General features: G+C 34.4%; 15 protein-coding genes across 25 annotated transcripts in view; 7 read left to right on the top strand and 8 right to left on the bottom strand.

Annotated features, from left to right (window-relative positions):
* The window catches only part of LOC106120195 (serine/threonine-protein phosphatase regulatory subunit widerborst), a 36799-nt gene extending 32669 nt beyond the window's left edge, over positions 1 to 4130 (bottom strand). Inside the window, exons 1-2 of one of the 4 annotated variants that reach the window (XM_013315454.1) lie at positions 4041 to 4130; positions 3732 to 3785 (exon numbers count right to left, since the gene is read on the bottom strand). In XM_013315454.1, the coding sequence (XP_013170908.1) occupies positions 3732 to 3785; positions 4041 to 4058 (72 nt within the window). In that variant the 5' untranslated portion in view covers positions 4059 to 4130. The other 3 variants (XM_013315453.1, XM_013315456.1, XM_013315452.1) reach the window with 3 other exon arrangements.
* A 236-nt stretch (positions 4131 to 4366) lies between these two features.
* On the top strand, positions 4367 to 6591 carry LOC106120037 (IQ domain-containing protein G). Of its 2 annotated transcripts, XM_013315215.1 has the most exons (9): positions 4367 to 4552; positions 4626 to 4666; positions 4751 to 4821; positions 4919 to 5087; positions 5177 to 5323; positions 5412 to 5517; positions 5605 to 5799; positions 6035 to 6166; positions 6316 to 6591. In XM_013315215.1, the coding sequence occupies exons 1-9, from the start codon at positions 4436 to 4438 to the stop codon at positions 6505 to 6507; spliced, it is 1170 nt and encodes a 389-aa protein (XP_013170669.1). In that variant the 5' UTR covers positions 4367 to 4435; the 3' UTR covers positions 6508 to 6591. The 2 variants fall into 2 exon arrangements, with proteins under 2 accessions (XP_013170669.1, XP_013170670.1); XM_013315216.1 differs by lacking the exons at positions 4367 to 4552; positions 4626 to 4666; positions 4751 to 4821 and adding an exon at positions 4675 to 4725 and having other exon boundaries at positions 4924 to 5087.
* A 2033-nt stretch (positions 6592 to 8624) lies between these two features.
* Hph (HIF prolyl hydroxylase) lies at positions 8625 to 22820 on the bottom strand. Of its 2 annotated transcripts, none has more exons than XM_013315638.1 (7): positions 21896 to 22820; positions 19350 to 19469; positions 17409 to 17489; positions 11406 to 11545; positions 10996 to 11112; positions 10356 to 10417; positions 8625 to 9499 (listed from the first exon to the last, which is right to left on the bottom strand). In XM_013315638.1, the coding sequence occupies exons 1-7, from the start codon at positions 22772 to 22774 to the stop codon at positions 9468 to 9470; spliced, it is 1431 nt and encodes a 476-aa protein (XP_013171092.1). In that variant the 5' UTR covers positions 22775 to 22820; the 3' UTR covers positions 8625 to 9467. The 2 variants fall into 2 exon arrangements, with proteins under 2 accessions (XP_013171092.1, XP_013171093.1); XM_013315639.1 differs by having other exon boundaries at positions 8625 to 9496.
* A 1871-nt stretch (positions 22821 to 24691) lies between these two features.
* On the bottom strand, positions 24692 to 61220 carry LOC106120298 (uncharacterized). Of its 2 annotated transcripts, XM_013315609.1 has the most exons (25): positions 61096 to 61220; positions 34500 to 34582; positions 33737 to 33883; positions 33323 to 33513; positions 32938 to 33169; positions 32632 to 32772; positions 31954 to 32278; positions 31540 to 31829; positions 31253 to 31449; positions 30877 to 31057; positions 30513 to 30717; positions 30100 to 30293; positions 29774 to 29942; positions 29443 to 29590; positions 29128 to 29334; positions 28781 to 28967; positions 28291 to 28464; positions 27968 to 28030; positions 27268 to 27396; positions 26815 to 26955; positions 26378 to 26623; positions 26018 to 26149; positions 25603 to 25817; positions 25250 to 25384; positions 24692 to 25124 (listed from the first exon to the last, which is right to left on the bottom strand). In XM_013315609.1, the coding sequence occupies exons 2-25, from the start codon at positions 34558 to 34560 to the stop codon at positions 24873 to 24875; spliced, it is 4362 nt and encodes a 1453-aa protein (XP_013171063.1). In that variant the 5' UTR covers positions 34561 to 34582; positions 61096 to 61220; the 3' UTR covers positions 24692 to 24872. The 2 variants fall into 2 exon arrangements, with proteins under 2 accessions (XP_013171063.1, XP_013171064.1); XM_013315610.1 differs by lacking the exon at positions 27968 to 28030.
* A 6860-nt stretch (positions 61221 to 68080) lies between these two features.
* On the top strand, positions 68081 to 75078 carry LOC106120358 (uncharacterized). The gene is made up of 8 exons (XM_013315682.1): positions 68081 to 68188; positions 70336 to 70359; positions 71289 to 71494; positions 72573 to 72705; positions 72976 to 73140; positions 73212 to 73381; positions 73780 to 73886; positions 74848 to 75078. The coding sequence occupies exons 1-8, from the start codon at positions 68143 to 68145 to the stop codon at positions 74951 to 74953; spliced, it is 957 nt and encodes a 318-aa protein (XP_013171136.1). The 5' UTR covers positions 68081 to 68142; the 3' UTR covers positions 74954 to 75078.
* A 999-nt stretch (positions 75079 to 76077) lies between these two features.
* Positions 76078 to 79433, top strand: LOC106120359 (uncharacterized). Its single transcript, XM_013315683.1, has 7 exons — positions 76078 to 76182; positions 76359 to 76382; positions 76781 to 76983; positions 77240 to 77369; positions 77478 to 77651; positions 78333 to 78517; positions 79248 to 79433. Exons 1-7 carry the CDS (start codon positions 76137 to 76139, stop codon positions 79365 to 79367), a joined length of 882 nt encoding a protein of 293 aa, XP_013171137.1. The 5' UTR covers positions 76078 to 76136; the 3' UTR covers positions 79368 to 79433.
* An 854-nt stretch (positions 79434 to 80287) lies between these two features.
* On the top strand, positions 80288 to 83827 carry LOC106120014 (uncharacterized). Its single transcript, XM_013315168.1, has 7 exons — positions 80288 to 80372; positions 80522 to 80545; positions 81665 to 81867; positions 82091 to 82220; positions 82397 to 82570; positions 82940 to 83124; positions 83665 to 83827. The coding sequence occupies exons 1-7, from the start codon at positions 80327 to 80329 to the stop codon at positions 83779 to 83781; spliced, it is 879 nt and encodes a 292-aa protein (XP_013170622.1). The 5' UTR covers positions 80288 to 80326; the 3' UTR covers positions 83782 to 83827.
* Positions 83828 to 84011: 184 nt separating this feature from the next.
* On the bottom strand, positions 84012 to 85387 carry LOC106120099 (ribosomal RNA processing protein 36 homolog). The gene is made up of 4 exons (XM_013315301.1): positions 85184 to 85387; positions 84855 to 85099; positions 84492 to 84772; positions 84012 to 84225 (listed from the first exon to the last, which is right to left on the bottom strand). The coding sequence occupies exons 1-4, from the start codon at positions 85232 to 85234 to the stop codon at positions 84086 to 84088; spliced, it is 717 nt and encodes a 238-aa protein (XP_013170755.1). The 5' UTR covers positions 85235 to 85387; the 3' UTR covers positions 84012 to 84085.
* Positions 85388 to 87474: 2087 nt separating this feature from the next.
* On the bottom strand, positions 87475 to 109006 carry GluProRS (Glutamyl-prolyl-tRNA synthetase). Its single transcript, XM_013315295.1, has 29 exons — positions 108822 to 109006; positions 108400 to 108732; positions 107859 to 108006; positions 107370 to 107486; positions 107110 to 107236; positions 106696 to 106888; positions 105927 to 106098; positions 105498 to 105656; positions 105000 to 105074; positions 104502 to 104646; positions 104083 to 104330; positions 103686 to 103893; positions 103106 to 103294; positions 95950 to 96156; positions 95331 to 95525; positions 94771 to 94965; positions 93754 to 93912; positions 93374 to 93484; positions 93044 to 93154; positions 92590 to 92796; positions 92178 to 92295; positions 91551 to 91699; positions 90985 to 91185; positions 90402 to 90519; positions 89998 to 90137; positions 89485 to 89611; positions 88894 to 89135; positions 88259 to 88419; positions 87475 to 87843 (listed from the first exon to the last, which is right to left on the bottom strand). The coding sequence occupies exons 1-29, from the start codon at positions 108856 to 108858 to the stop codon at positions 87534 to 87536; spliced, it is 4902 nt and encodes a 1633-aa protein (XP_013170749.1). The 5' UTR covers positions 108859 to 109006; the 3' UTR covers positions 87475 to 87533.
* On the top strand, positions 97495 to 101982 carry LOC106120098 (serine/threonine-protein kinase prp4). 5 transcript variants are annotated; one of them, XM_013315296.1, is made up of 8 exons: positions 97495 to 97857; positions 98012 to 98129; positions 98639 to 98812; positions 99122 to 99999; positions 100078 to 100521; positions 100597 to 100865; positions 101182 to 101546; positions 101747 to 101982. In XM_013315296.1, the coding sequence occupies exons 2-8, from the start codon at positions 98055 to 98057 to the stop codon at positions 101975 to 101977; spliced, it is 2436 nt and encodes an 811-aa protein (XP_013170750.1). In that variant the 5' UTR covers positions 97495 to 97857; positions 98012 to 98054; the 3' UTR covers positions 101978 to 101982. The 5 variants fall into 5 exon arrangements, with proteins under 5 accessions (XP_013170750.1, XP_013170751.1, XP_013170753.1 ...); XM_013315297.1 differs by having other exon boundaries at positions 97963 to 98129; XM_013315298.1 differs by lacking the exons at positions 97495 to 97857; positions 98012 to 98129 and adding an exon at positions 98376 to 98507.
* Positions 109007 to 109226: 220 nt separating the features above from the next.
* LOC106119998 (TWIK-related acid-sensitive K[+] channel 7) lies at positions 109227 to 112385 on the top strand. The gene is made up of 7 exons (XM_013315147.1): positions 109227 to 109500; positions 109590 to 109807; positions 110074 to 110248; positions 110965 to 111071; positions 111342 to 111460; positions 111589 to 111700; positions 112251 to 112385. The coding sequence occupies exons 1-7, from the start codon at positions 109374 to 109376 to the stop codon at positions 112383 to 112385; spliced, it is 993 nt and encodes a 330-aa protein (XP_013170601.1). The 5' UTR covers positions 109227 to 109373.
* A 1183-nt stretch (positions 112386 to 113568) lies between these two features.
* On the top strand, positions 113569 to 114385 carry LOC106120079 (uncharacterized). Its single transcript, XM_013315248.1, has 3 exons — positions 113569 to 113687; positions 113891 to 114004; positions 114150 to 114385. The coding sequence occupies exons 1-3, from the start codon at positions 113570 to 113572 to the stop codon at positions 114245 to 114247; spliced, it is 330 nt and encodes a 109-aa protein (XP_013170702.1). The 5' UTR covers position 113569; the 3' UTR covers positions 114248 to 114385.
* Positions 114386 to 114571: 186 nt separating this feature from the next.
* On the bottom strand, positions 114572 to 119760 carry Rab1 (RAS oncogene family member Rab1). The gene is made up of 5 exons (XM_013315358.1): positions 119579 to 119760; positions 118784 to 119048; positions 116972 to 117103; positions 116566 to 116774; positions 114572 to 116208 (listed from the first exon to the last, which is right to left on the bottom strand). The coding sequence occupies exons 1-4, from the start codon at positions 119590 to 119592 to the stop codon at positions 116577 to 116579; spliced, it is 609 nt and encodes a 202-aa protein (XP_013170812.1). The 5' UTR covers positions 119593 to 119760; the 3' UTR covers positions 114572 to 116208; positions 116566 to 116576.
* Positions 119761 to 120304: 544 nt separating this feature from the next.
* Positions 120305 to 126680, bottom strand: LOC106120137 (uncharacterized). The gene is made up of 7 exons (XM_013315357.1): positions 126415 to 126680; positions 122531 to 126188; positions 121906 to 122097; positions 121532 to 121651; positions 121175 to 121432; positions 120750 to 120938; positions 120305 to 120487 (listed from the first exon to the last, which is right to left on the bottom strand). The coding sequence occupies exons 1-7, from the start codon at positions 126534 to 126536 to the stop codon at positions 120410 to 120412; spliced, it is 4617 nt and encodes a 1538-aa protein (XP_013170811.1). The 5' UTR covers positions 126537 to 126680; the 3' UTR covers positions 120305 to 120409.
* Positions 126681 to 127346: 666 nt separating this feature from the next.
* On the bottom strand, positions 127347 to 131151 carry LOC106120020 (dihydrolipoyllysine-residue succinyltransferase component of 2-oxoglutarate dehydrogenase complex, mitochondrial). The gene is made up of 10 exons (XM_013315177.1): positions 131062 to 131151; positions 130607 to 130671; positions 130221 to 130355; positions 129821 to 129983; positions 129393 to 129578; positions 129089 to 129249; positions 128649 to 128807; positions 128327 to 128460; positions 127869 to 128026; positions 127347 to 127619 (listed from the first exon to the last, which is right to left on the bottom strand). The coding sequence occupies exons 1-10, from the start codon at positions 131086 to 131088 to the stop codon at positions 127485 to 127487; spliced, it is 1323 nt and encodes a 440-aa protein (XP_013170631.1). The 5' UTR covers positions 131089 to 131151; the 3' UTR covers positions 127347 to 127484.
* Positions 131152 to 141876: the final 10725 nt, after the last annotated feature.

The raw sequence follows: 141876 nt of genomic DNA, 5'->3' as shown, positions 1-141876 counted from the left end.
TAAAAAAGAAAGATTTTATTGTTTGTTCCTTTGTTTCCATTGAAACTACTGAACCGATTTGGAAAATTCTTTCACTGTTGGAAAGCTGCACTATCCCTGGATGACATAGGCTGATTTTTTTTCTTTCCGGCCAAAGTCACGGACAACTGATACTATTTAATAACAGTAATATATATACTACTTTTTAACACAATTTCATAAACTAAATGAGAAACATACTATAATATGTATTTTCAGATTTCTTCCAAGCCAAAGGCCACCACAACAATCTCTAAAATCAGACATCTTTTAAATATGATTTTAGTCTCAGAAACCAATAATAAATAGATTATATGATAGAGGTCATTGATCGAGAAGATACCATTACGTAGTCAGATTGTTGGACACATTTGTTGAACTTGGACTAAAGAGGAATATGGCTCTGAAACTTTTATTACCTCGTTTTATATTTCAAAGATTGTTTAATACGACACAAAACGCATTATTTATTACAATAAATTAATTGTCTTGAAAATATGTTTCTTATTTATTGAACGATTATCCTCCAATATAAATTTTAATGATCCAATGGTAAATTAAAAATATAAGTAATGACACTGGGCTTGGCGTTTATTAATTTATTTTTAAACACAAACGCAGAAAGTTACGTAACGTTCCTCACATAGTAATGATTTTCACATTCCAATATCTATAGAACGGAAAAATTACCGTTTTCATAAGAAAAAAGATTTTGAAAGGCAAAATATTAGTAGAGAACCTGTTAAAAGTAATTTACGCTGTCTTTAAGTCGGGTTAAGATATGCCCTACTATTCAAAAATACCTTCACGTGTTCCAATGAGTCAATTGCAAATTGTGTGCTTTGCAAAAAGTGAATGCAACGCGGTCCCTCCTTTAAAGTACGTTTACACACGTTACACGTTTTTTTCTTACTTCATTTGGAACGCGTAAATCTAAAGACCGGCTAAAAAAACACGATCCCATATTTAGAATTAAAATAATAAACTTTGAAGTAAAGAACTGATTAATAAGAATGTTGTACCCATAGGTTTCGGAAACCAAAATCTTTACAAAACATGTCATCCCTCTCTGTCATTATCTTTCAAAAAACTTTGACAAAACAGAGATATCAATATGTTTTAATCTGGGATTTATGTCTAAGAAACCCACTATAAATGATATTTTATAACTCAAGATAACAGTATTCACTTACGACAAAATACTTGATAACTTTAAAGTAAACATTTAACTAAATATTTTTACAAAATATTTACAAAGTTATTACATATTAAAATGTATTTTACAAAGTAATCATAATAATTCTATAATTATAGAGGAATGTAATACAAAACTCCCACTTCCCAGAATCGTATCGCTAAAATATTTATTCTTACTTTATGCGAACATTAAGGAAATACCTATACACAACACTAATATGAATATTCCAGTAATAACGAAACGAATATTGATATTTACGAATACTTAGTAAATATTCTAATATTAAACCGTACGTTGCGTTCGTACGCACGCGTCGCTTCGCAAACACTGTTTTGTATGATACGTTATACGAGTGCCAAAACAATGTTTACAGTAAACTTACACTATTGACACATCGGTGATAGCTTATACTCTTTATAACAAGGGAATAAGGTTCAATATTCCTGTTTACATCAATGCTATCGATTGTGCAATATAATTCGCGTTAACTACGCATCGTCTGCAATTACGCGGTGCGGATTTGTGTCAACGCTTGCAGCAAAACAATCAAATCAAATATGCGCACCGTTACCAATTAATTCGCTGCTGTATGCACTTTAATGAAAATAATATAAATTTCAAATAAATTTTTTTTTAATTAATAACAACTTGCACAATCTATAGTTTACCATTAAAAAAAAGTATAATAAACTATTAATGTAACTAACTTACCGTAGGTTTCTGAGTCCAAATATTTTCATCCCTGATTTTTATCTTTGACAAAACAAAGAGATAATATATTTTAAACTGGAATTTTGAACAGAAACCTATGCTAAAACTCAGAGTTACTTTAAAAACTAAAGCGTAATCCTTAACCAGTCCCATTATCAATATCTATAATTAGCATTGGAAGGTCAATATAAAGGTGTGTCATAAAAATATTTGGTATGAGGCAACTAACCAAATCATGTTCAATAAAAATTAGTATTAACTTTGAATTAATTTCCTTTATTAGTAAAAGTAATTAAACAGGCTTAGATGGGCCGGCCACATGGAGTGGATGGACGAAGCCAGAGTCCCTAAGAGTGTTATGGCGAGTAATCCCGAAGGTCATCGAAGTCGAGGGAGACCAAAGCTCCGATGGATAGACGGCGTAAATAAGGACGCAAAAAAAGTGGGCATAGATTGGAAGTCCATGGCCATAGATAGACCGGGGTGGAAAAAGTTGCTGAACCAAGCCAAGGCCCACAAAGGGCTGTAGAGCTAGAAGAAAAAGTAAAAGTAAAAATACTCTTTTAGTAATCATTTCACTTAACTATTGATAAAATGAAACCCAAGACTTAGGCACTTCACTGATACATTATAACAAAATGCTTACTATTGATAATTATAACTTGAACATAATTTTTTGAACTTTCTAGAACAATTTCATAAGTCTACCATAATATTAATTAGTTACATCACTTACTTGACTTTGTATTATATTATTTTTCACTTGATTAGACATGCTGATAACATTTAGAGAAAGAATTATATTGTTGTAAACAATCTATAAACTTTTAACAATTGAATTCAATAACTCCATTCCCATTGGATAAAATTCAACCATAATTTGTAATGAAAGAAATCTTTTACTAAAAATATTCATTACATAAAGTTTATGCACTTCTTCTCGTAATTAAATAGGTTCAAGGGAACTTAAAACTGGATTTTTTGAAGCTGTACTATTAGCATTACATAAGCACTCTCTCTCTCTTTGCCTAGCTTGTATATCATGGTGGTTTAGGGTTTCCTAATTAATCTATTCCATTTGGCTATATCCTCAACACCTTCATGTGAAACTTGGCAGTCACCTATGTCTTTGGGCACTACTTTTGTACATCACTTAAGCACTCAATTCAACAATGTAACCTGTTTTAAAAATTCAATTGTAATGAATCCCAATATTGAAATGAAATAAGAGAGTACATACGATACCCTGAATGGACAGTATGATTATGTAATTATTGTTGTGATATATTTCATTGTTTGTTGCAGTTTGATTTTTCATTTTTTTATGTTTTCAATAATACATAAACACATAGTAAATAGTGACGAATAAATAAAACAACAGATAATAAAAACCATTCAAGATATATGATTAAAAATTTAAAATTACAATATAGATAAGTAATATTCTGAATACTAATTAGTAACACTAGTAAGCAAGAACTACTGAAAAATATAATTAGGAAAAATTTGCAATTTATGTAATAAAATGTAATTTAAATGATGATTGCATAGTGACATATAATTGTTACTTGTAGAAGTCGTACACTTACATAAAAACTATCTAAAATAAAAAAAAGAACCTTAACCATCAAAAGTAGCATAATTTATAGATACTTAATTTTTTTACAGTTACATAAAAGACTATGTTTATGTAAATGACAGCAATTTTTGTACGGAACTATTTGTATTTTAAAAAATAGCATAGTTCCTAAATGATATGTTGGAAAGACTAAAACTGAATAAATTACGATTATAAACAACTCACCTCAGTTTCAGTGTCTCCGTTTTTGTTTTTATCAATTTTAGTCTTCATCGCCTCCTGTGAAAAATAGTTCTCACTAAAACTTTCACACCACTAATATTTGGCGCGATTCACAAATAAACGACGATATTACACGCGTAAATTATGCAGAAACACATACCATAACCGAACTGACATGGCATGCCATAATACTAGTTTACGAGTAGCGTATCTCAAATGCCGAACACTTGTGTTTCCACCGATTTTGCACTATCATTAACTGTAATATACTTCCTGTTTGATTTTTATGGTGCACTAAATTTCCAAACTCACCTTTTCTTTTTCAGGCATAATAAAACTGGTAAACAAAGCCTAAAATGTAACTCGATGTTACCTTCATGAAGTTAGTTTTTTAAACCAAATCAAAACTGATCTTTGATTGGGCAAAAAAGTCACGTGACGTAATTGACGTTTACGAATAGTGAGGGTGGAGGTAGTGATGTGGAGAACCGATTGCAATAAATCGATACATGAAGAACTGTTATCGTTACACAATTGTACTCGATTTTCGTGTGACTACTTTTTTTTAAAAAATAAAGCTTTTAAGTTGACGTGTTTCAACTTTGAAACCTATACAAGTGACAAGATTTTTGATTATTTGTCAATTTTATTATTTTAATTAAGAATTTTAGTACTAATTCAGTTAAATCATATGATTTTATTTTAATATGAACCCTTATAATAGAAGGGGTTCAAGTAACGACATGGAGGATTGGGATGTAATTAATGTTGTAAAAATCAAATCAAATGTACTTAGTCAATCAAGAACAAATAAAATAGAAGAGGTCAATCTTGGATAATTGAAATCTCACAACACTTTTACATAAACAATATTACTGATATTTTCTTAACTTTTAGGATAGTGAAGGCGAAGGGAATTTTAATAAAAATGCGGACGAGTAAGTCTAAACAAAATTCTCACATGAGCACAACTGGGATTTTTAATTTTCCTACTCAAGTATGTACATTTTAAACTTTTTTAGGCTGCCGTTTACAACTGCTTGTTTGTTTGCAACTATTTTAGAAGATTCAATTACAACAATGCGTATCCTTGGTGAGAAACATTAATAATCGGATTTATTGCTTAAAAATTTCTCGTCACTTATTCTTTTGCTTTCTTGGAGGACGTTAATAATTTCTTACTCACTTAGCACAGTGCAATAACGCCTTGCGTGTGGCAAAAGCGATGGCGGATATGGGCGATCTGTTAGCAATAAAGTTTTCTGTTCCTCCGGCGCAGAACATCGATCCTTTAGGGAAGATCAATCCCAATGATCTGGGCCGTGAAGAGTACAAACTGGACAAGCTTGAAGCGGACAGGTTAAATTAATTTATATTTGTACTTTACTATGTATAATAGCTTTCTTACATCTTTAAACCTGGCTTTAACCTAAAAATCCATTTTACAGAAACTTTCTTTTAGACGTCTTAACGTCAACATATGCAGACCTGTCGCTGGAGCGCGACTTCAAGTCCCTGGTTGAGCACTCTGCCCGCATGGTGGAGCGTGAGGAATATTACCTGACGCTGCTAGAAGATGAAGCTAGGAATAGAGCGTTAGTTATAAACTTACTGACCCAAGTCTTCAATATTTCAGCAATCACGTTCAGTTACAAAATACATCTATATTTGGTCCTCTTCTAGAACTCGTCGAGACTTGAATAGACAGATTCGTCAACAGCGCGTGCATGTAAAGACCGTAACCTACGACACAGACGTGGTGATTGACAAACTCAAAACTCAAGTAGAAGTAAGTATTAAAGGGCAGGGGATTATGAATCAAAAAGTTTGATCCTTCGACTCGATGTTCCTTTGCCTTTTGTGTACATTTTTTTAGGATGCAGCACTGAATGCGGAGATCCAGACCCGGTATATCGTGAACTGGCAGCGGGCGCGGACGGAGCAGCATGAGCAGAGCATCGCGGATCGCGAGCGCCCGCCTGCCTCCGAGATAGAGACGCACAAGCAACGACTGGACCATGAACAGCGTGTGCACACGGAGTTCGAGCTTCTTAACAATATTATCATCAATGTAAGCAATGACAGCTATTATATGAATATTGCACTTGCTACTGGCTTGGTGTTCTACATTGTATGAAGTTAGCATAAAAAGCATTTCGCATAAGCGAAAATCTTGAAATTTGTTGTACTCCCGAAACATTGGTACACTATGTTGTGATTATATTCTTTGAGAGTCGATCCTGTAATTGTGCTGTAGAAATCAGAAATATCTTTTACCTTTACAAAAGAGTGTGTTTCCAATATAGGAAACTTTAGAGAAGGTGGAGAGTTGGATGAACAAGTACGATACGGACATGGAGGGCATAGACCTGAAGATCCAGATCAAGAGGTCCGATTATGAAACCACGCTAGAGAACAGACAGAAACTCGAAGACACGGTATGTTTTTTTTTATTAAATGTCAACCAATATCAATTGTTTTTTTATCAATAATAATGTGCATTTTGATAAAATCTTACGCATCGGTTATTCCTTCTCTTTGTCTAAATGGCCCATCGAGCAGTCTTTACATAGCCATCTCCTTCCAGTTGGAGAAACACGACAAGCTGATGAAGGACTGGGTGAACTTCAAAGAGGAGCGGGAAAAGGCGCGCCAGTACCGCGAGAAAATGTTCAACGCAGCAGTGGTGGTGCAAGCCTGGTGGAGGGGACTCCTTGTCAGACAGAAGCTCGGACCTTTCAAGGAGGTCAAGAAGAAACCACCACCGAAGAAGAAATAGAGGATAAAAAGAAAATTAGCTGTCATGTAATTAAATTAAAGAAGGCAAAAGTATTTCAAAGGAATAAAGCTTTTGTTGTAGTCTTTGAGTTTTTTATTTTGGTTTAATAACACTTAATAGGAATATCAGCTGCGTGTCACTGTTTGATATTCTAATCGATAAAAACAGTATTTACGAATTCGTTTCAAATCGATTGTCTCGATTAAAATTAATCGATTTCATTTATTACTAATCATGCTATTGTTTACGGTTGTGCATTTAATTTCTTTGACATAGAATCAAAATAAATTGAAAGATCATGAAGGTTTTTAGTAAAAAAATGTTTATTACAGTCGTTTGCGAAAATTACATTCACGAAATGCGTTCGTCACAACAAAAAGGATTTAGCAATTACAAATAGTGTCGGATGTAGGACCAAAAACCTTTTGCAGATATCAGAAAACAAAATTGAATTTCAATAATACATTTACATTTTAAATCGAATAAAATTACCTGTTAGCTTTGTTTACAATTTAGAACGCATTCCGTCAATGGTCTATTGAATTTTAAATACAAAATGCATGTGCTTAAATAACGAGTAACATCACAAGTTTAAATAACACGCCGCTTTCGCGACGCACACTTATACTAACCAAGCGTTTCCATTTCCGGAACATCCCTAAAAACATGTTATCTTAGGTTTTTATCTAGATAAATTGTTTTATACGAGTATTACGACAATGGAAATCGATGGTAAGAATTAACAAAATCTATCTACTTTGTATAAAATTCAATACTTATTTTTTACAAATTGCTCTCAGTAAATAATTTCTATATTATCCTTGTGTTACATAGTGATATTTACAGCAAATTAATTTCAATAACTAGACATTAAAATGATGCATATGTTTCGAGAAAGTTCATTTGTTAATTAAAAAGTTACAATTAATACTGAATTAAATATAAAAAAATGTATAGAACAGATTACACATACATAAAACAAGATGTATGTATATTTATGTTCATTTATACATCATAAGTTGAATAAGAAATGTAGTAACTTATATACTAAAATCAGTGAAATTGGTCTACGAGAAAAAAATAGTTTGGCAAATTAACTTTGTTAAAACATTTGCACCTTATATATAATTCGTGGCTGTGAATGACTAAATATATAAATAAATAGAGCTATACATAGACAAGACGTCTGAACAGATGCATATGGATTTGTAATGACTTCAATCTTGTCCGACAATGGTCGCTAATGTTAGAAAAATAGATAAAAATAACAAAAACTGACAACAAATAGTAATTTGGAAATATAAAAAGAAAAAAAGAATTATCTATTGCACTTAAAGAAGAAAGTAAAATAAATATTAATTTGTATTTTTTATTAAATAAACATTTTAGATTGTCAAAGTTTGATGTCAAAAAGAGCAAAAATTTAAATACATTTTACAAAATAAAATATAATCACTAATAATACCATTAGCGAACCATAGTGAATAAAGAATTGTGTGAAAATATTAAAATGGCGTACAATGAGCACTTGGCACCTCGGACAGATGAGTACTCTAGTTACCCACGGGCCAACTTAAATGCCGAGTACTAATTGGGTTTCAGAGACCAAAATCACCATTTAAAAGGTAATGTTATCTCTATATTGTTGAAGATAATGAGAGATAAGGATATGGTTTTTACGGAGATTTTTGTTTCAGAAACCAACGATAAATAATACTTTTTTGTGGCGTTCAAAACGCAATTACAAACATTAGGGGAATTACTTATAGAGTGATCGCCTTTTGTTGCCTGTTTTTTACTTGGAATTCCCCAAGCTGTTCATTTTAAAATATGTTTATAATCATGACTGAAAGCTTTATTACAAATCATAGTAATATTATTGCATATAAAACATATATGAAAGACAATAAAAAAAGACGTAAAGACGTCAGTAAGTCAAAAGAATATTTCATAAAAAGATAGGATTGGTTGTAGGAAAAATAGGATGGGAAGTGGAAGTGGACTTTCCGGATAAGAGGATGCATGAAAAGGGAAAATCTTTTCTTTCTGTGCATCATCTCCGTCGATTGAAGGTAGGCAACGTTTATGCAATTGTCTATGTCTATGGGCAACGGTCACTTCGCTATTTCAGCGATATCAGGTGGCCTCGCTCGTTTGCCACCTTATGAAATAAAAATAAAAATATAAGTAATTCCTCTAAGTTACAAACTTAATACACGTGTTGCCATTTGTATCAAATAATTAACGTAATATTAAATCATATAGTACGCAATTACGTAACATCAAAATATAAAAATTAGACTAGTGGTCGCTTTGACATTCGCCTTACTTCGGCCGTAAATCATAAACCGACAAGGATATCTATATGTCCACAATAATAAGAAAAACTAAATAATGACAGCTCACTAACGCCCCCCTGTCAATGTCAAAAAGTGTTACAAGATCCTTTTTGTACCATAGCTGTGATCTTTTTCTTTTTTACCCAAGTATAGTAGCGTCTTCCTCACCAGGCCAGATATCCTTGTACTATAGTAATAGTAAAAAAAGAATTCGACCACATTAAATTTAACCGTCTAGTTTCAGTTTCGTCGATTTCAAGCATTTTTAACTACAACTAAGTCGTTTACTGCTAACACAAAGGGACTCTTTGATTGACCTTTAAACAACCCTAGCAGTGAAATTAAATAGCAACAAATTTAAATTGCGACAAATATATAAATGGTCACCGCATCTTAACGTCAAAACATTGACTAGGTCCATAAAAGAATAAAAATCCTGTAAATTCTCGAAACATAAAAATAACTTCATAAAGATAGTTATTAAGAGTTATTTTGAATTCATATACAGATGTTATATGATATTTGTCGAGAATTAACAGGAGTATATGTGTTGTATGTATGTTATCATACATAATACTATGACATAAACTTAGCGATCGCACCGACTGTTATCAACCGCCGTCACTTGCTAGAGGATGGCTGACCGCGTTCTTCTGAAAAAAAAAAAAAAATTACTTAACAAAATCTTATCTTACTTATATTATAAACTAGCTGTCGCCCGCGACTCCGTGAGCGTGGATATATAAAAAGACTTAATTAGTGTAGCCCACCCACTCATTTATATCAGTTAATTAAATAAAAAGCAGCTCTTCAAGGCATAAATTAAAAAAAAATGAATAAATAGTATTTTATGTCCGTCTCCTGGCTCTAAGCTACCTCCTCACCAATTTTCAGGCATATCGGTAAAGCCGTTCTTGAGTTATGAATAGTGTAACACGACTTTCTTTTATATATATAATAGATAAGATGTAAATATTTGGATGGATAAATAAATGGATGTTTTTTTAAAGATATCTCCGAAGCTGAACGGATTTTCTTTAAAATTTGGCACAGATGTAGAACATAGTAAGAACACATAGGCTACTTATGTAAGTTTTTTTTTTAATTTCGCGCAGATGGAGTAGCGTCCGACAGCTTATATAAGAATAAAAACACAGATGAATTATGTCCAAGAATAAAAAAAAATGTAAAATGAGGTAAGGTATTTTACTACTTCAGAGTGACATAAAGGCTGTTTCGCGTTGGATCGATCGGCCCAATGGGAAAAACCCAATTGGAAATATATAAAGGTTTTTTATATATCGGCTAGAGTATTAGCGAATTCGTACCGTAATTATTTCTTATGTGAAAAAACATTTAGCGTAATATGCCAAACTATTTGAAAGTTAGATTACGAATCTAAGACTGTTGAAAATTTTTAGCAATGATACGTAATATAAACTGTATTGTAATAGAGCACTTGATAAACTTATCATATAAAAGGTGTTTTAATTAAGTGTCAACACTCACTATAGTGTCTGAGTGCCTCCGCTCTCTCCTGCGCGTCGAAGTACCATAATGTTATTGCATATCTGAAACATTAATGTATTATATTATAAACATATTATCAGGTCATAAAATATTTAACATCTTACGACATTTCTAATTACAATCCTTTGGCGCGAATGGCGCGTTTTCATTACAAAGACAAGTGTCAGAGTGATTAGTGAGGGGACATAAACATCTTTATTTTAGTAAGGCTAGTCCTGTGCCACTACACCGGCAGTGTCGAATTTTCTTCCTAACAAACAAAAGTAATTTAAGTTTTTACACGAGTACAAGTTAACAATGATTAATAATAAAACAATCATGGACTAAATTAAATTTCTTGAGATTGTTTTAAGATGCTAAATGGCGACTTTTGGACTCATAAGTCAGGTTAAGCTTTTATTATATTATTTCTTGTACTACGCCACTTGTTAATTCCTTTGCTTTAATTTTTGTCAATCGAACAAAAACGTAACAGACTCAATGGTATATTAACTGACAGTTAACTTATTAATATTTAATATGGACATTTGACTTTTATTTAGAAATTGCTTTGTTTAACGGTTTCAAATAGCTAGCTGCTAGGCTACTGCTTAAATAAGCTTGGCTGTGTAACAATTACCTGGTGCTGTATGCGGGCTGCACCTCGTGTGGGTTACGGCGGTCGGACCAGAAGAACAACATGCGGTCGAAAATAGGCGCAATATCCGCCACCTGATTCGTACCCTCGGGGAAAACCCTGTAAGTTACATGTTATACACACATTAATATGAACAAAAGACTAAAAGGGGATGTACTGCAACTTTTCGGAATATATTTTTGCTTCACGAAGTGTCTCTGGTTCAGTTCCCTTCTTTTTTCCTATCTTCTTTGTTTTTTTTTATGCCCACAATGTTTAGATAGTAGTAAAGTCCATTGGTATCAAGATTTATGTCAAGTAGATACAGGATGATAAATATAAATCATATAACATCAAAAGAATACTTCGCGTGTTCATCTCTCAGTCTACTTCATCTTTCCTTGTATTCTTACCTCAAGAGTCCTCCGCAGCGTTTGATATCCCAGTCAAGGTTGAGGTAGTATATGGCGGTGATGCAGCGCCCGTCCTTGTTGGGGTTGTCGACGTGTTTCACGTAGTGGCTGCCCGAGCCGGGGTAACACGCCACCATCGCCTGCAAAAAGATTAAAACCGTGTTAAATTAGTATAAATACCATGGAGTTATTGACTTAGAATGTCATGTATAACCCATAGATATATAACTTATACTGTTTAATACAAGTTTGACGTTTCGAGAGAGTCGATTGCCAAATGTCATAAGTGTGCGTGATGCAAATTTTCCCGCCTCATTTTAAGCTCCGAATTTGATACCTACACGCGAAACGCACAATGCGTTTTAATTTAAAAATAAAATATTCCATTACAATTTTCTTGAAGGATGACCATGATTCGCGATATAATTTCTTAACAATCGATACGTTTGTGCGTAGTATAAGGATTATGAAACATTTTTACCGTCACGGATGTCGTTGCCGCATTGTGAAAACCGCTGTTATTACAAACGGTAAGACATAATACAAAACAGTGCTCTTACGGAAACGACAACATACGTAAGAAAAAATTCAACAACAGTAACGTTGGAATGAAATGTTTCTAGTGAGTTTCCACTGAAGAAATACATACAAAAACATTAGCATACTTCTAACTTTCTTTGAGAAAAACGACTGAATAGATTTTAATGAGTCTAGTGTCATTCCATTCGTATTCAGGGGCGTTATACAAAGTACATTCGCTTCGAAGCGATTCTATAACGAACTTCAAAAATGTATTGACAAGCGACAATCACGTGACTTATCGAAAGTTATTGACAGTTCCATAACCTAATCCCGCAGATTCTTATAGTCAGTCGGTTTATTTTTTATAAAGTACAGCAATTTAGGACATTTAAATTTATAAAGTTTTGTGTTCTATCTGTTCTATGATTATTTGTACCTCATTTAGTAGACCGACTCTTTTAAATATATTTTTACCCAAATAACGCTCGGTAACGGTGCTGGCACCTTTTAGGGTGAGGTGAGGACAGGATAATGTGCCTGTCAGTACGTACTGGATAGTTTAGGAGGTAGTTTCAAAGCCGGTCACGTGCGTAATACTTGCGCATGTTAACTCACTTCGCCGTGGGTGGTCTGTGAGCAACGCGTTGTTAATATGCATGTCAAAGATCAAGCATAGATATAAACTAATCTGCAGTAATATTTTAATAGTCTTCACATAATCTTAGAGTCGCATGTTGAAATCATTTGGATCCTTGAAACGCTTACTAGCGAAATGATAATTTCAACCGCGGTTGATGGTCTGCTTTAAATTTGAATCAGTGTATGTCGGTCCTTATAGAAGCATCTTCACCATAATATATAGCGTTAGCTCATATATATCCTCGCCAAAGGGTTCAAAGCCTTCCCAAAGTTAGAGATGATTAGGTCGTAGTCAATTACGCTGGCCCTTTGCGGGTGACTTAACACATATGTTTTAAGTTCTTCGCCTATATGTGCAATAACTATAATAATCTTGGTTGGCTAACCAGTATTTCCCCGACATTCACAATGACTATTCATTGTCAGATAAACAAATCCACTCGATGACACAACGTATGTGAATGCGCGGTTTGTTTTCACTATGTACCTTTATGTGTTATTGAGGAAAACGTTCGGAAATAGGTAACTACGGCTTGGAAAACTTTGAACATGTCATAATTTTTACGTTACATTTCGGTGACGGTTTCTGAACGCAAACAAAATTATTTTGGCAAAATTACATATCGTTATGGAACCAAAATAATTGTTTACCAAGACAATGGTATAATATTTATTTTATTCGTTGCTCACATACGCGTTTGGCGCAGTAATTCTAAACCAAGGAATTAAAATTTACTGGTATGAAATCTTGTTATGAATTCAGCTTTAATTTATGTGAGTCAACATTTAAATTGTGAATATTCAAGATTGTGTGGGAAGTTGCTCGGCTAATAATATAAATAAGAATGCCTTAAGGTCAGCCTAGCAGTGGTATAGACTTAAAAATATTATGGGTAGATAATTTAAAACCAGTAATATTTTGCAACAATGATTGCAATTGAAACGTTATTACTACATATATTTATAATCACGAGTAAGAAATTCCCCTGGCGAGACTTGCTGACTTGTTTCAGACGGGTTGCGAGTGACTTTTGAAACCGGCTTATTGTCTGTCAGATGTTTTCTTTATCTATTTTTCTAATAATTGCTTTGTACAGATGTTTCCGCGTAAGTGGGGTAGTGGTTAAACATCGGACTTGTAATCTCCTGCAGATTAAATTCCTACCTTGTAAATGAAAATATAGTGAAGCTAATTCCAAAAAAATTAAAGCTGTGTGAAGTTAACTAATTCGCACAGAGCGAGCGTGGTTAAAGAAGGCCTAATCTCAATATTTTAGAGACTTGTATGAGCTAAAACACGTAACGAGTTTATTAAATTAACCATGTTATAATATAATTTGATAATATCGATCTTGTCACACTAAAAATAATAATAAGGTAAAATAATTCTGCCAAGAATTTCAAGGTTAACGCCGTAAAAGAAAAAGTAAGATCTTGAAAGATCGTTATGGCGCAAACACGTGTACATTACGTTCCGTTTTACGATTTTATTTAAACGAAAGGGCGTGCGCACGTGCCGTAAGGGCCGGAAATGTCTTTGAAACGACCCTGCACTGTTGCGTTCTAGTTACGAATGTGGTCAATTACTACATCAATAACCATAAAGTGCGGTTAACTTTGTTGGCTACGTTCAACATGATAAATATTTTGTTTACATTATGCCAACGTCACAGGAAATGCACGTGTAATGCAATTCCACATATACACAGTCCTTCACTATCTTACTAATATTATAAATGCGAATGTTTGGATGGATGGATGGATGTTTGTTTGAAATTAACGGCCCAACGGATCTTCATGAAATTTGGCACAAATGTAGAATATAGTCTGCGCGGACGGACTCGCAGGCGATAGCTATTATTTGAATAAAATGCTGTATATACACGTTGGAAGAGTTGCAGATAAATTTATCTCCCTTTATAGATGGTTGAGTTTGGAGTTACTTTGTCATTTAAACAATATGGAAGAAAAGCACGTCTTAATAATCGATTTACCAATTTCACGGCTGGCAGCTGGTATGTAGGAAGGTTAACTTCACGGTTATTTTATACCATTGTTATTTGAACGCTATAATTTTATTTCTTTTTTTTTACGATTCATTTGTCGTAATGAGATTTTTTTTATCGTATATTTTAATTGTAATGGCTCACTGGCTAAGCAATTATGATATTGGGAGTCAAAGAATCGAGTTAAATGAATGAATGATAAACGAATAGATTCTATCAAAATACACTATGGCCATTTTCTTTACTGCCTTCTCTAAAAAAGAAAGTAAGATAGTCTCCTTTCTAACGTATGCGTATTAAAAAGAGATATTACTGATCATATTTCAATTATAACCATATATACAAAGTGGGACATAAATAATTTCGCTGCAAAAAGGTTTCCTATTTACGTCGTATAATTATGATAATATGAAAGTATATTATCGCAATCAATTTACAATTAAAATATTTTCTTTATCTATACAATCATATCTAAAAATTCAACAAATATTAACTGCAACTGTTTTAAATGTGTATATAACAACGTGGTTAGAAAGCGAAACGGAATCTGCTTTCATCTCAACTAAGGGCAAGGCACCGACAAAGTGCGCACGTGACGGATCGTGCGTAGGGTCATTTGACTCACAACTAGGTCGAAGGGCTTCCATTCATAAAATGTGGGGTAACGGCACACTTTTTTTACTCTCGAGTTCCGACGCAAAAAAACGTTTCGTAATCAAACGTACGTAACGCATGCACGGACGTAATATAAATATTTCAAGTTACGTAATTAAATTGTTTATAATTATTTAAATAAAAGAGGAAACTGAATGACCTTTGACCAGATCAACGCATATTGTGGTAGATCAGTATAAAGTGGCTTAATTGCTATAGTTTTTTTGCTCTGGACAGTTTTTTTTTACTTTTAAATCACAAAAACTTTCGTATAATTTAGAACTCAGAATCATGTTTTAAATTGGATACACAATATCATCAGCCTTTGCCTACTTACTGCTAGACATAGTCTAAGAAACAACAAATTGTCGAAAATTAGGCTAGGCAGTAACTTTTTTTTGTCAATAGGTACACATTACGTGTTATCCTTGCGAAATAGAACTATTGCAGTAGTAATTGCATAAATTATAATGAAAAATATTGATACATATGTGCCACGTCATTTTGCGTATAACGTATGCATTGCGTCCATTTGTGAATGTAAACATTGCATAACTAACCGGTTGTGGAAAAGCGATTCTTAGCCGTTAACTGCTATTGAATGTTTCTGTGCACACAGTCTAATCAAACAAATCAATGAATGTCAAACATTTGACTAACGATTTAGAAATGTTAATTATTAAAAGAAAAATTGTTCGTCATTTTATCTATTGAAAAATGCTCAAGGACAGAATGCCAAAAAATAATATTTGTTGATTATTATTTAGTTACAGCAACATTCCTCCCGCTTTTCAGCCGACTTCAAAAGAAGGAGGTTATAAATTCGTATGTTTTTTTTAGTATTTCTCGTGTCGTTAGTCTTCAGAGATTAGGAGTCGTGCATAGTTCCGTTTGCTTCTAAAGTGTCTTCAAATAACTATTGTAAACACAAACATCCGACTCAAGTCTTCAGTTTTGTAAATGTTTAAATTATCTTTTTATAAGATTGCCAGAGTTTTGTCAACTTACTACGAATTGATTACACAGGATGTTATTAAATCCACAAAGAGGGTACGAAATATAACAACTACGATGCAAACAGCAAACATGGGACGCAGTAACGTGGGACTACGTTCTTAGTTCTTACTAATGTTTACAGTGCCCCTCCGCCCGCACCCCGCGGCCCCCTAGCCGCGCCATGCCGCGAGTCACGTACGCAGCGCCGCGACCGCGCATGCGCGTTCCCGCCTTATTTTGACATTTTATCAACGATGCGCGAATCTTGACGCCATGCGATAGTGATGGGCCATAGATAACGCTATTGTATTGGTTGCGTTCGGTAACGAAACCCGCTTATTTCGCAACATTGTTATCTGTATAATTTATTGTTATTTTTATTATCTAATCTGTTACCGTTTTTATTAATTAATTTAACGACATATTTACTTTGCAAATACTTTTTGTTCTATACTTTAGATTGTGACAATTATTTTTTTTGCATCTAGTCTAATATGATAGTTTCTCAAAGGAAAATCGGATGTTATTTTTAGCCAAAAACGGTTTATTTTACAACATTCGCTTTTAACAAAACTTATTAGTATGAATATTTAGTAGAAATTGTTAAATTAATGATAGACCACATAGAACATGCTATTAAATTGAGAATTCCCCATCTAAAGGATAAACGTGCATAAAACTTGTGTGACTACGTACGAGTTAATTAATAAATTACGCACCACGGCGCAAAATGTCCATTATATCTAGGACAATTTTTTTTTGGCTGTTATTATCCAGCTATTGTTAGAGTATTTAAGTCGAATGAATAGGTACAAGAGTTTCATAAACATTAAACGATTTTTAATAAAAAAAGGCGAGCACGACTATATAAGTACGGAAAATTTAATCCAGTAAATGTCACATATCTATAAACTGCATCAAGATGAAAGAAGTATTATTTTATACTGTCGGAAATAGTTCGACTTCATCAACAAGCACAGATAAAATTAATAAAAAAAAATTATAAATAACTTTATCGTTACAGAACGTCATCTGGGATTCCATTGCCGTATAATTAAAAAAAAAGGTTTTCTGTTTTCCGGGTTTAAAAAAACAATACTGCATAGAGTTTTATACGACGAAAGATTCTTACTCGATTCTACAATAATCGATATTTTATGTATCAGTATGAAACTTATAACCTCACCTTTGTCCTGCCGTCGATGACGTAGTCGCCCATCTTGCCATTGTTGGGCATTTTGTTCGCCTGTAGTATTATTTTGTCTACCTGAAAAAAATAGTAACCGTGAGAGGAACATAGCAAAACTATTTGCATAGAGAGGTATTTTTTTACGAATATTTAGTTTAGAGCACAGATAATATTATACTCAAACTATCAACTTGGCTTATTGGTCTGATACTGAGATTATTACAAACTAACTGTCGCCCGCAACTCCGTCCGGGAGGAATAATAAAAACTTAATAAGTAAGTCTGTGTTCTTCCAAACTATGTTCTACATCCATGCAAAATTTAATCGTGATCCGTTAAGCCGTTCTGCAGATACCTTCAAACATACATCCATCCACCGATCCATCTGTTTAATTTATAATATTAGTAAGAAGTAGATAGTGAAATTATCCATTCACCTCTCAAAACATCGCAAGAAATATAAAAGGTCACAAAAAATAAATGCAGTGCATTTAATGAGAATTGGACGCACACATATATAGAGTAACTAACAATCTTAAGACTTTTATGTATCATACTGTAGACAAATGCAAGTATTAAGAATACGAAATGCACCTAGCTTGCCGAGTACATACCGGTCAAGACGTACTCGGTCACTGGCGCCTCGATATCGCCCAAATACTATCATTATCCGCACTCAAACGATACTATATCAAAGTATTTTATTAACCTACATGTTATTGCAAAATCGCGTTAACATTTACCGTTTAAAAAACGTTAGTCTTACTATGTATCGGATACAAGTTGTTATTCAAGAATTTTTATGTATAATATTTGCTAAACAGCGTTTAGAGAAGTGAGGTTAATAATGACATTATGTTTTTATATCTTACTAATATTATAAATGCGAATGTTTAGATGGATTGATGTTTGTTTTGGTATCCCCGGAACAGCTGCATGGATCTTGATGAAATTAGGCATAAATGTAGAAGGTAATCTGGAAGAACTCATAGGCTAATTGTTTTTAATTCCGCGCGGACGGAGTCGCGTGCGAAAGCTAGTATATCATAAAGTGGCAATCGAGCTATCGGCCGCCTGAAATCGGCGAGGGGATGCACAGAATGAGAATTTTCCCCTTCCTTTGCATCCCTCCTCCGACAAATCCACTTCCCCTTCCTATCCTTTTCCTATTATAAACCTATTCGTGCAATAAATGTTATTGCTAGCGTCCACCATTGTTAAAACTGACTTGCCTCTATGATCTAATTGGGTCAGTTTTTTCAGAGAAAAATAGAGAAATTATTCTAATACTAAATATGATGGAATATTCATTTATAATCATTATGGAATATGGAAACTATGGATTGCAATATTGATATGAAATAGCCTTCGGGGAAATCCCGACAACACAAATAATGCTCATGGAAATTATAAAGTGAACAAACATTGAGTAACATTTTCTCATATATTAAATCAATTATATTTGTTTGTTATTCGATAAACGATAAGAAACGTAACACAATGCAATTACAACCAAACACAATACACAGTTGTTGCTAAAATAAATTATATATCTAAGTAAAATATTAGCAAGTCGCGTCATTGCGGCAGGTGTTAATTGTGAGAGCTTGCGTGGAGATAACGATTGCCCTTGGCGAGCATGGAAATGTAAAAAACTAATCCATTTTTTTAAAGGTAGATACATTCTTGCTAAATAGGCATACTTGTTTACTATAGCTAAGCCGTTTTTTACATGTGTCAAAAATCCAAACTCTATCAGGAGTAAATTTTTTGGGTTCAAAACCTCCCGTTTTTGTCTTCTTAATCGACGAATAACGGTCGGTTCACATGGAGTTTAAAGGTCAATTTTATTTGCCCTCTTTCGCCTCGGTCTTTGTGAACGGACCTTAATTCTTTAGAACTTAAACTGTATGTATTATATTAATAGTAGTAACTAACTTGTGAGATGAGCTGTTTGATGTAGAAGCAGTGCGGCTCCTTGCCGTCTATCCAGGTGATGCGGTCGCTACGGATGGTCTGCGCCTCCGTGCTTCCCGGGCTCGACACGAGCTGCCCTGCCTGAAAGAACAGCATTAACAAATTGTACATTCAAACTTCTAACGAAAATAGTTGCATCCCGTAAGAGATCATAAGAGATGTAACTCTTGAACGGATGCGTCGACTTTGGATGGATTGGATGGGTTTGGAACGGATGGTGGGTCGTGGTTTATCAGCTCAGCTGCGCCCAGTGGTAGTGGAAAAAGGTGCGCGCTAGTGTTCCTCGTACTATCCTCCCTTTACGTCTCCTCAATACCCATAAAAACATTTTAAGCAGTCTCTCGTTATAAAATACGAGTAACTCTGTAAAATTGGGTTGTCTTGTGTCGACGTCTTGTGACTCAATTTGGTTTGATTTGAGTCAAATTGATTGGTGGTGAGATTTCAGTTAAATTAATCCACACGACGAATGAGCAAGCGGCAAACTAAATTCGTCTACATAGAGAACGGCTGCCATAGACCCCAATTGCAGAAGCGTTACCTCTACTTTTAATCGACATTGGATCAATATTATATAAAAGTCGTGACAATCATAATAAATAACTTCATTTCATTGAAACAGAAAATGAATATAAGAGAACATTGTAACGCGTTGTTAAGAAACGATAGACATTGACCGTGGCGGCGCTAGAAATAGTAAAACATAAACAAACCGCAAGACAGCGTAGTCAATGTTTGGTTCATATTTTATACGCACGAGAAACATTGTACAGTTTGTAAACAAAGACGTTTATTAAACTTATATAAAAACGGCTAAAACCACATATGTTCATCCGGTGGCGGCACCGACTAGATTCGAGCCCATCAAGCCCTTCAGTGAGCGACAGGCCGCATTCGCGATATAATACAAGTCCCACTCATCCTGATAAAGATTCCCCCCGATTGGTTCGAAAATAGTCGGTGCCGCCACCGGACGAACATACATTAGTGTTTTAATCGTTTTTATATAAGTTTATGATGATGTCTCACGAAAGTTTGAATAATTTGAAAGAGTTTTATTAAAAAAAAAACAAAACTGGCCGTTTTGAAAAAGACTGTAAAAAGTACTTCTGAAACTGTTTTTGCGAACGCAAATAATCAACAAACTCGATGAGATAGGGGTTTCTTACATACATGACGTAATTTTTACAATGTTTGAACAGCTGGCTCTTGGCAACTGGCCATGTGACAATTGTTTATTTGGCAACAGACAACATATACTACATGTATGCATAAACATTTAAATATTTATAATAATAACAAAGTTGAATTTAATAATAGTTTTAAATTAAATTATTATACTACAGTATTGAAAAAGTATCAAGGTCGCTTAAATAAAGATCAAAATGTAGTAAAAACATACATCAAAAGGAACACTTTTAATATATTTTTTTTTGAAATTTTTAAGAGATAGTAATTTATAATATTGGCAGCTAATATTAAAAGGTACTGTGAAAAGGATGACTCTCCAAAGATTTTTTAATATTTTAGAATAACACTAATTACATTATCAAAGACAAGGTGACCCTTTAAAATATTTAAAAGCAAAATTTAAATGCCTCATTTATAACATAAGGCCAGTATTAAATATTTTGAAATATATCTATGATAGTTAAGACATAATAGGCTTTTAAGTATATAACAGTTAAATATCTTGTCATACACAGTCAAACCTGAATAAGCAAGAGACGAAGGGACTGCAATATTTTTCACTTTTACGAGGTTATTTTACCCGAGTATCTTATTCTCGCTAATTCATGTTTCTCGCTTATTCCGATGGACTGTACTCCATAGTAAAAAGGCAAGGTCAATAGTTATCAATGAGTTATTATCATCATCATCATCAACCTGCCCTTATCTCTATCGAGGTTCGGCACAGTATGTACTACTCCTCCATACATCTCTATCAGCGTCATAAGTTAAGTGAGTTATTATACAATTAGTAATTGATGTTATGTTTATAAGTTATTGACTTAAGTATAAGTTATTGACTTCACATCTCACAATTATCATTCATCATAATTGTTTATTGTTATGGAACATATGCTGTTAACAGTTGAACACTAGTTATAAATGTTTAAAATCTATACCTAGCCAGTATTCATTACAATAATATCTATTTTTTATATTTAAAATAAATTAAAAACTTATTGTTATTATTTATATTATAAATCTAATTATGATATTTAAATGTTATTTTTTTGTAATATATTAATAAATATATAAATCAATTTATGAAAAATTATTTCCAATCACATTTTTGTATCTGTTTTTGTATTAAATGATTAATTTTTAATCTTTATAAAAATTATAGATAAAATACCTTTATTACAGATAAGATGTCTGTCTCCAAAGTATAATGAAGAATTTAATTTTTATTACCATTTAATGTCTTAATAAAAAAAATAATCTATAAGCTTTTGTTTAAACTTGTGTTTTAACTTGTAATAAAAATAATGTTTACTTACGGTAAAAATGCCTGATCTGTACATTTCCAGGACTTCGTTTAGCACCAACAGTCCTCGATCTTTACCTAGAAAATTGTCCAAAACACACACACCATACTGTGTCATGTCTCTGATGACCCTCTGACAGATCTCATAACTAGGATCACTTGTGTCACCATAGTAATTATTCATCATAAACGCCCCACTACCCTTTAGCGACGCTTCAGGGTATTCCTTCATTTTAGAATGTGTTTCAGGAACATACACAGGAATTGGTGGCATTTTTGCATTAGTTCTATTCACAGTCTTCAAAACATTAGTTGTGGCAGTCACAAAGTCTACTGTGCTCAGCTGTTGAGCGGATTCGTTCAGGATTTCCTGCTCTGAAGAACCCTCGTGAATAATGGCACTCTGTTTTGTCAAGTCTCTATTTGTATACACTACACTAGATATGACACTGTCTTTTATATCTGAAGGTCCAGCTTTTAATCCACTTTCAACACTTTGATCTTCTCTTTTAGAAGTTTGTAATTGTTTACTTTCATTCGTTTCCGCACTACCTTCTTTTTTCACGTTTTTTCTTTTCGATTTCTTCAACTGTCTAACTTCACTACCCTGTTGATTTGTAGGTCCTACAATCTCACTTTCTTCTTTACTGACTATAATCTCTTTCTTAACTACTTTCTCAAATTTTTCCTTCGTGGGAGACGACTGTTGGACAGCGTTAACGTTATCCAATGCCTGTTTTGGTAACTTCGAAACACACTCGGATTTATGTCTGCGCCAATCTTGTCGTTGGTGTTCCGTATTACAATAGTAAATATTAAGACAGCGAGCGCATCGGCGATGGGTCTTCTCACTGCAAACGGCGCAACAAGCGAGTACGCTTTCTTGATTCATTCTAAAATAATTTCTTATCCCTGGCCGGTCCCCAACAACTGCCAAAGTCAAAAGGAAACGTCAAACCAAAATATTTAAAGTTTTAAGCATTAGATACTAGGTTTCAAGCAACTGTATCAAATCTTTTGGTTTTAAACTTATTTTGAAGCGTTTTAACTTTCAAATTTAATTAAATTCTTATCTCCGCTACAGAAAATATGGTAATTTTAAAGATAAAATCATAGGAATTTTTGTTGTGGCAATTATTTTATTTAAAAATTATACACTTGTCTGTTGTCGTCATTGACACATGGCATGTCAATGTCATTCTGACATCCCTGATAGGTATCTATCAAATAAGGTAATTTTAATTATTTCTGTTATCATTGGTTGAGGTCTTTTAACTTAACTACATGAGTTGTGGCTGTAGCACTGAAACTAGTTGACTTGAAAGACATTTACATAAATATTTGTCGAAAATATTGCTTAAATAGCATTAGCATCAGCATTAACTTAGTTGCCAATATAGTTATTTTACATCTATGCCCAATTTAGCCATTCTGGAGATACATAATAACAAACATCCATACACGTGAACTTCTGCATTTGTGAGATTATGATAAAAGCTCATACCTCGTCCTAAAAGTATATTATATAATAGTTACCAGTTAGGATAAGTTGTTTCCCAATTTAGTATGATAAATATTACATCTTTAGACAAAATAAAAATTCTTTTTCTTTTCTATAAAATTATTTATTTAAAGGAAGTAAACATACATATAGTAAATTCATTCTTTAATATAATATAATACATTATTTGTAGAATTATTTATTGGTCAGAAGAATAATGCACAAAAATATAAACAAATTTAGAAAGTAAATAAAAAAAATGTTGCAAGAAGCAGTTTATTAAAATATAAAAATGTATTTACATAGCAAATCAAAAGGGTCAATGACAGTATTGAATAAGAACAGACTAGATTAGTTTTACGGCCAGCCTTATCTTCCATTGCAATTTATAAAGAACCAAACAAAACCCTAGCAAATTAAAAAGTCTTGGCTGGACGTAAGGAACTAAAGGAAGCGTAAAGGCGTTCGTCGCATTTTACCGACGCACGTCTCTTCGCCGTCTTAAAAATAGATCTACTAGAACCTAAGTTTTATGCTAGAAACTTTACATTAAATGTCCAATATGATGTTTTTGACAGTGTTTTACCTCTACACATGAAAGTAGATTCTGCAACAGAGAACAGTAGTTTCTTATCTTATCAAAATAAATTAAAACATGACAATTTATAAATTTATAGGACCATCTTTAATATAAGAAAACTATTTAATTTTAGTACTGGGCTTTAGTAATAAGATTTTATCAAATATTTTGCAGTCAATATCTCCAAAGTTCTACTTCCGTGTCTTGAGTTCATAAATGTAAGTTAAACTACCAATGATTAACTATAAGTATGAAAGATGTTTTGCATCACACTGTATGTACAAGGTGATTTATATAAGTATATTATATACTGATTGCATATAGCAATTACGGAGAGTGATTGCAACATTCATACTATTTTAATTATATTTCAAAGTTTATATTTTATTCTATTATTGCTAAGAATCTGTGCAAAATGTGTAGAAAGATGGAAGACAAAAATGACTTCATATTTAAGACTTATTAATAGGTGTCTAATAAAACTTAACAATTATTAATTTATTATATCAAGTAGCAAATCGAATTGAAATCGAATGACAACTCGAATAGCCGTATTTGAAATGTACAATTGTAAGTTTCATCTACGTTACTCAGAACTCTAGCAGTTACTTGGACCCTATTTATTTTTATAACCTGTACTAAGATTTAAAGTTGCGCGCCATAGCACGCTACGTCAAGGCGAGTCATAAACAAGTAGAGTTGCACTGACAGATGCACGATTTTTATTGTTTTTTTTAATTTAAATCGTTTCTTGTACTTTTCAATCGGTAATAATAAAATAAAGTACTCGATACACGTCACGTAGAACAGAAACGTGTTTTGAATGTTCTATTTCGTGGTTAACAACAAAATTCAGTGCTATAAATGTCTATGGAGTAGAGTAACGTAAATGTCTTTGATAGCTACAGGTTATACTCTCGGAGTATCACTTTCCTCATTAGAATTATTGGGTGCGTGTAAAGCTCTGGCCAGTTCTGCTTTCTCGTTAGCAGAGAGGACGTAGACCGGCGGGGCCTGGGGCAGGAATCGCTCAGCCTTTTGAGGTTCACGCTGCAGTCGTGCTCGGTACAACATCACCAAAACGCACAGTACGCTGATAATGAACGCTGAAGTGGCTGCTAACACAATCAGCGCGGTGTGGTATGATGTTGCTGATGATACCTACAGCAGAAATATATTATAATAAGATTTATTCGAAAACACACACAGGAATCCATTTCATTTATTAGTCACTAATTTATTGGATTATAGCCAAAAACTTCTTTGAAAGTAGAGGCAATATTTACCGTAGACTCCGTGACGATCTCTCGCTGTTGCAGCGCGGGCGTGGGCACGGCCAGCCTGTACTCGCTGCGGATCACGTCGGCGCCCAGTACGCCTGAATCTGACTTACGAACACCCGCTAGTTTCTCTTTTTTAACCTGTACAATCAATTTGGATACACTGTTTTAAGACGATCATCAAAGTTATACAATAAAGAAGACGGTATTATCTCTACTCGACGAGTATATGCGAATTTAACAGAAGCGAATATAAAGTTCTGTTGTTTAAATCTAAGCTAACACGGAATATATCTCCAATAAGATCAAACGACTCTCGTACACTTTAAGAGTTTCTAGTTTTGGATTGTAACGCTGACCATATTCTCTAAATGGAATGCCATATCGGCAGCCCTGGTGCCGGAAAGCTGCACTCTCAGTCGGACCACGTGCTGGTCGCGTTGCACGGAGACGGGTACGCGCGCGCCCAGCGTGGCCAGACGCGCAGACAGCGCCGCGCGCGCTCTCTCGCCCTCGTCGTTGCTCGCTCCCACCAGCTCTAATTCCAAAATCGCTGAATCGATTTGAGTCATTTCTGTAACGTTAAAAAATAATTACATTTAGGCTACTAGTCTATTGCGAAAAGAGCGAGTTGATACAAGTTGACTGAGAAGAATCTACTGTTACATAAAAGTTAGGATTACCCCAACTATGAATATGTCACGTTGTTTGTAGATCATTAAGCTGTGGGTATGTATCTCTGTGTTATTGTATGAGATGTGAGTGAGTAGTTACCACAAGTGGCGGTGGCGGGTTGCGGGTGCCGGCGCTGGCCCGCCGCGTCCACGCACCAGCAGCGGCCGCGTGCACACTGCTGCGGCGCGAACGAGCCGTCTGATAGGCACCGTGGCTCTATCCCTTCGTTTCCTGAAGGATAAAACAGAATGTGAGAATTTATTGCTATGGTAGCAAAACGTTGTTAAACTACTAAAGCTCTCGGTCCTCACAGAGATTTGTGAAGTGGTTAATGTTATACGAGCCAAGGTCAAGACTCATAAAAATGAATTAATCTGCACTATAACTACATATTGTTTTACAATCGTGAAATATAAGCAACACTGTATTTACTTATTTATATCATGTAAAGAAGTTTACCTTTCTCTGCTTCTTCCAACAAAACTTGACATTTTGTTTTGAAGACGATTTTCTCTGATATAACTACGGGGGCGTCATGACGCGTGGTCTGCGATGCGCGAGGCTCCACCACCTCCGACACCAGCACGGCAGCAGAGTCCGTCGTGCTCTCCTTCGACTGCTCGTTCTCTATCTCATCCTCTAGATCTTCCTCTTCCAATTCTTCTACTCTGTATGATGTCATCTGACGGATCAACTCTTCTAGTACTGAAATAAAAACACTAAAATTACAACAAGTGCTTGTTTTGATTCAACAACAAAAAGTCTTTATATCTTGGAGATAGACATCAACTTGAGGGTTAAAACTTGCGAATAATTTTTTTATCTAAAAGAAAAATAAATAAAAAGCGACCAATTATTGTGTTGGACAAACTATTATTATAATGTTGGTATAATACCTTCGTCTGCCCTGGCTCGTTCGTCGTCGGGGTCGCGTCGCATCCACTTGCGCGCTTGCCGGAAGTTGCAAGTGGGACGCGCGCCGCGCACCAAAGACCCCTTCTGAGGCTCCCCGCGCGCGCTCACACACCAGCATACATCTGATATAAATATATAAATATAAAATACTCATATACATCCAACCATGTATTTCTCTTGCTGAAAAATTAAAAGGGATCACAAAATCTTTTGTTCATTTATTTCGGTTTATCAATATATTCCATTTGTAAGATTTGTTTTTATTTTAGCGAAAATATTGGCTATAATTCCGAGTAAACATTGTATAAAGATGTGAGGAAGCGTACTTTCAATAAACCAAATATTGAAAAAGTTAAAACGTATTTATGTATTTTTAAATTGTTATCAAAACCAGTAAACTTACAAGGATTTGTATAAATTAAATGAATATTTACCAATATGTGCCATGCACTGGACGGGCTGCCAGCCGCCGGCCGCGTCGCACTCGGGGATGAAACTACCTTTGCCGTACTTTTGCGTTGCTGCCTCGTTCTTTTCGCGAAGTCTTTCGCAAGGACTCAATACTAAAAATATATAATATAAAAAAATTAGACAAACAGGACATATTAAAATCATAATTCGTTTCCGTCAGTAGGAAGCTTTTACTTATGCAAACATATACGTGTCGTAATGCGATTTGCTGGAAAATGTTACCGTAATTTTCCGCTGTCAAAACATATAATAGAAAAACAAAAGAGTCCAGAATAATAGCGATTATTTTTTGTCAATAAAAAGCAACCAGTTTATGTATACAGTGGATCTTAATACTTAAGTGAAGTTACATTTTAGTAATATTACATCGGTCTGTACGATTATAAAATGTTCTATAATTTGGTGCTACCAACACAAAATTCTTTACTAATTATTAGTTAATTTAATAACATTTGTTAATATTACACAAGATCTTAATTAAAAGTACAAATAATATTCATTCAAAGTTCTAAAAGCAATACGAAATGTTAACAACTCTATCATAAATGTCTTTATTAAGTTCATACACACGAATAATTTTAAAGACACGTGCTTCTTTGTGATTAGTTTCAACAATCATACGTGAGCACGTGCTCGGGTGATATAAAAATTCAATAGACATGCCTCCGCTTTGGCCAACATTTTCTCGACTCTTCTCTTTTGTTAGTTTCGATGTAACCTCCTCCACTGTTAAAAGCAACATTATTAAAATAAAACAGGGATGATTAACTGCAGAGTAGGCAAATTATGAAATACGAAAACCAATTAAAATATTCACAAAGTTATCTGATATGTTTTGACACTAAATGCGCATAGCGTGTTATAAGTAGATTTACTTCAAGAAATCTACATTGGGAATCTTCCTTAGTGACCAATTAACTCTGAGGCAATTAGCTCCTAAAAGTTGTGGCAAAGCTATAATTAAGTATGATGGTACCGAGACGTACCAGGACAGACTGCGTTACACTCTTCTTTGGTGCGGAAATTGTTGTGGTTGCCGGAGCAGCCGTGGTATGTGAAGCGCTCGCAGCGGTTGCGCGCCGCGCTGAAGTGCCACCGCGTCACGTTCAGACCGCCAGACTCGCACAATCCCTCGTCTTTGCTCTCGAAACACACCGTCCCTGTTATAAAATTACATTATACAATGGTTTGAGAGTACCGCCGCACTAAGTCTTGTTATTGGTTCGTAGCTAGCATATTGAACCAAGCTATTTCTAGTCTGTACGTTAATTAAGAACAAATCAACAGGTCTGTCTGAATATAGTATACAAAGTACTCAAGGGCTAAAAACTTTGACTTATGGTAAAGAACTAATTATTTCTCACTAGATGAAGGATCTAAGGGGTCGATGATACCTTTTGTTATAACCATCTTTGGGAGAAATCAACATCCTAAAGTATGGGGATGATGATCTTAATAGACAAAGGTATAACTCACTTGGTTTGGGGCAGCAGACGGCGGGCTGGGGGTCATGAGGGGCGAAGCGGCAGGCATGCGTGGAGGGGCATGAGGCGGCTTGAGGGCCGCACGCGAGTAGCGCGCCTCCGCCCGGCGCCTGCAGCGGCGATCCCTCGGGGCACTGCGGCTCTGGTACACACCGGGCCAGCGGGGCGCATGACTCGCCCTACAAAATGAACCCCATGATTAAATGTGTGAAAACCACAGATTTACATATCAGCTATTTATGAAATGTTCCATATAAATTCGGTATACATTGGTGAAGCCTACTTTTAACACGTCATTGAGTTTGAAATTTGAGGAACAGGATATAACGTGGTACAAACCTCGCAGTCCAAAGGCACCAGCTCGCAGGTCTCGTCGTGCCTGCAGTTGGCGTCGGCGCAGGGGTCGCGGCAGACGCAGGTAGGACAGCCCTGGCCGTCCAGCTGCCGCCCGTGCACGCACACCTCCTCCTGGATGCAACCAGGGTCAGGGCACGGCGCGGGCGCGTCGCAAGTTGGCGTCGAGTTCGTCGATCTGGTCCCAGGAATCTAGGGATTGTCGTGTAATTATTTAATTGCAAACATTCGAAGGATTATTAATTTATCATATGTTATCGTAAATAATAAAACTTATCACGATCATCCTACTTAACTTACCTCATTACCAGCCGAGTCGACGCACCAACAAATCTTCTCCGATTCTTTGCATTGTATTCTCTTGTAGGTTCCGTCTTCTTCACATTCCGGTATCCACGTCCATGAAGGTGGGCTGCCTTTCTCAGCTGCAGTGTGTAGAGCTAACGCCCTAACATTGTAAACAGGTACTAATCAGTGAAAAAAGGAATTATCATGCTTTACTCGAATAAATCTATGATTGATGGTTTACTTAAATCATGCAATTTGGCTCATCATCATGGCTCGTGTCCATGATCTGTCGCAAGACTCATGTACGCGGTCTGTGTGTGATTTGTTGTGGTATTGTATGTACCTGGTGTGCTGGCAAGCGGTGAGATGGACGGCGGTAGTGCAGGAGGTGCCGCAGCCGGTGGCGCAGCAGCGCTGCCCGGGCCCGCACTCCGCGTCAGCACGGCACGCCCACTCGCACGAGCCAGTCGCTGGCACTAAGTAAGGGCACTGCCCCGGCTTGCGTGGCAAACCTAAGTAAGATTACAAGAATTCTAAAACCATGTTACGAATCACTCAAAAAAGAACAAAATGGGAGACAACTGCAGCTACACACAGTATCATATTTTTATTTGAGATCTCTTAACGTGAAATTGAAATTGTAATAAAGTTTATATTTGTTACACTCACAAGCTGGCACAGGAGGGCAGTAGTCAGCGTCACATGCGACATCTACGAGTGCGCAGGAGCGGCCCTGAGGGCAGGTGACGCCGGCGCAGGGGTCTCGACAGCGGCAGGTCGGGCAACGTTCTGCTCCCAGCTCAAATCCATAGTCGCAGCCCATGCGGCATGTCAGCTCCAAGCAGGACAGCTCGGCTCGTACTCTACATGGTAAAAGATTTAATTATAAAATGTCATCTTGACTTATAAGTACTTAACCAACTTAATGTGTACATATGTACATACAGAGATAGCAAGATGAGAATAACAATGGTTGTCACAACAAACAGTCAAGTAAATTTTGCCAGCGTAAACAATGAAGCGCTTAGATAAAGAAAAGAAGTGGATATAGGAGGAGGAGGAGGTCATAAGAGATAACTCACTTCTCGCAATCTATCGAGGAAGCATTATTTGTGCTGGTGTCGGGTATCTCTGTGCCGAAGGAGTCGACGCACCAGCAGCGGCCGGCGGCGCATTGTTGCGGCCGGTACGAGCCGTCCGCCGCGCAGCTCGGCGCCGGCAGAGCCAGCTTCATTCCGTCCACAGTGCCCTCCATCTTCTCGTCGAAGTCGCGCAAATATTCGCACACTGGTAACGATTAGTTACATTTTAGCTCTTACCATTCTACTTACATAATACCATATTACTAGACAATATATTTGTAAACAAATGTACAAATACTTAAGTGTGAAGATGGCATCCGCAATAAGCAAATAAGCAATAAAGCACACGGTTCATCTCACTCACTTGTAGGGGCATCGTCTACTCTATCAGATTGTAGCCGCAGCTTGTCAGGGTCTACGCAAAGTGGGCCGCAAGATGTGGAGCAGCAGACCAGGTCGCCTGCACACGCGCCCTCTGGACAGCTATGACTTGAATTTAAACCGCATAGCGCCTCAACCTCCGGACCGCATACTTCGAAGTTTATCTAAATAATATGGATATACTTTATCCAATTTTTCTGAATAAAATTTAGAAACTGATTCACATTTTCAATTCACTTGATGTGCTTTATGCGGTGTAGATAATTTAGGTAATATCTTTTTCGAACATGACACTATTAACCCAATCCGTTAGTGTACTTAAAAAGTTTATGTTTTTAAATCTAAATGTCTAATGTTACCTCGACAATATCTGTGTCAGTGGAGTTGTCTGCGGCTGGCTCAGGGCAGCATACGGCGTGACCGCTGCGCCGCGTGTGCTGGCAGATGTGACCGTTGACACAGTCTGCGTCCGCCTCGCAGTTTATTACGCTACCTGCTTGGTCAGTCGCCGGTGTTCCGATTGCACACGGGTTCTCGTACGATACTCGCGGTCGACCTGATTCAATAACAAATACATGAAAGATCTGGTCATTCCTGAAGCCATTCCTGACGTCATTCTTCAAGGAGTTATCAGTCAACAACTTACAAACAGGATAGCCAGTGCAAAGTTCGCCAACACAATCCGAATCCTTGACCCTGATGCACTCCTCGTTTTCAGAGCAGGGATAGCCGGAGCAGGGGTCGTCGCACTCGCAGCTAGGGCAACCGTCGGCGCCGCTTTTGTAGCCGTACTCGCAGACGCCGGCACAGAGGGCCCGAGCGCAGGCGGTAAGACTCCTAGCCCCAGTGCGCGCTGGGCGAGGCACGGGCGAACAGTGTACTGACGCCGAGGGGCCCATTGAGCCACGTAACTTATTGCCGTCGGAGTCCACACACCTAGAGTTGAAATTATAGTTTACTATTACCATAAATTTGTTTTCATATAGACAGAGGGACATTCCGTAAAATTCATTGAGAAGATAAAGAATCAAATAAATGTTAAAAATAAACCAAGACTCACCAACATACAAGTCCATTTCTGGAACACTGTCTCGATATAAACGCTCCATCTTCCCCACACTGCGGTACGTATCCCCTCCCTTCTTTCTCACTGACCACCAGTAGTTCTGCCAACATCTTCTGCTGAGTACACATGGTTACATTGTGTGGGAGGCTGCAGTGTCGGCCGCACTCCCCTCCATCACAACACTTCTGCATTGAGGGACATTCCAGATCATGTGCGCAAGGAGTGCCGCATTCTAATTCCGCGGTGGGATCCACAGTAGGGCAGGTACCAGCTTTTTGGAGTTCCAGAGATGCAGGACAGCATACTCCGTAGTCATTACCTGGAAGAAATATATTTTTAACGCTAACGTGCAATATTTTATTTTGCAAACTACTGGTTAAAATGGACACAATGGTTTTCTATACATAAAAACAAAGACAAGCCGTCTAGTCTAGTCAACTAGACTAGGTGGTCGGTAGTTGTACGTTTATGTGTCATTGTTTCGATTACGTATATTAAATTAGGTAAGACTTACAACAATGGGTGATTAGAGAAATGATCAGATCGGTTCTACATAGATGACGCGAGTAACTGTAGTACAGTAGCTCATCTTTAGTAGAGTTTAAATATTTGTAAACAATTTATTTCATTACATTTAAGTAGTTGTATTGCTGTATAAATATTGTGTATTACCTGGCTCTACCAGACATCTGTAGAGTGGCGGACAGTTGGGCTTGCCGGGGTCGGTGCCGCATAGGAAGGGCCGGCTGGTCTCTGAGATCAGTAATGGCTCGCCCGCGGGGCAGATATTCTGTAGACTTCTTCCACGTTTACCTGACCAATTGAAATAACTAAATATCTTTGGCTAGGGATTTAGCAAACTGCCTCACGCAGACATGTGACTCATGTGAATATTTAGTATGAGAAAACAAAACTACGGGTCTCTTTTAGTGAAAAATAAAAGACTGAGTGCCGCAGTATGGCAAGTAAATAACATACAAGTAGGAACCGGCGGGCAAGGCGGTTTGAGGCAGTCCATCTCCTCGAGCTGGCAGGCGAGCTGTGAGGGGCAGGTGACGCCAGCGCAGGGGTCACGGCAGCGGCACAGCGGGCACCCGCGCTGGTCCAGCTCGAAGCCAAGTGGGCATAGCATGCGGCACGTGTGCGCCGCGCACGACGCCTGCTGCGTGCAGTTCACCAGCGATGCTGCCGGTGCTCGCGTGCCTGGAATCTGGAATAACAATCCATCAACCATTGTTTTCTTATTATTTATATGACCGAATTTAAAACTAAATTTGACCAACTAGTAGATATTTATTGTGTCAGGCACATCTATCATGCATTGTTTCTAATGATGACGATGAGAGATGCATCTACACTTTACCTCAAAGCCGGCAGTGTCGACGCACCAACAGGCGCTGACGATCTCATTGTCGCACTGCACTGGCTCGAACTCCCCGTCGGAAGCCCGGCACCTCGGTGTTCTGACCCCGGGCGCGCTTCGCCCGCTGCGGCTGTTCTCAGCTTGTAATGCGCGGGAGATTCGTTCTGATGACATCTTGATGTTCTCGCAGCCTGAGAGAAATGTAATAAAATAATTCTTACATTATTTATTTTTAACCATCATCATCGCACCCTCTCTAAAAAGAAGTACGAAAGGAGGAACCGGAAAGTAACCCCTCAACAAAAACATCCGGCGAAGATTCCTCTTTAGTTCAACGTTTTCTAATTTAACGTCTAAGCTATGATCGGAGTACACTCTGTATATTTTAACTGTGTTTAGAATGTGATAACTGACCGGTGTAGAGTGGGTCAACGCAGGCGCGGCCGCAGGCTGTGTTGCAGCATATCTTCTCCCCGCAGTCATCGTCTACGCTGCAAGGCGCAGCGCGCGCCGGACATGCTCCTCCTTCAGCCGGACATCTGCCTCGCAGCTCGGCGCTAGCTGTAGTAGAAAGTAATATTTAGACTTGAGATTCGCAGGGGTCCTCCTAGGGTCGAGGAAGACCTGTCGTTGTCAGTATTTCAAATGTTTATATTTTATTACCGTTAACCCTAATAATTTCGTAACAGGCCGCACATACACTTTAATTAAAATAACTGAACAAATTAACTTATATTGTACATCTAATCAGCAAACTTTTATTGATAAATATAAATTCTTGGCGTGAATTATTGTATACCAAAGAACATAAATTTGTCGCGGCAAGATTTACGCTAATGGTTGACACCGTGCTTCGAGTTTCGTTCCGAGAACTTGGCAATTTCAGATTTAATTATCCTTTGTCTTAAGTTCGGGATAAGGAAAGTACTAACGACGGAATTCGAATTAATGAGTCATTCGATTCAATTTCAAGATCTTACTTGCGATACGACAAATTGAAACAAATAATTACAGTTAAAAACCGCTTTTGTCTTTTGAAATTACTTCGAACTGCATAAAATTAAACGAAGAATTATAAGAATGTAAAGGAGAAATTAAATAGAAGCCATGAAGATCTCTACAACTATGGATCTCTTTAAAACCACTAAATCAAGTCAATTAAGGTATTTGAACGTACCATATTGCAGAAGCAATGCGCACGCGCAGAGCAGCGCCGCTCTCACCGCGCGCGTTGACATGCCGGCATCACCTCTATGCGCACTGCAACAAACATAAACATATAGAGATCTTATTATACTATAATACTTAAATGTCTGTTTTAACTGAAATATCCCATGACTTTCAAAAGACATTAAAATTACGGAAATAACGTTGGATGTTTTAGATGTAAAAAAGTTTAAACTTTAAAATCACGACATGACTTTAAAGTCATGTCGTGATTTTACAAACATAAAGTTATAAAAAGATTTGTTTTATAAACAATTGTATAAAAATAACAAGTAAAGCATGACATTGCTAATGAAATAGAAAGGAAAGTACAAAGAAAGAATACAGTCGTTACCAACTAGCGTAATGAATCTTATGTAACTTTTCAACGAAACCGGCCTTTTAAGTAGAAACATTTTTTTAATCATAAAAAAATCGTCTTTTCAGCCAGTATTATTATTTCATACGTTAAACATACTATCAGTGATTTTTTTAAATTAGTCAAAACCGGGCAAACTATTTCGAAGATTACCCGCAACAAACACGATCTTGCAAACAGATACACAGACAGACGGACAAAAGTTTTTCGTTATCAGGTACGCAGATACAACATTTTCGCGAAATGTATGTGTTCAATGTTACATACAGACACTTCAATTTTTATTAATGAAACAGTATTATTGAAAATACCTTTGAGATTGATCAAAAGAGAAACAAAGGAATTTACCATAGACAATCTGTGGCTTTGTTCTTTAACTGTAACTCGATTGCTGAAACATACGACCAAAAACAATGTGTCATCCTTTTCACTCCATTTGAAAAAAATGAGACAGCAATATTTTATATACATGTTAACGTATTTAATATTCAGTTAATGTTCCAAAGCTATATTTGTATGAAGTTTTGCGACGTGATTCATTGTTAGTTACAGATTGTAAGGCTCACTTGTTTGGAAATCGGCCTTGTAATAAATTATGTTATTTCATTAATTATATTCGAGGTTAAATAATAAAACTAATTTGAACATGGAACAATATATAACAGGCCTTTGAAAGCTACAATTATAGATTGTTCGGTATAGATGCATTGCGATACGTCATGTAAATGACATTTTGAGCTTGGCGGTTTAAAGGTTAGGGAAGGTAGGTCGGAGTCATATTTATTCTCCCGTACAAGCGGGTAGTCCTGAATTCCCACACAGATACGGTAGGGCACGGGACTTGCGGAGTGTGTGGGGAAGGACGGGAGTCGACGCCAGTCGAAAAGAGTTGAAATTCAGCAATGGAAGTCGTCGGAAGTAGTGTCAATTTTCTAGCGTACAGGGTCGCTAATTTCATTTATCAGTTCGGTCCGATAACAACGCCTCTATAACGCTTAACTTACGGGAAGTGGTGCATCGGATGTAGCAGGAGTTCAGCATTGCTGGCGTGTTTAGTCTGTATGACAGTGACTTATTTGACTCGACTGACACCGAAAGAGTGACCAGACAGTCGGCTTTGAACGGGGCATCGAGGTGGTAAGTGACACTTTCAAATATTAATGAACCTTGGGAAGGATGTTCTAAAAAAGCAAACAAACTTTTCTGGCCGAAAAGAAATCTAATGCATTGTAAAATACAAAAAAGAATTCTTTGATGTGTTTTTAACTTCTAGATTCCACTTTTAAATGTTTTTTTTTAAAAAGTAGATTTTTTCTCTTATACAGTAGATTGTGATCAGGTCATTTGTTCTAATATATTATTACTTCAAAATAAATCATGTAATGAATATTACGCTCGTTTCAGCTATGAACGAATTTAGGTTAAGTGGCCACTTGTAAGTACGTGCCCTATCGACGATGCTGCGTTTAAATTTATTAGGTAATTGGAAATTTATTAGTCTAATACCTCTGCCAGTGCTTTAGTCATAAATTTATTGGAAGACTTATTTAGGCTGAAAGTTTTGAATCGCTTTATAACAAGTCTTGTTCATAGATATTTTATAACGAATTTCTTTAACCGTAACATAAGAAAAAATATGATTTCACAAAGGCTCGGTTTACTCGATACGTCGTAATGTTTTGTGACGAATGTACGGTAAGACTAGGTAATCTTTGTATTATTATTAAACGTTACGTATTTTAATAATAAGTACATAACCCACTTTATTATCTATGGACTGTTAATGGGCGAGGCGAGGCTTTTACCTCGATGTTTTTGATTAATCGTCTGCTATCAACATCTTTATCGTTTTTAGAAGTAAGCACATTTATTAATTTATCAAAGAGCGTATAAAAAGGTTAAAATGGCGTAATAAAAATACCTTTTGCCTGTCGAGTTTATTTCAAAGTTTAATTATAAAATCATAAGCACAAAAGAAAAGGTTTTTAATTTTAATAACATCTTTGCCGCTGAAAACTATTATCTTACTATACTAAGTTTAAATATATTTTGCTCTAATTAAAATAAAATATGTAGTTATAAAGTATGTTTATATCAAACAGCCGAATAATATTTGCCTCTCGAGACAATAGAATGTACAAAATTAAAATAAGGCCCCAATTAATCTCTGCGCCGCGGTATTGCGAGCGAAAGGCAAAGGACACAAATCTTTTGAGCCGCAAGCAACTGGCAAATGCGTAAATATTTTGAAATAATTTTCTCTCGGGTCTTATTTACGGGCGATGTTGAAGTTTACTCGGGATTTTGCAAATATTTTAGAAGGCTTTGTGCGGATTTAAATCACTCCTTGAAATCTAAAATTAGTCCTGAGGGAAATCGAATCGAACAAAGCAAAATAACGAAATATTTGTAACTGATATGTGAAAGTACTTTAGCTCTATGCAATTAATAACATTGAAGTGTTTTAAAATAATCCATATTATGCGAACTTTGTGTTACTTATAAGGAAAATACAATTTTGAAAAATTTTATCTGTCTGTCCACAAATCCGTGTTTGTGCGGCGAAGACTGATGCACGCGGGCATATTATTATAGGCTCTTGTTTAATTGTAATGTGTAACTCTTAAATTAAAAAATAGCGATGAGTTTGCAACGTGATTTGGAATGCGCGGGAAAGCCCGGCGCGAAGTGGCGCGAGGACGCATGCGCAGCGCACAGCTCCGGAATATCGATGCTGTATCGACGTGTCAGAGGGGCACGTGACGAATCGTTAATATGTTACATTAGGATGCAATCAATGCAGGGTATTATTACCTTTTTAATTTTAGCGGTTTTAATACATCACAGAACAGAAAATAAAACAATCGATGTCAATAAAGCACACAGATGTATGTAATCAAGGAAATCGATTCTAGTTTAACAACTTTTTGTTTCTTGAATCGGTTAATTAACTGTGAAATTTTATGATTGATTTGTCAGAGATTTAGCACAATCATTGTGTTTAGTTTTGGCGGTTAAAAATATATTTCCAGTTTGTTGATCCATCAAACAACGACACTGGATAGACTTAAAGTATTGACGGCGGAATAATTGTGATTATTATTAACAATACACCTTTTAGAACAATTATAATAGTCTATAGCACATTTCGTAGCGTCATTACATTTACAATAAGGAACGAAACACAAACCAACTGGTACGAAGTTGTGGAGAAAGTAAATGATTATCATGTATACAATGGAATGATTATAGCTTACGTAATATCCTCACTTCAATCCCACGCAAGACACATCGTAATTTAAAAAATATTTACATATCTATTTATTTATAAATAATAGAAAAATAATATAATAATTATGATTAAAATTATGATGGCGTTTAATTAATGTCTTTAATAAAATAAATAACAAAGCGATTAAATGACTATTCTTACACTAACTCTCGGCCATGACTCTGTCCGCAAGAAATTAAAAAAACTTAATTGGTAGCCTATGTATTCTTCTAGGTTATATTCTAAATTTATGCCAAAGTAGCTATCGCCCGCGACTTCGTCCGCGTGGATATATAAAAAAACTAAATTAGTGTAGCCCATCCAACCATCCATCCACATCACATCCATCTAAATATTCACATTTATAATATTAGTAAGTTAAATAAAAAGCAGTTCATCGAGGCATAAATTGGAAAAAAAATAGTATCCTATGTTCGTCTCCTGGCTCTAAGTTACCTCCTCACCAATTTCCAGCCATATAAATTACTTAAAAATAGTGTAACTAACACGACTTTCTATTATATATATAAAAAAGAGTAAAAGTAGACAAACATAAGTAAATGGTACATAAAATAAACGATATATTTTGAAGAAGAAACTTGTAGTAAATAATTTTGGCACTGAAATGCCTACACATAAACTAGCTTACGTCGTACAAAAAAACAAATGACATCAGTATATTTGAAGAACTTTTAAAGCTTTAATAGTTTTGGTTTGTATTGCGAAAGAACAAAATACTCCTTTGTGTTACTTCAAATGTGATGTCGCAACAAGCAGAGTGAGTGAACTCTTGACGTCTCAAACGGAGTGACGCAAGAGCTGACTAGCTAGTGAAAGGTGTGGATGTTCTATGCCACTTGGGCTTTACCGGCTCGTACATTTATTTTAAGCTAAATGATACTTTAAATATACAAGCAATACAGTCTAAATTCTTATATTATTAATAAGGTTTAGTAAATAATAAAAAGTGTATTTAGCTAAATAAGTATTGATCATACTGTTTAGAACAGGATAACAGGAAACAGTATATGCGTAAGAAGGGAGTGAGAATAGATATGACGGCTGTTATAGATGCATGAAAGAGTACGTACTATGCCGATCCTCTGTAGGTGAAGGTAAAAGGTGTTACAAACTTCTAATGGTATCAGTGTTCATCTATATGGTACTGTCTTATGTGTAGTGGTTTTGGTGGAAATCATGCCTAACCCTTAATTCGACGAAATTTTTTGTAGCAAAAAAAACTGTTTTTGTTTTAGTAAAGTCATACTTACGTAATTTTCTCTAAACTAGTTCAGTAGATTTTTTTTAATTAGTTGTTCTTCACACTGGACACCATCGAATTAAGGGTTAAAATATACTGGGACGTTGTTGTTTATCTCAGATCTCTGCGACATTCGAAAGTGTGACAGTGTAAATGCCAAGATTGTTACATCGTTCTATTAAAACGATTTAAATTAACATAATAAGATTTTGTGACACTTATTAAATGTAACAAATCTTCAACTTAAGCTTATTAGAGCTTAGATGAAGTGAAAGTAGTAGTCCCAATATTATAAATGCGATTTTTTTTATGGAAGTTTGTTTGTAGGTTACACGAATCGTATGAAAGAACACATAGGCTACTTACTAAGTTTTTTTTCATTATCGCGCGTACAGCCACGCGGGCAACAGCTAGTTTGTAAATAAAGTTGTTAATTCAATCTAAATAAAGAATTGTAACTGATAACAAAATTCGATTAGTGTAATTAATTCAACGACCATAGATTGACGCTTTATTATGTAAAATTTGAATGAAATAATATCTCACTTAAGAAGTTCAAACAACTTGTAACAATTACATTGCGTAAAATGTCCCACAGTCAGACTATTATAAACAGTTATTGGTAAAGGAAGAAAATATCAAAGCACGTAATGGATGAGCTACAAATAAATGTAATAGAGAGGTCATTGATACTACATCGGAAGCACTTTCACTGCTCGACAGCGGTGACCTCTGACGACGCCGAATCGTTCGATACAGCTATTAGCTCGCAACACCTTTATTAAACATTTAAATATTTACATTTATACACAAACATTATGTCAACCGAGTTTAAAATCAGTTTATACTTATAGATTTATTATTTAGAATTATTTGGCGAGAATGGCGCGCTTTCGTTACCAAGTCAAATGTCAGAGTTATAATTATTATTTTTTTTATATCATAAAGTGGCAAACGAGCGAGCGACCACATGCAATCTCCGAAATAGCGAAGTGACCGTTGCCCATAGACATACGCAATTGCATATGCGTTACCTACCTTTAATCGACAGAGGAGATGATGCACAGAAAGAAAACATTTCCATGCATCCTCTCATACGGAAAGTCCACTTCCACTTCCCATCCTTATAAGAAAAAGTGTAGGAAGGGAAAGAGGACTAAATTAGGCCTCCGGGACGCGCCATCAGACGAAACGCGGAATTGCTTCCACTTCACGCCTGTCTTCTGTGTAGTCGTGGTATTTCACCGGGCGAGCCGGGCCAATTCGTGCGAAGATGTTAAAGCAGGCTCTACCACTGTTCTGTGCTGCTACTGCACTGCACTGTTAGTGAGGGGGATACAAACGTCGACAATTTATTGTTGTGTGCTAGTGTTTCGCTAATACACCGGCACAGTACAGTGTCGGATTTTCTTCCTAAAACTAGGCATGTTATAAACTGTTCAAATAATTGTTTTTTGACAAGCTGGTCCAATAATAAAGTGACGAACACGTCAGTTTTATTCACCTTAACATTTTGTTGGGATTATAAAACTAATAAAAATTCCTTTACATAAGCGAAACATAACATTATAAGTATACTTTACTACAATTAAAGTTTTCTACATTGTATAACTGAAGCACTTATATTTGTAACATCTACGTAACTAGAATGTAACATGTTACAATATCACTAAAAGCAATTTCTTGTAGGTTTAATATTATACGTGGGCTAGGATCGAGTGTCGGCCAAATGCAACGCCAATAGCATATCACTTAGCTTTTAAAGCTAAAAGCTGTTAGACACAAAATAAGTAAAAATAACTTATGTTTACAAACAAAAGCCATGTACAAATTATATTTCAAATGTACATAGATATGTACTTATATGTCATCGTCCGAACAATTACGAGAATAAAGAGTGTTATTCAACTCATTATTTATTATCATACTTCATACTAATATTATAAATGCGAATGTTTAGATGGATGGATGGATGTTTGTTAAAAGGTATCTCTGGATCGGCTAAACGAATCTTGATGAAATTTGGAACAGATGTAGAACATAGTCTGGAAGAACACATAGGAATTAAGTTTATTTTTAGCTCCGCACGGACGGAGTCGCGGGCGACAGCTAGTAATGTATAATTTTTATAACATTGATTACAGCTGATTCAATTTTTATATTATATTATAATAAACAATATTGTTATTAAATTTAAACGTGACCTGAGTTGATAAAAGAGTGTTAATGTCATAAAAAATATAACGAGACTGTTATTTTACACTAGTTATCGACCGCGACTCCGTTCGCGCGGGGAAAGAAATTGTTAATAACCAATAAAGTTTCGCGTTTATAATATTAGTAAGATTGTATTTGGACTTTTTAACTTTATAGTCAAACAAGTAAGTAATAGTAAATAAGAAAACATAAACAATTTCTAAGGTCGTGTTCGTTAATCCCGAGTTATGATAAAAAGCAATACTTAATGTGTGGGAAGTGCGTCATGCATTGTGGGCAAATTACAATCCTAATAGGCTCGCAAGAAACCGTTCGGAAACGCAACGCAAATCGACTTTCGAAACATAAAACGGATATGACGTCATTTATATTATACGTAAACTGAAAGTTTCCACTGACGAAACATGTGTATAAAATAATATTGTCATTTATTTTATTCTCTTTGAAGAAACAGAAATACCAAATACAACTGTTATGATATTGTTAATTGTTGACTTTAGGAGATCCCTTAGTATAAATTTCTCACGTTTAAACTACACTAGGATCGTCGGTGGCACAGGGGTCACGCACTTGACTTGCAATCTGCAGATCCTGGGTTCGAATCCCGCCATGTACCAATGTGTTTTTCGATTTTCGATTTACATATGTACATTTATCCGACGTTCTTACGGCGACAGAAAACATCGTGATGCAACCTGCACATATCTGAGAAGAAATTCAAAGATATGTGTGAAGTCATCCAACCCGCACTTGGCCAGGGTGGTGGACTATGGCCTAATCATCCTTAACTTAGGGTAGGCTCCGAGCCCCTCGGTGGGGACGTTTAGTGAGCTGATGATGAAACTACACTATGGGCGACTTCAACTCTGAGTGCAATAAGACTCCAGTATACGGAGTATGTAAGATAAAACTTTTTAATGAACATTTTAAACATATCAATCGTCGCTTATGTTCTGACCGAGTGGTCACTTTCGCCTGACTCATGTCATGCGACATACCAACGGAGTGAAACTGCGACTCGCCACATCGGGAGAGAGTTCGCAATTATGATACTAACAAGTAAGAATATTGCTTAGCCTATGTATAACTATTTATATAATATAAAAAAACACTTCATATATCTATATATATATAAATCAATTGCTCTTCCTTAGTCTCGCTAAAACTCGAGAAGGGCTCAACGGATTTATGATATCTTGGTCTTGAAATGTTCGTGGAGGTCTAGGGAAGGTTTAAAAGTTGAGAAAAATTCGCAATAGCCGGAAACTATTATAATTAAGTCTTTTTTCATTCCGCGCGGATGGAGTCGCGGGCGACAGCTAGCATGTATATAAGTAAAAGATTACGGATTTCCATTTGATAGTCCTAACACAATATTCTTTGGACATGCAATCGGTTACATGTCTCCTTAACAGTAAGTTTCTAGTATCGAAGCCTTAAATATTGTTATCACTTTCATTCTACTATAGTAAAACAGAGATATCAAATATGTGTTTATACTGAAATTTTCATAGCGGCACCAATCGGTTCAGTATTTCGGTTTTGTAGTTGATAACATCATTTCAAAACGAAATGACGTCGCTAATGACATCATTCACAAACTTACAAAAATGTAACCTTACATATTTTTACAGAAATGTTGATCTTGATAATCTGTGATCCTTTTAACGTCAATGTTTCAACCAAGCTAAGTAATCGGCTTAAGAAAATCTAAAGCCTTATCCTTAGTGACTTTGTTGTTGCAAAAAATATACAGCGTGTCCCAAAATTACAACGATGAAACGGTAATGTATAGCCAGATCGATGTTTTGTATTAGTTACGTAAGTAACAAAGCTAATAATTGCAGTAAAAAATCCATCCATCAGATTTTTTTTAGTATTTTTCCATATGTACTTATTGACCTGGCTATACACCAGTTATACGTCGAGCCACGCTATGCATCTTTTAATTTTGGGACAAGCTGTATATCTACTATTTAAAGCAGATCGTGATTTAAACGATAAAACGAAAAAATAAATGAGTATTTTGGAAAACAAATGACCTAGTTAAGAGTCTACAAATCTTTTATATGAGTCTACGGTCGCCTACGGGAACCTTTTGCTACGACGAAAATTTATCCTTCCAAAAGACATCAACGTAAAATTACAATAATTATAATACTTAACACAAATGGAATTCAGTTTACATAAAAATAAATTAACGGACAATCAAAATAATATGTGTATTCTTAGAAACGTCTATTGATAAACGTGAAACAATTAAAACGCATCATCGTGAAAGTCTAAGAAATGTGGTCATTTATTACTAGCCAGTGATTCCTGACAATTACGTCATAATACTATAGATTATAGAAAAACCTTTAGAACATCAATAAAGAATACGCTTGATTACTAGAAAGTAGTTTTCGTAAATAAAAATCAGATGTAATTTTATATGCAAATGAAAATAAATTGTTTAGGGAAATATGCATGGTTTGTTCGAGAAGTCTATCAAAAGTTATCACAATACGAAGTAATTTTCTTTTAATTTGTTCCCAACATCCGATACAATAATCACGGCCACCGTTACATTTAATATCCGTGAGACGTGTTCATTCGTTCATTCGATGCAATGACTGAGTGTTGTTTATATAAACATCATATCGTTGATCTCGACGCGACGTGACTCGCTTCCCAAATGGTTATACACAAAAGTCCCGGCCACTGCCCCCTCGGGAACGTCTCACAACTTTATCTTACACACTTTGTTGCTTATATCTTCTGATAAATTTTAGGTTATACACACTGACATTTCAATGTTTTTATTCTATTCTATGTTAGACGTAGATTTTTGTCTTCCAGATGGATCTTTCAATGGTCATTGCAGCCATCACTCCTCCACATCACCCTTTTATAATAAATCTTGTCAACGTTCACGTAGTCCACTCATATATTCCCAGGCCTTTGCATATCTTCTTACTAATATTATAAATGCGAATATGAACATACGAATGTTTAGATGGATGAAGAAATGGATATTTGTTTGAAGGTATCTACAGAACGGCTACATCTATCTTACTGAAATTTGCCATGCATATAGAAGATAGTCTGGAAGAACATATAGGCTACTAATAATGTTTATTTTTAATTCTGCGCGGACGGAGTCGCGGGCGACAGGTAGCATATATTTTGGCAAGAACATTTAAAAATTTAATGCTGTTTTATTTTATTATCATTCATATGTTAAGTTCTTGCATTTTTCTCAATGTTTACGAGTTTGTACTACTTTCTCTTTACACGTATTTTTAAAACTTTCTAGTCACAGGCCCAAAATCATTCTGTCAATAAAGGGTACAGGAATACTAAGCTAATAGTATCATTTATAACATTATTAAATATTATTTTTATTACGAAACTCAATGTTTTCTAAAAAAATTACAGTCGTAATTTTTTTCACCATCTACAAAAATGTTAAGACGGAAAATATATACAAAATGTTTTTATATAAAATATTTTTGTGTAAAAGTAGAGAATCTTTTAATTCTTGCCAACGCCGTATGTTTTAAGCCACGGCCTACTTTAGACAATCCATTAGAGACTTGAGTTCCGATCTAACGTTAAATCTAAAACACTTCGCGAACTTATTATTAAAAACGGCAAATTCATATTCATTACTTAAAATCATTTTTATTTTCAAATGAAGAAATCATACGAAAAATTGGCTTGATTTTTAAACTTCAATCGACTCGGGTAAACACAAACAATAGGAAACGGAATTTAGGTTTAGCATTTTCTAAAACGGAGAATCGCCAAAATCTAACAATCTGAAATTCGACCCTCATCGGTACATCGACCCACGAATATGCGTTTTGAAAGCAGTCAATTAGTGCGAAACATGAACGAGTTATTTGAAACTCGAGTGTTCTATACGTTGGCGTATCGTGAATTTTCAACACAAACATATTGTCATCTCATTCACTAACTCTGTTAAAACTGTGATAGCGATATATTTTGTACGTACGTTCTAACAGTGGAAACCCACAAGTTACACTCAATACGCAATTTTCCTCAATTTCGATGCTAATATCATTTCATCTGACCTTTGTTGTTTTAAATACGCAGCGATTATATTCACCCTTTTTGTTTTTCATAAATATTTTAACATAATATGTTTGTTAATTTTAACATATTCTTAATGGTATTATGATAAAATTATTTTTACTGTAAATATAAATTGAGGTTAATAAATATGGTCAATTTTTTTTGTGTCATAACGATAGATTTAAAAAAAATCTTTTATGCGATTTTTTAAAAAACGTAACATTAAAATGATTAACGAATCTATATTGATATATTTTTAATGGTATTTATTTTAATTTTTCAGTTGTAATAATAAAAATAACCAACGATAAGCTTAAAGTTAAGTTGGCATAAATCCTTCATGTTTCTTCCATTTTCGCTGGCTATAAAATTTAACAAATATTATTAAAAGTATTATCTTTTATTATGGATATTTAAATATTACCTGTGAAAGTTAGTGATTCAAAGGTTTACGGACTCAGCGCGCCACTTTTGTTACGTGAGTGAAATTCATAATCGTACGAAAATCGGTCGGCTGACAGACTCATTGTAATCTTCTTTCATACTTTAATTTTAAAGGAATTTTATTATTATGTTACTAGCTGTTGCCCGCGAATACGTCTATGCGGCATTAAAAAAACGTAATTGTCTATGTGTTCTTCCAGACTATGTTCAACAAATGACAAATTTCAGCGAGATCCATGTAGCCGTTCAGGAGATACCTTCAAAGAAACATCCATCCATCTATCTATTTTATTTACTTAATTCAATTATTGTGTATTACGTAAATATTACAGAAATATTGGTTAAAAATTATCAGTTCTTTGGTAATACGATGTCAAAATTATGAATGCTTGTTAAGGCGTTTGTCCGCAGCGGAATCGGTAACCTAGATTCACTCGTATTCACAATTATACGCGCTCCTCAGCTATTGTTTGGTATTTGTGCATGAATATACTTGGCGAGGTGACCATGGTACTATAGGGTCATTTAAGCTTTATATTTATAAGCACAGAATAAAAAAAAAACATAATACTTTTAAATACCCCGTGTGAAAAAATTACCTATATTTTACTAATTCTTTATCAAAGCTATGATTGGCAGTTAATTACCTTTAAGTGATTTTTCACCAATGGGAGACATGTTATATTTTTTATTTAGAGTTATTAAGTCTACCTTAGTGTAGATTTAGTACGAGACACATTTAGTAAGTTTTCACGTGCTTGAATACAAATATACAAGCTTTTGCATACAAATAAATCTTAACTAATAGCCATAAAACATCCATCCAAATATTCGCATTTATAAATTAGTAATATAAGATTGACATCTCTTTCATTGTCTTTGATAAATCAGAGACAACAATACTACAAGAATCACGGCAGAGGAATACGGTTACAGTTTGGCATTCGCTACTATCTAATGACGTTGAACCATCAAATTTTTGGCAACAAAGTGTCGAGATTTAGGTCAAATGTAGACTTTACGGCTAGTTTATTGCAAATAATTTATTATATACCATGACAGGCGCAGTATCGCTGTAGTATCCACGGCAACTGCCGTGTACAATGGCCCATTTCTTGTTTGGCATCAAATTTCCTTTAAAGTAGGTTAAGGTTATATTATCACTAGCTGTCGCCAGCGACTCCGTCCGCGCGAAATGAAAAAAAAAACCTTTGTAGCCTATGTCTTCTTCCAGACCATGTTCTACACCTATACCAAATTTCCTGGAGATCCGTTCTGGACATACCTTCAAACAAACATCCATCCCTACATCTAAACATTGGCATTAATAAATTAAGTAAGATAAAAGATGTCCTGAAGTCAATGACAGATTTGTAATTAATATTTTATATTGAAAACTAGCTGTCGCCCGCGACTCCGTCCGCGCGGGATTAAAAAGAGATGTTTGCCGATTCTCAATATACTTACAAAATTTCATGAGAATCAGTCAAGCCGTTTGGAGGAGTATGGGAACGAAAATTGTGACACGAGAATTTTATATATAAGATAAAACTCTGTAAAAAGCATTAAGGGATTATGACTTTGCTCTATTTCGTCTTTTTTTCTCTACATTACCATGTTTTGGCATATAGTAGTTATAGCCTATATTGAGGGGAGGTGGGGGCGAGGTTAAAGCTTGTTGCAGTTTGCACGATTTCCAGTTGTTATTGCAAAATGTTCCACTGCGTACCGTTAACGCTTGCTCCGAGTTATAAGCGATTTTCTATACCCATATTATAAAGATGAAAGTTTATCGTTTATGTATAATATATAAAAAGTATAAGTAAATACTTAATTATGTGTTAAAAAAAAACATAAAATTTTAACGTTTTTTTTTAAACTCGCCAAACAGATTTGAAAAACGACCCTTATTTTTACTACACTCATTCTTCTTCTTCTTCTTGAGGTGCCTCTCCGACTAGCGAAGGTTGGCGATCAGTTCTCCATATTTTCCTTTGTCTCTTGCGAGGCGAAAAAGTTGGGCGGCACTCGCAACCCCTGTCCTCTCTCGGATTTTGCTTCACACTCATTCAAAGCAGCTTATTTATTTTTACTTTTTAAGAACCCGGAATGATTTTTAGATCCACCAGCTGTAAGGTTTACTCTTTCATATATTAATCTAGTCTATTAGCTAGGCAGTATATTTTTACAAACATACAATTAATTAATATAATATATTTCTTTTATGTCTTGCAGTAAGTGGCAATAGGATTGTCGGAGTGGAACAGTAGCGCGGCCCGTTACGATTGTGCATGAGCGGCTGGGTAACAGGGTTACTGATACCACACCGCCGCCGGACACGTGATATAAGATGCATTTGCTATTAACTTCTCAAGCAACATCGAACAGATGTAATAAGAAGTATTTAGAGTAGCTGACAAACACGTAGATGTATGAATGTTGAAGGAGGAACGAACAAAGGAAATTCACAATTTCTCTGAAAAACGTTCTCTCAAACCACGCTTGTAACGGTTGGGTCTGCTTATATTGTATATTAAATTTTAGTGTTCTTAAAGAAAGATATATAAATTAGATTAGATTGAATGTTTTCATGTTCAGGACATACAGGACTCGTAATTAGGTCGATGCGATAATATTCGCGCTCCGCGTTCTTCGCCTACCGATTTCTACTTTCTACGTACTGAATGGCGTCCGAGAATGCCGTTTGGCGAGTCTGTAATCCGAGCGATTGTAACTGCTATGAATTGCAAACTTAACAAAGATTAACCACGCCATGCAATCGACAAATTACATATTGTACTTTTTACAAGCAAAATGTACCGAATGAAAGAAACAATTGCTAGATAATTATAAGTAAAATAATTTAAGCCCAACTGACTGTATCTTCCCTCTACAAAATTCATTCAAACTTTAGGTTATATGGTCACTGCATTCTGACTACTAAAGTGGTCAAACTATTTAGATCACAAACATGTAGATAATTAGCGCAATACTTATAGTTTACAAATAATTTAACAATCTTTTAATATGTAACATAAGGCCACAAAGGCAAGAGATACTAAGCTTAAAAACTATGAACTTATTTGTAAGACAATCCATTTTTTATTATATTTTCATTCAAATATCATTGATAAATATTTCATAACTACGCCTTTTTTGCGCTAGTAAATCAATCAATATAATTTTAATACAGTATTCATAACGATAAAACAAAAGAACTATTTAATATTCAATTTGATTGAAAAATGTATCGAATCCAGTGCGTTTGTCCATTTAGCAATAGACGTGTCGTGTGCGGACGGACAATGGATCCTTGGATATAAGCCAGTGAATACATTATCCCGACTGAGGCTGTCTATTGAAATATTCACGCGTCTGCATTAAGTGTACAAAAGCCTTTGTCACGCCGATGGTAATAAAAGAAAACAGTACAGTTTTATCTTTGAATATGTTTTTATATGACATACTATACAGTTAAACCTGGATAGGCAAGAGTATGTAACGCGATATTTTTCGGTTATATAGGTTTCTCTCTAACCCATGAATCTCGCTTGTAGTCGTCGCCCATCAGGACAGGACAATGTCTCTCGCTTATAAAGGTTTCTCGCTTATCCAGTTTCAATTGTATTTAAAAGCTTACGACACAGAAACGTGAGACCTTTTCCCCACCGAACCAGAGAAAGGGAATTAAATTGCTAAGTAGCGCTAAGATAAAATTAAGTGTGGAAATTGTTTTTTTTTTTTATAGAAGTGTCATAAAATTTTAGCAACGGTATATTTTAAGAAAAACTGCGGTAAATTTCAACATTTACTTAGTAACTCGTTTCAGTAACTTTTAATAAAAAGTTTCCTCTAAAAGTACGAACAGGTACGAATAAAAATTTTGCGCTTCGCTCTATATTCATGAGGTACTAATGAAATAATTTGCCAACAAAAATTGCTCTTACTCATAAAAATATGATAAGATATACAAATAATTTATATACTTTTTGTTACTGGTACTATTGCTTTTGTTATAATATTTTATTAATTCGAAAAAAAATATCAAACACTGTTATTCCATTTGAATACTAATTAATATGTTTAAATTCCTCCGTTTGTCTTTAATTATAAAGAAAAAATCAAGAAAAATTAACTTATAGGTAACTCTTTCATTATTCCAGTACGTTACTGATATCTCTTTGGAAACTTTAAAGTGACTTTTTCTGCATAACGGGTCTAAGTTTGTATACCGGTCAATTTGAAGATGTTGCCAATTGGATATAAGCCAGTATCGCTATGCATAACTTTCCAAGTTAGTTACATTAACCACATTGAGATTTATTTGTGTCAAGGGAATGTAACAGAAGCTGATATCTCATAAAAACAGCAGTTATAGTCAAATATTAATCAGTTTTCACTACGACACACTGCACAACGATATATAGACAACTGTCAAACTCTTAAACCAAAGACAATATTGTAATTTAAAACTTTCTACTCCTAAAAATATATATTAAAAGCGACTCAATGGTTTCAGAGTATACTCATTACGAATGAAAAAATCTCTTGTCTTTATAATATTGATGTGGATACCAAAAAAGGTCATATGCAGTATGCAATACGGACTCAATTCGCATACGGTCAGTGGGCCACGAAACAGGTGAAACCAGTCCGCGAATACGACTTATTAGAGACGATAAAACGAGATTTCTCCGCAACATCCTAATTTAGAACTCGTAAATAAATATTGTTAATAATGAGGTTAAGTTAGTTTCACCAGGATATGCAGTCATCAAAAGTTGTACATTATAACTTAAAGTCTTCTATTAGACTTTAAGTTATTCTGCACAATCTGTAGTTATTATGTACGACAATAAAGAAGTCTTAGTCAACGACATTGGACACTTCGTTGACTACACGTCGTTTTACACACAAAATTGAATTTCTTAAACTGTAACTTCGTCCGTGCGAAATTAAAAAAAAACTAGTAATAAATATAGCCTTTGTCTCCCGGGGATAGTGTAGCTTCAAAGTAAAATAATTTTTCAAATCAGTTCTGTTTCGTAGTATATTCAATGCAAACAATCTAATCTTTCCTATTTGTAATCTTATTTCTTAGTTATACAATAATTGCGAATGTTTGGATGGATGGATGGAACTTCATTGTTTAGATGAATAACATATAAATTATATTTAAGTTACACAATTATACAAATAAGAAAAAAAATCTATTATTACTTATATTGAATCTAAAATCATTCGAGCAAAACCCATCATCGATTTCAGCTTGAACGATCAAACTAAATTGTTTTAGAAATAAATTCATAACTATAAAGGCTTTTGTGAAAATCATTTCGACCCCCAATATCTAGAATTTCTCAACCCTCCATTTGTACGCAAAATCAATTTATTTTATATATATGTATAAAAGAAAGTCGTGTTAGTTACACTATTTATAACTCAAGAACAGCTTTACCGTTATGGCTGAAAATTGGCGAGGAGGTAGCTAAGAGCCAGGAGACGGACATAAGATACTATTTTTTTTTTTTTTCGAATTTACGCCTCGAAGAGTAGCTTTTTATTTATAATATTATAAATGCGAATGCTTAGATGGATATGATGTGGATGGATGGATGGATGGGTGTTTGAAGATATCTCTAGAACGGCTGAACGGATCTCGATTAAGTTTGAGATACGTATAGAACATAGACTGAAAGAACACATAGGCTAAACTAATTAAGTTTTTTTATATATCCACGCGGACGGAGTCGCGGACGAAACCTAGTATCTTATAACATGTTAGAGGAACGTAATCTTCTTATATCAACGTTTTTTTTAATCAAAAGCAGACGTATCGCGTTTTGTGAACACTAATTGGCTTCATTTCATTGCGACGTAACGCAACGTAAAGCGTTACCGAAACATTTTGCTTAAAGGGATAAGCTTCCCGACTTAATTATAAACAAATACGTATAAAAAGTAATTTAAATTAACGTAATGACAAATAATAAAACTTCTATGTAGCTTAACTTTGATATTTTAATAAAGAGACTTTCTTTTGCTTTTGTGAACATTGATAAAGAGGTGGAAAAAAGTATTGCACCAACTTTTAATGACAACGGAAAGATGATTAAAATGTTTTTGTATAATAGCAAATCATCATCATCATCATCAGCTCACTATACGTCCCCACCGAGGGGCTAGGAGCCTACCTTAAGTGATTAGGCCATAGTCAATCACGCTGGCCAAGTGCGGGTTGGTTGACTTCACACATATCCTTGAATTACTTCTCAGATATGTGCAGGTTGCATCACGATGTTTTCCTTCACCCTAAGAACGTCGGATAAATGTACATATGTAAATCGGAAATTGAAAAACACATTGGTACATGGCGGGATTCGAACCCAGGACCTGCAGATTGCAAGTCAAGTGCTTAATCACTGAGCCACCGACGCTCCTAAGAGCAGCAAAGAACAGCAAACAGTTTGTACTATTTATTTATTTTGCACAATTTGCCTATTCCAGACGTTGTAGGATAGAACAAAATTCTTATATCATAAAAAACGAATGTTAGGAACCAAAAGGCTTACGTAAATTAATTTCTAATTTCAACAGAAGTCTTTATACAAAATGAATTGCTATTTAACATATGAGTGCGTCCTAAAAAGGGTTCGGTCGACCGCATATTGATAAATCAGGATTCTCCAAAGCAAAAAAACAACGCCAGAATTGGTTAATGCAAAAACCTTCCCTCCGGCTTTGTATAACGCCAAAATTGTACCTCGAGGAAAAAAGAAATTTCAGACTAAACTGTCAGGGCTGTATTTCATAAGATTATAGAAGATATGTGTCCAAAAGGGGGATTTTAATAGTGAATTATGAAAACAGTTCTATTTGTTGTTGGTCATCAGTCATTTCATTAGCTGTTATGTACGTGGAAGAATTATATTCATACATTCGGGCAACTTCTGGCACAAATATTTAGTTGATAGTCGAAAACGATTAAAAAACTATTTTCAAGTTCGCTTCTTTGGTTGACCAAAGGCACATTATTATCAGGTCGTATTTTCTTTAAAAATACAGCCCTGTGCTCAGAAACGTAAACGAGTCGTCTCATAATATTGGGCTATAAGCGGCGTAGAAACGAATTCATCAAGCGAATTAAAACCGACTCTCATTCTGTGAAATACTCTGGAAATTACCCCGGTGAAGTGGGGACTTACGGAGGGGCATTAACGAAGCCTCGACTAACTGTCCCTTGAATTTTGATCTTTAACTATAACAAAATAGGGTATATATTAGCTTATTGTCAAGGGAAGCTTTAAAAGTGCTTTCGATTTTTCGATTTCTTCCCTTTATTTTTTGCGTTAAATGCATTTTAATAGGATATTGAAGAGTTTTTCTCACTAACATTATTAAATTAAATCGTTTAGCTCTTGGGCTCCTTTGTTCGGAATAAAAGACAACAGCTTTTAAACGAAATAACAAGCAATTTCACCTAAAGGTAAACACCGAAGTTTGATCAGACTATAATTATGTTTCTATATATAATAGTACAGAGGGGTTAGACAAAGAGCATTCGTTTCCAATCGATTCCATAACGAACTTCAAAATCATATGGAACTGACAAGCGACAATCACGTGACTTATCAAAAGTTATTGTCAGTTCTATTTTTGAAATTCGTTATGGAATCGCTCCGGAGCGAATGCACTTTGTCTAAATCCCCTGGTTCGTATTCTCGGAGCTAATAGTGAACAGTAAACAGTTATCCTCCACTAGTGATTGGTTGTTAGCAACAGGAAATTGCAAGCGACGCGAGAAAAGCTCTGCTACATTCCTGCATAACTACTTTATTGGCTTTGTATAGTAACTTATGGAATAATAGCATATTTATGGTTCGGTATTTAGGGTTCCGTACCTCATAGGAAAAAAACGGAACTCTTATAGGATCACTTTGTTGTCCGTCCGTCTGTCTGTCAAGACCCTTGTTTATGAGTTGAACATATATTCTGCAATGCCAAAACAATTTCAAAAGTATCCATTTATGGATCAAAATCTTTCTAAATAACGGAAAGATAATTGGTACACAAATTTTGTATGGGGTCCTTATGGGGTGAATATCCTACGAAGGTGTCATCAAAATAAATCCAGGTTTAGGAACGTTACTGGTATTTTTTTTCAGTAAAAATTTGCGGACTATCATTAGAAGAGTAATCTCTTTCTCTTTTTAACGTTATCTTATTACCACCAAAATATAATATTAATTTCCAAACTAACAAAACTCGTTATAAACACGGTCTATTCTGAAAGTTTTTCAATTGTCCCAGTCCCTCGCAAGACAGGGTTGGGCCGATGTAAGGCGGTCACGCGACCGCCCCATCTAATTCCATCGACTACGCCTTGCGGCACAATAATGAACTATACAACCATTACTGCAGACATTTCTAACGATGAACGACTTCGGAACATTTGTTACTACCATAGTAGACGCAAAAAAAGGTTAATGTGACTGCAAATACGAATGTAGAAAGCTATCACTAGGTTCTTATCGCCTATGATTAACGTAGAGACGAATGATCGATCGATTTAGAAGACAAACCCCATATAAAGTGGGATAAAGATGGAGAAACGGTGACACATATCACATACATACATGACAAATATCACAAAAGATTGATTATATATAAAATTATTGATAGTAGAAGTAAGAAGCAAGTCTTGAAACTCTCCATCTGCCGTGCAAATTTGATATTAAAGAATTGTATTTTTTTAATTTTGATTATAATTGCAGATTGTATTGATTCTTTCTTACTTAGCATAAGAATGGGAATGGGAACAAAATGGCGGTTGTCTTGTTCACTGACATCTAACTGCTACGTGTTACAAGTCGATGGCACAGGGAAAGGCATCACGGTGTGGTACCACCGCTAATGACCTAGTAACAAGCCATTACAGACACGAACGTCTTCGTGGATGATCACGAAACATTATGCAAATTATTTATCGTAAATACGATATTAGAAAAATAAAATAAATTATTTCCGCTTGCTCTCCGCCGCTCTTTGCTCTGTCTCACTGACTCTGTTTTCTTAGTACTTCCCGCCGCAATTACGTCTTACAGTAAAAAAGGTAAGGAATATCCAATGTGATTTTTCTTTAAATCAAATTTGTCTTTTTTCCAACGCGATGTGTATTCAGAATTAGACTTTTTTTTAAATATGTGTAGCGGCAATTGTTTACAAATAAGTAAAACGCTATTCGCACATTAAGTTATTGCGTGTCAACGAGGTTTATAAAGCTCTCAAGGTCAATTTGCGTCGTTTAAAAAAGCTTATCAGAGTAAACTTGACCTTTCATAGTAATTTTACATGTGCTTTACGTTAAAGCATTTTATTAAATAACCTTTCGAATTTTTCGTTATAATTACGTGCCTTTTATATTATAAGTAACAAGTTAGATATAGCTAGACTAATAAGTTAGTAGAGTAATTACTCTACTTACTACTTTACCTAAAAGTGAAAAGGTATCCTTGAATTTTGATTATTATCATTACATCTGTATTATCAAAAAGTTGATTGTGTAAGGACTATATTCATGTCAGATTAAACCAAATATTACTTCATATTAACAATGCGTTCTTGTACATATAGTATGTAGAGCTCTAGACATCCCACGCACAGACAACAACAATAGAAGGAATATGTTATTGTCATGCAGATTGATTCGCTCTCTAAGGTATGCTCCGTAAGTGTACACAGACCTTTATTTGTTAATCAACTTAAAGCAATTGTAAATATACGAAGAGTTACATGATCTTTATACAATCTCATAATAAATTATCTTTTATTTTGAAAACTAGGTATCGCTCGCAACTGCATCCGCGCGGAATTAAGTAAAACTTAATGCTTAGCCTTTGAGTTCTTCCAGACTGTGTTCTAAATCTGTGCCAAATTTCATCAAGATCCGTTTAGCCGTTCCGGAGATACATACCTTTAAACATCCATCCATCCATCTATCTAAATTAACACTTAAAATGTGTGTTTGCGTCAAAAATCTGCGAAGAAATTCAATGATGCGTGGGTAGTAAAGACTGGACCAATGTGGCTTTAAGCCTAATCCTAACTTGGGTATGTTTGAGCACCTCCATAGGGACTTAAAATGGACCGAAGACATTAAAATGTAAGTCAGGTTTAAGTTAATTATTTTGAAACATAGCCTCATACCGAGTCAGTTTATATTTAGCTAAGTAAGATGTAGTATTTAAGTTGATAATGTTCTTTAAAGTGTGATATTAATTAAGTTACTATTTTAATTTCAGCCAAACTTATATTTTTACGTCTACCACGCTTGGGGTCAAGGAGCATAGTGATCTCCATTAAAATAACTTAATTATTTAGAATAGAAAGATCGATTAACTTTGTATTTTACAGTTGTGTTGTTTCAAAGATTTGGTACAAAGCCACATGATAGAATATAAGACACGTAGCCTCTCTTCCACGTGTGTATCGTACTCCATTAAGTGGCCTCTTCTAAAGTATACGATATTTTCTCTCAATGCCACCTTTGATTTAATGACACAGATAAGTTTGATGCAACTACGTAAATATGAAATATGTGTACTTTGTTAGTTTTGTATAAGTTTTAACTGTCAAAATACAAGTTCATATGTCTGTGCAATTTCCTTAAAAGGGAATAAAAAATTCACTTCATGTAATATATAGGATTCTATTTAAATGTTCACTCTGATGTTACAAGTTCTTGACAGAAATTATTTTACATTATTTTACTTATGTTATAAATACGAATGTTTGGATGGATGGATGGATGTTTGTTTGTAGGTATCTCCAGAACGGCTGCATGGATCTCGCTTAAATTGATGATGTAGAACTTAGTCCGAGTGAACACATAGGCTACTTATTAAGTTTTGTTTAATCCCGCACGGACGGAGTCGCGGGCGACAGCTAGTAATGTTATAAAATAAACTTCCATGTAACATAAACTATTTTTTATTACTTTAACAAAGAGCCATATATAAAAAGAAACACTCTTTTGTAACATATTTCTGTAGAGTAGACTTACAGCTTTAGGCGTTTGGCCTGAAAAATGTCTATTCTGGTGCATCTTCAAGATACCGCCTCAGGCATAAAGAGAAGGTGTTCATTCGTAGTGCCATTGTTAAGACCCTTACACACAGCTTGTTGAAATAAAAAACCGGACAGGCGCAGAAAAAACAAAGTCAACAGTGTCTTTGTAGTTTCGACTATGTCATCGTTAGTATTTTATTTTTGTCGCGACACAAATTATGTAAATTTTGTTCAAGTTAAGCACACTTGCTTTTTTGTGTGATATTTTATTTCGTTTCGTTTTAACAATTGGAAATAATTTAAAATTAATTTTAAATTTTCCTAACTATACTGTAATTATACCTATGATTGTTTATTACCAATTAACTGTAAAGGAATCTTAGTAAGAAATCTCATGGCCTAGAAAAATCCTATATCGTGTGAACGTTAGTTGGAAAAGCGCTACTGACACACGATACAAACATATCAAATTAAATTGCAGATATTTTAATTCAAATATTAAAGCAAATATTTTGTCCTTTCTTAGTTTTCACAGCCGAAATACATGTAAAAAATATATTAACAACTGTCTATATAAAAAAAGAGTTAAAAATATTTTTTGCATACTTTCGTTGGTACATAAGATTAAAGTTGAGGACTGCAAATAAATCGGGTCTATAGTTTTTTATATTAATTTTATCCTTTTGTTTATTTTAGGAATGTGTAGACTAAGCAACCATATGTCACGTAAAAATAATTTGACTAAGGAAAACTGCCTCATATCTTACTGTTAATGTCTTAACAAAGAATTGTTACACACAGCAACACAACTAAAGCGGTTAATTCCATACGATTACGCTGCAGACTGAAGCAAACGATTTGCACAGACTGTACTTAGCACGTAAAGTAAACGTATAATGCACTAGGATTATTGTTAATTACAGAGCAGAGAGTACAGAGCGATCAGCTTACTCTGTAATTTACTCTGTCCACTTTCATTATTAAATCCTCTTTATTAGAAACTTTGTTATTACCAAAATACTCACCTTTTTATTTAAAAAAATATCTGGACATTATAATTAAAGTATCATTATATACGTAAATATACATTACTGATATCTTACTAATATTATATATGCGAATCTTAGTATGGATGTTTGTTAGAGTGTACCAGAACGGATCTTGCTCAAATTTGGTATGGATGTAAAACATAGTCTGGAAGAATGCATAGGTTAATTTATTTTATCTGAGCGGAGGGAGCCGTAGGTGGCTAATAAATAAAGGTAATTAATTTGTTTACTTTCATTATGACGAAAGATCTATTAAAGAAAGTCGGAATTTGGCTCCACTGAATACTTCCTGTGACACAATTCCTATCGTACATTGACCTATTTTTGTTCTAGGAAATATTAAGTGCGTTTACTTATTTCATTTTTATCACGCACAACAGTTCCTTGTTATAGTCATAACTTTATAAGTCCGTAGACGTTAATTTCTTTCTAATAGAAACTTCGATCTTGTTGATCTATAGTTATAAGAAGAGCGTTATTAAAAAACAAATTATCTTTTGCTTATGTTTTTAAGGCTCTACAGAACCTCTATCTCATAGATGTAAGGATATTAAAACAAATCTTAAGCGTATCAAAGTATTAAATCTTAAAGTATATATACAACTAGAATATAGGTAATTTTATAAGCCTAATATTGAAGATAGTTTTTGTTAATTTTTGTCGTGAGAAATTTATCGTTACATCTATTTTCACAAGCTAATAAACATCTTTAATCTCTAAGGCTACGTCGTCATATTTTCGCACAATCCATCAATATTTACTTTTGTCTTCTTCTACCTTTTTAGCCTATTCAATCTCATTTCTTTCCATTGAGGTTATCTGCAAAAGTACTTTTATTTTTCAAAAGCATTCAAAAGCTACTAGTAGCATATAATGCGAGCGCACTTTATACATATTGGAAACTGTGTACATTCATATTCATGATAGACTTCAACTTACGAATAGCGAAGCGTACGCTGTTTGTATTTACATAGGTACTATCATGTTATATAACCTCAAACTTTCATATTTTCTCCTATACTTTTGAATTGAATATTAATCAATGATTAACTATATTAATAGCGTCGGTGGCTCAGCGGTTAAGCACTTGACTTGCAATCTGCATGTCCTGGGTTCGAAACCCGCCATGTACCAATGTTTTTTTCGATTTCGGATTTACATATGTACATTTATCCGACGTTCTTACGGTGAAGGATAACATCGTGATGCAAACTGCACATATCTGAGTAGAAATTCAAAGATATGTGTGAAGTCAACCAACCCGCACTTGGCAAGCGTCGTTGACTATGGCCTAATCACCCTTAACTTAGGGTAGGCTCCGAGCCCCTCTGTGGGGACGTTTAGTGAGCTGATGATGATGAACTATATTCACGTATTCAATAATTCAGTAAAATTAGCAAGAAGATTATCAAAGAAATTAAAATATATGATGCTACTAACTGTTTCCATCGAATCCGTATGGAATTAAAAAAAAATAGTAGCCTATGTGTTCTTCCAGAATAGGCTCTTTAACAATGTCAAATTTCATTGAGATCCATAGAGCCATTTTGGAGATACCATCAAACAAACATCCATCCATTGCGTCATCCATCCAAACATTCGCATTTATATTAGTAAGAAGAAAAGGCGCGACAACCTATAGTGAACTGTAATACACAGTAAAATCAGAGTAATGCCGTTACTATATTATATGTAATTTATTTAAATTCAAGACCAGTTCCCACGACCTACACCTAGGATAACAACTGTCTAGAAATAAGACCGTAACGTCTCGTAAGATTTGCATTCATTTTATTTTTCTTCAAAATAATAAGGTTACATTTGGTTATGTCGTATTTCATTCTCTCTTTCTCTACACGTTCGTTCTTTTTCTCTATCAGAAATGTAATTAAACGTTAATTCTATAATTACTTAAGACTTCGTATTTCTTCATAGACATTTATTAAATTTTCTATCCTGCTAAAACGTAATTAATATTAATTTAACTAAAATATGGCATGGGCAACTGACATTGAAATACAAGAGAAACGGCCTTTCGACCATTCATAAGGTTTCACTTTGTAATTTATTATTAGTCGTTTATCAATTATGATAAATTCGCTTCCATTTATAAGAAAGGCACAATGACAAGGTTAAAATCTGATTTAATTAAATTGCAAAACATAATATCTAGAATTAGTTTTATTGTTTTTAATACAATAATTAATCTATTTGTCGCTTTATATTTTTGAGTACAGCTTTCAGTAAACCGTATTTTATTTGTAAAAAATAGGGATTCGCCAACATTTAAACGATAGATTCTTATTGAGAGCCATTTTAGAAACGAAATTATTCTTATACAAAAATTACAATCAAATACGATGTAGACGAAAGCAACACCATTATGTCACAAATAATTAAAGAAATTACTAGGCTTTTCTTAATGGAAGCTTTAACCATGCACAATGTGCACTAAGCTGGCGAAATATTAAATTACTTAAGGGTCAATAAACTTTACGTAGATATTCAGTGTCTTATTCTTGCCCACAAATCTATCTTAATATTTTTATGACGTTCTAAACTAATAGAAAAATAAAATACCCAGTATTCCTAAAATATGCTATAGCTGCACATCGATATACTCATAATGGAAGCCATAAGCATAATTTCTCGACGTAACCAATACTTTCACATTTTTTGCACCGACAGCGAAATTAAAACAAGTTTAATCGTTCGGCAACGAACGGAAAGTCAATGCATTCTTCATTACTCAACATATTTGTATTACAAAACATCTTTATAATTATGATAACAACCCACCTCGTCAAAATAAATAATCGCTCCAGTTTTATGTTTATTGTCGCACAGCACTTTTCACAAACACTCTGTCACTCGCGTCGAGTTTCCCGCCAAATACTTTCTCGTCAATACGTGCGTTTGTCGCGAACGACTGTCGAAGACTGAACGCAACTTGGCGGGCTCCGATCGCTTGTCTCTCGAATCAAGGCCATGCAAAACGTTGTACTCATTTCCCCACAGTGGAAAGTATTCATATCCGTCTGCGGGCAGGTGTGGGAGAAAGCACCAAATAAAAAAAAAATACAAAACTCAACTGACTCATTCTGTGATGTTATCCGAACGATGGAAAGTGACCGGACCGGTTCGCGCCTAATTTGAAATTGAAAGGTTATATTTGGCGCCGATATTATAGATAACATATTATGGCCTGTCACTTTATAACTCCGACGAATGCATAAATCAGTCGGCTGAATAAAGTTTTATAAATCATTGTTTTTTTTATTAACTATGGGTTTCTGAGACCACAACATCTGCAGATAACATTTTACAAAACAGAGGTAATATTGTTTTTAAGCATCTTTAACTGATATGAATAGAATCGCAATAATATCTATCTTATAAAGTCCTGCGTTAATTAATAAGGCAAATGTTTGTCCGTTTTGTTTTGAATACAAAATTAAAGCAATAACTGCGCGGGCGAGAGAAGTCAGGACGTTAATGCAAATTTAATGACGTTGGTATTTTGAACGAAATATTAAATGTTTTCAACGCTTTTCTATTAAAATTTTTTTATTAATATTGTTTTACTAACATTAATATGGCTTTTGTGCTCTGTATTATGAATACAAATGAAATATTGAAGCTAATACTTACTTATACTTATCTAAAAAATCAACTGGATGTTGGCTTATTAGACTAAGGAAGAATTGATGCTAAATTGTATAAAGCTTAATGATAATGTATGGAAAATGCGTAACCTGGAAGTTTGTTAGAAGGTATCTCCAGAACGACTACATGGATCACGCTGAAATTTTGCACCGATGTAAAACATAGCAACACACATAGGCTACACATGACTTTTTTATTTCCGTGAGTTGCAGGCGATAGCTACTTACTAATAGAAGTAATTATACATTTTAATTACTCTTGGTTCTTTCGTGTGGATGGAGACTACGTAAATACGCTATTTCATTTATTATTAAAACCTTCTAATTAAATCTAAAATGATATACGCCATTAACTTGAAAAGGGAATTGCAAACGCCATTGTTACACTCTGAACTGTTAATGCGTTATTGTTTTACTTTCACAAACTTCAATTACTTTAAGGTTCAATATTCCATAGCAAAAATCTTAACAGCTTTCATCTACGTGGAAACATTTAACGAGAATTCCAAATGTGCTTTGATAAAGGAACCACCAGCCATGGATCCTTTGAGAATGTTCAACTTTTGACATTCGCGTATTCCTTTACGTCAAAGATGTTTGGACTTTTAGGAAAATGTTTTATTAAAATGTAAAATTAAAATAGTATCTCTTACTACCGCACTCGGTCTTAATTAACACGCATAGCTTTGGTAAAGATTTCTCATACTAAATTGTGAGATACGACCCTTAGTGACGAATTAGTGCACTTTATTATGGTTGCCGCAGCTAACTTCATCATCAGCTCACTATATGTCCCCACAAAGCAGCTCGGAGCCTACCCTAAGTTAGGGGTGACTAGGCCATACTCAATCACACTGGCTCAGTGCGAGTTGGTTGACTTCAAATCATCATCATCATCAGCTCACTATACGTCCCCACCGAGGGGCTCGGAGCCTACCCTAAGTTAAGGGTGATTAGGCCATAGTCAACCACGCTGGCCAAGTGCGGGTTGGTTGACTTCACACATATCATTGAATTTCTTCTCAGACATGTGCAGGTTGCATCACGATGTTTTCCTTCACCGTAAGAACGTCGGATAAATGTACATATGTAAATCGGAAATCTAAAAACTCAGTGGTACATGGCAGCTAAGTATACATATTTTATTTCATAGTACCTATATTTTTACGTTGTATTTAATATTGTAATTCCATATAGATAATTGATCCATCGTTAATTATATCGATAATTTATCTGATTAATATTATAAATGCATATATTTAGATTTATGGGTGGAATAAAGCTTAGATATAAAACATGATCTCAGTTTTTTTAATTTTGCGCGGACGAAGTCTGGCGACAATTAGTATTCGCATATGTACAAAGTCTAAACGTATGACAAAGGACGGATTGTCCTTGTTAAATGGCACTGCTTTGTAGTATTAACAAAACGACGATGAATAGAACAAGGTTATTAAGTCGGACCTAAGCCCGACCTGTGAATCCGGGACGCGAGGTCAATGTATGAAATAAATGACGTATAACAACGCTTTGTAACATGAAATATTTAACGTATAATACGACATGAATGATATGATGATACCGTACAATAAATACACATCTTATATCTTTAAATGAGCAATTCTTGTATATATATAATTGGAATCTCGGAATGGGCTCCAACGATTTTCATAAAATTTAGTATATAGGGGGTTGCGGGGGCGATAAATCGATCTAGCTAGGAATCATTTTTAGAAAATGTAATTTTATTCGTGTTTTATCGATAATCAACTTAAACATTAACTTAACTTTTTCTATCGGTAAGATCGAAAAATATTATTCATATTTCATCATTTTATTAGTAAATCGTACTTGAATATAATTTCCAAAAAACACAATTAAAAAAAAAAAACCAAGCAAAGCTTGTTTATCCAGGTGTTATTTATTTATATGATAAATCTGAAATTCGGAATATAAATATAATGAGAGGATTTATTTTCGAAGATAAATCTTTTCAATTTCTTAGAGAGGGAATTCTGGTTTTTAATTTACTTCTATGTTTCACGTTAAAGGAGGTTGTATACTTTAATACAGAAAGGGTACGAGAAAATTTCCAACCTAATACGGATCAACTTTCAAAGCCTTCGGACTATTAAATAATAACTGGAATGAAAGAATAAGTAAAGGAATTTCGAACAAAATCATATAATAGCTTCTTATTTCGATTTAATCATTTTGTTAAAAATTACGTACACGTGACGTGGCCTTTCTGTTGTGAAAACTTACGGTTTATAAAAACAATGCTTTCGTTTGGAAAACCATAGCATTAATTTACTTAATAAGTATTCAAGTTAAAATTAGCATAGATAAAGATCTGATTTATAGTATTTGTAGCATCGGAACCCTACTGACCTAGGAAATGGGGTCGGTAGATTAATTAATTTGTAGATTCATTTAGACAAAAGTCGGATAACACATGTCAACGATGTAAAATCTTTTTCAATAAGTTACCCTGTTGTTTTTTGTGTTTTGTATTAAAATCTATGACGTGGTCAAGGTTGCGGGAGTGCATTGGATGCGGCACATTACTGGGCATTGTCGCAATCGATGGGCGGAAGCAAACGTACAGCAGTGGACGAATTCAAGCTGACAATGATGATGATGATTAAAATAACGTCTATAGGTAAATCTAGTTTATTTTTAAACTCGTTAATTTAGAAAACAATATCAGATATTCAAGTTGTAGGTACCTTTTCTTTTAGAAGAGTTCTTTTGCGATAGCAGAGTCTTTTTAGATCCTTTATACATATCTATCTATTTCTATACGTGTTCATGTTAACTCGATGATCTGTTGAATCAATATCTCGCATTGACAATTTGCTATATTAGTTTGGATTAGCAAAAACTTGTCAACAGGATAAGCTGGCGGATGACTTTGACAGATTGGGAGCGGGAACAGGATCCGGCTTAGTGCCATCAATCTTGCAGCCTCCAACAATCGATAGCGGCCCACTTCAATAACTTCGAGATACTTTATTAGATTGTATCGTTATTCAAGTGAAATACATATTAAAAGTTTACAATTAGTTTTCTGAATATAACTAATATACATCTTTGAAAACGTGAATCGTTATTAAGTAATTCATTGAAAATCAATAAATTTAAAACACAAATATAACCTAAAACGTTTCAATTTCGTAGATTTAAACTAACCGTGGGTTTCCATTACCCTAACATCTTTATAAAAACATATTTTTATATTTTCAAACAAAACACTACAAAGGACAAAAATAGGGAGATACAGGAGTACAGAGATACCTTATTAGAAATTGACTTTTTGAACAAAAGTAAGCGTGCTGTAAGCATTTTCATTAAATAGTACAGAATAAATAAAGCTTGTTATAAATTAAGAATAACATTTTTAGCATTTTATAATCTTATAAAATGCTAATAATGTTATTCTTAATATTTTGTCTGTGCTCGTATCTACGAGTACAGATAAAATATGAAACGACTTTATCCTTTGAGCATGTTTCGCAAAGACAAAGCAAATCCTCTTTGGCACGGGGACAGAGCCAACCTTTCGTTTGTTAGTATTATGTAATGTTCTATGCCATTTGATCAGATATTTACTATAAAGTATGTCAACTAGATTTTGTAACAAACGAAACGTATGTAAGGATGTAAACGGGAATTTCAACCTTCTTTGTACTGAAAGGTTAGTCTGTAACTTGTTTTCTTTGAGCAATATAACAAAGTTGTCTATTGTTATACTCTGTGGTTTCCCCATCGTCCGTGTCTGTGCCAAGCTGCCAGTGACGTTTGGGATTTGCCGAGGGTCGTCAATGCTATTGGCAACTTAACAGTATTCGTTATGAAATTACCTTACGGCAATGAAGTTTAAAATGCGTCAGAGCATTTTGTAACTGATTTACTAGTTACGCTGGAATTCGTATTCTAAAATATTTGAGGAAATTAACTGTTAAACTCTCGTATCAACTTTCTGATATAATTTTACTCCTGGTCAAAATTGAAGTATTAATTTAAGTAACATTTGTTTGTTTACTATTTCACCTTACTTGATAATTATCATCCTTGTACCTAGCGTTGCGAGGCGTCCGGATAGATCCGGTCATAGGTAGGCTTTTTGATTGCGTGTCCGGCCAAAATAAACGGTATCCGGGTTGACGGCTTTTGTTAGGCTTTACATTTCGCAAACGACCTTGATCTCAATAATGTAGGGTGTCCGGCCTTTCTACACTAAACTGGCTGGTTTGTCCGGCTATTAGGTTTGGCGAGCTAGCAACCTTACTTGTATCTTAGCTTCGCTTTCCTTGCTTTAGACATCCGTACAATTCATTTTTATCTCTATTTTTACAACGAGTATGTGTGTGAAAACAGTGGATATCCGTGTAGTAATGAAATCTAGGTTATTTAAACATATATTACGTCTTTTAAGGTTATATCATATTCTGTGTCAGATTATTCACGGCCAAAGCGATTCAGTTATCTAAAGACAGGCATTTAATAGATATTTGAACAAATGTTTCAAAATTCTTGTGTATGTTTACTTTATTATCTTCACTGAAGGACGCGGACCTTAAGCTAGGTGTAAATAACAAAATAGGAAAAAGCCAACGCTGGAAACAATCGACCTCTTTAACTAGTCATTAGGTGATGTAGAAGTCAAAGTGTCGTGACCTATTTTAACATTTTTTTGACTCTAACAATCGGACGGTACCTATTCAATCATGCACACCAAATCTTTTTCATTTTTCATCGTAGAAATAGAATTTACTGCGTCTAAAGTATATTGTTTTTGATAAAAATCAAAGTTCTATCGCTTTTCTTTAGGACGTACGCCAAGTCGTTAAAAACACAACGCCTGTGCGACGCCACGTCAAGAACATTTTAAATCAATTTTTTGCTATTTTATTTTTCAAGTCAAAGAGAATATTTATGCTTAAAATTCTGCATTCTAATAATTTATTTATTATTTTATTTGGTTATTAATAAATAGATGGGTAAACAAATAAAAAAATAATATTGTTTGTGGCCGCTTTTATTGTCAATTTCATCTTCATAGCTACATATAACGACAATCATTATTGTTATTTATGGTTATAAAAACGCTGCCTTGTTTTACACTATAAAAGGAAGATTGATGGTCCCAAACTAAAATGCCTAAATACAAAAAGATACAACGAGTAACATCAAAATACTAAAAAGAGGATATTGTGTTTTAAGAAATGTGTAGACCATAATTTAAAATGATGTTCAGACATCTTTTGTGATATAAGGCTAACTGCGTACGGACATTTGCGAAACATTTGTCGTCCTTTCTTTTTGAGAAAACAGAGATAGTTGACAATATGTTTCGTTTAAATACAATCAGTAAAGTCTTAAAGGACGAAGTGAAAGTCTGGAATAGATGATATGGTAAGGTTTATATTTAAGTACTGACTTTCGAGGAATTTACTCTGCGTATAGCCGTCATGCAATAAATGTTTATCAATGTATGCCAACGTTTTTTTTTTATTTGAGGTTAACGATTAAAAAACGTCGCTTGCTTCCGTTTAAACCTTAGTTTACATCATACATTGAAAGTTGCAATAAGGGGCGTATATATACAAAAATAATTTTAACGAAAATCCTTCATATTAATATAATCAAAACGCAATGCATTTACTTCATATTTTAACATGTAATAAAAAAACGAATAATTCACTAAAATATGTTATTAAAAGGAGTCACTTTAGGCAAGGTTTCGAAGATACTGGCAGCGTTCCCCCTTTGGACAGCTAAACTAATTCTTTGACCGAGGTAGTTGCCAGCTTTTCGGTCCCCTGTGATGTCGGTCAATTTTTTGGAAATGTCCTTAAAAAGTCTTAAGCTATATGTAATTATGCAAAGTTAGTTAATAAATGTACTATTTATCATATTTTTATGCCAGCTTTTTTACTACAAGAAACATTTCAGTTCAGACGTTTGGAATTTTCTTATAATAGTGATCAAGAGGAAAAGTCTTAAAAAATGCATACAGATTAAAATTTCTGCTCACAAATAATTAATAACAAGAATAATAAGTGTGTAGGAAGCCTAAAATCAACTTATAATAGTTAGCAAGGAGCGCGGGAATCAGTCGAGTTGGTTACGAGTTACGACGCTCTCGCGCGCATACTGGCAAAGTTCCCTCGTTACGATGAAGTTTGCATTTGCCCTATTGGGGATTGCGTCTTTAGCGACTGGTATGTTTTAACTACTTTACTAGACATTTTATTATTATCTTAATTTTATATGTAATTTTTTGAACCCTTTTTCAATATTAAAACGGAGATTTTTTTGTGAATTTAGATAAGTTTTATATTTTTCTAAGCATCTTTAGTTAGGTTATAATAACCAAATATTTTATTTAAACGTTTGACGTTTAATCGTAAGACAAGTTACGAAATATTATCATTAAAATGAAGTAAAACTTACCTTTTTAATATTACGTTTATTTCAAACAAATAAGAACCCAAAAAAATTAACAAAAACAAAATTGTATTTTACTGTTGTCGTCAAATTAGTAATTATTGTTTTAAAAATGTCACGACTAATGATTTTATTAAACTTACTATAAACTAAGAAATAAAAAATAAACATAAGAAAAGTGATTGTATTCGTTTTACTTTAATATGTTAATATTATAATGTATAATATGGATGGCTACAAAGGTAGAGGAAGACCAAAGACAGTACGGATGGATTATGTGAAGAAGATATGATGGCTGATAGAGATGTATGGAGGAGTAGTAAATACTGTGCCGACCCTCCGTGACGATAAGGATAGGTTGATGTTGATGACACTTTGAAAATTAACCACAAAAATCTGGATTTACGCCATGCTATGCCTCACTTTTGTGCTCCAAACGCTCCATGTAGAGTTTTAAATTTTAATTTATATCATTTTTTTTTTGATAGCAGGTCTGTCATATTCTTATTTCTCCAACTCTAAAGATAATTAAGGTCACCACGTTATAAACAATATTACGATGAGATATATTGCTATTTGATTGTTTTATTATTGTTTTAATTACTGTTCTGCTCAATCTATCTTGAAACTTAATCGAACTATAGTTTAACTAGCCGACCCGACAGACGTTGTCGTGTCTACACGTCTTTAATTTGAATAAATTAATATGAAGTTAATATTTGATGAAAATTGTGAATCTAAACCATTCCCAGATCCCCTTGAACACACACAAAAAATTTCATCAAAATCGGTCCAGTCGTTTGAGAGAAGTTCAGTGACATACACACTCACTGAAGAATTATATACTCGTATATATAAAGATATACGTTATTTATAAGCCGGTTTCCAAAACATTTGGGTAGAATCATTAATTACTAAAGTAGCAATGACTTTATTCAAGGTCATTCTACGCTCTTCAATTATTTTCAAATTTATATCGATTTTATTCCTATTTATTCTATTTCTACTGTCAAAAGTAAAACTTTTCTCTATGGCCAAAACAAAAGGGGAGGGAGCGGCTGAGAGAATCAAAAAATGTTAAATAGATATATAAACTACTTCAAATAAGAAGATATTAACCTTTAATGTGGTAAGATTTTTTCTTTGAAGAAAAGCAAAAAATACGCAAAGGCAAAAATAAGTTTAATAAAACTAAGTTAAAAATTATATTATAGTGATATGTATGGTATACTATAAAAAAATTAACATAAGGGTTAATAGTAGCACCCAGATAAGCGGCTGTCGACGATCATGACGTTGGACACCTATTTCTGTCTAGGTTGACATGTCATATTACTACTACATTTACCAAAGTTATGCTAATTTCAATTCCAAGGATCAAATTAAAATCCAAGGTTACCATACACGGACATCTTGAAGCCCTCTGCAGCTGTTGGCAGCAGCGGTGACGATACTTACAGCAGCCCTTAGAAGACTACAGAGTTATCATCAAAATACCTATTCATTTTAAGCACCTGTTCTTTCGCTTTTATATATATGGTCATTTTGTTTTTATTATTTAAAACAATCCGATAAGAATCGACTACGAACGCATTTTATTCTCAGACAGATTAAAAAAATATATACTCCTTCATGGAAAGCCTCTCCAACGTTTTCTTTTGTATTGTGTCTTTATTTCTTCTATTTTAAATGGCTTTCAGATTTTATTTAACTGGCAAGTTTTTTAATCGTAAAGTATTTTAATTGTGTATGAATATTGTTATATTTGGAATACCAGTAATGAATTTTTAGACCTGTATACAAGAATAGCTTGCCTCATCAAACTAGATGAAAATTTAGTAATTTACACGACAAAGATGTTATAATGTTTAATTGGAATGATGCAATTACATTTTACTAATTTTAATAATCTTTCTTTCAGGTTTACAATATGACGGATATCGAGGTAAATTATTTTTCAATATTTCTATTTAAACAATCGTAATATTAACTAATAGTAACTTTAATAAAGTTGCGATAAGTTTTCTAATACAGCATATGATGAAGAGCTCCCCTATAAGAGATATTTTTCCATAGATCCATTGATATCGTACAAAATACGAGAAAGAATATCAAATTGTTTTAAATTTATTTTTACTTGTATAATTTTGAAAAGTCAATTATCACATTTTATTGTGTTTTTATGTGCTAAAACATATTATGCAGCAACATAAAAGTACGTTATTATCGTAACCAGATCCGCAGTGGCCAGTTTGAGTGCGCGCGGAACTGTAAAACTACGCCGTTTTTTCATCAACCTTGTTAATTTTAATTGGTTATTCGTCAACAATGAAATACGGAACTAAACGCGTTTAACTAAATTTTTTGTTATAAACATTTATTTCATGTAATCTACAGATTAATTATCAGCTCACTATAAGTCCTTACGGGGGGGCTTGGAGTCTAACCTAAATTAGCGGTAACTAGTCCTTAGACAATCACGCTGGCCCAGTGAGGACTGACACGACACATATCTTTGAATTTCTTCTCAGATACGTGCAGGTTACATCACGATATCCTTCACTTTAAGAATGTCGGATATATGTACATATGTACATAAATCGAAAACACATTGGTATATGGAATTCGGACCCAGAACCTGCAGATTAAGCCACCGACTGTCCCCTGAGCTCCAATCTACAGAATACATTAATTTAAAAGAATGGTTTAAACCGTTACTTTGCAATTTCAAACAATTCTCACTATACTTAAAAATATAAAAATAATTTGTCACAAAATACAAAGAGTTTACACGTTTTGCCACGTCATAACCTGAAATGACGCGCTTGAGGTACCAATCGGGTATTATTTAGTTAAGTTCTTTTGTGTTTTTAGTGAAATTCGGCTGGTCAGATGCACTAGCGGATAAAGAGTACTTCTTCAGTCTGCCGCGCGTTGTAAGCGATGCTGAGGCGAAAGGTTGGCGACGAACCGAACGACCTCCGGGACCATTACCTGAGCTTCGCATGTACTGCTCCACAGGCAAGAATGTTTGCCCGTTGTACGACACTGCTGGGTTCATAGCAGGACTACAAGTTGCTGTGAGTAAAGAATATATAAAATAATCTACTTCTCGCTTCACAACAACACTAAAAGACACGTCAACTGTTCCTCGTAGTCTAACTTTAGGGGTGTATGTTCTTTTCTTGAAGGATCAAAGCCATAACAAAGAGATTCACGAAACCCATTTGACGTAATCCTGCCATCCTTCGTTTCTTGTGCAGTTTTTTTTTATATCAGAAGGTGGCGAACGAGCGACCTGCCACCTGAAATCGCTGACATAGCGAGGTGACCGTTGCCCATAGACATACGCAATTGCATATGCGTTGCCTACCTTTAATCGACGGAGGAGAGTATGCACAGAAAGAAAATGCTTTCACTTTCCATGCATCATCTCATCCGGAAAGTCCACTTCCATTTGCCATCCTTTCCTTATAAGAAAGAGGGTGGCAAGGGAAAGAGGACTTATACGGCCTCCGGGACGCACACTCATCAGACGAAACGCGGAATTGCTTCCACTTCACGCCTGTCTTCTGTGTGGTCTTGGTCCTTCACCGGGCGAGACGGGCCAATTCGTGCGAAGATGTTAAAGCAGGCTGTACCACTGTTAAAGTTGATATTTTATTATTTATTCTAGTATTTGGTCTCGTTACATTGCGTTGTTTTTACATTGAACGAGAAAGATTAGCTATTAAAAAAACATTCCGTGATGGATGGAATTTTCTCCGTTGCACAATCAAAAGTATAAGTAATGTTATTAGATGACAAAGTATTCATCGCGGACGGCGGACCAATTGACCGCTGTCGTCGCGCTGCAGCGAGACGTTTATCTAATTTATCTTGAATTGCGCGCGCGAGGGTCGAGGACCGAGGACATCTGGAACCTTTAAGAATAATAAAAAAGAAAAACAAATGAATTAATGAAATTTTGAATCCCGACTGAGTCTTTTAATGTTCATACGATTACGGTATCCAATCACATTCTCACTAGATATAAGATATTAAAATACCATCTGGAAGTAGAAAATACATGTCTTACTAAACTGCTAGTAGACAATAAAATTGTTAAACCTTTATCCTTATTGTTACTCTTAGGATCCGTTGATACTTTAATTACAGATACCAGTTGAAGGCTACGAATATCCTCCATTCTGGGTACCGGAGAAAAAATTTGTGAAATGGGTTGCGAAAGCCTCACATGGGGAACCAGAGAAGGAGTACTGGACTGCTACACAATTCTACGTCTCCGAAGGTAAATAATTACCAGAAACCACGATCACATTTCATACCAATAAAGCCGTTAGAACTAGACTAAAACGCTGGACTGGAATTTCTCAACGAAGGATAAAACAAACTAACAAATTTCATCCACACCATTCCAGCCGCCGCAGAGCTAAAGAGGCCTCAACAATTTGTCGCATTACAATGAAAACGTTGTACTTAGTGTATTCAGTTTCTTTTTCCTGGCTAAAGTATCTTCATATTGTTACGTTGTTGTTAAAGTCGTTTATATAAATTGCAGAATCATTGAAGGCAGGCGCCGGGCCAACTATAGAGAACGGTGCGACGCTCCAAGATGGCGGCGTATGGGTAGCCGGCCCCGACAACCGCCTCATGAGGATACCAAGCACAGAGGGTGAACTTAACACCACCTCGTGGAAGAAACAAAACTGCATACCTAACATGGGTCAGATATTTTAATTTGAAAAATATTTTAAAAGATGAAAACAAAACTTGATTAATTTTTTCGTCTTCTAGGTATCCACTATCACTATAATATGACACCGGATTTGAAGTGCGAGGATCTGTTCCCCTGGTTCGCAACGACTACAGACACAGACCTAGCCGTCGTCGGCTTCCAGGTCATTGGAAGAATACCCAAACAAAATCCTGACTGGTTCGAGAAAGTTCCGAAGGATAGCGCACCGGTATTAAGTTTAATCATTTTACTTTAAGAAAAGTTAACCAAATATGTATTAATGTTAGTTGGAATTGAAGAAAACAGGACAGAATGTTTGAATTTTAAACATTTATGGTGGCATTATTAAGGTAACAGAGAGGTTTGGGTAAATTTTTAGAAACGGATTTAGGAAATTCTTACTATAATTGGGCTTTTACAGATTCATCATCATCAGCTCACTATACGTCCACACCGAGGGGCTCGGAGCCTACCCAAGTTAGGGTTGACAGATTTTACAGATTACACAAAATAAATTATACAAAAGTACATTTGGATTACCTAAGTCGTCTAGAATTCAAGGGAGAAGTTATAATGTTACCACACCTTTTAAAAAATTGTTATAAAATAATTCGAAATTTGTTTCAGATAACCATCCCATTAGCACCGCAATGTCTTTACGACAATGTTGATAAGTACGGAGTTATATCATTACATATTTATTTCATCGATAAGCCGTGGACTATCAAGTGCAAGTAAGTTAACAATCATCATATTAATTTGAATTGAAATGATGATAAAATTTTCTATAATAGGATAAAATTTTAAATAGATATCAAATATAGGCTTAGTTACCGCTTGTAGATAAGATATTTATATTTTTTTTACAATTTATATTTGAATACTAGCCGTCACCCGCGACTGTGGGGAATAAAATAAAGAATTATAGCCTGAAGTTAGTGGTATTTAGTTTTTAACAGTGGTAGAGCCCGCTTTAACATCTTCGCACGAATTGGCCCGGCTCGTCCGGTGAAATACCACGACCACACAGAAGACAGGCGTCAAGTGGAAGCTATTCCAAGTACAGTCTGATGAGTGTGCGTCCCGGAGGCCTAATTTATTCCTCTTTCCCTTCCCACGCTTTTCCTTATAAGGAAAGGATGGGAAGTGGAAATGGATTTTCCGGATGAGAGTATGCATGGGAAGGGAAACAATTTTCGTTCTGTGCATCTTCTCCTCCGTCGATTAAAGGTAGATGGAACTCCGAGGTGGAAGGTCCGTTGCCCATAGACATACGCATATGCAATTGCTTATGTCTATGGGCAACGGTCACTTCGCTATTTCAGCGATTTCGAGTGGCCGCTCGCTCGTTTGCCACCTTATGCTATAAAAAAAAAGTTGTCGTATGCATCAATAATTTGCATATACGGATTATTTTTATCGGTCTGTCTGGAATGTGTCCGCCTATAGCTTCTTTAACGTGGGTTTTTTGGCAGTCTTTCCTTTTTTATTAGGCTCTACATTAGCACAAGCGATCTTACTTATCGTTACTGAACATATTATAATTGCGAAAGTTTGAATATTTGGATAGAGTCGGCAAGATCGCATAGGCTACTTATTAAGTATTTTTTCTAATTCCGCGCCGACGCAGACGCGGGCAAAAACTAGTATATTATAGTAGAGAGCAATTAATACATCCTAAATTTTAATTTTCAGAGACGGTGATTCAATAAAAAAACCAGGCGTTGTCGCGCGATTGATGATGAACAGTGCTAAATACGCCAACAAAATTGTTGATGAAGTGAAGAATGTTTTTGGCTGATTTTATAATATCTTCTGAACGCCATATTTTGATAATTTGGCACATTACTTACTATCCATCATTTGTAAATAATCAAAGTTTACATACCTACTTTTTGTTTAATAAACTGGTTTTTGTAAACAATATGCTCAAATTTTATTTTTATTGTACCATATATTGGTGTTGTGTAATACCGAAAATAAAACATTTCGCCAACATGATGTCTTTAGTAGTCATCGCAAAATAGAAAAAATTAGCCTATAACATGCATGCGTGCATCAGTTACCGTCCCGTTCAAGTGCCGTTAAAATCGGTCTAGTTGTTCTAGAGATTATTCGGAACAAACGCGGCCTTGCTGACAGACATACAGACAGATAGACATATATTTTATACTACTTAATACATAATATGTAAGAAATATGATTATTTTTATTCCAATTGTATTAATATGCATAGACGTATAGATATAAGATAACAATTTATGATGATAACACGGAAAGATTCAAAAAAATAATAGCCATGTATCATTTCTATTATCTCTCTAAGTACATTATCTAATACCTACTAGCTATTGCCCGTTACGAAGTACCCTACGTTGTTTTGTGCAAAAGAAACTTAGAACGTAGCCTATGTGTTCTTCAAGACTATGTTCTACATCCATCCAAACTCTCGCATTTATAATGTTTGTATTTCCATAGTGACTGGGTAAGCAAAATTATATTATCATCATTATCATCATCAGCTTACGATACGTCCCCACCGAGGGGCTCGAGCCTACCCTAAGTTAAGGGTGATTAGGCCATAGTCAACCACGCTGGCCAAGTGCGGGTTGGTTGTCTTCACACATATCTTTGAATTTCTTCTCAGATATGTGCAGGTTGCATCACGATGTTTTCCTTCGCCGTAAGAACGTTGAATAAATGTACATATGTAAATCGGAAATCGAAAAACACATTGGTACATGGTGGGATTGGAACCCAGGACCTGCAGATTGCAAGTCAAGTGCTTTACCCCTGAGCAATCGACACTCTGTCGATTATAACGTTATCCTTATAAAATATTTCTTGCAATCTTTAAATAAATCTTTCTTATATTATCTTATCTTATTTTTATAATTTCGTGGATCTTTGATTATGGTTAACTATTATATATCGGGTGAATCAATTATTTCTTTTATTTCTTGCTGTGATTTGAAGATACGACGATGAAACAATTAGTCATAATCCTAGCTTTGGTTTGCAGTACTTTAGGTAAGTTACTAAATAAACTAATATAAGCCTTGTACTGCATTATGCAATGAATATTTTGTTTATCACCGTAGAGGCAGCGGAGGAATTTTATCTTAAAGTAATTACATTGAATTGGAAATAATTAATTTTATATTAAATTTATCATTTTATTTTTCATGATTATACTCTTTTTTCAGGAGCATGGGAGAGCGGACTACGAGGTAAGATTTAATTAGAACTTACTTCTGACTAATCTTACTAATGTTATTATATAAATGCGAATGTTTAGATGAATGGATGGATGTTTGAAGGTGTCTCCGGAACGGCTGCATGGATCTCGATATAATTTGGCATAGATGTAGAGCATAGTCTGGAAGAACACATGGCTACTTCTTTGGTTTGTTTTTAATTCCGCGCGGACGGAGTCGCGGGCGACAGCTAGTATTATAATAAAGTAACAATAATTCAATAATAATCACATCAGATGTAAATTTTTATTTGACTATTAGCTTACTTTTTTCTTTTTTTTATATAATATAATAGAAATATTTACAAGTATATGTAGAGCTAAATTAAAAACTATTCATCTATTCTAACCCTACTTTGTGTTATATTATAGTGAGGTTCGACGTTGGTTTGGGCATTGGGAGTGACTTCTTCATCCCGATCGCTCGCACTGTAGATGAGGTGGTGTCGGAGGGCTGGACGCAAACCGTCCGCCCGCCTGGCCGCCTGCCTTCCCTTGTTATGTACTGCGCGCCCGACCGCATGATGTGCGCCCTCTATGACCAAGAGGGTGTCATTGCAGGATTGCAAATCGCCGTAAGTATGCCTAATCGTATCATTCCACTGAGAATTCGGGATTAAGTCAAATATGGAAGCTGGCAGAAATTAATGAAAGAGTCAGCCATAACAGCCGACTCTCTGTAAGGAAAAGGAGATAACAATTGCTATCTCATAACTAAAAAACTTTAGAGTACTAGTTTTATAAAATCTCTAGTTAAGACGCAATTAGTTAGAGCGAGATTAACCATTGCCCTGATTTTTTTTATATTCATGAGAACTTGAAACCTTACAGATAGCCCAAGATGACATCAGCGGGTCAACATTGGATTGGAAAACTCAAGGCTTCGTTGAATGGACTGCGACAACTGCTGATGGAGAGACTTTGAAGTTCTGGGCTATTCAGCAATACTTCGTCTCCCAAGGTTTGATACTGAATACTTATTTCAGATTATTACCGACTGACACTGACTGACAGCAAAGATGAAGTCAGGATTTTCACGTAACAATAAAGGTGAAACTGTTTTTCACAGACACATTAGATTTGCCCAAAGAAGAACGTATTAAGATCACTAAATCGAAGGAACTGCTCCGTGAAGGCGCTGTTTGGGTGACTGGCTTCAACAATCAATTGATGAGAATATCTGCCAAGGCTGATGAAATAGAAGGAAGCGGATTCACACGTCAATCTTGTATTCCTTGGATGGGTAATAACTTCCATTTTATTTATACCAGACTCGTAAATGCTAGCACGTTGTACAACGAAAAGGTTTATAACTTCTTTTCATTTGCTCTCAAACAATTTTTTTTATATCATAAGGTGGCAAACGAGCGAGAGGCCACCTGAAATCGCTGAAATAGTGAAGTGACCGTTGCCCATAAGATATAATCGACGGAGGAGAGGGTGCATAGTAAGAAAATATCTTCCCTTTCAATGCATCCTCTCACCCGGAAAGTCCACTTCCACTTTCCATCCTTTTCTTATAAGAAAAAGGGTGGGAAGGAAAAGAGGACTAAATTAGGCCTCCGGGACGCACACTCATCAGACGAAACGCGGAATTGCTTCCACTTGACGCCTGTCTTCTGTGTGGTCGTGGTATTTCACCGGGCGTGCCGGGCCAATTCGTGCGAAGATGTTAAAGCGGGCTCTACCACTGTTAAATAAAATGTTGGAATTATCTTCTTTTCTTTCATGTAATGTATAACACAATTAACAAATTAAACACTATACTTGTTAAATTATCAAAAGCAACATAAGAAATTCTAGTACACGAATATCTAAATCAAGATACACAGTTAACTAGACTAAGGTCTCACTAGATTTCTACCATGGCCGATTTTATATTTCTCTAGAAGTCTAATTTTACTTATTGTTTTTTTTGTCTCAGGCCGTCACTATTACTACAATATGACTGAAAACGCAAGTTGTGCATCGGATCAACTATACCCCTGGTTCCCTATCGGCCACTCCGGAGAGACGATCGCCACGGGTCTCATAATGCACGGAAAACTGGCCCTTAATCAGAGAACTAAGAAGAATTGGTTCGAGAATCCAGGAAAACTGGCAGTTATGGTAATTTAAAAAAATAAATAAATAGAGTAACGTTCAATATAGTATGTCTATTTAAGATTGATTAGTTTGACTAGTGACGCCTATAAAATGTCGAATTAATTTTGTATGAGGATTAATGTTGTACTTTTTGGACGGTTGTCATAGTGTCGTAACGGTATGAACTATCGATAATCGGTCTTATGATAATATTAATCAAACAAATAAATACTGTAACTTACGTATTTTATTACTTTTTGAATTTGTTATTTAGCTATGTCTCACGCAATTAACTAGAAAAATACACTAAAAAAAAGTTCTTTTAATTTCTCAACACCTCAATCTTTGGTTTAATATTTTATTTTTCTACGTAGTTTTGAAGAACAAAGTTGGCATAGAAAGAAACAATTTGATTTACATTGTAAATCAAAAACAATAGTCACGATATTTTCGATTACAATTTCTATAAAAAAACAACCATCGAAAATTGAAAATTTACATAACCGATTTTATTCAACCCATCTCTAGTGAATTGTCAAATGAATTGTTAAACTAATCTATCTTAAATAGACACACTAAAACGCTTCTAGAATGTTCATTCAACAATGGGATCCAAGTTCTAAAATGTTATATATTAACCTACGTTTTAAAGATTAACGGATTTATCGACTGTTATGACTCTTAAGTTGCGATTTGTTAACATAGGCAGTACATTCTTGAAGACTTTTACCTCATCCTTATGTTTTTGTTCCAGGCTATCGTTCCACATGGTCCACAGTGCCTGTACAACATGGCTGACAGCCCAGGCATCGTCACCATGCACATCTACTACGTAGACGCGCCCTGGTTCATCGGTTGTCTAGAAAACAAATAATCTCAAATCAATGTTGCAAACTATAAATTGTTACATTCTTAAAGAAATTAAATTATTTTAATGAAATTGATAATTGTTTTAATCCTTCATTATTATTGTCTATGATTCGGATTTTTTCTTCTTAACCACAAACTGGCTTTAATGGCGACTCCTGAAGTTAATCACTAATTGTCTCTTAACACGTTACGTGCCACTGCAATCCGCAATAAAATTAACTTGCCTGGAATGTCGGTGACGTTGAACATGCTAGTTGATGTTCGGCTATCCATATTTTACATGAAAAGGCAAAAGTTCTTAATAGTCATTATCTATTTAGTCTACTGCCAATTTGGACAATGTTCGTATCAAATTAAACCTAATTGCTTTTTCCCTGCCGACGCTTTTTTTCGTCTGTTGAATGTTGCAATACCACAGTCTCACAGAAGACAAGCGAAGTGCCGTATTACTTTTTTTAATAAAAAAATGGATAAACCTAATAAATACTATAACCTCAGTTGAAATCTCAAACATCAAAATCTCAAAAATCAGTTGTTACGGTTGCTAGAAAGAAACCATAACGACTGAGCTAAAGACTTGTGGTTGTCGACATTACGGATTTCGATCCACCACCTCCGTATCACTAAGCTCACGCTTATAGGGACCAAAGGAAATGAGCGATGTGAACCGATAATAACTTAGTTATTAAGAGGTTCAATTACATTATTAAAATAAGGCATTATGGTTGTTGGGTTTTTTTTAGCGAGTAAGTTTCACCTAAACCATTCGTGGCATTGCGTAGACCCCTACTACGGAAGAATATCACCTTTTGATATAGTATCAAGTAGATAATTATAATACTCTTAACATTTTAATCCATCGTTGATATAATTTAGGATTTGATTAAGATATTACATCGGTGCAATTTATATATATAGAGGTGAAAGCTGCAATTATTTTGTACACAGACGAGACGAGCAACAATGCAAGTGTTATTTATACTTTTTGCACTGATCTGCGGAGCATTTGGTAAGTTATCATGTTTGTTAATAAATTTTAACCTTTTATTTACTATTATGTATAAAACTGTACTTCTGATACATACAAATTGTAGTTAATTTTTATATTCGACAATTATTAATTTAAAAAAAATATTCAGTCACGTATTATTGTTTCAGGGGCATGGGAAAGCGGACTGCGTGGTATGATAATATTGGATTATTTATTTTTATGATTTAGTTTTAATAACGGTTACAGGATAAGTATGTTTTTTTTGTATCATAAGGTGGCAAACGAGCGAGCGGTAACCTGAAATCGCTGAAATAGCGCAGTGACCGTTGCCCACAGACATACGCAATTGCATTTGCGTTGCCTACCTTTAATCGACGGAGGAGGGGATGCACAGAAAGAAAATATTTTCCCTTCACATGCATCCTCCCATCCGAAAAGTCCACTTACACTTCCCGTTCATTCCTTATAAGAAAGAGGTTGGGAAGGAAAGAGGACTAAATTAGGCTTCCGGGACGCACACTCATCAGACGAAACGCGGAATTGCTTCCACTTCACGCCTGTCTTCTGTGTGGTCGTGGTATTTCACCGGACGAGCCGGGCCAATTCGTGCGAAGATGTTAAAGCAGGCTCTACCACTGTTAAAATTATACTGTTATATAATTATAAACTTTTCTTTCCTAACATAATTTTTGTAAGAAACGCATTTTCCTCGAGTAATCTATTTTAGCTCGATATTTCGACAAAGTTGTATGCCCATAGTTATAGCTAATCGTGGGAAGAATCCTGTGTCTTACAAACATGGTATTATATTAAATAAAATTTTGATAATATGTGTTTTAAATCTATGTGAAATTTAAATCAAATGTTTTTATCATTAAATCTAACGAAATATTATACTCGTATAAATGAATAATCTCTCATTGTGTAATAATGAAATAAAATCTATAAAGTAAAGTATAATATCTATAAAAAAAGATAGCGTTCACAAAAGCGTCTCGTGTTACCACTTACGTAATTATTTTTTTTGTACTTTATTGTAGAGTTAAAATATTTACGATTTTATTAGGATTTCTCTTACAAAATTAATTATAATGACCCGAACTTAAATTCAAGGAAAATATAAATGTTTGTTGCTGATTATGATTACTAACTCATTTTAAAAGTGTAATAAGCGGATGGGTTGTAAAAGATCCCGGACTTAGAAATTATTAGCTTAATAATACATAAGAACGATTGTATTTTTTATGAACATAAACGTTTTGTTTGATTTTGAAGAGAGATGTTATTTGTTTTAATTGAATATTAATCAGTCAGGTTTGGTGTCGGCATGGCCATTGGGACGGAAGCCTTCATTCCGATCCCGCGGACGTTGAGTGCGGCGAAGTCCCAAGGATGGGCTAAGACAGCCCGACCGTCTGGGCCGTTGCCAAGCTTGGTCATGTACTGTGCGGATGACCGCATGATGTGCGCACTTTATGATCCAGAGGGCGTTGTTGCTGGAATACAAATCGCTGTATGTCCTTTGAAGTCTATCTAATTAGTCCTTAAGTATTTTACTCATCATATCAACAGCCTATCTTAAGTTAGGTGTCACTAGCTAAAAGTCAACCACGCTAGTCAACTGCGGATTGCTTGATTACACATATATGTTTGAACTTTTTCGTAGATTTGAGCAGGTTGCGATGTTTTCTATCGCCGATTAAAAATTCAAAATATACAAAAACTATTTTTTACAGATAGCACAAATCGACATCAGCGGCTCGACATTAAACTGGAAAACTCAAGGCTTTGTCGAATGGACCGCGACAACCGCCGATGGGACGAAACTCAAGTATTGGGCGATCCAGCAATATTTCGTCTCAAAAGGTCTGCCTCAAATACTTGTTTTCGAAACATACATTAATTTAACATATAAAATTTTGATTTTGAAAAAAAAATAATCAGTATCTTTTAAGTAGGTAATTAATTAATTTTCGATCAAAGAGACGAAAGTAAACCTAACCTAAAATCGATTACTTCATTTTTCGTTATGATGCATGCAGCAACGTTAGACATGAGCAAAGAAGATCGTATGAAGATGACCAACTCCTCGTCTTTGCTGCGAGAGGGCGCTGTGTGGCTACCGGGCTTCAATGGAAAGCTGATGCGGATCTCCGCGAAGAGCGCTGACCTTGAAAAGAGTTCCTTCACTAGACAAGCTTGCCTTCCTTTGATGGGTAAGTAAAGGAGCATAACCAATACCAAGTGAACCGCTAGGTTATCACAAACTGTACCCAACGTTGTACTAACCCAAGATTCTTAAAAATATTTTTAGGAAAACTAAAGTTCGCGTACCGCTAGTGAATTGTGGACACTTACTTATCAACTTACACTAAAATATTTATTTGCATTCAGTGCCTATGTTCCTAGTATCTCGATTGAAGAAAATAACTTGTGTTCATCATCATCAACCTACCCTTGTCACCACGCATGGCCGGCACAGTTTGTGCTTCTCCTCCATACTCTATCACATCTAAATTCAACCCTTCTTACGCATATGCTTTTTCACACAATACATCCATACTGTATAATACTATCCTTTATAGGTCGTCACTATTATTACAAAATGACACCAACAACGAGTTGCGCATCCGACAAGTTGTTGCCATGGTTCCCGATCGCCCACTCCGGGCAGACAATCGCCACCGGTCTCATATTGCACGGAAAACTCGCATTCAACAAGAGGACTAAGAAGAATTGGTTCGAAAACCCGGATCGTGCTGCAGTTAAGGTAATAAGATTTAGGGGTAATTATATTAAAAACTAGCTTTTGCCTGAGACTGTCCGAAAATAATAAAAAAAACAGGTTCAATAATAGTGCTAGGGATAAATGTTTTGTGTTATTTGGGACTATGCCCGTGCCAAATTACAATGTGTCGAACCTGAGAATCGGCCAATATCTATTTTTAATCCCGGGCGGACGGAGTCGCGGGCGACAGCTAGTAGTATATATATTTTTAAACATTAGCGGATTTTTTGTTAATTTACTAATATTTCTTGTACCATTCCAACTAAGCTACCTGCTTGTGCTTAGACATGGTTTAAAATAGTCGAATGGGATTCGAACCCACGACGGCGGGTTTTTAGAATGCATTTTTAAACGTATATAAGTACTGAGGCACAGATTAAAAAAAGTTGATTGATCAATTAGTTGCCATCACGTTCATTGTTATAAATATTCCATACAGAAAATAAATTTAATTCTTTGCAAATTTTAACACTGGCAACTTATAATAATGTAGGAGATTTGATAGCAATATTCTTGTTCCAGGCTATTGTTCCCAGAGGTCCACAATGTCTTTACAACTTAGCTGACAACCCGGGAGTTGTGACCATTCACAGTTACTATGTGGAGGCACCCTGGACTATTAATTGTACTGGAAATTAATTCATCCTCTAATAACTGTCTGCAATAAACTCACACGATTTTTTTTATATCTTTTTGCTTTGTTTTAAAATTATAACAATTTTTATTCTATATCAACTAAGTTACAATTTCATTTAATGTTGTTTCTAAGAAATGTGCTGAAATTAATCAAACTTTTTTTTGTGTTGCCAAAATCCTATTTCAAGGTTCCATCCCTAGATAATAGGTCAATAGTACAGTAAAACAGTATGGAATAGAAGAACTAAATTTAAAAAGTTCCTATATTAAAAAGCCAGCATTTTTGGTATAAAATTTTATCAAATCATCAACTTTCTCCTACTGGAGCGTTAGTTGAACGCTTCTTTATCTTTTGCTGTCTACGTTTGAGATGCCGTTGAATGCGTCCAGTGCCCTCCTTCTTTAGTGCTTCATATTGATTCACCAATGTCTCAACACGAAGTTCAGCTGGAATGAGTAAATATGCATATTAAATAAAAAGACACTTGTAAACAACTGTTTAAGAACATTCATGTCTATTTTTTCATAAACGATGAGTGTAATGAGTGGATCATTATTGCCACATTGTGGTAATACAAATGTTATGACAGAGAAGATTCAATGTAACAATCGTAGAAGTAAGTTATGTAAGTAAAATTTCTCTCAATATATAACAGTTATGATTGAAACTATGAATAGCACAAACGACAGACAAGAGGGTACTATACACTTACATTTATTTTTAAAATAAGGCTGTTTGCCTTCCATGAATACTTTTTCTACATGCTTCTTCTGTTTTTCTATTTTTTCTCTTTCTACTCTAGCCTTTCTGCTAGCTTTATGCTGTTCATTCAAGCTTTGCAGTAAACGTTTGAGCTTCAGGACTTTTTCCGGGTCTGTTGTCTGCTTTAGCTCAGCCCTTATTTTCTTAATGTCTTCATATCGCATATCTGAGAGGAAATTGTAGTTTTCTGCAAATTCTTTTTTGTCAAACTCACCACACAAGGGATCGAATCTAAAAGCAATAAAAGGCAATTAGTGATTTTGTCCAAAATAACAAATATTAAATATATATTACTTTTTTTCAAATACTATACCTAGGATCCCGAATCTCTTGTTTCTTCACCTTTCCTGTTTCGCGAAGCATTCGTACTGGTCGTTTTGAACTCATTTCTCTTGGTCTATTTTTGTTTTCCCTTTTGAATACTTTTACTTTTGGCCCTGTGTCCGGGTTATTCTTTTTGCCGAAAACTACTTCTTTATATACTTTCGCACCGATTCTTTCTTTGAGTTTTTGAAGATCCTCAAAGGATAAAGACGATAACTCATTTTTAATTGCGATCTAGAAATTTAACAGAATATAGAAATGAAAACATACTGTTAATAGTAATGATTAATTTTGTGATAATGTTTTTGAACAACATACCCTTTCCGAATCATTTTCTTGCAAAGCGTTTTCTTCCATGTCCGACGACATTTTGTTTTCTTGGTTTATTTAGGTAACTATAATATCAAATGTTTTATACAGTACTAGAACACTTTATTAAAAAATTGCAATTGTTCACAATAATGTATATTCTTTAAGATAAATACTTAACCAACAACACATGACATGAAAATGACAACTGAATTACAAAGAATAAATAAGTACAAAAATGTAAAAGAAGTAAAAAGTCATTCGGACACTGTTTTGGATTTGAGTATGAAATTCATGTTGTATTTTGCTTTTGTAGAGATTTTATTATAAAAAAAATATTTGATGTCAATAACTTCAAACATCATTTTTGACTTATGGACAAAAATTAACAAGATGTATTGTATTTTTATAATAACCTAAAAAAAATCGAAAATAATTACAATAAATGGATTTCGGTGAAACTGTTACAGTGTCCAAAATATTAACACAAAATGGAGTTTGCTATCTCCTTATTTATTGGTTGGTAAATTCTTTTGACATTTATTTAAAAGCCAGGGGAAATTTTTGGAGAGGAAAATTTTGTGCGGATCGACTAAAAAGCTTTAGTAAAAACTTACAACTAAAAGAGGACGTTTATTATGCAAGAGTAAAGCAATGTTTAACTGAACAGAGAGCAGACTATAGGTATGAATTTAAAAACGGTTTTTTTTACTGGAAAAAGAAACTGGATTTTTCTATTATTATAGAGGGATTTCTACCATTAGATTTGGAAGAGAAAACAACCTGTTCAGAAACAAATTTAATCGAAGTGTTATTAAAAATTAACAAGAGCCTGAAAGATAAAGTTACAACACTTAATTCAAAATTAAAAGTTATAAAACTTGATTATTTAGAACATTTAGCAGACACAGAGGAATTTATAAATTTGAAAGAAAAAATGGAAAACTATGTATGCCAAAAATTCTTAAATTTGATTTACTTAAAGAAATCAAAGATAAATATGCTTGAACCAGATACACCCAGTGAAGGTACAGGAGAGAGCGTAGTCAGCAATCAAGAAAATTTGACCGAAGTAAACTAAGCATATAAAAAGTAAAAACATTTTTTTTATTCCAATTGAAACGTATAAAAAATATAATTGAATTATCCTGGGTTTTTGAGACCATAATCTTTGTATAAAACATATCGTCATTCCTGTCATTATCTTTGATACCGCAGAGATACGACATCTTTTAAACAGTTATTTTGAACTCAGAAACCCACGGTTAGCCACTTGGGCAATATAACAATGAATAATCATTCTACAAAGTACAAAAATTGATATTTATAATTTGACAAATGTTTAAATGTCAATGTCACAACGGGTGACCGAGAAAGTTATTGTTGAACATGTTATTGTTATTTCATAACTTTTAAATTTTATTACTTTTATTGTATTATTTATTATAATTATTTACGTGCACAGTTGTTCTATGGTGAATGTAGAGTTTTCGAAAACCATTATTTAATTGTTGTCCAAGTTTATTGTATAACAGTAATTGAGGAAAAAGTAGAATAATTGAAATATATGCAGCACATTAAACTTAATTTGTAGTTTCCATCGTCTATAAAGAATATGGCCAAAGAGGATACGACTGTGTCAAAATTTACCTTTGATGAAGTATTCATTTATGCGAAAATTAATTGGTTAAATACTGAAACCAATGTATTTCAAATAAAAATATATGATGATACTAATACTTGGTCTGGTTCTTTTTCTAATGAATTGGCCGAAAAATGTAGAAATGTTGTTTTAGAAAATGAAGAGGACTATTACAGACACATTAAAATTTGTTTATCATGTCCCAATGACAAATATGTTTATGATTTTAAAGTATCCGAAAACACTGCTACATTTAAATGGAAAATAAATTTTAAAGGTGCATCTGCTAAATTAGTTCATGGATATGTTATTTTAAATAAGGATGCTGTTACTGAAAGTAAAAATGCATTAATCGACTGTCTTATAAATGAAAATACTTTACAGAAAAAAGATATAGAGAGATGTGATCTAAGGTTAAAAGAAATGGCACTGGAAATTGATGGATTGAAAGAAGAATTGTCAAAGTTTGCAGAAATGAAAATAGCAATGGAAGATTGTTTATATGGAAAATTTGTATCAATTTTAAATACAAAAAAATCAAGAATACAGTTTTTAGAAGATCAATTGAAGAAATATGAAAAAATATAACAAATTTCATATTAACCTCCCTAAAGTTGGTGTTGAAAAAAAACATATATTTGTCAATAAAATATAAAAATAATAATTGATTAATAATTTATTTAAAAATTCATACAAAAGCCTATTAAAATATTTAGTTTAATAGCTTCGTCCGAACAATGTTATAAACTTGGGCTTGTTGTTGCACGCAGGATGAATGCAACGGTCTTCTTTTGTAAGGTCTCTGGGTTGCTTGAATGGTATACAGAGTGATTTGGCTCCCATTGCTGGACCCTTCACTTCTGCTGTGGGGTCATCATCTGTCTTTGCGCTGTCTCCCTTGATCCGATCCTCACACGGTATGTCTCCACAGAACGGTGCCAGCAAAATGTGCTTCTGTTCCAAAGCTGCCACAAAATCTTCCCATTTATTCACAAGAGACAACCGTGCGTCCCTTTCTTTTGTTGCCCTAGGAAAAAAATATTAACTAATTCATTAATTCATTTTTATTTCATTAAATCTATTATATAAAGTATCAAGTCATCATCATCTAGTGAGAAAATAAAAATTAAGGCACAGAAAGCAAGAGGCAACACACTACTATTTGGTAGTCAAGTCAAGTGTACTCTGACAATTTTAAAAGACATAAATCTTACTAATAAACAAACATATGTTTGGATGGATGGATGGATGTTTGTTAGAAGATATCTCCAGAAAAGCTGCATGGATCTCGCAGAAATTTGGCAATTATGTAGAACATAGTCTGGAAGAGTACATAGGCTATCAATTAAGTTTTTTTTTATTCCGCGCGAATCGTCGTGGGTGACAGCTAGTTATAATAATTAATCTACATCCACTCTGTTCCTACTCCATACGATACTTACTTTTCAAACATCTCTGTATGAGTTTGCTCAAGTAGTGCAGACAATTCGGTGGCCACTGCTTCACGTTTTATGGTGCGCTTGTCACCATTGACCCTTCTCACGGCTACCACTTCACCGCGAGACATATCTTTGGGACCCAGCTCAACACGGATTGGTACACCCTAGTAAAGTTTTAAAATTATTATAAAAATATCAATGGTATAGAATTCATAAAAAAATATCAATTTAATGATGTGAATGCTAGAGCTAGAGCATCGGTGGCTCAGGGGTCAAGCACTTGACTTGCAATCTGCAGGTCCTGGGTTCCAATCCCACCAACTACCAATGTGTTTTTCGATTTCCGATTTACATATGTACATTTATCCGACGTTCTTACGGTGAAGGAAAACATCGTGATGCAACCTGCACATATCTGAGAAGAAATTCCAAGATATGTGTGAAGTCAACCAACCCGCACTTGGCCAGCGTGTTTGACTATGGTCTAATCAACCTTAAGTTAGGGTAGGCTCCGAGCCCCTCAGTGGGGACATATAGTGAACTGATGATGATCATGTGAATGCCAACAAAAAGATCATTTTAGAAATTCTTGCATAAGAATCACATATGAATTGTACATTGTGGATGTATCCTTTTACCTTCAACTCCCAATGATTGAACTTCCAACCAGGTGAATAGTTGTCTCTATAATCCCCTTCAGCTCTGATCCCACCTTTGACGAGGTCATCAACCAGTTGCTTGCAGGAATCCATCAATGCTTTACGTTCTTCAGGAGTGCTGGAGGCGGTGATACCGCAAGGCACAACTATAGCTTGAACATCAGCGACCCGGGGAGGTAGGACTAAGCCCCTGTCATCTCCATGCACTAATATCATTACACCTGATGAAGAATTTTTCTATTAGATTACCCAATGAACTGGAATTAGTAGAGTAAAAATGTAATTTATTATCCGACTTCAAAAAGGAGGTTATTAATTCGCCTGCATATTCTTTTTATTTATGTGTTACGTAACTCCGCCCCTGGTGCTTTGATTTTGACAATTTTTTTTGATCGAAAAGTTTTTTTTAAATAAAAATTACCCTGTGATTAAATATTTATAATTAATACTTTATTTTTTAATTAGTTCTGTTCTGGATAAATTTAAAAGTTAGAAATATTTTAACCCTAAAGAATCATAATAGGGAACAATTTTTTTTGTTTACTTATGTAAATTAATTGTTAATATTACCAATAGTTCTAGTGGTGATGCCCCACGAGTTTTGGTAGACGTATTTCTTCTCCTGCGTGTCGGGATCGTCGTACACGATCTCGAACATCTTGGAGAAGTTCTGACCGAGATGGTGGCTAGTCGCACCCTGGCCAACAAATTACAGTTTCAAGCAAATGGTACATATCTCTGAATATTTAGAACACTTATATTCTTAACAACACTATAATCACCAAAATCATTGCTGCACAAAAACAAAATAAATATAGAACTATTTTTTATTATAAGTTTTGCATTAAAACAATATTATGTCAAAGTTAAAATTTATTTCAAGAAATTGACTTTTATAATTGCAAATATTTAAATAGTTGGATGGATGTTTGTTAGATGTTCTCCAGAACCACTGCATAGATCTAGCTGAAATTTGACATAGATGTAGAACATAGTCTGGAAGAACACATAGACTACTTAGTTATTTTTAATCCCATGCAGACGGACTCGCAGGCGACAGATTGTATGTCTAGTAAAGTTTACCTGTATACCACGTCCGCTGGCGGGTACGTATGCCTCTACAGTTGTGGTGTAGTCAGCGCCCGCAAACTTCTCTTTCTCTGTCTTCCTGCCTTTTATCACGGGGATAGCCAGCAACTCCTCGTAGATGTAAGCGTATAGCTCTGCAACAAAAAAAATATTATAGTAAATGTTATAAAATATAGCACAGACATTGATTTTATTGTACACTAGCTGTCGCCAACGACTCCGTCCACGTGGAATTAAAAAAATATTAATTAGTCCCACGTAATTGTAAACCTTACTTAGACCAAGACAAACATTTCAAGACCAAGATAAGATAAATCGGTTCAGCTCTTTTCGAGTTTTAGCGAGACTAACGAACAGCAATAGATTTATATATATATAAGAAAATATATGTAACTAACCTAATATTTGTAACACTTCTTCATCCGCCTCTTCTATAGTGCGGAAGGCGGTGTGTCCTTCTTGCCAGAGAAACTCGCGGGTACGAAGGAATGGTTGCGGCTGTTTGAATTCCCATCTCTAGATAATAACGAGTAAAATTTATATTACACGATACGCATATCCTTTAGCATATAGCACACGCTTTTCTCCACCCACGATAATCTTTAACAACCCATCTAATTAAGAAGTTGCAATAAATGTATAAATTATAGTTAATAAAAGTAAAAATTTTAACAATAGATCTTGTAATAATATAATAATTAGTTATTGTGATTATCATTAAAAAAATAATTATAAAAAAAATTAATCAAAAGATTCTTCATAACTATATAGAACTTTCTAGATAAGCCATGATTTTAATCTATTTTGAAATGACGTAAGTCTGGTAGCTGAGACGTGATCGGGCAGAAGGTTGTAGACGATAGCCATAAACTAACTTCCGAACACACTTCAGAACTAACTTCCGAATACACTTCAGAACTTACTTCCGAATACACTTCAGAATTAACTTTCGAAACGTCTGTGTCATAAAACATTACTCACGACGACGTTATTCCACTGGTTGAGCCTGTAGGGCAGGTCGCGGTGGCTCTGTATCCAGCGCGCGTAGGCCGGGTACATGGCGGTCTCGGAGGTGGGCCGCACCGCGATGTGCTCAGCCAGCTCGGACCCGCCCGAGTGCGTCACCCACGCCACCTCGGGCGCGAAGTCAGCTATGTGCGCCTTCTCACGCTCCAGCGCTGACTGAACACAGATTAAAAAAAAAAGTTAACACTTTCAATGCTACTACATTTTTTATGCCATGACATTTTAAAGATTATTTTCAATACGTACTTATCTAAGCTTGCAGCAGGGTAGATAGATCTAGGATTCTAGATAGCTGAAACTATTAACCGTTGGTTTATGAGATCAAAAATATCTGTTTAACACATATTGTCACCTCTATCATTATCTTTGACAAAGCAAAGATAAAAACAGGTGTTAACAGAGATTTTAGTCTCTGAAACCCATTGTAAACGGTCCGAAATACGACGTAATATTGGAATAAGGATAATGCCATTTTATATTTAGCTTAGTTAAATAAAAAAACTATATGTTTGCGCCCCCACCTTAGATACGAATATCGGGAAGTATCCGTCCTTGATGCCGAGTTTCTTGAGCTCCTTACTCAAGTAGTTCCTGATGTGTTCCCATATGCTGTAGGACCAGGGTCTGAGGATGTAACATCCTGATATGTCGTAGTAATCTATCATCTCCGCTGTAATACATATTTATATTAACCCTTTTGCAACTGTCAGTTGCATAACAAACATGACACAAAAAGCCATAAAGGTATACATATATCATATGGTTGCTTTTAATTTTAATGAATAAAAATATAAAAAAAATATGTATATATTTTTTTCTAAATGAGACTGTATAGTCTCATTTAAAGCAAGCCGAAACGTCTTTGCCTTTTAATTGAATACAATAAAGCCAAAGCGTTTGATGGCTAAAACCTCATGAATTATATATTATGTTCGAAAAATTATTTCTGGAGAAGAAAGTATAGACTAATTAATATCAGGCTATAAGCGTTAAAGGGCAAGCAAAATGGAAAATAATACATGTAAGTTCATTTAAATTACAGGGACATAGCAAATTAAAAAAACTATATATATATATATATATATTGTTTATTGTTTTGAATGTTATCAATGGTATATCAGAACTCTATATAAAAACGTATTACTTACATTTCGTAATAACTTGTGAATACCATTCGGGTAAATCTGTCTCCTTGCTCGCTTCTAGCCCCAATCGAGTTATCTTCTTAACTCCGCTAGATGACTCTTCCTTTGTAGGTTTTGGCGACTGGAAATAACTACACTTTAACTACCTTTTCGTCGTTTTCAGAATATTGACACTAACACTAATATTAATATTGCTACTAGAAATATTCTATTGATATAAAAAAGTGTCAAAATGTGTATCGACAGTCGTTTTTTTTTTTTTTTTTTATTATAATGTGGCAAAGAAGCAGCAACCTAAATGAACATTTTATTTCCTTTTCTATATTTTTATTATTATTATATTTGCAAAGGTAATATTTTGCAACAAAACATTCCAAAAAAGTAGAAGAACCTGCGGTAAATAAATTTAACTTACCGGTTCCTTCGTTTTAGGTTCTTTCTTTACTTCTTTAGGTTTATCCTTTTTCTCTTCTTTAGGTTTATCTTTCTTCTCTTCTTTTGGCTTCTTCTCTTTGGGCTTGGTCTCTCTCGGCTGGGTTGGTGCTACGTAAGCGGACCCGGTCTCTGTCTGGTACTGCGCTTTTAGTTCTAGAAGCTTCTTTACTTCTGCATCGATTGTAGCCTGAAAACACAATGTAAGTTAAATATATTAAAATATAGTAATATTATGAATTTTTAAATGTATGGATTGATGTTTTAAGGTATCTCCAGAACGACTGAATCTATGAAATTTGGTATACATATAGAACATAGTCTGGAAGAACACATAGGCTAAAAGCTAGAAGTTTTTTAACTATCTAAGTATTGTAGTTATTACATACAAACGAATTGTTAATAAGTTTGTTTAAACCCAAACGTATATAATTTACCTTATCAGCTTTGTTAGTTTTTAATTCTCTAACGCGGTCACCCTGACGTGCGATGTCCGCTGACAAAATAGCTGCCTTATCCATGTCTCCGTTGGCCGAAGTGGTTGTTTGCTAAGAAATATAAAATAAATATCAAGCAATTGCAGATTTCATTGCCATTTGTGGTTTCATTAATTTACTGCACTCAGAGTTGTGGTCACTTTATTGTAGACTTATAATATGTTTTTTTTGACACTTAATTTTTTTTTATTTAATTTTGTTACTTTAGTAAATATTACGTACATTAAGATTTTCTTTTTTATGACAAAATAATAAGATACGTGTTTATACCTTTTTATTATCAGTTTTCTTGGTATCTTGTTGCGGAGCGGCCGCGCTCGGTGTCCAATCTTTGCCAGTAATTGCCTTGTACTGCGCTTTTAGGTTCAACAAATTCTTAACCTATAAGAAAAATGGTTAAAAATAATAGTAAAGAATTCACTGTAAAGTAGCCATGAGACTTAAAAAAGATAGCAAAGCGTATTATATACAATTTCTAATATTTAAAAAAAAATTAGTAGCCTTCGCGCTAAGAATCAAATACAAAAAATAAGAAATGGATTTGACAAAGAAGGGGACATCCTCGTCTCCTCGGCGGTCGTTTCGCTATTTCGGCGAAATCAAATGACCGTTTGCCCGTTTGTCATCTTGTAATATAAAAAGTATTTTACCTCTACGTCAATGACTGTCTTCTCGGCCTTAGCCGCTTTGAGTGTTCGTATCTTGTCACCCTGCGCTGTAATGGCAGCGGATACAGAATCCGCCTGTGAGTTATTCTGCGCAGGCGCAGGCGCAGGGATCTGTTTGTTCTGAGCTGCTGGTTTCCAATCCTGATAGTAATACATAAATTGAAATCAATTGGTAATAAAAATAGAAACTTTACATTGAAATCGTAAGTACAGTGTAACTGGATAAGCGAGATATCCAGGGATCGCAATATTTTTCTCACTAGCACGAGTTTCTCGCTTATAAATGTCGTCCGTCGAGACCGGACTATAACTCTCGTTCAAAGAGAGTTTTTTTGCTTATATAGTTCTCGCTAATTTAGGTTTGACTAGATTCACTATATTTTTTTCAATATCATTTTAAATTATTCAAACTTTCGTGAGACATTATAATAAACTTATATAAAAACGGCTAAACCGCTGGGAGCCGCGTCCGCGAAATAATACCAGTCCCACTCCTGATGAAGGGCCCCCGATGGGCTCGAAACTAGTCGGTGCCGCCACCGGACGAATATACGTGAGTGTTTAGCCGTGTTTATATATCAGTTTAATATAATTTTATTTGATTGACTAATATTACATTTGTGTATTATAATATTTTTAAGATACCTTGACATTGTTGCTTTAATGAAATTTGTACAGACACAAAGTATTATTTGTTCAGGTGCGAGTTATTGTTTCGTTGAATATTTATTACCACGATTATTATTCATTCAGATAAATGTTCAATATTTAAGTTAACATAACTTACACAAGTGTGTATGTTAGTATATCTTACTAATATTATAAATGCGAATGTTTGAATGTATGTATGTTAGAAAGTATCTCCAGAACAACTGCACGGATGTCGCTGAAATATGGCATACATGTAGAACATAGGCTACTTATTAAGTTATTTATACTTAACAGCTACTAGGATTACTTAAGTTATATAACCTATTGCTTGAAAATTGGAATACTCACTTCTCCGGTAGCCGCTTTGTACTTTGACTTGAGTTCCAACAGATGCTTGACCGCTTCGTCTACTTTACTCTTGTCAGCTTTGCTGGCTTTCAGTGATCTGACGACATCGCCTTGTTGTGTGATCTCTTGGTTCAAAGCTGTGGTATCACTGGCTGGTGACGTGGTAACCGGTGCTGCTGCGCCTGGCTTCCACTCCTGAGAATGAACAAAATTGGACTTGATCTTTTATAAATTCCTATCGAAATAAGTGGATAATATATTTAGTTTAGAATTAAAAATAAAATATTATATAATACCACTATTTTACTATCAGCACTGCTAGAACTTTTTCTCATATTTTCTTGTTTTCTGTTACAACATTTTATCCCTCCTTTTAACAACTTACAAACCCTTTTCCCTATTAAAAAGTAGCCTATGTCTTTTCTCAGGCTCTAGACTGTCTGTGTATCTCATTTCATTTAAATCCGTTTAGTTGTTTTGGCGTGAAAACGTCATATAGACAGGCAGACAGACATACTTTATGCATTTATAATATTAAAAGTAAGGATAAATATTCTTACTTGTCCAGTAGCAGCTTTATACTGCGCTTTAAGTTGCAGTAAAACTTTGACAGCCTCGTCGACTTTCTGTTTGTCGGCTTTGGCAGTTTTAAGGGAGCGCACGAGATCGCCTTGTTGCGTGATCTGCTCGCTTAGAGATGATGCGTCGCCGGATGCTGGTGCTGCTTGTACTGGAGTGGTGCCGGGCTTCCAATCCTAATGAAAAATAATTAATATGGCACAATGAATACCAAACGAAACCATAGACAACTTTTACACTATAACTCGCAAATCCCAGAATATCTCTGGTAAATTACTTTTTCTATACAAGCTACCATTATTTTACTTTCTCTTAAAAATATAAATTAAAAAAGTCAATTAACAATTAAAATTATCCTTCATGTATGAATTTTGACGTGCATTAGTTTATCTAATTTACCGTGGGTTTCTGACAATAAAATCCCCGTTTAAAACATATCGTTATCTGTTTTATCCAAGATAATGACCGGGATAACGATATGTTTTATACAGAGATTTCGGTGTCGGAAGCCAACGGTTAGGCAATGAAGTTGATTGACCGAGTCTTTGTCTTTGTCTTTCTAATACATATTTAATATGGTACGAAGCATTGCAAATTTACCTGTCCAGTTGCTGTCTTGTACTTGGCTTTCAAGTCCAGTAGGATTTTAACCGCTTGGTCAACCTGCGCCTTGTCTGACTTGGCAGCTTTAAGGGATCGCACTAATTCTCCTTGTTTAGTAATCTCTTCGTTCAACTTGGAGGCGTCGCCAGCCGCGTCCGCTTTCGTCGCGGCTTGCTTGACAGGAGTCGCTTGGATTGACTTCGGCTGTAAGAATATCTAATTAAAATTTCTGAAAATAATTTGCGTAAATTTGCGATATAAACGGTACGACCGTTTATATCGCAAATTTGTTTGCGTTACGTAGTCTTTTGATTGCGTTGGTTTAGAAGTTTTATTTTTTCACAGCACCAAGGGACCGCAGACCTGAGTATTTGATATAAATGCCAGCTTGATACCTTTACGCGTTTTTGAGAAAAAGGGTCTTGACAGACAGACGGACGGACAACAAAGTGATCTTATAAGGCAGTGGTTCCCAAACATATTTTGTCTACTGCCCACTTTGAGAATAAATATTTTTTTATCGCCCCATATTTTCACATTTTTAAAAACCACTATAACTTCAAATTATTATAAATTAATTAATTATTGTGACCTATGTATATTAACGAAGAATTCTAAACGAAACTTTTACTATAACCCGCAACTTGAGACCTGCAGCGCCCACAAGGGGGCCTTATCGCTCACTTTGGAAAAGACTGCTATAAAGGTTCCGTTTTTTTCCTTTCGAGGTACGGAACCTTAAAAATGGTTTATGAAAATGTATTTTGCAATTTTGATATCGTTCATTTAAGTAAAGGGTTAATGACAAACACCTCCCTTTTGTAATTGGATAAAAAAAAACGAGGAAATGTTCATTATATGGATGTGGTCCATTAAGTTATTTCGTTATAAATAATCCACCACAATCTTATCACAATACACAACCACATCTTAATATTATTAAATTGTTTAAACATTCGTGAGCCATTTCAAAAATTACTAACGACTAAACAGCCAATTACGACAGGCTGAAAAAGAAACCGCAGAGGACTTGAAACTAGTCGGGGCAAACACTGGATTAACGTAAAGTGTAGACGTTTTATTTATAATACTTTACATTGATATATGACAAAAAGAAAAAATAATTTATATAAAAAAATCTAATACACGCCAGATAAAATGTCCAATAAGTGAATTAAAAAAAAAATAAGTCACCAAACTAATATTTTAAAAAACATACGTACACAAAAAACACGTTACTTATTCACAGCTGCTTTCTTACTACTCATGCCTTGATCATTCGTTACTACGTGGAAGTCGTACTATCGAGCCTTTCACTTTTTTATACAGTTCAGTTCAACACATGTATCTCCAATTCGATATACAATGACTCATTTGTAGCACTGAGCTTATCAAAATCTTTAGCGGAACCGTCAATGTAAACTAAAAGACCATTGATAACATAGTATTCATTATAAAAAGTTACGTATGGTTAATCTGCTAGGATTTAAACCATAATAAAACTATTTTTATAGCCAATTTTTGGATATAGTGTACTCAATAATATGTTTTTTTCACAATTTGTCCGGCAAACGATGTCCACAGTAAAGCCATAAAAATGATCATACAATCATCAGTGGTCGAAATCCGTAACAAGAGTTTACCTTTACTGCCACAAAATCTATAAGGAAGTAGTTTAACTACGTTTAAATAGTCACCCCAGTTTGTAACCTACCCCACAGAAGTTCCTAAAGATCTACGAATATATGAAGTAAGAAGTTAGTATATATTTTTAACTACCCTCTATTAAAAAGTATAACAACAGTGCGAATTATTTTTAGTACACGGATTGCACAATCGGGGTATGTGTTAACTGTAATATACGGTGTTAAGAATACTTTATTTACTATTAGAAGAAAACGCAACGTACGTTGAAATATTTGAACGGCATTTTTTTGTGAACGTTAAAAAAGACCTATGTAAACTCATTCATTAGATTTTTTTTGTAAAAAGTATTGTGTATTTTTGTAGTAGTGAAAAAACGTACGTCTACTTTTACGTTACTTACATTTTCTTGCAGAAAATGAAAATGGAGCCATGTATGGGCGAAAATTGATGTTCACATGATGCGAAAATTAAACAGGAATATAAAGACATCATTAACACCGTGGGATACTCAAATAATTAAAAGCATTGACGTATGTTTATCCTTAATTATGTAAACTTCACAAACAACAAACACTTCACAACAAACTTCTAATTAAAAAACATCCCTATAAAACTTTTCAATTGCTATGTATTAATAAGATACTACGTAGAAATATTTAACAATAAATATACAATGTAAATAATATCGAATTTAAAAATATTTTTTTAAAGTTATCATCATAGAGATAACAGCACGAACTTCTTGCTCTGATATTTTTAACTTTGTTTACGCGCGTCAACACAACTGTCAGGTGTCATCTGTCAATTTAATAAACACATTGAGATTTGAATCTTGCGGTTTGGATTTAATTTTCATGATATTTATTCAAAAGTAAACAAATATTTGAACTATCAAGAAGAAAAGAGTGGTAAGTTTTTACACGATCTTTGACTGGTTATAAATTTTTTGTTATATCGTTTAAAATTACCTAATGGACACGGATAACTCATGTTAAAATTGTTTTCACTTAAGTAAAATTAAGTTTTCTTGTTCACGTAGGCAATGACCTCAAAGAGATATTTTTCAACATATCAAAGTTCTAATATTGTTATTGATCCTAACAAGTCTTTACTCTATTCACCAATTGCGAAGAAAATTAAAATGCAGAGTAAAAAACCGGACACAAATTTACGAAATTTACAAGATAATCAAATGCAAAAAACTTTTAGACAGGTACCCCATAATGTCTAATTGTGTTGGAGTAGAGAAAATATTCGACTAAAAAAAACTTTTTAGATATTAATGCATTTCTGTAATTATTACAAATTTCTAATCACTAATTAGTTTGAAAAACTATTAAAGTAAAATCATTAGTATGTAAAAAAGTAAACTAGTAGGATTCATCTTTATTTTGTTGTTAACAATTGCTCTAAAGTTTAAGTAAATCATAATTAAGACAATTTCTTAATGCAAATTAAGTTTAGATAAGTCTCGGTATTATGAATATTTAACCATCCTAATTTAATTAATTACTATCAACAGATGGATCCCAGTCGTATCAAAAAAGAAAATGAAGATAATTTAAACAAACCAATTAAAAGTGAAATCTGCATTAAAAATACTGCATTATGTAAAATTCCTAATAAATCCAATACAATTTTGACGGAAGAAAACATTACTGCTCAAATTAAACTTGAAGATAACTACGAAACAGATAATAGCCAGACAGAAAATGTATTATCTGTGGTTACTTCAGGAGGAAAAATAAATAGTAATGGTTCCAAAAAAATAAATGTAAACTGTGAAAAACAAAATTCCAAAAACAATAATTTCAATAACTGCCTTCTACCATCTACAATTAAAACTGAACTAAACAATAACTTTGATAGTAATATGACTACATTTAACAAAAAAATGAATTGTTCAAATGAGCAACTACCAAAATTGACATATAGTGAAGATAACAAAATAACTACTAAAAATGTAGAGAATACAGATAGAAATAAAGGTAAAAATACATTTCAACACAAAATTAAAGTAACCAAAGAGGAAACTAGACCTAAACAATTTAAAGAAGCAACTAAAAAAAATAGAGTACAAGTAAATCGAAAATACGCCACAAAGGTAGCAAAACATAAAAATGAACAGCCCAAAAAAATTAAAATAACTATTAATATTACATACAATAATTTGAACAGCAAAAAGAATCAAACATCAACTAATACAAATGTTGATGGAGATTTAAGTTTTCTCGACGATTTTGACGTAGACGAAGTGGTAGAAAGTTTATTCAATAGTAAGGAACAAAATAATCCTATTATTAAAACTAATATTAATATTGAAGAAGAGATAACCGAAAATTCGAAGAAACGAAAAACATCGAATACAAATAACAAAGAGAGTACAAAGCAAACGACAAGGTAAGATTTCATTTTTAAATTGAACTATAAACTGTTATTAGAGAGAAAAAAAATATTTCAACTCGGTTCTTTTTTTAGGGTTGATAATAAGACTGAAGAAACCAAAAAAGCAAATATTGAAAAGGAAAAATCACAAGCAAATATAACAACAAACAATAATAGAGGAAAAAATGATAATCGTGAAATAGATTGTAGTATTATTGCTAAAAAAACTGAAAGTAAAATAATTAGTACAGACTCCAAAAAAGATTTACAAGAAATTAAAAAGGAGGTTTGTTCGAAAGAAGTTAAATCTCTAGATACAGGGCATAATATAAATAAGAAACATAACAATAGTTTAGGTATATTAAATAAGTTTGTAACAAAATCTGATATAGACTTAGCTCGTAACTTAGAAATGAAGATGTACGATACTTTGAAAGAAAAATATTCTGTACTCGCTGTGACATATTATGGAAAGTTTTCAAAAATATTTAAATGTATTGATACATCTGGACATTATTATGCTGTGAAAATACTAGAGTAAGTGTAACCTTTGAATGCCTTTGAATATTTTTTTTATTAAAATTCGACATTAAAGCAACTTAAATTTTACAGTAATCCAGCTACAAATTTAAAAGGAAAGAAGAAAGACAACATTCTATTGGAATTAAAAAAAGATATTCCCGAAGAAAATTTACACTGCATACATTTGTTGCACAGTTTTAAAATAGATAAGCACATTTGTCATATGACCAATTACTATCCGATTAACCTTGAACAAGTTTTGACTGACAAAAAGTTTCGCATAGAAGAAATACAATTTTTAGCTAAACAATTAGTTGAAGCCGTTACTGTATTAAGAAGCAAAAATATAGTTCACCATGGTAACTTTGTGTTCAGTTTACATTATTCCAGTCCAGCTATTGAAACACTAATTAACATTGCTGGATTGGAATAATGTAAACTGGGCATTTTTTTAACAATTTCTTTGCATCTATCAAAGCGTTTTAAGCTTGATATTGTATTAAATTGTGATTATTATTATTATAAGTGACAAAATATTCATTTAAAATAATTATGTTGTCCCTCTCATTTTCTTTGTAAAAATAGAGATAACAATATATATATTTGTATGGCAGTTTCGGCAATGGAAACTGACGTTTTAATGTTACATTCATAGTATTAAAAATATTGTTTCAGATATAAAACCAAGTCATATACTTCTAGACAATAAAGCCCAGAAGCTTACATTATGCGGCTTTGATGAAGCAATTATATATATTTATTCAGATAATCTGAAAACTAATATTGGAACTATAAATTATGCATCACCCGAGAAAATATTAGGTTATTCTTATGGCTTTCCAGTCGACATTTGGTCTACAGCGTTGGTGATTTATGAAATGGCAACAAATACTATGCTATTCACGGGAACAACAGATAATGAAGTTTTGTTCCAACAAATGAGTGTTTTAGGTGATATACCTGAGAAAATTATTAAGGAATCTAGATTTAAAAATGCACATTTCTGTGGAACAACATTTATCAAGAAGGGTCTGAATCAGGTAAAATTAATTTTATATACATATCAACTTAAAACAACTAAAATGTCAAGGTAAATTAATTATTGTAAAGCTTGTATGGACTTGTTTTTAATTCCCAAATTTCTTTAAATATTATCTGTGGTACAGATGATATATGAAAAAAAATGTCAAGTTGCAAAACTAAAAAACTAGCAATTTTGTAAATTTTTGATTTTTTACAGGATCCTGACGTTAGGATAAATAATTTCGTGAAAAATAATAACATTTACTCGGCAATAATCGCTGCACAATATGCACGTGAAGATATTGTTGGACGTGAAAAGAGAAATATAGATATTAAATTACAATCATTGATTAGGTTATTAGGAAAAATGTTGACAATAGATCCAAGAAAACGATTAACAATCGAATATGTTTATGCTGATAATTTTTTCTTCAGAAAAACAAATTGAAATCCATGAAATATTTCTTTATTGAGTTAAACGTCTAATCGTGGGTTTACGAGACCAAAATCTCGGTTTAAATGATACTGTCAATATCTTTGAAAAAACAGTTGTTAAAGGGTGATTTGGTCTCAGAAATGCACGGTAAATAGTTTAATATATTATAGTTTTTTAGTTCCTAAGTTTCATGTTCCTGTTGTCTCTGAGAAGGCATCAATAATTTGCTTATGATTTTTGTTTATATTTCGGTCTTTACATTTGAGTATGGCTATTTTTGATTTGATTAAAACGGAGGGGACAGGCCCTTCTTCACTTGAGTAATAGTTACAGTTAAATATGACGTCAATTTGACGATTGTTAAAATGGTGCAAAGTATTTTTGCGCAACCGCAGATTTAACCGATGTCAAGGCGCTGGTTATAGTTATAGTTAGTTGATGCAACTCACCCGTAGTTAATTTTAATATGTTCACATTTCAGCATTACATACTTAGGAAGTCATGTTTTGATGTTTCGTATGATTTTGATTTTTAAATCATTTGTAAGCGTAGACATTAAAGTATTGTTTTTCTTGCAATTTTAATATGAAAGATTAAAGTTTTTGCAAGAAAGACGATTATCGTAATAATTCAAACTTTAAGAGCCATAAAATATATTGTGTTGTAAGAAACAAAGTTAGTTCTTTATGTTAAGTTTTTGATTATAAAAGTTTTCTATTATATTTTGTTTTATTTTAACTATAAAAAGACTGAACGGATGCTGTTCCCTTGGGAGTTGGAGACTACAAATAATTAAACATTACCTAATGAAGAGTCTTAAATCTATGATATTAAATAAAATATTAAAAACGAATAATTTACTAAAATATATTATTAAAAGGAGTCCCTTTAGGCAAAGCCCTGAAGATACTGGCAGCGTTCCCCTCTTGAATAGCTATACTAATTCTTTGTCCGAGGTAGCTGCCAGCTCTTCGGTCCCCTGTGATGTCGATTAACTTTTTCGATATTTCCTTAAGGAAACATTGAACATTACCTTCTTCAGGAAATCAACTTCCTTTTAAAAATACTGTTTTCCCTTACATTTTTATTTAAAATACCAAGACATGTGAATACAAATGTCACTAGAATGAATAGACTTACCTGTCCGGGCATCTCCTTGGTATGACCATCAGGTACATGGAAGAGGACCAATGGCACCGGGCGACCAGTGTGGAATGACACCGGTCCTGAAGCCACGTCTACTCTGAAGAAGCCACGACGTTGCAATTGTATGATGTCACCAACACGCACATTTCTCAGCTCCGGTTCACCCAACATCAACATTTCCCACTAAAAAGGAAATATAATCAATAAACTAGATAACTATCCCTATAAAAGGAAGAATATGAATCAAATGACAGATCACTCTCCAATGATGGATTGATGGATGTTAGATGGTATCTCCGGAACGGCCTAACAGATTGTGATGAAATTTGGCACAGATATAGAACATAGTATGGAACACATAGGCTATTAATTATCTTTTTCTTAAATTCTGCGCGGACGGAGACGCGGGCCATAACTAGTCCTTTATAAAGACATCAATACACTGTTTCCTTATACTTGATTGTCTTTGTAACCAACATTGTATTGTTTATTAGGCATTCAGCTAGAGTTGCTACAAACAATATTTCGTTTAAATCTATGTTTTAAGCAGGTTTTAATGTATTTGGTTACATACCCTGGTTTGATGTCCAATATACTGCTTGAAGTCTTCATCTTTCCCGAGCACCGGTTTCGATATGATATGGTCAAAGAACACACAGTAAGTCTCCACAGTTGAAGACTGCTCATCATCAGCTATCCAAGTCAACTTTAAGGTTTTCTTAAAGTCTTTATTCTCCAAATTAGGTGTAGCATCAATACTCGTTACTTTTCCGTCTTCACCCCTAAAAGAAAAAATTATAAAAAAAAAATTAAATATCTATATATTTTACAGTGAATTAATCGTGGGTTTTCGAGAAAATCCCTGTATATTGTCGTCTCTGTTTTGTCAAAGACAATGACAGGGATGACATGTTTTAAACACAGATTTCGGTCTCAGAAACAAACAGTAAGTCTTTTACAGACACACTTACTTGTGAATCTTATCAATCTTAACATTTCCATAGTTAATAAAGGTAGCATTTTCTCCTTGCTTCAGCACAGCGGCGTCTGCTTGGTCTATGAGTAGACGAGATGTCACCCACACGGTCTTCGTGCCCACGTCAGGGTTCTTGGGATGTAGCGGCACAGTTAATGGAGACCGTCCTGACACACCTTTCAGATTCACTGGTACAGGATTAGCTTCCAGAGCGGTATACCGAGGTGCTATTGGGTCGATGACCTGGAACATTTTTGCATAATTATTATAACAAAACCAAAGACCACATTCATCATACAGTCATGATGTTTTTTCATTTAGAAGACTAATAAGATTTAAGAAAATAGTCGAAAACAGTTAAAGAAATATCGAAATAATAGAAAAATTTAGGGTAAATGAGACAGTAGTTGGTACCTTTTTATTGATGGCCCAAATCTTGTCCCATTCCATGAATACAACAGAGCGGCTGGAGCCCTGCGCGCGGATGAACTGTCGCAGCCCCTCCACTGTCATACCACGCCGCAGTACACCGCGCACCGTCGGCATACGTGGGTCATCCCTAACAAATATACATATCATTTATCTATATATATATATAAAAGAAAGTCGTGTTAGTTACACTATTTATAACTCGAGAACGGCTTTACCGATATTGCTGAAAATTGGTGAGGAGGTAACTTAGAGCCAGGAGACGAACATAGGATACAATTTATTCATTTTTTTTCGAATTTATGCCTTGAAGAGCTGCTTTTTATTTAACTTATCTATATATTAAGTTTTTTTATATATCCACGCGGATGGAATCGCGGCCGACAGCTAGTTCTTAATATTAAAAAAAAAATGATGTACAAAATCCATTTTCTCTCTTTTTAAATAACACTAAGATAAAAAAAACTATGTTATTTATCTTACCATCCATCAACTAATCCTTGTTCAACAAACCATGTCAATTTTCTCTTGGACAAAACTGTATTGGTCATACTCAATCTGAAAAATAATTAAAATGCAGTCAATACAATTAAAATCAAACTAAAGCTTTTTCTTCGGTGGCTCAGGGGTCAAGCATTTGACTTGCAATCTGCAGGTCCTGGGTTCGAATCCCGCCATGTACCAATGTGTTTTTGGATTTCCGATTTACATATATAGATTTATTCGACGTTCTTACGGTGAAGGAAAACACCGTGATTCAACCTGCACATACCTGAGAAGAAATTCAAAGATATGTGTGAAGTCACCCGACCCTCACTTGGTCAGCATGGTTGACTATGGCCTAATTACCCTTAACTTAGGGTAGGCTCCGAGCTCCTCGGTGGACGTATGGACGTATGGTGACTGATGATGGTGAAAGTTTTTTTGATAAATTTATCGGTGATACATCTGTCAAAATCATGGATAAACAATTATACATACCTACTATACTCCCATATGTATGGTTTCCTCAGACCGAGTGCGTCAATGAACCAGTAAAACTGAGGGTCACGGTCATGGTACTCCATGGTCCGCAGCACGTGGGTCACGCCCTCCACTGAATCTACTATGGGGCACGCGAAGTCATAAGTTGGGTACACTCTGAAAGGGAAAGAAATAATATACAGGGTGTCCGGAAATTGCATGTATAATTAAAAAGCACAGATTATTTTGCTGATAATATGAATATTAAACCCACTTTGTATATTACATTTTTTTTTATTCTTATTTTCTAACACCTAGTACAATGCAGATAATTTAAAGTGTGTAAACTCAAATATCATAAGTTGAACGTAAAAGTAAACAGCATTCCAAAAACGGAATAAATGAACAAAGTTTTTTTTAAATATATTTATAACATTCGAAACATACTTATATTGATTGCCGGTACGTGGATGTGTTTCCGGTTTGCACCGGTATATAGTAGGATCTCGCATACAACCGTTAGCCGATTGCATGTCTATTTTCGCGCGCACGCAACACTGGACTCCTACAGAACTGCCCTTCTTCATCTCTTCCCACAACTCAAGATTCTTCTCAACAGCTGTGGGATACACAATTAAGGCTAAGGGATTAAGGCCCTTTGTACACAAGGCGTAAATCCTCGAAACTAATATTGTATAATGTGTTAGTACAGGAATAGCAATTTTAAGTCAACGGTATAGATATGCTCCACCATCTTAAAAATTGCAGCTACTTTTTACCGAACATCTTGAGAAAAAGATTGCAAGCGGCTTTGGCGATGACAGATAAAAATGTCGACGACGCGCGCTATGTACTAACTTCTATGATATTGTGTTACCTAAGTCGCTTAACGATTAAAATCGCCGTGTTTTGAAGATTTAGGTTACCTGGTGTACGAGGGGCCTTACAAATCTATAGTTTTTAAAATAATAAGCGACGACTATATTTTATTCAGTTACTTTGACCAATTTATAAAATCCAAAGTAAGTAATAAGAAATTCAGTAATTATTTAAAATTTTTATATTATCCGTAGTTTATAAGTGACAAGCATTTTGGTTATTTATCTATTCTCAATATAACCGAAGGAATCTTTTAAGATTTTTTTTAGTTGAAATTAAGTAAATAGGCAAATAATTTGTCCATATGATGCTAAATAAAATTATTCTATACACTTACAATTGTTTCTATTTTTACTTTCAACTTTTTGATCTCTCTCATTCTTCATCTGCTCAGCGGGGGTATCATCAACGAAAGCTTTGTTCTCTTTTATTAACTTCTCACAGAAATCCAACATCATGTCAAAGTATTGTGACGTGTGAGTGAACATGTCCGGTTTTATCTCTAACATTTCCACATCCTCTAAGATAACCTGAAAAAGTAAGGCAGTAATAAGGCTGAGTATTTATTAAAGCTTTTAAGAACAAAATGTGGCCTATAATATGAATTTAAAATAATAAAAGAAAAACAATATTTGTGATAGATTAACACATTCAATGTCATAAACACCTACTTTTTTTTTATAAAAAAACAGTAGTGCAAAATGTAAAAAACATGCTACATCCATTTATATGGACTTATTTTTGACCATACCTTTTCAAAATCAGCATTTTCTTTAGCAGGATTTGTGTCATCAAATCTCATAACAAGTTTGCCTTCAAACGCTTGCTGATAGTATTGATTTAATAATGCGGCTTTAGCATGGCCAATATGCAAGTATCTAAAACAAAAAAAAGTTGCAAGTTTTGACTATATATCTTCAACAAGTAGTATATAGGCTATTGCTCATTTTTCTAACATGTTGATAAACTCTTTGTGAACATAAAATAAAAAAGTACAAAAAAAAATCTCACCCAGAAGCTTCTGGTGGGAATCTCACAACAACTTTGCCCATCTCAGCATGTGGCAGTTCAATAAACTTTCCCTCAGCTGCTCTCCCTCCAACCTCCTTATTAGCAGCTGGAGATCTCCTGAAAGTCATATTAATATAATTTGAAACTTCAATCACAATTCATTCTTAATCAAACATTATCTGGCTTAGGTTATACACAATTATTAAAAAATCAACATGGTTACATTTCTAAATTAAACAATTGGAGAAATATTTTTTTAAATTGACTCCGAAAACTTTTCACTCTAATTTAATTATGAGTTTTGGTATGCTATTAGTATTATTAGCCTATGTGTCCTTCCTGACTATTTCAAATTTCAGCAAGATTCATGAAGCCGTTCCAGAAATACCTTCAAATAAACATCCATCTATCCAAACATTCACATTTATAATATTATAAATAAGAATAAGAAGTAAGATACTCATATTTACTATGTAGATGATTCCCTACCTCGGAGACTTTGAAAGGTTCCCTAAAACATCATCTGGTATTTGCTTAAGCACCTTTGCAACTGGTTCTTGAGCCTGTATAAGTTTCATCCATCGGAGAATATTAGTTGGAGAAATTTTACCAGAGACATCTTTAAATTTGCTGGAAACTATAAGAACAATTATTATTAAAAAATTAACAGTTCAATTGTGTTCAATTATAATTTTCACTATAAGAACTTATTTGAGCATTGGAAAAGAAAACATATGTCACTTGTCACTTAGAAATAAATTAAAATTAAAAATTCTTTATTGAACAAAAAATAAACAAAAAACATATTATCTTTCGTTTTAGGAACCCAGTAAAGCATTTATGTTTGTATTCAATTCATGATACCTCTTTTGTGATAATGATTAACAGATCTATCAAAAAAAAAAAAGATAAATATTGTAACCAAATATTTACCACCAAAATATCAGTTTATGATATAAGATAAGCTACATTGAACTTTTATGTAGGAGAGTTTTCATTATTTTATGACAAAAAACACAAAATTACTTACAGTTCAATACGCTGAATACTGCTAGGTCAGAAACTGATAATGACTCCCCCACAAGATAGGTTAGAGGCCCAAGGATCTTGTCAAGATATTGAACTGATTGTGAAATGTCCTCATTTATTACAAGACTAAATGAAAGCCAATGGTTCATTGTGACCTTTTGAAGAGGACCAGCAGACTTATTAAACGCATTCTCTAATATTCTTATCAAATCATTGCTTGTTCCATATGGCACCGGTTTAGATGAATTCGGAAGAAGAATGTGGGATTCACTCCCCCACACTATTTCTAAATCTTTCACTGATGACCTATATAGCTCTGCAGCCATTAAGCCTCCTGAAAATTGTAAATTAAAACGTTTAAACAGTGTAATTATTTAATTTTTACCGCATTTTTTCATCACTTATAATAATCAAATGATTAACCTAAAGGAGGGTTAGTTTTACTGCAAGATATTTTCATGGTGTATTTTTACTTAAAAATATGCAAGAAGATCTTCTCCTTTTAATTCACAATCTGCTAAAGAATGTCGAGTATTTAACGTATAAATTAAATGTAACAAGTAGATCTAGACCGAAATCGGACACGATGACGATAAAGACAACTGTCACTGTCAGTGTCACCTTGACAAATAACTCAATTTAACAAACAGTAGCCGATAGAGATAGAGTTAAAAAATATACTTTTCTGTTGTGCATCTCACGCAATAAATCTGTAGGTTTTCACTCCAAAAACAATTTATACAAAAGTATTTTTATCTCTCTTATTCTCTATAAAAAAATAGAGTGAAAAATTTACGAGCGAAAAGCTATTGTTATTGTTTTATTATAGTCTTTGAATGGAATACGGCCGGCTGCTGTCAATCAATCAAGGAAAACAAAAATCAATAAAGCCTGTTTCGTTGTCGTTTAATTTTTCTCGCAGCTTTTTCACAGGGTTTTAAAAATTTGTCGTTCAATATTTTCAGAACTGTGAAAATGAAGCGGCAAAACGTTCGTACACTCTCCCTTGTTGTGTGTACTTTTACGTACTTGTTGATTGGTGCTGCGGTCTTCGATGCCCTAGAATCTGATACCGAACGGAAAAGATGGGAAGTCTTATCCGGTATGTTTCATATATTGAACCAATAAAATAAAAAAAATATTGAAAATATATTGAAAAGACACTGGAACTTTTTTCTGTCCGTATTTCAGATATGAAGAATAGTCTAGTGCGGAAGTACAACATAACTCCTGAAGATTACCACATGATTGAAATTGTAATTATTGAGAATAAACCTCACAAAGCGGGACCACAGTGGAAATTTGCAGGGGCTTTTTATTTTGCTACCGTTGTACTTGCAATGATTGGCTATGGGCACTCAACACCAGTTACTGTTGGTGGAAAGGCATTCTGTATGGCATATGCTATGGTTAGTATTGGTTTAATTTCCCTAGCTTTTCACTTCCTGTCTTTATGTAGACAAGAAAGTAAAAGGGATCAGACAGGGATCTTAGGTAAAGGAAATACCCCTTTTTGTAGATGCTCTCCTCTGTTCTAAATAAGATATGTAACGCATTTACAAACTATGTTATTTTTATTAACTTTGGTAATGGCCTAATAGCAGCATATGCTGCTTAATAAGTAGTCATATGCTTTTTTGTTAACTTGTTTCATTAAAAAATGTTAATTTTGTAGGTGGGTATCCCATTAGGATTGGTGATGTTCCAAAGTATAGGTGAGAGACTCAACAAGTTTGCCTCAGTGGTGATAAGACGAGCCAAGTGCTATCTACGTTGTTTGACTACAGAGGCCACAGAAATGAACCTCATGTTTGCTACTGGAATGCTGTCTTCTATTATTATAACTACGGGTAAAGCAATTTTTTCAAATACATTGTCAGTTCTACAATAAATTATTCCAAACTTAAAAAAATGGTACTAAACCAACTTCCAAGTTTTAGTTGCCGCTAAATTGTATAACAAAACAATGTTTTTGCAGACTGATAAATGTTAAATCTAAATTCTTTAATTTTTTTATTATATTGAAATAAAAATTCTTAGGTAGCGATAAGGCAATTGGATTAAAAATTATTTACATTTGTTTACATAAAAGAGAAGAAAGATAATATTGAACTGACATAAATTGAGGTATAGAATGAAATTGTCTTTTACACTTCTATCACTATTGAAGCTGCAAACACAATTTTTCCACAGTTTTGTTTCCTTTTTATTTATGTTTGTTATAATTTTTATTTATTTACAGCTTTTCATTTCGTTTGAATTTTGTTCGCACAACCTGATCATTGTTACAATGTAAGTATCTTCTTAACTACCACTGATTTTTTTTTAATTTTCATTTCACAAGTCTAAGTAAAAGATTGTGAAAAAGACTATTAACTACACAACTGTTGATTGATGCTTATATAGGCATTGTAAAGTTAATGCACTGACCGTGGGTTTCTGATACCAAATCCTGTTTAAAACATATTGTTACCTTTGTTTTGTCAAAGATGAAAGACAGGGATGATATGTTTTACACAGATTTTGGTCTCAGAAACCAACGGTGACTAACATGCAATATTTTTAGGAGCTGCGGTTTTCTCACGTTACGAAGGTTGGAGTTACTTTGATAGTTTCTACTACTGCTTTGTAACACTTACTACTATTGGATTTGGGGACTATGTTGCTCTGCAAGTAAGTTTTTTATAAACAACTATTTTAATTCTAACAATTGATATGTTAATGGGTTCTGTACCTTGAAAGGAAAAAAACAGAACCCTTATAGGCTCAATTTGTTGTCCGTCTGTCTGTCAAGACCATTTTTCTCAGGAATGCGTGAAGGTAACAAGTTGTGATTTTTAACTGGCTGAAGTCGAAATGGATTAATCTTTTTGCTATATAACTTAAATCTTTTTTTTGCAATCTGTCAAATTTAATGTTAAATTTTATCGTTTTTTTTTTCAGAATGATCAAGCTCTGACCAGCAAGCCTGGCTATGTGGCTCTCAGTCTTGTGTTCATATTGTTTGGACTAGCAGTGGTTGCTGCGAGTATTAATTTACTTGTGCTACGTTTTATGACTATGTAAGTTTGAAATATTCTTTTATGAAAATGATATAAAAAATTAATTATTATACACTATATTGCAAAAATAATAAGTGCACTTTAACTGTATATAATAGTAATTAAACATTTTGTAATCAATTTGTCAGGCAAGCTGAGGAGAATATTCGTGACGAGGACAAAGATGGTTCCCGCACCATGTTGCCTATCGACGGCCATGCCATCGCAATTCGGCAGCGCTCTCATGAAGACCAGGCTTCCGTGAGTTGATTTATTTTATAATGTTTAAACCATGTTTGCGTAGAACGTAAAGCATTAATGTGTGCAACATAGTCAATGTTACTGGAAATTGTTTGCAGAAGTATGAACATTTATCGTTAATACTGGTATGCTAGTAAATAATGATATAAAGAATATGAATGTACAGCGTGTCCCAAAATTCCCTCCCGTGTAGTTAGCGATCTGGCTATACACCATTACAGTTTTATCGTTGAATTTTGGGACACGCTGTATACAAAAATAAATTAGTCCAGTAACACTCAGTCATTTATGATAATGGAAGCATCATAATGAACAATATCAGCCTAGTTAACTTAGGTTGTCTCCGTGCCCCTCGGTGGGATATGAGCTGACAATAATGACTGTGGTGATAAGATATTTAATAAAATAATTAAAAATTAAGGCTTCACTCATACTTCGGTGTAGATACCGACTAGATTAAGCACCGGTGGGGTCTTAGCCTAGGTCTAACGAAGCCGTACTTTTTAAATAATGTATCCAGAGACTTTTAATAAATATTTAATTTATGTAGGTGTGCTCGTGCAACTGCCTGGGCAATAAGCAGTGCGAGAGTGGTGCACTGCTGGTTGAGCGAGCCCCGCGCGCGCTGCGACGTCGCGCTTCTCTTGCATTCACACCCGATCTTATTGAGCGCGCCAGTGTATAGATCATAACATCTCTTATTGCTAATAACTTGTACTATAGATGTATTATTAATATTCTTCGTTATTACATTTGTAGATGTCATGAACATTGTTTTTGAGTCATTTTGAATAAAGGTTGTAGACAACCTTTTCTGTTTTAATGTGATGTATAGATTTTAGTCCCAATTTCTTCCTATTCTTGATGTATTAATAGTGTATTCCTTAAAATTATATCTATATTATAGGATGTTTCAAACATTTTATTGCGTAGGATAAATAAATATTCCTTAAATAATCTGACTTTTATTTACTTAGTTTGCAGCGTAAGCATAAGTCTCCGCCTCCGACACAATAGACCGTTTTTTAATTAATAAAATATACATTTATTTATAATTATTCGATTGACTGATGGCGACTAAAATATTACGTTTCCCCATATTTACAATCGGTTCAATTACTGAGGTATCTGCTGAATTCAATAGTGATATCGATTCCCAGGTCTTAATGTAGGAACTAGGATGTGAGTTTACTTTGTCATGATTATTATGTGGGCCGATCCCGGCGGCACTGCAATGCCGGGCCGACCCGTGACGGGAGTGGAGCGAGCCCCGAACATCCCGTCGCTTTACAAAAATCAGTTTAATATACTGGTCCCGCGATGCGGGAACTTTCAGATATTAAGCTGAAAAGAACAGATACTACACTTTGATCTTAGCCAAAAGGCCGAGAAGCGATACTGACGATTTGGCACCCCGGGTACTTATTCGCTAAATAAAAATCTTAACATCGCGATTCAGAAATTAAGGTCACGGATTAGCGCCATCTATCGTCCTTTATTGCCAACTATAGGGGTGGCGCCATCTATCCGGTCAATTGTAGAACATTTTGTTCAAGGAGTTTTGCTAGCAGATTGTGCTAGCATATTCTTAAAGAATACATTTAAATATTTTTATATATTAATGCGAGTATAGAAACCAATGTCCTTTTTAATAGCGATCCACCAAGTCAGACATCTCACAATTTGTAACATTACAACTTACGCTACGCATGTAAACTTAAACATGTTGAATGTTTAAGTTTTCAAATTGCTTTTAAAATAACTAATTACATTTTATCTCATGGCACTGACCTGCGCAATTAGATAACTAATTACTTTGAAGGGCTTTATATAGAACGTCTGCTTCATACAATCAACAAAAGTTACGAAATGCTGTTAAAGTTGTGTTTTCTTACTTTGACTGTAGTCTTATTTATTCCTAAGGGAAATTGTTTATTTTCAAGCTCATCTGATATAGGTTTAAATGGTATTAGGAAAGCACCGAGATGTAAGTATTAGGAATTTTACTTTTATATTTTGTCAACTGAAATATGCAAATTATTTTTCTATGTAATTACTTCCTAGAAACTTGGAGATTGTGATAGAAATTTCTTAATAATATTGCTGATTGAAAATCGTATCTCTTTCTCAAATCGGATATCTCAAAGTTAAAAAAAAATCCAAGGACTTACATTGTTTTTTTCGCACTAGGGAACTTTCCATTCCTCGGTTTCGGATTAAGATGTAACGGCTGCCCTCCGCGCGGCTGCGAAGACGACGAGGCGATCATCCACGGATATTGTTGCGGATGTGCTTATCCATTAGGTAATTATAGTTAAGTTGCCGTTAGCATTAGTTAGCGAATGATTACTGTGGGTTTCTGAAACCCTGACTTTCATCTTTGACAAAATGTTTATAGGGAGTTTTTGGTCTGAGAAACTCACAGTAAGTGTGTTACATTGCATTTCAGACAAGCTGCCCGTGTTATGTCCTCAGTTCCTGCAATGTCCCCTCAACTTGCACGGTCTCTGCCACGACTATGAATACATGATGAGGTGTTGCTGCTAGCTTGTATTTCCTCTTTGACTAGAATGTTTTTAAACTTTTTGATTATTTTGCGTCTGTAATGATATTTTTTGAGCTTGATCACACGCGTGATGTGATTCTCGATCAGACAGTAGATGGCGTTGTAATCAATTTTTCACTTTTCAGACTTTGTTAACGTTGTAATTACTTGCAACTGCATTTCTGGATTTACCGTTGGTTTCTGATATCACAAAATTAACGGAGACGGGGTCATTGGTCTCAAAAACTTAATTATGCATAAATATTTTTATTTGTTTCTATTGTAAAACTGTAAATGTGTGAAGGGAATGTAAAATAAAACATCTCTTTATAGCATACTGTTTTAATTTCTAAGAAACCCTCAATACAGAATAACAGTGGGTTAGCGGATTGATTTAAGTAGATGAACTTAACTCTCACGTAATAGTACAAAAATAACTTGAGTAAAATTACATTAAAAGATTGTTTACAACAAAAATATATCCAATCCAATAATCCAAATATCTTTCTCTCTATAATACTTTACATGTTTATATCTTAAGAGACGAGCGCGTATTTTTCCACGATATTTGAAACATTGCACCGTTGTTAAAAAAAATGATTAAAAATTATAGACCTGCTAATATATGTCTTTTACTACTATGTTCCCGCTGTGAATTGAACAATCCGGCCACTAAACTGCTATACATCTTGTCTAAACTAAGGCCAATACTGCTATATCTACAATTTTGTGTTTAAAGATGACACTAATAAAGTTAGAACACAAAATTTCAGAACACAGCACAACCTCAGTATTAATGATGTTATGCATATAAACACCCAGTGCGAAAGAGAAATTTCTTATACTTAGTACCGTGGTGAAACTTATGTGACGAAGCTGGAATAATTGAAAAATAAAAATAAGCCTAATAATATATATTTAATGGACAACGGAGCTTTTAGGTTAGTTTCCCCCCATTTTATCATTCGGTAGGCTAAACGGCCCAATGATATTTACCATTAATCCGATTGATTCTAAGATATATATGCCATTGGACCGTTTGATCTCACGGGAAACACCTGATTTTAGGGATGTGCGATATTTAAATTAAATCGTTGTTTTTATATCGAGGGGATTTGTTATTGAATCGATAACATAATGAAATCGACTAGTATGTAATTGTAGCCGGCAATAACAAAATGTTTAACATCAATTTGTAAAAATGTCACCGAGATCTTCAGTAAAGAAGACAATGTTACCTCAATATATGATACGAAAAATTAAAATTGAATATAAATTATAAATAATATAACAATAATAATATTAAATGAAAATTAATAAAATTAAATCTTGATTGTTTTTTTACTTATTACAATTGAAATAACATAGTCTCCTAGATTCTTAAACACATTAGAACATTTGGAAGATAGATTTTTATTTTTTATCATAAAATTGTAAGTTCAGAAATCGATTCCACAACTCGTACAATTTTTATCGATGTTTCTTGTTATACCGCACATCCCTAGTACACCAACTCCATTCCGTTCATTCCAAATTTAAATAGACTCGCGTCGAATGATCCCTATTTTGGAATACAGCACAAAAAAATTAACCTACGATATTCATTTTATATATAAACATGTATAAACATACACCCATCCATCTCACCATCTTTTAACTAACAATATCGGACAATAGCAACTTAGGAGAAGTTAGCTGGCGTTGCAGTGGGTTTCCACTGCAGCAATGTATCAACACACATTGTTACCTCTGTAATATCAGAGATGACAATATGCATTAATATTGCAGTGGATTAGGGTTACTTAGCGCGGCAACTGCGCACAACACTATGGTTTAATTTATTTAATTTAATTTATAATAAGTTTGCGATCGTGAAAGGTTTTTGTGGTGATTGCATTTGTTGTGAGTGCGGCGGCCGGCCGCGCGAGCCTGCGACACACGCGCTCTGCGTCCCGCTGCCAGCCTGCACAATGTTATTACTCTGAGTTTACACTGTCTAATCACATATACAAAATCTTGAAAGAATATTTTAAGGACAGGCAGTAATATCATAAATCTTTAATGTTAAAATTGTATTTCATTTATAGAAATTCATAAGGACTACTGTCAATACATCCAAAATACACCGTTTAGCAATTGCACCTTTTTTATAAAATTAAAGAATGGATTCGTTTTCTAACAGAGGAGGAGACCCATATGAAGGGAAAATATTCATTCCATGTGACTCGTCCTTCGAAGAAATTGGCTATGAATCTACAATTGCGGATGTCTATTCATATAAAATATCTATTTAGTTGATTCTAAGTTTGTTTATTGTTACCGTGTGCGCGTTCAGCAGCAGGAGGACTTTCCAGTGTCAACGGGACGTCCCTGGTCTATCTTGACAGCAGCTCCGGGCGGCGCGCCGGCGGACGGCGGCCCAACACGCGCCTTAATCTCAGCAGCCATTGTCATAAATGCCTGCTCCACATTTGTGGAATTCTTCGCCGATGTCTCCAGGAATGGGATGCCCAACTGCTCCGCGTATTGCTGCAAAAATTATCAATGCCATCAATAAATGTCTTTGTTCTTATCTTACTAATATTATAAATGCAAAATGTCTGGATATATAAATGCTTGATAGAAAGTATCTCCAGAACAGTTGCATAGATCTTACTAAAATTTGGCAGATTTAAAACATAGCCTACTGATTAAGTTTATTTTTAAAATTCCGTCAGGGTACTCACATTAGCTGTGGTGTAGTCGACAACCTTCTTAGTGGTAAGATCACACTTGTTTCCGACAAGAAGCTTGTTGACATTGTCACATGCATAGCGATCAATCTCCTCCAGCCACTGCTTCACATTGCTGAATGAATCCTGCAAATTTACATTTTATTTTTAAAGATTTTTCTACAGAGGTTCAAAGGCACAAGCATTTGTAATTATAAATTATGTAAACCTGATAATTTCAAAGAACGAAAAGTTTTATTGCAAAGGAAAAGCAAATTTCTTGAACAATGAAGTGTTACGACACAAATTTAGTATATTCCTAGCTTCATTTGTAAATGAGTAAACATAACCGGAAAAAAATAAAATGATTTCAGAACCTATCTGCACCTAATTTATATTTAAAAACATTTCATTATAGTAGAACCTGGATAAGCGAGAGTCCAATTAACGACAATATTTTTCCTTTTCCAAGTTCTACTGTAAATATTTTTCCTCATTAACACTATGTATCTTTTAAGATTAAATATTTTTTACGACATTCAAACTATTTTACATTTAATGTAACATATTAAGGTAAAATGTTTACAAACAGTGAAACGCAATGCAAATTTTTGGCTCTGTGCCAGCTGAAATGCCCAAGTTAAATATGATCTGAATTATATCAACTTTCAAAACCAAGTTTAACTCTCACTTTCAATGTTATTAGAAGTTTTATACTAAAGTGAACTTGCAGGACTTACCATGGGTTTCTAACACCAAAATCTGTATAAAAATATTGTCATCCCTGTCTTTCATTTGACAAAACAAATATATGTTTTAAATGGGGATTATGGACTCGGAAACTCATGATAAATGGTAAACAAGTACACTCATGTTTATTTACATAATCTAATGAAAGATACAGATATTGACTGATTGTATTTTCATTTTATTATTTTTTGCAATTTTTAACGATTTTCTATGTATATCTTAATTATAAGAACATACTTTAGTAGTTGTGTTAGTACACAAGGCACAAATTCATTATTTTAGCATAACTAGTCTGCATCTTGCTTAGAGTGCAAAGTTCAATGTTCAAATTCCTCATTTCAGAAAAATTACATTATTTATATTTAAAACAGTTTCCTGGTCCTACAACTGTGTGGAATAAAAATCTATTTTTAAATATGGCCTATAACACCAGAGGATAGTGTAGCTTTACAAGAGTAAAATAATTTTTCAAATCAGATCAGTTTTGGAGCCAATTCAATACAAACAAACAATCAAATCTTATCTCTTTATGATATTAATATAGATAATTAGATTCATATGACTTTTCACCTCACTACACTTTTCACAACAGATTGAATTTAAAAGTTTTAGTATCTAGTCACAACAGTACCATTTATAAGTAACTAAGCTGAGAAAAACAAAATAAAAAAAATCAAGTCAAGGCTTTGTGTGCTCTTTGTTAAATTGGAATGTAAGTGCAAGATCAAGGATGTATCTTTGTTCCAAACCAGACATCAATAATTAAACATAGTATGTGCAATGCCAAAACTGAAATAATGTCAAAGACTAAATAAAAAATGAGAGCATCATAATTTCTATTACAAACATAATTCTTCTTTGTTTTAATAATTGATTGTAAAGATTTTTGAATATAAGAAATAGCTAATCATAATTTGAAGTAACATACTAACCTGAATTTGAACTTGATAACTAATTCAATATCAAATCACTTTGTACATAATGAAATGTAAAAGAATTATAATCTAATAAACAATGGCCACTGGGACAGGACACCAATAAAATAAATGATTAAATCTACAAATACATTGACCTTACCTGATCTGTGCAGTCATAAACAATGATGATGCCATGTGCCCCTCTGTAATATGATGATGTGATTGTTCTAAACCGCTCCTGCCCCGCTGTGTCCCATATTTGTAACTTTATTGTCTTCCCATCTAGTTCTACAGTCCGAATTTTAAAGTCTACACCAATAGTACTGATGTAGCTTTCTGTGTATGTATCATCAGCAAACCTGAGCAGTAGGCAAGATTTGCCTACACCAGAGTCGCCAATGAGGAGAAGTTTGAACAAATAGTCGCTGAAAATTAAAATATATTACGCTTAAATGGAGAAAATGACATATAAAATCAAAGGATACAGTTATATACCATATAGGAAAAGATTGTTCTCAAAATTTTATCGAATGTCTAATCAAATGCGTAAATAAACAAGCGTAAGGACACAAATCATTCGGCCTTAACAAGGAGGCGTATCTTTGTTACACTAAACAAAGGAGATTTTCGATCAACGTTAAAATGTTTGTTATATTTATAGTATTGACAGTTTCACAACAAAGGAAGTAGGGTGATCTTATACGTTGTTCGATTGTTCGCCATTCACGTAGACTTTTACAATTACGTTTCGATACAGCCCGTACCATGAACGTAATGAGTCACCAGTTCGATTTCGTTAGTACTCTTATTTTTCATGTAGTAAAAGCGATATGGCAGTTTCCAAACCACATTTCTTAAGACGTCTACTTATATGTATAAGTTAAATGTGCTAAATCATAAATTTTAACCCATCCTTGATTTACAAGTTCACGAAAAGAAAAAAAGCAATACTTACTATTCTGGATTCATTATCACAGTACAAATATATCCCAACTGAAAATTATAATATTGTGGATAATATAGAAAATAGTTAATTTCTCTGTTTTAAAAATACTTTAATGCGAAACAGCAAAAATTGCAATTTAATACGTAGAATAATGGCTGCCGACACTGAAACACCCACACTGACGTAAGTCAGAAATTCACTCGATGGCAGGAGTGCCACTTGGCAAATATTAATCTGCGTTCTAAATAATTCATTACTTAAACTATGAACATTTATATACTTTTTCGATTAAAAAATTATCGTTGGATTCAATATTGAAAAAAAAAGAAGTTTTACAATTAACGTACTTTCGTTGACCAATTGCTAATAAAAAATATTTTTTGTTCGCCACATAAAGTAACATAAGCATACGAAGAAGTATTTATTACAGGTTACTCTTGTAATTCCAATTCCTGAATTCACGAATTTTCCTTCTAAGCTTCTTATTATTTAACTAATAGTTTTTTTTTTCAAAAGTTTATTTGGATTTTATCTACATTTTTTACAATAAAAAGAAATCCAGACAACATCCAAAAACAGACGATATCCACAAAGTTTGGTTTTGTGTTATCAGTAGTTTGTGATAAGTGTTCTCCATTTTCCATAACCAATTTTTGAGAGATAGCAATGAAAAACATTGAAAAATAATGTTAACGTAATTTTTATTTCTTGTAAAACTATATTAGATAATCTAAAGATTTATTATATACAAGGTAAACAGGTCTTATTAACAAAATAATTCCATAATATGGACTAACGTTAACAATCAACGGGAAACTACAATACATACTATATTTAAACTTATAAAATCATCTCTTGGAGTATACTTAATGGAATTTTCCATATGCATAAACTTCTGTCCTTAAAACCAGCGATTATCTGAAAAAAAAAATGTTCCATTAATCTCAATACATTTTTTTATTATTTAAATAGTGACATCGGCCAATGTTGCCACCTTCTTAAGGAAAATTAATTTTTACACATCTTTCGTAAACACAAGATGAGGCGGACACGTTCTGAACTTATAGAAATGGAACTAACCTATTTTTGTTAATAAAAAAAATGCTTAAACCCCTTGTTGCCAACATTCTAGAGGGAGTCCTTGCAGCAGCCAACCATAGCGTAGCACCGTAGCACTTACCTTGGTGCCGAGTATAGCCAATGAGAGTAGCATCAGTCCAGGGCCTCGGATCTGTGCGAGGGGCCTCGTCTCGCCCTCCCTGTACACGTACACGCAGCCGTCATAGCATCCTGCGAACAGCAGGCCGCCGCACGCGCGCAGGCACACCGCGCCCTTACCACCTTCGTGCACACCAACATGGCTGCCACTCTGTTCATAAACAAATAACCAATCCATTATTATAATAGATAAGAAAATATTTGTGAAATATGTTATACATAATCTAATGTCATTAAGTATAATATTATTTATCAAATTTAATTATTTCAAGGAGAAACCGAAAATGAGAGAGGGGTTGGAGTGAATGACATTTTTCAATAAAGAGATTAAGGACCTCCCTTTGTTTTTGAACAATATTTACATAATTTTAATAATAAATAACTGACCGTATAATCAAAGACTTGTATCTGATTATTGCTGGTACCACAGTAGACTTTGCCGTCTTCATACAGCAATGTGTAGACTGTCATCTTTGGGCCCTCAAGTGTTCGTAACAACAGTCCAGTTTGTGCATCTTTAATTGTAACATTCTCAGCCCTTGACGCAACTAGAAGTACTTTACGAGGTCCTTCTTTCATCGCTCGTAGTGCCAATATAGACTGGTCAGAGAATTTCACCGTGCTTACTGGTATAAGCATATTATTCTGTAAAAATAATTTTGATAAGGCTTCCAAAGTCTAAACTTCTTAAACAGTGTTGCCATAGCAACACACGCATGTTGCTTAAAGCTTTTGTGAACTTACCTTACACTCAAATTGCAAAACAAATCCTGTCCTGGTTCCGACAAAGACAGTGTCCCAAGCTCGGTCCATTGTCTGTATCGGACTAAGAACATTACATTCAGGTCCCTTCTCTATTCCTGTCTGCAAAATTTAAAAGTACTTTAACTAAACTCAGTAGTAATCAATGAGAAAGCCTTATAATCTAAACCCGAAATAAAAATTAGAAAACATAAAACTTTTTCCATTTAATAATTGTATTGTCAGTAGAATCAAAGATTTATATCATTAAATTTCAAATCAATCTATCACCAGGAAGTCTGTATGTCATTTACTAGGTAAGAATTAAAAAAAATAGTGACTGAATTTTTTTTTAATTATGTATGATATATGCTTACCTCCAGGTCATAGTACCGTATTCTAGAGTCCAAAGAGCCGGTATAAATTGTAGTTTCATATTTATCTTTAACAATTGTCAGACAAGTAACAGCCAAGTTTGATCCCTTCAATGTATTGATAAGTTGACCATCACCACTGAAGTAATATACATTGCCATCCAAACATGCTGCCACGAAATTATTATCTATACACTGAAATTAAAAATTAATCAGTTACAACAAGGTACAGAGTTATACTTCCAAATACAAACTAGATATGCTGACTTCCTCTCCGCAGAATTTAAAAAAAAGTAGTCTATATGCCCACAAACATAACTATCGTTCCGTCAAAATAAGTTTAGCCGTTCCGGAGATTACTGGGAACAAGCATGGCCTTGCAGACATACAAACAAAACTGTTTAAAAATTGGTATTTAGTTATCAGCAACGCAAATACAATGTGTACGAAATGAAATTTTTTTCAATATCACATACAGACATTCTAATTTTATTAATATGTATAGATTAAGAGAATTGATTCACCGATTTTACATTTTTGACACTAGGAAATGACAAGAAACATAGAATTAACATATTTATTTAGTTTGTCCATGCAAGTAAAGGAATAATAAGAAAGTTGTACTTACTTCAATTGCAAGAACAGCATCAGCTTGCCCTGTGACACTTATTGAGTCACGACGTAAATTTTCATCAGCAGCGAAATCAAATGTTTTACATTCATTCTCTCCACTTGATATCGGAATTAACGAATCTTCACTCGATTGACTATCACCAAGAATAATTTCTTCACTTATCGAATCCTCTGCTATCCCTAACTCTTTATTTTGTCCAGATTTTCCTTCATAGTTATTATCAATAGTTATATCTTCTGATACATCTAACATATCAAGTTGAATATCAGAATTTTCTTTATCCGGAATCTCTACAGCTTCAACAAAACTGGCACATTCTAAAGGCTCGTACTGTATTACTTCATCTTCAAAATGTCTAGTATTATATTCTATTAATAGCTTATTTAAATCTTCTTTAACTAAAACAACAGAGCAATCTCTAATCTCAATTATATTAAGGTCATTTAAGTTTATAGGCGGTTTTGGAGTTTTAGTTATCCTTTTGTTTGTTCTTTGTACTCTTTGTGATTTCCTCCTTGCTCTTGTTGGTTTTTCGAAATCGTCTAAAGTTATAATTTCTTCAAGTGGTCGATCATCCTTGAGGATCTGTTCTATAAGAGAAATATTTGGCGATTTATCTTTTTTCACTTTTTTGGTCGACTTCGGGCCGATAGATTTTTTCCTTTCTTGCAACATCATTTGGCGCCGAGTTAATTTTCTTCCTTTTGGCGTTTCAATGGTATTATTGGTATTAATTGTTTCACTACATGCTTCATTATGTACTTCTTGTGTGTTTTCATTTGCTATTTCTACAAGATCGCTTATGGGTATATCTACAACTTCCTCTATAATTTCATTAAAACCCAGACAATCTTTGTCAACATTTTCATCTTTGCTGTCTTCATCAATTTGCGGTATATCTAATATAGCTATCCCTAACGATTGTAAAGAGTCTTCACTTGGCTCATTCAATCCTAATGATCTGTACAATTTTAATTTCTCTTCTACTAAATTCTGAATTTGTAAATCAATTTCCTTCATTCTTGCTAAAGGATTTAATGCTTGAACAGACTCTATTTCTATCTGTGTAGGATCCATTTGAAGGTTTTCGACGAAGATAGTATCCTCAGATAAGGAACATCTGGCACAAATAATATCTTCAGTTGTTTGTGTATCTTTCGACACCAGTTCTATGTGTACTTGAGTTTCCGCGTCACGCTGTAATATTTTAAAAGTCGCATCTTTTTTTTTACTTTCGTCTTTCTCACTGTTGGATGTCAATTTTGTACTTGGTACAACCGCAGTATTTCTATGAGCCTGATGAATAATTACTTTCTTTGGTTTTTGTATAAACATATCTATAGTTTTAAGTGTATTTTTAGGGTCTGTTTTAGGCGGAGTAATGGTAACGTTAGTTTTGGTGACAGATAAATTGGAATGACTTGAGGGAGTAGTATTCTTTTTTCTAGATCCATTATGTTTTTCATTTTTATTCATATTTTTTCGTTTAACGTATTTATTCGAGTATTCTTTTTCAGTGAATTTCACACGCTCAGCTTTATTATGCAAAAATTTTGTTTTATGCACTTTTTTTTCATTTCGATTTTGTGGTTCTCCCATTTTTGAAGGAACATTAGTGAAATTTTTGTTACCTTTCTTCTTCTTTGGGTCAGGGGGACCGTCTTCTGATTTTTTTCGCTTTTCTTTACGATGAGATGATTGTTGGTCAACGGGTCTTTTACGTGTATTAGATGATATAGATTTTGATGCAGAACTAGTATGAGGTGTCTTTGATTCTGTACTCAAATTATTAGCACCCGGTATACATATTTCATCAACCGTGAATGAGTTCACTGTTGGCAAGTGATCTGAACCCACTGACTGTTTGTCTGTATTTTGATTAATATTAGAATTTATATTTTCTCTTTCATCAATATCATTTTCATCATTGTTTTTTTCATGAAGTTTTAATGGTGATTTTGCAATGTTAAGAATTTGACTATCAATTTCCTGCTTAACATTATCAATGTTATTATTCTCTGTACTGGAAGAAAAGCTGTTATCAAATAATGGTTGACCGGAACTGTCTCTTTGTGAATTCTGTGAACTAGAAGTATCATCGGCAATGAAATTAGGATCCACAGCGACATGATATTGATTGTCTAATTCAGCAAATGGATCTTCATCTTCCGATAAACTTTTCGAGTTTGCGTCAAATAAAACTGGGACTTCTTCGACTTTAAATGTATCATTTGACTTATTGTCAAGACTATGTCTAGCAAAACGTATATTTTCTGTCACCGGACCTCTATCTTCATTGTAAGAACAACTTTTTGCCCTTTGTCTCGGTTCAAAATTGGGCTTATAAGTTATACTCTTTCTTCTAACATTTACATCATAATTTTTAGACATTTTACTATTCATTCTTTGAATTTCAGGTTGTTGGAAATTAGAAATTCCTTGATATTCATTTGGCATATCTGCATATTCATGTAAATAATTTTCGTAATTACTTGAACATGAGGGATACTCATCATAACCAAATTGTTCATTATTAATGTGATTTGAACTTTCACTATCTATCTGTTGCTGTTCAAAGTCATCTAATTGCAATACTTTGGAGAGCTCAGCCATAACAAATGGTTTAATATCCTCAAGAAACACTGTGTCCTGTGGATCTAAGATACACTGCATCTGTTTCAAAAATGTATCTTCATAAATAGTATTATGGTTGTCTTGAATGAATTCTGTACTCGTCCCACACAACGATTTCTCAGCAACTGATCGCAAATGACGATTGTAGCTATTTTGAGACTCTGTTATGAGACTGCTTATTGCATATTCAAATTTGGTGGAAGAATTAGGGTTGTCCATTAGCTTGTGAATTTTTTCTTTGTCCATTTTAAATAATTGGTGAACTATTTTATTTTTTATTTTATCACAATTCGATTTATTCTTTTGTTTTTGTCTTTGAATCCTCCTTCGTATTGGCTGTTCTTGTTGTGTATCATAAAAATTACCAAAAGACTCTTCAGGAAGAAAAGAATTGTTGTTAGAATTATCAATATTTAAATTATCTGGGGTATGTATAGATTTGTTTCTGTCTAATATTCTTTTTCTTATAATACCAACAGTATCATCTACAGTTCGGCTATAAGTTTTTGAGTTTTCTATAATAGAGATTGGGTTACCCCCATAATGGTCAGAAGAAGGAGGTCTGTGGCCTGGGTAAGGCAATTTATGTACATCTTCACTATATTTGTACTGCCTATTTTGATTTCTTTCATCATACTGATGTATTTTATGTTCAGGGGGATGAGTCCAAGATGTAAATGAAGGTTGCTTGTGGCCTAGATGACTTGGATTGCCACTTGGCTGTCTAAGATCAATATCTCCCAGGCTGTTTATATGACAGGAATTACTTTGGTTACTGTTGTCATAATGATTGGAATTCTTATTCCTTTTTGTTGGACTACTCAACTCACTATGTGTAAAATGTTTTGGTTGTTGAAACATCTGCCTTTCATTATGGGTATCATATGTTCTATTAAGATTATTTCTGTTTATATATCTGAATTTGTTTCTATTATTTCCTTGAAAGTTATCGGTTGTATGACTTAACCTTGATGCCAATAGAGGTGGTCTAAATCCTCTAGTAATTGGTGGCGCGAATCTGTAATCGCAAAATAATCAACTTTAATCTATGTCACAATTAGGTTATATGTACCCACATCAAAATAATATTTTAATAACCTTAGTCATACAACTAGCAAGTAGATATAGTCTTTTATATCACCCCACAAGAGGCTGCCAAGTTTCGCGGTAATATATCTGTTCTATAAAAACAGTTATAAAAACTTATTTTCTTAAAGAAAAACTTAAATTATAATAGAATTTACCTGGGTCCATCTAATGGTTGGTATTCCCTAGTTCTAAATTGTTGATTCCCTCCTCCTCGAGGCCTAAAATGTCTGATGTTTTCATTTCGCCATCCACCGATCCCAGCATGACCTCGTCTCATGATTTCACTGTTACTGCATATTACACAACAATAAATTATGCTTAAAACTGCTTGTGCTTTGTAATATTTTGTTTTACTTTAAAGTGAACAAATAAAATCAAATAAACAAGTTTGATTGATCAATGTCCCGCTGAATAAAAACACGACAGACAAAATAATGCTTTTAAGTGACATTTCAGGCAATGTTGCCCTCAAATTTTAAATAATTATTGATGTTCCATTTTACCGTTTAATCTCTAAAATTGTTCATAAATTAAAATAATTTTCATTTAAATTATTTATTTTCAAGAAAAAATAAAACAAATAATTCAGAGAAAATTTACCATTTTTTGTACCTTTTTTTTCCTCTAAATACTAGTCGTCTATGTCGCCAGCGACTTTGTTCCCGCGGTATTAGAAAAAAGCTTAATAAGTAGCCTATGTGTTTGTCCGGACTGCGTTCTACATCATTGACAAATTTCATTAAAATCCGTTGACCCATTCCGGAGATACCTTCTCACATACATCTATCCATCCGTCCATCCATGTATCCATTCGCCCGTCTAAAGTACATGCATAGAGAATACTTGTCAACTATTTAAATTTGCTCCGCCATCTACGGAATCACTATATTAAAGGTTGTAGGTAAACAGGCGTCTCCAACATGAGGTTTGGATGCGGCCTCCCTTTATGGAGTTTTGAACATGCATATACATCATGGATGCGATGTCACCTTACGTTCTTACCTTATATTACTTACCTTACTTTACTACTTCTTATTTGAAGTTTCAATAAAAAAAAGTTACGAAATGAAAAAAAAAAAAACTCAAAGAAACAACTAAAACACTGATATTTATTTGTAAAAACATTTACTATAACGTACAAAAGAGACAAAACAGTTTATGTATTTTTACTGCTACTATTAGAATAGCAATATCCTTAAAGCCCGTTCTAATGTGTATGTCTAATTCATACTCCGGCCAGAATTGAGGTGGGGTCTTCGACGCCTGCCTTTACTTTGCGCAGGAACAGGACCGCCTCGCGGCCGTCTATCAATCGGTGGTCGTACGTCAGTGCGAGGTACATCATTGGTCGTATCTTAATCTGAAATTAAATATAAATATAGGTAACTGACCCGTTATATCAAATTAAAACCAACAAGGTTGAAACATTGAAAAATTCCGGGAGTCCTAAAGTATAATCCTGACAGAAGTGTTCCAAACTGGACTTGAACAAATATTGGCTAGTTTTAAATTACCTTTCTAACATAGAAAGGTAAAGTGTTACTAAATCATAATCCTGGATTCATCTCCGTAAGTATTTTATCTGTCCAGCAAGTATATATTTGTTTACCTCTCCGTTGATCGCAACGGGCCTCTGTACAATGGCGTGCATGCCTAGGATAGCTGACTGTGGCAAGTTGATGATGGGCATTGACAACAGAGACCCGAATACGCCGCCGTTGCTGATGGTGAAGGTGCCACCCTGCATGTCACTCGGCCGCAATTTACCTGTTTGTCACACAAATGTATTTATAGCGTAAAAATCCAGTCCAGTGAGAGGTGACGTTATAACGGTTAGTTCCATTGAGAAAATAAGTAAAAACGTGTAAAGGAATTAACGAGACATCTACTGTCAGATAAGGATTTTGGTGTACATGCCGACATTAGGAGGACGGCGCAAATTGCTACTGTAATCTAGTTTATATTATGCCCATCGGGTCAATAAGTTTGTCAGACTATAAATTAATTACTTATGATGCGGATATTCTAAAAATTTTTTTTAAATAATTATAATCGTTGTAATTTTACCTTCGCGAGCCTTGGAAGCCAGTTCGTTTATAGCTAGCTCTATCCGTGGGTAGTCCATAGATTCAACATTTCTCATGACTGGTACTAGAAGACCTTTTGGCGTGGCTACTGCCACTGAAATGTCTATGTAGTCTCTAAAATATAACAAATAAATAAACAGATGTATTAGAAGTAAATTAACTTATAAAGTTTATGTATAAGTATTAAAACGATAGAACAACCAAGACTATATTATTTTGAGTTTCTAGTAACACTATACTGAAACATAATATTTATATCCCTTTCTTTGTATGTGTTCTTAAATTTCTTTTTAAGCACCGACCTGTACACAATGTCGTTATCGATTATGACTGAGTTGACAACAGGCTGGTCCTCGAGGGCGTTAGCTGCTGCTTTCAAGAATGGCGACATAAAGGAAAGCTTTACACCGTATTTCTTTTCAAAAGCTTTAAGGTTAGCCTTTCGGAACTCCATGAGTCGACTGTGAAAAATAATACGCTTGATATAGTCTTAATAAATGTATGTTTATATAAGGAGTATATAAACTCTTTATACATAGAATATTCATATTATCGAAGTCATTCCGCTTTTCGTCTGATGATTGAGCGAGTCGGAGGTCAAATTCTAGTTCTCTTGTCTTTCCCACGCATTTCCTATGGGACGTGGTCTCGGCAAGGAAGAAGGCGTATGGGAAGAGGAAATAACCTCTTGGAGTCCGATCGGTCTCAGTCATCTGTTTAGACACACAGGTCTGTAACAAACCTCATATCACATTCATTGAACGTGGTGAGCATAGCGGTTGTGTTCTGAGCCTCCTTCAGCCGCTCGGCGATGCGCTGTCGCATCCTGTTCATCGGCACTGGAAACTCGGACCGGCTGCCCGATATAACTTTCGTTGGATCGCCAATTTTTTGCGCAGCAAACTGGGATAATATTTAGAGTCATTAGGTACATATTGGTCCCAATATTTTACATAACCAATAGTTCAAAATAAGCGATTAAATCCGGCTATTAGAGGGATCTATCACTTTAAAATGCATATACAGATTCACTTAAAATCATATACCGTAGGTCCCGCCGGTTTCTTAACAGCGGTCACAGTTGCTTTAGCAGGTGCTTTAGCCTTAGCCGCTGCGGCAGCGGGGGCCGGGGCGGGTGCAGGCGCAGCTTTCGCTGGCGCTGCGGCGGGAGCTGGAGCCGGAGCAGCCGCTGGTTTCGGGGCCGCTGCCGGCGCAACGCCTGTTACGTCGATCTATATATTTGAAAAGACAAATAGAAAATTGTTAAAAGTACAAACTTCGTTAAAAGCGCCAGAAAAATTGCTTATTCACAGGAAGATCAATGCCACAATAATTTTACCAACTAATATTCGATTAAAGTTTTGAATAAAAAGACAGCAACGTTTCTTGAATAGATGACGACATTTGTCTTTTAAAGGCGGGCGTGACAATTATCGTCTCGAAGGTGGAATACTACCAACAAAGGCAAATGTACCTCGAACAATGGTTGCTGGGATTTGACAGCCTCGCCCTCCTTGACAAGCATCTTAATGATGGTCCCGTGTCCAGGCGCCATGACGGGCAGCGCCGTCTTGTCCGTTTCTATCTGCATAACTTCCTCGTCCATCGCTACAGCGTCTCCCTCTTTCTTAATAAATCTAAAAAATTAAATTAATCAAAAGAACTTTTAAATTTTTTAATTTAATTAATTGTCCTTATCAACATTGTTGGCCTGGAAAATATTTTGTTAATATTTTAATTATATCTGAAAAGTTATCATCATCAGAAGATTTCTGTTCGTGTTCTCGTCAGACTAAGTTCACCTATCTGGTGCGTAGAATTTGTACCTCTCGGAGTGAGTTTTAGTATTTATTGGCAGATTGTGTAACACTTACTTGACATCGCCAGTTGACACGGAGTCAGGGAAGTTGGGTGCTTTGACAACTTCTTTGGCGCGCAGTGCGGCCAGCGAGTGCACGAAACGCTTCATGTAACATGGCGATATCCTCCATTGATTTGTTCGTTGTAATCTTTTGTATAACAAGCAATATTTAATTTAAAAAAATCGGAATCAACTCACTGAATGTGTGAACTTTAATAATAAAATGAGACATTAGTCATTAAAATAGTTCTAACTGACGAATTCTATAATAATGCAGAAGGAACAGACAATTTTTATTTTAATACAATTCACGTTTTAATAGTAACAGCCAGTATATAATGGTTTGTCAATCAATTAACCCCTAAGAGTTTGAAATATTTTTTTAAACAGCAAACTTACTTTGTACACGTTCGTCGAATGTTTGCATAGGACGATGTAATAGGTACAAATGTTCCATGGAATACCTGTACCAAAAAGGCTACATTACTATTTAATGATACTCAGTAACGGTTTTCTCACTAGCGCCCTGGGCGGTAGCCCAACCGCGCCCTACCCTAACGCCGGCCCTGTTATTTGATAAGGCATGTTCTTGAAAATCACGACAGAGGCGCTGGCTAACGAATTTCGAAATTAAAAAAAGTAGACAAAATAACACAAAATTTTTCATCGATTACTTTTATTACATACAAAGTTAAAAAAGTTCAATAATATAGCTAAAATAATTAAAAATTCCAGCACCGTCTACAATGGTGACTTTTCGCCTTGTCTTATGATTTTAAAATGTTATTATAAATTCGGTCTTTTTTCTATTTTACTAACTACGTTTTGTAAAATAAAAAAAAACGGTAACTTACATTTCCAAAAAATAATCGTCTATACATATTATGATTTGTTAAAATAAAATGTTTAAATAGTACAAAACGTGACAATGTCACATGACGTAAGTCAACAGTTATTCTTTCTTCTTGATTTTAAAGCAAGAAAAATGAAGGTTACAATGAAAAATACGTAGGAATACTATACATATATATTTCATTTGTAATTTGTATCATACCTTCATTGTTACTATTTTAAAAGTGTTGTGCAGTTTCCGTGTCGTGTTTTTCTGTTACTTAATTTTTTTTTAAATATGGATAGAGTCAAATCATAAAATACCTTTTCATCCAGATATAGTGTTTAATACAAAATATGGCATACAAAAGTAAAGTCGTGAAGTATTTTCATAGTTTGTGTATTTTGTTAGTGTAAAACTTTTGATTATTCTACTTAACAGTAGATGGCTTTTAAGTTGCCAAAAGTGTTTTTTCAACTCGCCACTAGATGGCAGTTCGAAGTTTCGAAAATTGTAAAAATTTAAGTTACACTCGTCCTTCTATACCACATTTCCCAGACTTAAAAATTAATTAATTAATAATATAAACTACTATCTAGTATATATGACATAGTTACTACCTGATTTGTCATAGAGAAAAAAACCCTATCGGGATAACGTATTTAAATTGTACATTCTATACACAATCCACGTTGGTTATAACATTTTCGAAACTTAAACATAACTTACCAATTTGATAGATCTTAGTCTATCGATGACACGATGGACATTTTTTTAAAAACAATGCAATTTTGTAATAGGACACAATTAAATGTATTGACGTCAGGTTATATTTATGCATAGAGTTACAACTCTCAAATGAATGTTTAATGAAAATACGTGTAAAAGGAGATGTAAAGGGACTTGGGTTGGCGAGGAGTGCTAATCGAAGTTTTCAATAGTTGTGTGCGTAAGAGGGCTCTTTGACGGTACATTAGTGGTGGCCACTCAAGACGTCGCTATGGACTCCTTACTTATTTCATTTCAGGGTTGTCAACTGCAAATGTTTACTTTAAATGTTGAATTAGTTTTTTAATCGTAGTTTGCGAAATAACAGACCTAACCCTGAAGGTGGTCACGATCTTCGGTCACGAGGGACCGACTCTAAAATGAGAGAGAAATTGTAAAAATCACAATTTCTCAAATAACTTTTACTAAAGCATAAAATACTTAACTATGCTTACCGTTGTGTTAACCCGATGTTAACTTTATGGGATAGTTTGGCTCATGATGTTCCGCTAAATCAAAGCCTTGTTTTTATTAAATAACTCATCTCTTATAACTTCAAAAGTTTTAGCAAATATGTTGATAGATCTTATTCTTTGATGTAATATCGTAATCTTGAATGTCTTTGTGGACAGCCCTGTGTGGACAGAAGCAGGGGACGTTCCCCACTAATTTGCTAAGATTCGTGCAGCCCGCATCTTTGATTAGGAATCTATGACGTCCCCAGACGACCGCTCTGTGCCCACTGCGCACTGCTCTGTACCGACCAGACATTGCTCATTTTATGCTATTTTATTGTATTCAATATGTAAAGACTTAGTCATTTTCTAAAAGGAATTTGATATACATTTTTGAATTCATTTATCATTCCTAAAACTAATACATTAAAATTAATTTGTGATCGGCGATAAAATATTCATTCACAAATTCTATCTTACTAATATTATTATATAAATGTGAATGTTTAGATGGATAGATGAATAGAATGAAATGTTTGAAGGTACCCCCAGAGCAGCTCAAGGGATTTTGATGAAATTTGGCACATCTGTAGAACTGTTTTTTTAATTCCGCAAGGACAGAGTCGCGGGTGACAGTATCCTATAATTCCATTAAAAAATCTTACTGGCTGATGTAGTCAATAAAGCTTTATGGTGATTAAAAAACAACAAACGAAGAAGAAATAAATATTTTAAATATTCTACTCTTTAAATGCGCAAATGATAGGTTAATTGTAATTTATTTTATATAAAATTCCTTATATATAGTAGAAACTAGAGAATCTATTACGGTGATTAAGTGTAGACTGAGTCTGAGTATGCGGTAACAAGTTAGGAAGTCTTAAAGCGATTAATACTTCGATATATTGTTCAGGTCCAGGCTTATTAAGTGACCGACGCTCGTAACAAAGAGGTACGCTACGATAAACTTGTGAAGTAAAATATATAATTTTTAAATTGGATTAAATTTTCCACACTGTTATAATGTAGCATGGTCATTATTTTTGGGAATTGATTCTACAAATTATGTATGTAATGGCGGATAACATTTTGGTGGTCTATTAAGGTTTTCTGAATCTTTTTTATGAGACTTAAGACGTTTTACAATACACACAAATCAGATTGATGTTAAGATGACTGGATGTATAGATGTTTGTTTTAAAGTATCGCCAGAACGACTGAACGGATCTCGATGAAATTTGGCATACATATAGAACATAGTCAGGAAGAACACATATGCTACTAATAATATTTTTTTTAACTCCGCGCGGACGGACTCGCGCCCAACCGCTATTACTTTCAAGAGAAAAAATATTACGATTGTTGTTTTTTATACGTCATAAATTATTGTAGATTGAGCGGGTAAATAAATCTTAATAGCATTAACGTGTTTTCGTCTTAAATTTCAGACTAAAACGAAGAACTTTATTAAGTTGGGCGGCGGAAGTAGCGTCAGCGGGCAAGTTGCGCCGTCTCAGGTAATAAGTAAGCCACTGTTTCAGCTTAAACGCTCTAACTTACCCGCAAACATTGGACCTTGCTATTGCGATTTAGTGATGTAATTACAAATATATCGATACTTTAATTATTTATAATTATTTTTTTCAAAATCATCATAAGGCTGTCCTGTCGTGCAACTTCCAATGTTGTTTTTTATTTTATTTATATACATAGTTATTTGGTGATATTTTCAAACGGTATTTATTGATAGCAGTGATTTTTAGTTTGGCTAAACAAACATTAGATATAGAAAATAGGGTCTTTGATTTTTCTTGGAATAAAAGTGTGTATATTAAAAATTGTAAACTGTGCTTTGGTGGTTTAAGCGGAAAGTTAGTATTTGAAATTTTATTTCTGATGACGGATATATCAGTTATGAAAGAAGAGTATCAGTGTTCACAAAATGATATTAAGCACACTCTCGTTAAGTACTGCTACTCAATAGTTAATTCTATTTTTTATCGAATTTATATATCGACATTTTGAATTAGCTCTTGTCACATCCCTAATAGTGCCGGCAAACTCCCGAACAGTCCGATACTTTCTTCGTTCGTAAGTCCGGTCTTTGGCAAGTTGTCGATTTATTGAACAAATAGTTGCCAGTATTTGCGGAGATTTATAGTTTGTCTTGGCCGTGGAGCGTGGACGGACAATGCGCTACTGGCGAAGCTTCTGTGTGTTGACAAATTGTTGCCAAATTACTTGCAATAGTTTCCATTGTTTATGTTTTATTATCCACACATTATTTGTAATTTTAATAAATCGAGTGTATATTTGCGTCATAAATTATTATTATTAGCTGTCGTTTGTAACTACGCCCGCGTGAAAAAAAAACTTAATTAGCCTATGTGTTTTTCTAGACTATTTTCTACATCTGTGCAAAATGTCAGTGACATCCGTTGAACCGTTCCGAAGATGCTTTCAAACAAACATCCATTCATCCATCCGAAACATTCGCATTTATAATATTAGTAAGCTAACATTAAACAATTTCGAATTAGGAGTAAATAGATCAAATGAAGTGACTTAGCAATACCTAATTTTATATTGAGTCTTCCTTCTTAGCAAGCTTTTATTTTTTGTTTTTAGTTAACTGTAATTTAAATAGGTTATTCTTTTCTGATGTTTATCATCATCATCTCACTGTACGTAGGATAAAAGTACATATGTAAGTCGGAAATCGAAAAACACATTGGTACATGGCGGGATTCGAAGCCAGGACGGCAGATTGCATATCAAGTGCTTCACCCCTGAGTCACCGATAATCTCTTTGTAATATTTATGAAGGTTTTGTAAGGCAATTTATTATTCTTTGATAAATAATATACATTGTTATAATTATGTAGTCTATTCCAGAAGTTACCTTTAAGCCACTTTATAACGTCACTTTGTTTTAATATTAGTTGTTTTGTTATAAAATGATAAGGTGTACTTTACTGCGGTTAAACCTGTTTGTAAACTACCCTGGGATACTGGGATCAATCCTGGAGTAGTTGTCTTTTTAAAAAAAAGCTATCGGCAAAAGTTTCGTAGTTTGTAGTAACAAGCCATCGTATAGTTATAATATCCAGCGACTAACAATACATTAGTTTGCGTTATAGGAAGCTATAAAAGTTTATTATTGCGTTCAGAATGTCGTCTGAAAAAAAAATTGACGTCAAAAATGTGACTGAAAATTGACTGATGAAATCACCGAACTTAACTCATGTTATAAGCTTATGATATTTATCTACATTCCAGTTTCTTTATAAATAGTTAATATTAAACATGATTTATTGTATAAAATTTTGTTACCAAACTACATTAAATTTTTCCCTTTGGTATATGTCCAGGTTTCGATTTGCATTTAAATATATAAAAAAAAATTAAAATATATTAATTTGTCAACTGAACATGTGACGTAAATGTCGTAAGTATACCCACGGAGACAAAGACTTGTAAGCCGCATCGCCAAATTTATTGCGCGACGGAAATCTTGCCTCCCTCCTGCTCCCCGTTCTGCGCCCCTCCCCCCGCGGCACTCACAATGGCTCCTGCATCCGCTTCCGGTGTACACTTGAGATTCTAATGTATTAGCATCCTTCGCCTTAATTAATTATAACACACATATAGATACAACGACATAGTAACCTTCGAAATCAAAATGAAATTTTCATTCGAATAAAAAAATATTCTTATTTGCCACTTCACCTGGATGTACCAGAGATAGTTATTAAAATGTTTAAAATAGGTTTGAAGGTAAGTTATAAAACGTTGCGTCAATATAAAAATAAGTGCATTAAAGTTGCAACCACTTTTACCAAACTACGACATTTTTACGACAGATATATTTAAAAATTATAGGAAGACGTAAACAGAATAACACCAAGATTCATACCCAAAGTATTATAAAAAAAAAACTTTAGCTGTTGTCGTTGACGGGAAAGTTCTTAGCCTCATTAGCATTGAATATTTCATACATTTACATAAGGAAAAGATAAAGACAAGAAGTCCCCTTGGCATATCACAAAGGGGAGCACAGGGGTCGTGTATTGGTGGACCGTATCAAAATTGCCGAATTTATTTCGATGCAGCTTACGTCTCATTGCATAACTTCCAATGGTTGTTTTTTTCCCCTCGCAAAATGGTTCAATCGACGATTCTGCCATGTTCGCTCTTTAAATCTGCTGAATGAAAGTTATTATTAAAAGTTTTGGTTATGTTTATAAAGTAATGAAAATAAAAATATGAAATTCTTGTATTTGAAAGTTTGAAATATGGATGATAAATCTTAATAATATTATAATCTTACTTCTTACTTATTATAAATGCGAATGTTTCGATTGATGGATAGATGTTTGTTTGACGGTATCTCCGTAAGGCTGAACGGATTTCTTTGAAATTTGGCATAGACGTAGAACATTGTCTGGAAGAACACATATGCTACTTAAGTTTTTTTCATTCCGCGCGGACGGATTTCCGGGCGACAGCTAATAGTATTATAAGTTAGGGAATAAGATCAGGATGTCGTAGAAATAATAAAGAACTTTTAATCATGTAAGATGTAAGTTTTTACAATTTGACGAGGCAAATTACAAACGGGCAATTCGATTTACCGTAATATTCAATGTAAACATAGAACGTAATGTAAACAAACATTTAAAAATGTTTTATCCTTTTAACTTGGACACTGATTACGAATCGTAAGATAAACATATTTTGATTACGGTTTAATATTTCAATAATAGAAAAATTGTGTGTAGTTGGCGGCTGACAATCAATTCCATAAGTAAACGATTAGATAAAAGTATAGTCACGTGGTGAAGCAATTTCACCCTACAATGAATTTGTAATTATAGTGTTACGTACACAGACGCTTAATGGGAATCTGCAAGTGTTGTGTAAAAAACCTGTCGGTTAACTTTACTTACATATTTTTTTAAAGACTATTGCCGTCAACACGTTCTTGCCTGTGTTCGAAAATCGAAGCAGCATTTAACGTGTTAAATGTAATTCAGTGTATGGAATTCTTTTGATGTTCAAATGTTTTAGACACTTCACATCAAAATATGAATGCTTATTACTGGGTTATGGGTTTTAACATGAAAAATTTATTTATACAGGGACTCTAGCGCTCGGCGTTGATTTTTAACAAAATATGGCTACTGAAAAATTATTCAACGCAAGCTTGCGAATTGCGATCTTAACCAAAACATAAATAACAAAGTATTTATACCGAAAGCAACGTGTCGTTATATAACCACGTTGACGTCCATAATATCAGTCAGCGGCGATCAAAAGGTTAAACCAAGTAACTAAACATTATATTTGGGGATAACAGTGGACTGTTTATACCAATATCAAAAAACGGTTCTCATTTGTTTTAATATGTAGTTGTTTCATTATTGAGTAAAGTTGTTTGCGTAATCGAAGTAAACAAGAATAACCGTTAGACGAAGATTTAATTTGTCCGTGCAAGGAGCTAGTCCATTATCCTTATGTAAAGTGGCTCCGCCTGGGGACAGGGACGCAAACCAATTTGTCTTACAAGCTCAACGCGTGTCTACAAGCTGGTGTCTGTTAGAGGACGTCTCGATATGTCTTGTCTGAAGTATGGGCCGTTTAAGTGACAATATCGAAGAGTTAGTAGAATATTTAAATAGTAGCAACCTACCGCCTTCAAGTAATGAACTCTGTAATAGATAAGCTTATTATTTAAGTATTTTCAGTTAATCAGATATAAATATACTATTTTTAATTTTATATATATTGAATTTAAACTTGTAGACGCCACATAAGTGTATAGAAATAGTTTTTGTTGAAATTTTATATTGGAGACCTACAATAGATAAAAACTTTTGATTATATAAATTTTTTAATGTTATGTATCTATATGGAAATGCATTTCTTATGAAATTCAACAAAAAAAATCAAGTATATAGTAACTCGGGAACGTCTATTAAATTCTAAATGCAACTTTCTTAACATTTTGCCTTGAAATAGATGATTAGAAATGAATTAGTGTGAGGTGACACGTAGTCGTTTGGGAGGGCCGCGGCTGGAGGGCGGGAGCGCTTCCGCCGGAAGAACCAGTTGCTTAGCCTCCGAATGCGACTTCGATTCCGACGAGGTGAGGTTATTAGATTGAGTGACGATTTACACACGGAAACGAAAATTACATTTGTATATTTGTACACGATGATCGTAAGTTTGTAATACATTTTTATTTCTTCATATAAATAAAACAAGTCTTTTACGTTAAAAGAATCGGGTAGATTAAAGGCAGAGATGTTTTTTTTACTTTACTTGGCAAGTACTGCCCTATTCTTTCAGTGTCGGTTGGTTCATTGTGTTGGTTGGCGATTATTGCGTAACGCGCGTTCCATACACGTAATGTTTTGTCGACTCAAATCGTCTAGTCGATCAAGCGTAGCCACTACACGGCTAGCACGAATTTAAACAATGTCAACAGTATAGATCTGCTCCGCCATTTTGGAAATCGCAGCGACTTTTTTCACTACGATCTCAAGACAATCACAAAGGCAAGCGACTGGTTTTGAATAAATAAAATTTCGGCTACACGTGCTCTCTACGACATTATATTTCGTAAGTCTTAGCGACTAAAATCGCCAGTTTTACAAGATTAACGTAGCCTTGTGTACAAACCGAAACTCTTTGTCTTGCATCCATAGTATCGTTTAAATGACATATGTCAAAATAGATTATGTTACATCCTTTGTCTACGGTCTACACAGATATTATGTCTATGGAAGGTAAACGTGGAGATTTTCCCGGTAGTGTGTCACGTTTCGATTGGCGCACGCGGCTCGTCCACTTTTCAGTCGTCGTCCGGACGAAATAGGTTTATAAATGTATGAACCTAATCATAAGCGATTAGCGATTTTAATAGATGATTCACTATACTACTAATTAAATAACAAAACAAGCATTTTTCAATAAAAGTGTTAATTATATTCATTTATTCGAATTAAAATTTAGAAATAGGATTGTATTTTAGTAGAAGAAACGCTACACGAGTATGGATTTGTAGAGCTGCTGATTTTTATACACGCGTGTATGGTGTTTAAAGCTAGATATTTAAAAAAAAACTGTAGATTTCTTGATCATCTCTGATAATGGAAAATTGTTCATTTTTTAGGAATACTTTTCTTTATCTTTGGCCGAACAGTTTCCACTAGTTTTTAATACATATTTATATAGAGTTTTCGCTTGTAACTTGTACCAGGCGTGGGCGAGCAAGTAACTCGTCTCAGCGGGTCTCAGTCGGGGGCGCTTCACCAGCGGGCTGCACTAGATAGATTCATTATAGCGTTATCCGTTTTCTACATAAACATTGCGAGGGGACGGTAATAATTATATTTAAAACATAATCATAACTATTCCAAATTAGACGCGCTCGCTTGCATCTTAATAAAGCAGTGTTTGCAGACTCTTACGTATTTAATAATTGGTGTAGACAGAGATAATAATAATTAGGCACTATTAAATTCTGACGTGACGTACGATCATACATAGCGTGTTTGTTATGTTTCTTAGGTTTAACAGTGGTAGAGCCCGCTTTAACATCTTCGCACGAATTGGCCCGGCTCGCCCGGTGAAATACCACGATCACACAGAAGACATGCGTGAAGTGGAAGCAATTCCGCGTTTCGTCTGATGAGTGTGTGTCCCAGAGGCCTAATTTAGACCTCTTTCCCTTGCCACCTTTTTATTATAAGGAAAGGATGGGAAGTGAAAGTGGACTTTCCGGAAGAGAGGATGCATGGGAAGGGAAAATATGTTCTTTCTGTGCATCCTCTCTTCCGTCGATTAAAGGCAGGCAACGCATATGCAATTGTGTCTATTGGCAACAGTCACTTCGCTATTTCAGCGATTTCATGTGCCCGCTCACTCGTTTGCCACCTTATGATATAAAAAAAAGGTAAGGTTTCCGAGATCAAAATATCTGTATAGAATATCGTTATCCCTGTCATTATCTTTGGCATAACAGAGATAACCATATATTTTAAAAGTAAATTTTGGTTTCAGAACCTTGTATTATGGGTTTCAAATTGCTATTTGATGCATTGTCTTATTTTTTAGTAATGCCAACATTGTTGCAAAAACAATTCGTGTATTACTTACTATCTGTAGCCCGCGACTCCGTCCGTGCGGAATTAAAAAACGAACTTTATTACTAGACTATATGTTCTTCTAAACTATGTTTTACCATGTAAAATTACAGCGGGATTCGTTTAGCTGTTCTGGAGATACCTACAAACAAACATCCATCCAAACATTCACATTTATAATACTTTATCTATAGGTTAGACGTCGTCTTGTCTGCTAGTCTCGCATGAGCGGTAATCTCTTTGATTTATTTTATATGAATAGATTACATTGGCGGTATTCGTATTCCTCCCCTGAATTCCGCGGCCTACGGACGTTAATCAAATTCTAATAACGCAATCGATCAGTTATGGCTTCCTCCCCTTGCATTTTATATACATTTATATACCACAGACAGATTTATATCATAGGTTTAAGATGTAAACTTCCTTTGTTAGATATACAAAGCTTTCTTGGTTTATTTTAGGCAATATTCAATTAGCTTAACCTATAGATTTATAATTCATCAGTGGTTTAGACTAATTGAGAGGATGAATACAAGAATATTGGCTAAGAGAACGTCTCAAATCAGTGTTGATCGGGGTCGTCTACATCCTATTATATTATTAGGTATGTCTCCAAGTTATGTACATATGGTTTAAATAACTTTCTTTAAACTACCATCTCTAAGTAATATTACTTCTTACTAATATAATAAATGCGAATATTTGTGTGGATGGATGTTTGTTTAACGCTATCTCCAGAATGGCAGCATGGATCTTGATGAAATTTGGCATAAGTGTAGAATATAGTGTAGCAGAACACATAGGCTACTAATTAAGTTGTTTTTAATTGCACACAGACGGAGTTGCGCGCGACAGCTATAACTTTATATACGCAAATATTTGTTTAAAATAAGTAATACAGTATGAATAAATGCAAGTATAAATCCAAGCTATTCTTCAGTCGGTTATAATGACAAGCATTAGGCCCCTAGCGTAAGAGATTATTATTTTACGTTTATATACAACATTCATCTTACAAGACACATCAAACGGCACAGGGACGGAGGGCTGCCATTTAGGGTCCTTTCGAAAGAGGGAAAAGAAAAAAAAATCACCAAGCAAAGACGCAATTACTCCTACGCAAATTTATATTTGCTGAATTTGAACAAGCGAAAAATGTTTTCCTTCAACTCATTGAGTCGAAAGTCGCTCGTTAATCGTTTCCAATAGCGGTAAATGATTCGGCCGCGTAGTTCGCTAAAAGCACGGGGCTGTATCAAAGAAATGCATCTAATGAATCTATTGATAGCTCAGCCTATGTATGTGTATGCGCTAAGTATTTTTAAAACACAAACAAGTGTCTTTGTGTGCGTGAAGGAGGGGTGAAGCCAAGAGATGCTTTCTTCGGTCCCTTGTTTCTTATAATGCGCTCGATACTATTTGATACTTTAGTTTGAAAAGAAAACGAGCGGTTTTATTCTC

This window comes from Papilio xuthus, unplaced genomic scaffold (assembly GCF_000836235.2).
Source record: "Papilio xuthus unplaced genomic scaffold, Pxut_1.1 DF826961.1, whole genome shotgun sequence".
In the NCBI taxonomy this organism is placed as follows: domain Eukaryota; kingdom Metazoa; phylum Arthropoda; class Insecta; order Lepidoptera; family Papilionidae; genus Papilio; species Papilio xuthus.
The sequence above is the reverse complement of the archived record's forward strand: the minus strand, read 5'-3'. Positions and strand labels throughout refer to the sequence as shown.

Bases quoted from the DNA above. Each gene is read 5' to 3' on its own strand.
- LOC106120098 (XM_013315296.1), top strand. From the start codon at position 98,055: ATGATGCGAAAATTAAACAGGAATATAAAGACATCATTAACACCGTGG. The intron at 100,866-101,181 runs GTAACTTTGTGT...ATATTGTTTCAG, and splicing joins CAAAAATATAGTTCACCATG to ATATAAAACCAAGTCATATA. The intron at 101,547-101,746 runs GTAAAATTAATT...GATTTTTTACAG, and splicing joins TCAAGAAGGGTCTGAATCAG to GATCCTGACGTTAGGATAAA.
- LOC106120099 (XM_013315301.1), bottom strand. From the start codon at position 85,234: ATGTCGTCGGACATGGAAGAAAACGCTTTGCAAGAAAATGATTCGGAA. The intron at 85,100-85,183 runs GTATGTTGTTCA...TTAAATTTCTAG, and splicing joins AAGAAAATGATTCGGAAAGG to ATCGCAATTAAAAATGAGTT. The intron at 84,773-84,854 runs GTATAGTATTTG...TATTGCTTTTAG, and splicing joins CAAGAGATTCGGGATCCTAG to ATTCGATCCCTTGTGTGGTG.
- LOC106120020 (XM_013315177.1), bottom strand. From the start codon at position 131,088: ATGTATAGACGATTATTTTTTGGAAAT. The intron at 130,672-131,061 runs GTAAGTTACCGT...TTTTTGGTACAG, and splicing joins GACGATTATTTTTTGGAAAT to GTATTCCATGGAACATTTGT. The intron at 130,356-130,606 runs GTAAGTTTGCTG...GTTATACAAAAG, and splicing joins ATTCGACGAACGTGTACAAA to ATTACAACGAACAAATCAAT.
- LOC106120079 (XM_013315248.1), top strand. From the start codon at position 113,570: ATGCTGTTAAAGTTGTGTTTTCTTACTTTGACTGTAGTCTTATTTATT. The intron at 113,688-113,890 runs GTAAGTATTAGG...TTTTCGCACTAG, and splicing joins TATTAGGAAAGCACCGAGAT to GGAACTTTCCATTCCTCGGT. The intron at 114,005-114,149 runs GTAATTATAGTT...ATTGCATTTCAG, and splicing joins CGGATGTGCTTATCCATTAG to ACAAGCTGCCCGTGTTATGT.
- LOC106120298 (XM_013315609.1), bottom strand. From the start codon at position 34,560: ATGTCAACGCGCGCGGTGAGAGCGGCGCTGCTCTGCGCGTGCGCATTG. The intron at 31,450-31,539 runs GTAAGTTGTTGA...TTATTGAATCAG, and splicing joins TTGCACTGGCTATCCTGTTT to GTCGACCGCGAGTATCGTAC. The intron at 28,968-29,127 runs GTTTGTACCACG...TTCATTTTGTAG, and splicing joins TGGTGCCTTTGGACTGCGAG to GGCGAGTCATGCGCCCCGCT.
- LOC106120358 (XM_013315682.1), top strand. From the start codon at position 68,143: ATGAAGTTTGCATTTGCCCTATTGGGGATTGCGTCTTTAGCGACTG. The intron at 70,360-71,288 runs GTAAATTATTTT...TTGTGTTTTTAG, and splicing joins ACAATATGACGGATATCGAG to TGAAATTCGGCTGGTCAGAT. The intron at 73,382-73,779 runs GTATTAAGTTTA...AATTTGTTTCAG, and splicing joins TTCCGAAGGATAGCGCACCG to ATAACCATCCCATTAGCACC.
- LOC106120137 (XM_013315357.1), bottom strand. From the start codon at position 126,536: ATGAGACGAGGTCATGCTGGGATCGGTGGATGGCGAAATGAAAACATC. The intron at 126,189-126,414 runs GTAAATTCTATT...TTGCGATTACAG, and splicing joins CAACCATTAGATGGACCCAG to ATTCGCGCCACCAATTACTA. The intron at 121,433-121,531 runs GTAAGTTCACAA...TTATTTTTACAG, and splicing joins TTTTGCAATTTGAGTGTAAG to AATAATATGCTTATACCAGT.
- LOC106120037 (XM_013315215.1), top strand. From the start codon at position 4,436: ATGAACCCTTATAATAGAAGGGGTTCAAGTAACGACATGGAGGATTGG. The intron at 4,822-4,918 runs GTGAGAAACATT...TTACTCACTTAG, and splicing joins TACAACAATGCGTATCCTTG to CACAGTGCAATAACGCCTTG. The intron at 5,800-6,034 runs GTAAGCAATGAC...TTTCCAATATAG, and splicing joins TTAACAATATTATCATCAAT to GAAACTTTAGAGAAGGTGGA.
- Rab1 (XM_013315358.1), bottom strand. The intron at 117,104-118,783 runs GTAAGGTCAATG...GTAAATTTGCAG, and splicing joins TTTATGACTGCACAGATCAG to GATTCATTCAGCAATGTGAA. The intron at 116,775-116,971 runs GTGAGTACCCTG...TAATTTTTGCAG, and splicing joins TCGACTACACCACAGCTAAT to CAATACGCGGAGCAGTTGGG.
- GluProRS (XM_013315295.1), bottom strand. From the start codon at position 108,858: ATGAAAATATCTTGCAGTAAAACTAACCCTCCTTTAG. The intron at 93,485-93,753 runs GTAAAATACTTT...TTTTTCTTATAG, and splicing joins AGACAGTCATTGACGTAGAG to GTTAAGAATTTGTTGAACCT. The intron at 89,612-89,997 runs GTAAACTTTACT...TTTGTTGGCCAG, and splicing joins CCAGCGGACGTGGTATACAG to GGTGCGACTAGCCACCATCT.
- Hph (XM_013315638.1), bottom strand. From the start codon at position 22,774: ATGAATCAAGAAAGCGTACTCGCTTGTTGCGCCGTTTGCAGTGAGAAG. The intron at 19,470-21,895 runs GTAAGTAAACAT...CTGTTCTTTCAG, and splicing joins ACAGATCAGGCATTTTTACC to GCAGGGCAGCTCGTGTCGAG. The intron at 9,500-10,355 runs GTGAGTGTTGAC...TTTTTTTTTCAG, and splicing joins GGAGGCACTCAGACACTATA to AAGAACGCGGTCAGCCATCC.
- LOC106120359 (XM_013315683.1), top strand. From the start codon at position 76,137: ATGAAACAATTAGTCATAATCCTAGCTTTGGTTTGCAGTACTTTAG. The intron at 76,383-76,780 runs GTAAGATTTAAT...GTTATATTATAG, and splicing joins ATGGGAGAGCGGACTACGAG to TGAGGTTCGACGTTGGTTTG. The intron at 78,518-79,247 runs GTAATTTAAAAA...TTTTTGTTCCAG, and splicing joins CAGGAAAACTGGCAGTTATG to GCTATCGTTCCACATGGTCC.
- LOC106120014 (XM_013315168.1), top strand. From the start codon at position 80,327: ATGCAAGTGTTATTTATACTTTTTGCACTGATCTGCGGAGCATTTG. The intron at 80,546-81,664 runs GTATGATAATAT...AATATTAATCAG, and splicing joins ATGGGAAAGCGGACTGCGTG to TCAGGTTTGGTGTCGGCATG. The intron at 82,571-82,939 runs GTAAGTAAAGGA...TATCCTTTATAG, and splicing joins AGCTTGCCTTCCTTTGATGG to GTCGTCACTATTATTACAAA.
- LOC106119998 (XM_013315147.1), top strand. From the start codon at position 109,374: ATGAAGCGGCAAAACGTTCGTACACTCTCCCTTGTTGTGTGTACTTTT. The intron at 109,808-110,073 runs GTTAGTATTGGT...TTAATTTTGTAG, and splicing joins TCTGTATGGCATATGCTATG to GTGGGTATCCCATTAGGATT. The intron at 111,461-111,588 runs GTAAGTTTGAAA...TCAATTTGTCAG, and splicing joins GTGCTACGTTTTATGACTAT to GCAAGCTGAGGAGAATATTC.